This window comes from Canis lupus, chromosome X, assembly GCF_003254725.2.
Source record: "Canis lupus dingo isolate Sandy chromosome X, ASM325472v2, whole genome shotgun sequence".
NCBI classification, from domain to species: domain Eukaryota; kingdom Metazoa; phylum Chordata; class Mammalia; order Carnivora; family Canidae; genus Canis; species Canis lupus.
Window position 1 is genome coordinate 43889832 of NC_064281.1, and position 144179 is coordinate 44034010.

The window sequence follows — 144179 nt, forward strand, 5'->3', positions numbered from 1 at the left end:
AGGTAATTTGGTGGGGACAAGTGATTTGGGGACCCTACTCTTCCGCCATCTTGCCCCTCCTCCCCCTTGTTAATCGTCTTTACTGTCTGTGTCTTGGTGTGGATTGGGGACATAATGGGGGAGACAGAAACCACTCCCTTATCTCTTATGCTCTCTCACTTCTCGGATGTTAGGGAAAGAGCTCGTATTCTGAGCATAGACATATGGAGACAGAGATTCCAAATTTATTGTATATCAGAATGGCCAACCTTTGATGTGGGATGGCCCCAGGAGGGAACTTGTCACCTACCTATTATCTTACAGGTTAAGACCATGATCTTCAGGGACAAACCGGACGGCCACTCTGACCAGGTTCCCTACATCCTGATCTGGCAGGCCATGATCGAGAATCCTCCTCCTTGGCTAAAACCATTTTTACCCCCCAAAGCAGGACCCACGGAGATTCTAGCCCTGCGGAAAGCCAAAAAGGAGACTGACTCTATGCCCGAAGCACCCCTTCATCTGGTCTTCCAGGATTCCTCCCCAGAGGACCTGATCCTCCCGCCGCCCTACTGGGCATCACCCCCCCCCCCACTTCCGTCCCTCCATTGGAGGCATCAGGGGCTGCAGAAGTGGCGCCACCCCTCCCTGACGAGGGAGTCCCTGTGTGCGGGCTAGCAGTAGGGACATGCGGTCGGACCCACCAGACGGCCCCACCTCTGAATGCGGCCGGCCAACTCCACCGCCTTTCCTCTCCAGGCCATGCCCCCCACCCCCATGAGACTGGCGAACAGCTAATGTTATATTGGCCATTCTCCAACAGTGATTTATATCATTGGAAAACCCAAAATGCAAAGTTCTCTGATAATCCGAGAGATCTAATTGGGCTTTTAGATACTGTTCTCTTTACCCACCAGCCTACTTGGGATGACTGCCAACAGCTCTTGCAGGTTCTCTTCACCACCGAGGAAAGAGAACGAATTCAGGTGGAAGCCCGGAAGTCTGTCCTGGGAGAGGACAGACAGCCGACTCAAAACCCAGACCTCATAAATGCTGCCTTCCCTTTATCCCGCCCCGCCTGGGACTACAACTCAGCTGAAGGTAAGGAGAGACTCTGGGTCTACCGCCAGACTCTAATGGCAGGTCTCAAGGCTGCCACACACAAGCCTACCAATCTGGCCAAGGTCTATGATGTGAGGCAGGGTAAGGATGAGAGTCCAGCAGCCTTCTTAGAGTCATTCATAGAGGCTTTTAGGCAGTACACCCCTATGAACCCAGAAGCCCCGGAAACAAAGACCACAATTATCATGGCTTTTGTTAACCAGGCTGCTCCGGACATTAAAAAGAAGTTGCAAAGAGTAGAGAAACTGGGAGAGAAGAGCTTGCAGGACTTAGTGATAGTGGCAGAATGAGTCTATAATAATAGAGACAGTCTGGAAGAACAACAAACCAAGCTAAGTGACCCCAGACCTGAAAGCTGGCCAAGATCCTGCTGGCCACAACCATGGATGACCCACAGGAAAGACAGAGGCACCTCAAGAAGCTGGCTTCAGGGACAGGTAAGGAGGATGGCCCTAGTCCCCATCGGGAGCACCCTAAGCTGAACAAAAACCAATGTGCTTATTGCAAAGAGGAGGGCCATTGGGTGAAAAGCTGCCCTAATAAAAGATCTAAGGCCCCTGCCAAGATCTTAGAAATGGAGGGCCTGGACAGTTAGGGGAGTCAGGGTTCGGCACCCCTCCCCAAGCCCTGGGTAACTCTTAAAGTGGAGGGGCAACCTGTTGAATTCCTAGTGAACACTGGGGCACAACATTCGGTTTTATTACAACCCCAAGGGAAATTGGCAAACAAAACTTCATGCGTGCAAGGGGCCACGGGCACCAAACAATACTCATGGACTACCCAAACTGTGGATCTTGGCACGGGCCGGGTATCCCACTCCTTCATGGTCATCCCTGAGTGTCCCTACCTGTTGTTAGGTCGGGATTTGCTCACCAAGATGGGGGCACAAATTTGCTTCCACCTCAAAGGGGCAAAAGTCCTAAACAAGAAGGGGCACCCAATTCAGGTGCTTGTCCTGAGTTTAGAAGACGAATATTGTCTCCACCAAATGCCCTCAGCCCCAGTGACTGACATTGACCGTTGGCTGAGGGAATTTCCCCAAGCGTGGGCAGAAACTGGGGGAATCAGGCTGGCCCAGCATCGACCAGCCATATACATAGAACTAAAGCCGAGGGCAGACCCTGTCAGGGTCTGCCAATACCCCATGCCTCTAGTAGCACGAAAGGGAATCACACCCCACATACGGCGACTACTGGACTCAGGCATATTAAGGCCCTGCCAATCGGCATGGAACACTCCCTTGCTGCTGGTTCAGAAACCGCACTCTAACGATTACAGGCCAGTCCAGGAATTGAGGGAAGTCAACCGGTGAGTAGAGGATATGCACCCTAGGGTCCCAAACTCATACACCCTCCTCTCCACCTTGCCTCCAGACAAAACTTGGTATACGGTATTAGACTTAAAAGACGCCCTTTTCAGCCTGCCTTTAGCACCCAAGAGCCAAGACCTCTTTGCCTTTGAATGGACGGACCCTGAAAAAGGCATCAATGGCAAGCTTACCTGGACTCGACTACCACAAGGATTCAAAAATTCACCGACCATCTTCGATGAGGTCTTACAGGAAGACTTGGGTGAATTCTGTTCTGAGCACCCTCATTTGACTTTATTACAATATGTAGATATCCTGTTGGTGGCAGAGGACCAGGACACATGCCTGCGAGGCACCAGGGACTTGCTCCAGACCATAGAAGCCCTAGGATACCGGGCCTCAGCTAAAAAAGCCGGGATCTGCAGAACAGAGGTGAGCTACCTTCGGTACAAATTAAAATATGGACAAAGATGGTTGACAGATGCACGGAAGGAAACTGTCTTAAGAATCCCACAGCCGCAAACCGTCCGCCAGGTACGTGAATTCCTGGGGTCAGCAGGGTTCTGTCGCCTATGGATTCCGGGTTTTGCCGAGATGGCCAGACCCCTCTATGAGGCCACCAGGCACCAGCAAATTTTTGAATGGACAGAGGCCATGAACAGAGCCTTTAATGACCTTAAAAAGGCCTTGCTGTCTGCCCCAGCCCTTGGGTTGCCCGTCTAGCCAAGCCCTTTTACCTGTATGTGGACAAGAAAGACGGGGTGGCAAAAGGGGTCCTTGTCCAGTACTTAGGTCCCTGGAAGAGACCCAGAGCCTATCTCTCCAAAAAGCTGGACACGGTGGCCGCTGGATGGCCCCCATGCTTAAAAATTATTGCTGCGGTGGCCACTATGGTCAAGGACGCAGCCAAACTGGGGGCAAGAACTGCATGTTACCACCCCACATGTTATTGAAGGAGTACTCAAACAGCCCCCAGACCGCTGGATCTGCAATGCCCGTCTGACCCATTATCAGAGCCTACGGCTAAACCCTACCATAATTTTATTTGAGCCACCAACAACCCTGAATCCGGCAACACTACTCCCTAACCCAGACTGGGACCCCCCTCTGCATGACTGTCAAGAAATTTTGGCACAGGTGCATGGAATCAGAGCTGATCTCCAGGACCAGCCACTGCCGAATGCAGACGTCACCTGATACACGGACAGCAGCAGCTTTGTCCAAGAAGGACTCAGATATGCGGGGGCAGACGTAACCATGGAGACGGAGACTGTCTGGGCAGAGGCACTGGCAGCCGGACTGTCAGCTCAATGGGCAGAACTGATCGCACTGGCCAAGGCACTGACCATGGGGGAAGGTAAACGAATAAACATCTACACCAAGAGCAGGTACGCCTTTGCCACCGCTCACATCCACGGAGCCCTTATTATAGGGAGAGAGGGCTTCTGACAGCAGAGGGAAAGACTGTTAAAAACAAAACGGAGATTCTTGAACTCCTAAAGGCCCTCTGGCTGCCCAAGGCCCTAGCCATCATCCATTGTCCGGGGCACCAAAAGGCAGACACACCAGTAGCCAGGGGAAACCGGTGAGCCGATTTAAAAGCAAAAGAGTTCTTCTGCATGTGGATGTAGCTTTTCCCAATATCATTTATTGAAAACTATCCTTTCCCCACTGTATATTCTTGGCTCCTTTGTCATAATTCAATTGAAAAAAAAAAAAAAGCAAAAGAGGCAGCCCTTCTGGTGACCGAGGTCTTAGCTACCATGCTAAGATCCGGGGGCACCGACCCTGCCTGACACCCCCAACTATACTGATGCTGATTTACACTGGATCAAACGCTTGCCTATGACCCAGTGCTTGCGTGGCTGGTGGAGGGCCGCAGACTCCAGCATCATCTTGCCAGAGGAACTAGGACGGCGAGTCCTATCCAAAATTCATCGGAGTACTCACATGGGAACAAGGAAGATGGAAGACCTCATACACATGCAAAGATCACTATTAAAGACTCTCGAGCAAAGATAGAACAGATTGTGGCAAGCTGCCACGCATGCCAATTAACAAATTCCTCTGCCCATGGATCTAACCCGGGCACCTGGCTCCAAGGGGACTGCCCAGGAGCCTACTGGGAAGTGGACTTCACTGAGGTAAAATCTGGAAAATATGGGTATAGGTATTTACTAGTGTTTGTAGATACTTTTTCAGGATGGACAGAGGCATTTCCCACCAAACATGAAACGGCACAGATCGTGACCAAGAAACTGCTGGAAGACAACTTACCGAGGTATGGTTTTCCCATTAGAATTGGGTCAGACAACGGCCCAGGATTCGTATCTAAGGTAACACAGGGATTGGCACTAGTACTTGGGGCAGATTGGAAATTACATTGGGCATATAGGCCCCAGAGCTCAGGACAGGTAGAGAGGATAAACAGAACATTAAAGGAGACCTTAACTCAATTAGCCCTGGAGACTGGCAGGGACTAGGTGACTCCCCTCCCATGCGCCCTATATAGGGTGTGGAACTCCCCATATAAGATAGGACTGACTCCCTACGAAATCATGTTCGGTCTTCCTCCACCTGTTATCCCCAATTTAAAACCTGAGGTGCTTGCTGAATTTGATGATCACCAACTTCTTTTCTCCCTCCAAATGTTGCAACAAACCCATGAGCAGGTGTGGCCTCTATGAGACTGGGCCACCCCCGGACTCCCATCGATATTGGCCAGGTGACTGGGTATATGTGTGGAGATACCAAGACCAGACACTTCAACCTCATTGGAAAGGACCCTACCTCGTGATCCCGACCACTCCAACCGCTCTCAAGGTCGACGGGATTACTCCCTGGGTCCACAAGACACACGTCCGGCCAGCTGACCCACAGATCGTTCTCAAGGACTTTGTTACAGAATAAAAAAGCCAACCAGACAAGGACAATCCCCTAAAGCTAAGACTGCGCCATTCCCACTTATTTCCCACCTCCAAGACTCCGTAGTCTGAGGTTGTCCTTCAAAATAGAAGGGGATTAGGATTACTCTTACAACAAAGGGTGTGTGTGTGTGCGGGGGGGGGGGGGTTATGTGCTGCCTTAAATGTAAATGAGAGCGAGAACAGCAGCAAGTTTGGTGAGAATCCTGGTTTAATCATTCACCTGGCTCACTCTGAGAGCAACCTGGACCCATGATTGGGTCCTGCATAGGATCCTCTGAAAAAGGGTGGGATGTGGGACCCAGGAAATTTAACAAAATCCTCTACCCCTGGACAAGCAGAGCAGGACTGACTCTATTTTGTGCTGCACCTGCCTTGTGCTGACCTACTTATTACTTAGGGCACTGCCCCGCCCTAGTCAAAGACCAGGACACACCCTAACCAGAAATCCGGCTCAGTGGACCAGCATGACTGTGCAACTTTCTGTGTATCCCATTGGCCACTGGCCCCTATAAAGTTGCTAAGCCTCTTAGTCTTGGGTTCCAAGTCCCTGCTCCACTGCGTTTGGTCTACTTGGACCCAGGCTCTTGCTTGTAAATAAACCCTCGTGTGTTTGCATCAGTGTCGGCTCCTTGGTGGTGTCGGCTCCTCGATGGTTTCTCCGATTCGAGATCTTGGGCACAACACAATATTTATGCCCAGAATCTGGGAGCTGCCAAGTATATCAATCAATTAATAACCAGAGTTAAGACATAGATAATAATACACTTATACTTGGAGACTTGAACACAGTGCTTTCTATGATCAACAGATCTTCTAAGTACAACATCTCCAAAGAAACAAGAGCATTAAATGATACACTGGACCAGATGTATTTCACAGATATTTACAGAATTTTACATCCAAACGCAACTGAATACACATTCTTCTTAAGTGCACATGGAACTTTATGCAGAATAGACCACATACTGGGTCATAAATCAGGTCTTAACCAATACCAAAAGATTGGGATCATCACCTGCATATATTCAGACCATAATGCTTTGAAACTAGAACTAAATCACAAGAAGAAGCTTGGAAGGATTTCAAACCCTTGGAGTTTAAGGATCATCCTGCTAAAAGATGAAAGGGTCAACCAGGAAATTAGAGAAGAATTAAAAAGATTCATGGAAACTAATGAGAATGAAAATACAACCATTCAAAATCTTTGGGACACAGCAAAAGCAGTCCTGAGGGGGAAATACATCTCAATACAAACATCCACCGAAAAACTGGAAAGAACTCAAATACAAAAGCTAACCTTGCACCTAAAGGAGCTGGAGAAGGAACAGCAAATAAAATCTTCACCCAGCAGAAGAATACAGTTAATAAAGATTCGAGCAGAACTCAAAGAAATAGAGGCCAGATGAACTATGGAACAGATCAACAAACCCAGGAGTTGGTTCTTTGAAAGAATTAATAACATGGATAAACCATTAGGCAGGATTATTAAACCAAAAGAGAAAAGGCTCCAAATAATAAAATCAAGAATGAGAAAGGAAAGACCACCACCAATACCAAGGAAATACAAATGATTTTAAACACTTATTACGAGCAGCTATACGCCAATAAATTAGGCAATCTAGAAGAAATGGATGCGTTTCTGGAAAACCAGAAACTACCAAAACTGGAACAGGAAGAAATAGAAAACCTGAACAGGCCGATGACGAGGGAGGAAATTGAAGCAGTCATCAAAAACCTCCCAAGACACAAGAGTCCAGGGCCAGATGGCTTCCCAGGGGAATTCTATCAAATGTTTAAAGAAGAAATCATACCAATTCTACTAAAGCTGTTCGGAAAGACAGAAAGAGATGGAGTACTTCCAATCTCATTCTATGAGGCCAGCATCACCTTAATTCAAAACTAGACAAAGACCCCAACAAAAAGGAGAATTATAGACCAATATCCCTGATGAACATGGATGCAAAAATTCTCAACAAGATACTAGCCAATAGCATCCAATAGTACATTAAGAAGATTATTCACCATGACCCAGTGGGATTTGTCCCTGGAGCAAGGCTGGTTCAACACTCATAAAGCAATCAATGTGATTGATCATATCAACAAGAGAAAAAACAAGAACCATATGATCCTCTCAATAGATGCAGAGAAAGCATTTGACAAAATACAGCATCCACTCCTGATCAAAACTCTTCAGAGTGTAGGGATAGCGGGAACATTCCTCAGAATCTTAAAAGCCATCTACGAAAAGGCCACAGCAAATATCATTCTCAGTAGGGAAACACTGAGAGCCTTTCCCCTAAGATCAGGAACAAGACAGGGATGTCCACTCTCACCACTGCTATTCAACATAGTACTAGAAGTCCTAGCCTCAGCAATCAGGCAACAAAAAGAAATAAAAGGCATTCAAATTGGCAAACAAGAAGTCAAACTCTCTGTCTTCACAGATGACATGATACTGTACATAGAAAACCCAAAAGCCTCCACCCCAAGATTGCTAGAACTCCTACAGCAATTCGGCAGTGTGGCAGGATACAAAATCAATGCCCAGAAGTCAGTGGCATCTCTATACACTAACAATGAGACTGAAGAAAGAGAAATTCAGGAGTCAATCCCATTTACAATTGCACCCAAACTAATAAGATACCTAGGAATAAACCTCACCAAAGAGGTAAAGGATCTATACCCTAAAAACTACAGAACACTTCTGAAAGAAATTGAGGAAGACACAAAGAGATGGAAATATATTCCATGTTCAAGGATTGGAAGAATTAATATTGTGAAAATGTCAATGCTACCCAGGGCAATTTACACATTTAATGCAATCCCTATCAAGATACCATCGACTTTCTTCAGAGAGTTGGAACAAATCATTCTAAGATTTGTGTCGAACCAGAGGAGACCCCAAATAGCCAGGAGAATTGTAAAATAGAAAACCAAATCTGGGGGCATCACAATGCCAGATTTCAGGTTGTACTACAAAGCTGCGGTCATCAAGACAGTGTGGTACTGGCGCAAAAACAGTCACATAGATCAATGGAACAGAATAGAGAACCCAGAAGTGGACCCTCAATTTTATGGTCAACTAATATTTGACAAAGGAGGAAACACTATCCACTGGAAAAAAAAGACAGCATCTTCAATAAATGGTGCTGGGAAAATTGCACATCCACATGCAGAAGAATGAAACGGACCATTCTCTTACACCATATGCAAAGATAAACTCAAAATGGATGAAAGATCTAAATGTGAGACAAGAATCCATCAAAATCCTAGAGGAGAACACAGGCAACACCCTTTTTGAACTTGGCCACAGTAACTTCTTGCAAGATACATCCAGGAAGGCAAGAGAAACAAAAGCAAAAATGAACTATTGGGACTTCATCAAGATAAGAAGTTTTTGCACCCCAAAAGAAACAGTCAACAAAACTAAAAGACAACCTACAGAATGGGAGAAGATATTTGCATATGAAATATCAGATAAAGGGCTAGTTTCCAAGATCTATAAAGAACTTATTAAATTCAACAGCAAAGAAATGAACAACACAATCATGAAATGGGCAAAAGACATGAACAAAAATTTCACAGAGGAAGACATAGACATGGCCAACAAACACATGAGAAAATGCTCTGCGTCACTGGCTATCAGGGAAATATAAATAAAAACCACAATGAGATACCACCTCACACCAGTGAGAATGGGGAAAACTAACAAGGCAGGAAACAACAAATGTTGGAGAGGATGTGGAGAAAGCGGAACCCTCTTGCACTGTTGGTGAGAATGTGAATTGGTGCAGCCACTCTGGAATAGTGTGTGGAGGTTCCTCAAAGAGTTAAAAATAGAACTACCCAACTACCCAGCAATTGCACTTCTAGGGATTTACCCCAAAGATATAGATGCAGTGAAACACTGGGACACCTGCACCGCTATGTTTATAGCAGCAATGTCCACAATAGCCAAACTGTGGATGGAGCCTCGGTTTCCATTGAAAGATGAATGGGTAAAGATGTGGTCTATGTATACAATGGAATATTACTCAGCCATTAGAAACGACAAATACCCACCATTTGCTTCAACGTGGATGGACCTGGAGGGTATTATGCTGAGTGAAATAAGTCAGTCGGAGCAGGACAAACATTATATGGTCTCATTCATTTGGGGAATATAAAAATTAGTGAAAGGGAATAAAGGGGAAAGGAGAGAAAATGAGTGGGAAATTTCAGAGAGGGAGACAGAACATGAGAGACTCCTAACTCTGGGAAATGAACAAGGGGCAGTGGAAAGGGAGGTTGGGGGGGGATGGGATGACTGGGTGACGGGCACTGAGGGGGGCACTTGATGGGATGAGCACTGGGTGTTAATGCTGTATGTTGGCAAATTGAAGTCCAATAAAAAATTAAATTAAATTAAAAAGATGTTAAAAAAAGGAAAGATACAAATGGCTAAGAGACACATGAAAAAATGCTCCACATCACTTGGCATCAGGGAAATACAAAGCAAAACCGCAAGGAGATACCACCTCACATCAGTAAGAATGGCTAAAATTAACAACTCAGGAAACAACAGATGTTGGTGAGGATGCTGAGAAAGGGGATCTCTCATGCACTATTGGTGGGAAATCAAACTGGTGCAGCCACTCTGAAAAACAGTATGGAGGTTCCTCTGAAAGTTAAAAATAGAGCTATCCTATGACCCAGCAGTTGCTCTACTAGATATTTATCCAAAGGCTAAAAAATATCTATTTAAAGTGGCAAATGCACCCCAATGTTTATAGCATCAATGTCCACAATAGCCAAAAGAAGGAAAGAGCCCAGATGTCATCGACAGTTGAATGGATAAAGAGAAGTGGTGTGTGTGTGTGTGTGTGTGTGTGTATGTATATATGTATGTGTGTACATATATATATAATTTTTATATATAAAAAGTTTATTTATATATCTATAAATTCAGTCATCAAAAAGAATTAATTCCTGCCATTTGCGATGACATGGATGGAAATAGAGGGTATTATGCTAAACAAAATAAGTCAGTCAGAGAATGACAAGTACCATGATTTCACTCATATGTGGAATTTAAGAATCAAAACAGATGAACATGGGGGAAGGGAAGGAAAAATAAAATGGGTTGAAAATAGAGAGGGAGGCAAAACATAAGAGACACTGAACTCTAGGAAACAATTGAGGGTTGCTGGAGGGGAGGTGGTTGGGGGGAAGGGATAATTAGGTGATGGGCGTTACGGTGGGCACTTTATGTAATGAGCACTGACTGTTATATGCAACTCTTGAATCACTAAATTCTATCCCTGAAACTAATAATACAATATATGTTAACTAAATTGAATTTAAATTAAAAATTTTTAATAAATCAATTTTTAAAAGAAACAAAACAAATGGGCATAAGGGAGGGAGAGAGAGAGAGAGAGAGAGAGAGAGAGAAACCAAGAATAGACTCTTAACTATAGAGAACAGAGAACAAACTGATGGTGACTAGGGGGGAGTGGATGGGGAGATGGGTTAAATAGGTGAGAGGATTAAGGAGTGCACTTGTGATGAGCACCGAGTGTTGTATGGAAGTGTTGAATCACTATATTGTACACCTGAAACTAATATTACACAGTATGTTAACTAACTAGAATTTAAATAAAAACTAAAAAATGGATCCTAGACCTAACTGTAAAATGCAAAACTATAAAACTCTTAGAAGATAATATAGGAGAAGATCTAGATGCCCTGGTGTATAATGATAACTTTTTAGATACAATACCAAAGGCATTATCTACAAAATAAATAATTGGTCTTAATTAAAACAAAAATGAAAAAGTTCTGCTCTTCAAAAGAAATGTCAAAAGAATGAAAAGATAAGCCACAGACTGGGAGAAAATATTTTTAAAAAAACACACCTGATAAAGAACTATTATCCAGATGTAGTGAAACACCAGGACACCTGCACCCCAATGTCTATAGCAGCAATGTCCACAATAGCCACACTGTGGAAGGAGCCTTGATGTCCTTCGACAGATGAATGGATAAAGACGATGTGTTGTGTATATATATATATTACTCAACCATTAAAAACAATGAATACCCACCATTTGCTTTGACGTGGATGGAACTGGAGGGTATTATGCTGAGTGAAGTAAGTCAATAGGAGAAGGACAATCATCATATGGTTTCACTCATATGGGGAATATAATAGTGAAAGGGATTATAAGGGAAAGGAGGGAAAATGAGTGGGAAAAATTAGAGAGGGAGACAAACCATGAGAGACTACTAGCTCTGGGAAAGGAACAAAGGCTTGTGGAAGGGGAGGTGGTCAGGGGGTTAGGGTAACTAGTTGACAGGCACTGAGGAGGGCACTTGATGGGATGAGCACCGGGTGTTATACTATATGTTGGCAAATCAAACTTCAATAAAAAATAATACATACATACATACATACATAAAAGAACCGTTATCCCAAACACATAAAGAATTCTTAAAACTCAACAATAAGACATCCATTGTACAATGGATGTTAACCTATAGTTAACAATACAGTATTGTATGCTTTAAAATATAAGAGGATACATCTCATGTTAAATGTTCCTAACACCCCCCCACACACATACACACGAACCTACAAAAGAGCACAAGGATAGTTTTAGTTATGATGTATATATTTAGTACCTTGACTGTGGCAATGATACTATAGTTATATACCTGTACCTAAACTCAGAAAAATGTATAAATTAAGTATGCAAATTTTTTCTATGTTAATTATGCCTCCATAAAGCTTAAAAAACAACACCCAACTTAAAAAGAGTAAAGGTCTGGATAGATACCTCATTAAAGAAGATATACAGGTGCTAAATAAGCATAAGAAGATATTCAACAACAATAAGATATAATTACACACCTATTAGAATGGTCAAATCCAAAACACTGGCAATACCAAATGCTGGCAAGAATGTGGAACAACAGAAATTTACATTCATTACTGGTGGTAATAAAAAATGGTACAGTTGGAAGATAGTTTGACAGTTACTTACAAAACTAAATGTGCTCTTAACACATAATCTAGTAATCATGTTCCTTGGTATTTACCCAAATAAATTGAAAATTTATACCCACACACAAATTTGCACACAAAATGTTTGTAGCAGCTCAATTCACAATTGCCAAACTACTGGAAGCAAACAAGATGTCCTTCAGTAGGTGGATAGATAAATAAATTGTGGTATATTCAGACAATGAAACATTATTCAGCCTGTGTGGCTCAGTGGTTTAAGTGCCTGCCTTCTGCCCAGGGTGTGATCCTGGGGCCCCGGGATCGAGTCCCATGTCAGGCTCCCTGTGTGGAGCCTGCTTCTCCCTCTGCCTGTTCTCTGCCTCTCTCTCTCTGTTTCTTTCTATCTCTCTGTGTGTCTATCATTAATAAAAAAATAAAATCTTTAAAAAATAAAAGGAAATAAACTATCAACTTATGGAAAGACATGAAATAACTTTAAATGCATATTAATTCATGAAATAAGCCAAACTGAAATGGCTACATACTGTATGGTTCCAGCTAAATGACATTCTGGGAAAGTTAGAATTATGGATACAGTACAAGGATCAGTGGTTGCCAGGGGAAGGAAGGAGGGATAAATAGGCAGAGCACAGAGCATTTGTAGGGCAATGAAACTATTCTGTATGATACTACAATTATGGGTACATGCCATTACGCATTTGTCAAAACCAATAAAGTGCACATCAAGTGTGAACCCTAATGTAAACTATGGACTTTGGGTAATGATGCTGTGTCAATGTAGGTTCATTGATAGTAAAAAAAAAAAAAGTAAATATTATGTGTATGTTACCACAATTTTGTAAATGACTGGAAAATTTTTTTCAATACATTAGATTCTTATTCAGGTAATAGGCTAAATTTGCATAAAAACACTGCTAGAAGGGTTGAGTTTTTCTAAGCAGCAATCTTCTTAAGAGTGAGTACACTTATTTATTTCTGAAATCAGAATGTATGAAAGAGAGTGAGCATTTAATATATGCCTTTGAATATGTGAGTAATTCATAACTAATTCATTTGACAAGTCTTTATTGAATACACACTATACTCCAGCCAGCGTGGTAAAAACAATGTTAGCTTTTATAAATGCAATCATATATGTAATTAGAAATAAGATAAATCTAAAAAATAAGAGTCTCCTGCCTGTGGTAAGAAATTAAGAATATAACAATATATATTAGAAAGAGGGAAAAAAACCAAAGTGCCACTGCTCAGAGGTGACTACTGTTAATATTTTATAGTGTAACCATCCATACTTCTATGTATAACACACATTCACTCATATCTTCATAAAAATTTCTAGAAATACCATATACTCTTTAAATTGTTATTTATGCTTGACATTAGCTACTAAATATCATTTCATTTCAAATAATGTGCCTACATCATCATCAAAACATTTCATTGTATGGTTTCACTCATACGGGGAATATAAAAATAGTGAAAGGGGTTATAAGGGAAAGGAGAGAAAATGAGTGGGAAAAATCAGAGAGGGTGACAAAACATGAGAGACTCCTAACTCTGGGAAATGAACAAGGGGTAGTGGAAGGGGAGGTGGATGGGGGGATGGGGTGACTGGGTAACGGGCACTGAGGGGGGCACTTAATGGGATGAGCACTGGGTGTTATACAATATGTTGGCAAATCAAACTCCAATAAAAAATATACAAAAATAATTTTTTTAAAAACATTTCATTGAGGGATGCCTGGGTGGCTCAGCGGTTGGGCAGCTGTCTTTGGATCAGGCTGTGATCCTGGGATCAAGGATCGAGTCCTGCTTTGGGCTCCTGTGAAGAGCCCGCTTCTCCCTCTGCTTATATCTCTGCCTCTCTCTCTCTCTTTCTCATGAATAAATAAATCTTTTTTTAAAAACCATTTCATTGAAAAATGGCATCTATGAGAAAAAGCATGCAAATTATAATACATTTCAACAAATTGAACTGACATGTATAATTATTCCCGAGATCAAGAAACAGCACTTTTTATCCCCACTCTTCCAGTCATTATTCCCTCAGTGGTACCCAATATCTTGATTTCTAGCACATTAGATTTCTCTGTTTTTAAAAATTATATAAGTTGAATCTGGCCAAAATAAAGTAGCTCTTTTCTTCCTATGTCTTCCCTTTTACAACTAAAAACATACCATATAAGCATAACAAAAAGCAGACACTGAAAGACTCAGAAAAGTGGAAAGAAAGAAGACAACATAAGGACTTGGGAACTTGAAGAACACAGAAATGAGTTCTCTGAGTTTCCTTATTGCCTTACATATATCCAAAACAGAATGAACAGTATCATGTCATCTGCAAAGAGGGAGAGTTTGACTTCTTGTTTGCCAATTTGAATGCCTTTTATTTCTTTTTGTTGCCTGATTGCTGAGGCTAGGGCTTCTAGTCCTATGTTGAATAGCAGTGGTGAGGGTGGACATCCCTGTCTTGTTCCTGATTAAGGGAAAGGCTCCCAGTGTTTCCCCATTGAGAATGATATTTGCTGTGGCCTTTTCGTAGATGGCTTTTAAGATGCTGAGGAATATTCCCTCTATCCCTACACTCTGAAGAATTTTGATCAGGAATGGATGCTATATTTTGTCAAATGCTTTCTCTGTATCTATTGAGAGGATCATCTGGTTCTTGTTTTTTCTCTTGTCGATATGATCAATCACATTGATTGCTTTACCAATGTTGAACCAGCCTTGCATCCAGGGGATAAATCCCACTTGGTCATGGTGAATAATCTTCTTAATGTACTGTTGGATCCTATTGGCTAGTATCTTGTTGAGAATTTATGCATCCACGTTCATCAGGGATATTGGTCTATAATTCTCCTTTTTGGTGGGGAAAATTAACAAGACAGGAAACAACAAATGTTGGAGAGGATATGGAGAAAGGGGAACCCTCTTTCTCTGTTGGTGGGAATGTGAACTGGTAGAGCCACTCTGGAAAACTGTGTGGAGGTTCCTCAAAGAGTTAAAAATAGATCTGCCTTACGACCCAGCAATTGCACTGCTGGGGACTTATCTCAAAGATACAGATTCAGTGAAATGCCGGGACACCTGCACCCCGATGTTTATAGCAGCAATGTCCACAATAGCCAAACTGTGGAAGGAGCCTCGGTGTCCATTGAAAGATGAATGGATAAAGAAGATGTGGTCTATGTATACAATGGAATATTACTCAGCCATTAGAAACGACAATACCCACCATTTGCTTCGACATGGAGGGACCGGGAGGGTATTATGCTGAGTGAAATTAGTCAGTAGGAAAAGGACAAACATTATGTGGTCTCATTCATTTGGGGAATATAAAAATTAGTGAAAGGGAATAAAGGGAAAGGAGAGAAAATGAGCGAAAATATCAGTGAGGATGACAAAACATGAGAGACACCTAACTCTGGGAAATAAACTAGGGATAGTGGAAGGGGAAGTGGGCGGGGGGTTGGGGTGACTGGGTGACAGGCACTGAGGCGGGCACTTGGCGGGATGAGCACTGGGTGTTATGCTATATGTTGGCAAATTGAAGTCCAATAAAAAATAAATTAAAAAAATAATTTTTAAAAAATTCTAATGGCATTTTTCACCGAAACAGAAAAAACATTCTTAAAATTCACAGGAACCACAAAAGACCTGAATAGGCAAATCAGACTTGAGAAAGGACAAAGCTGGAATATCACATTTCTTAATTTGAAACTGTATCACAAAGCTATAATTAGCAAACTAGTATATTAGTGGCATAAAAACAAATGTATAGATCAATGGAACAGAATACAGAAATAAGCCCTCGCACATGATTAACTGATCTTTGACAAATGCACCAAAAACACACAATGGGGAAAGGATAGTCTCTTCAATAAATACTGATAGGAAAACTGGATGTCCGCATGTAAAAGAATGAAACTGGACCCATACCTTATACCACACAAAAAATAAATCAAAATTGTTTAAGGATTTAAATCTAAGACAAGAAATTATAAAACTCCTAGAAGAAACATAAGGAGGAGGCTCTTTAACATTCATCTTGACAACATTGTTTTGAATTTGAGAACAAAACCATGAGCACAAAAGCAAAAATAAACAAATGCAACTACTATGTCAAACCAGAAAGTTTCTGCTTAGAAAAGGAAACCATCTACAAAATGAAAAGGCAACCTGTGGAATGGGAGAAAATATTTGCAATATCTGATAAGGGTTTAGTATCCAAAATATATAGGAAAGTCATATTACTCGATAGAAAAAAAATGATCTGATTAAAAATGGATAAAGGTCCTGAGCAGAAAATTTCCCAAAGAAGATATACAAATGGCCAAGAGGTACATGGGAAGGTGCTCAGTATCACTAATCATCAGGGAAATACAAATCAAAACCACAATGAGATATTTCACACCTGTATGAGTAGCTATTACAAAAACTCCTAGAGATAACAAATGTTAACAAGGATTTGGAGAAAATGGAATCATTGTACACTGGTGGTGGGAATGTACATTGGTACAGCCATTATGGAAAACAATCTGAAGATTCCTCAAAACATTAAAAAGAGAACTACCACATGATCCAATAATCCCACTTCTGGGTATATATCCAAAGGGAAAAAAAATCACTATCTCAAAGAGATTTCTGCACTCCTATATTCATTGTAGCATTATTCACAAATGCCAAGAATTGGAAACAAGTAGCCATCAATAGATGAATAAACAAAGAAAATGTTATATATATTTATATTCAGCCATAAGAAAGAAATCATACCATTTATGACAACATGGGTGAACCTAAAGGGCATTATGCTAAGTGAAATAAGCCAGACAGAGAAAGACAAACACTATATGGTGTCACTTATCCTACAATTTGGAATACTTCTTCTCGGTTCATTTCTGCGGTCTATTAATTTATGTCCCTATTTTGGACTCCCATGGTGACCTGTACAGATTTATACTTCAGAGTCTAGAGTTTCTTTTCTATTTTCTCACTTATGTATCTGTCTCCAACCACAAGATTGTGAAATCCATGATTGTGATAGACCATGTTTCATTGGTCTTTGTATATCCAGGGAAATACTTCTGGAAATATGGTGGAAATAACTGAATTTTGCATCACAAAAATAATATTTTATAGAGACCACACATAGTAAAAGTACCCACTTTTGTAGGCACCATTTGTATGGTTTAGAGATCAGATCCCAAGAAAATGCCTATGCAACTGAGAGGCTTTCTGGGATAATCTCAACAACAGAAAAATTTTAGCAGCTCCACCTTGTACCTAACAAAGTTCTCTTTATAAAGCCTGACTTTGCACAGCATTTTCAACAGCACCTCGGTCATTTATGCAATATAAAAATAAAGTTGACATGACACATGCAAAATCCATGCTAGTTATTCCATAACAATTAATATTGTATCATATTTTTCTCAAATCAGCATATTTCAAATGAAGTCATATAAAATTATTGAAAAAAATCCAGCATGCTTTATTGTGCTAGGTATTTTAAAAAATTAATTCAAGGAAATATAAAAGTTTAAAAACTAAGAATGAAGTATAAATAATAAACTTAATTGATTTCTTTTTAACTGAACACTCCATAAACACTATGTCATTCAATCTTTATAACTGCCCTTTTAAATTCTGTGTGCTGTTCAATTCATCTTGGTTGTCACCATTTGCCTGAATGTCACTCTGGAAAGCACAAACTTAGATGAAGAAACAAGCTCTTTGAAATTAGACAGACAGGATTTAATTCTAATACCGGCCATCTGCTGCTATCCAACATTGTAAACTATAAAAATCTCTGCCACTCTTCATTATAGAGGAATAAATAAATGCACAAAGCAACTAGCACAGTACCTAATAAAGAGCAAACTCAAAAACATCAGCTATGTTGTCATTATTGTTCAATAAAAGAAAAGAATATTAACGGTTTTAGATTTGATCTTTAGACATTTGCCACACATTTTCTCAGATGCTTACTTCCCTATTTTCTTGCCAAAAACACTTAGCTCCAGAGAAGTTAAGTGACTCATTTTCCTGTGGGTCTTACTTTCTTATTTCTCACTGAACTCCCAGCCTATATTCCAGTCTATCTTCAGCTATCACAAACTACTCCAAATTCCCTGAACTCAGCAAGCTCTCTCTCACCTCCACATTTACTCTTCCTTCCATATACACACACACTGGATGATTCTCTCTCTGTTAATCAAGCTTTAATTTCTCTACCATTCTAAATTTTATAAGTCCCTTTGTTCATTGTCTGTCTCTCCACATTAGAACAAAATATTGATTGCAGCAGGGAATCTGACTGTTGTGCACTCAGCTGTATCCCCAAAGCCTGTAAGACCTATAGTAAGCAATCTACAAATATTCATTGAATTAATTACCTGACTCTTGAACCAATCTAGAATACCATCTGTATATATGGGGCTTCCACTTGAACTCTGGTAAAAATGGAAACTGGGCAGACTTGTCTTTCTAGGAAGGCCTATCATCCAAGGAGAAAACACAATAAAGCTTCAGGCTTTTAGAGTCAGACCAGGATGGAACTCTACCTTTAACTCCTACAAGTGTATGACTTTGGGGATGCTTCTCTACTTTTGTCAGTTTTAGTTTCTTCATTAGTTATCCTAATGAGCTATCTGAAATTGCTCAACATATTATTTTTTTATTATTTATGATAGTCACACAGAGAGAGAGAGAGAGAGAGGCAGAAACATAGGCAGAGGGAGAAGCAGGCTCCATGCCCCGGGAGCCCGACGTGGGATTCAATCCCGGGTCTCCAGGATCGCGCCCTGGGCCAAAGGCAGGCGCCAAACCGCTGCGCCACCCAGGGATCCCTTGCTCAACATATTCATTCATTCATTCATTCATTCATTCATCACACACTTATTGGATGTTTCCTATACTGACAGGCACTGTTTTGAGGGTCAAGGGTAAGTCATAAACAAATTGTATCTATCAGTTCACATTCTAATAAAGAGCAGACAAATAACTGTTTATAGCACAGTGGTGTTAGGGCCAAGATAAAAATAAAAAAGTACTGGGTTCTAGTAGCAGGGCTTGTAGGAGTGGTTGATGTTCTTCATTTCATGTTGTTTGTCCCTAATATTGAAATCTGTCAGTCACAAGGCCGGAGGCCTGCTTCTGGAATCATTCTTCATGTTTCTATTCACATAGGCTCTTCAATGCTTCAGCTGGCTTTGACTTGACAAGACAAATATTGTAATCCTGAGATTTTCCACAGAGGTGGATCTTATCAACATCCAGAAGTATTTTGTTTTTTTGTTTTTTTAAAAAATTTATTTATTTATTCCTGAGACACACACACACACAGAGAGAGAGAGAGAGAGAGAGGCAGGCAGAGACACAAGCCGACTCCACGCAGGGAGCCGGACATAGGACTTGATCCCAGGTCTCCAGGATCAGACCCTGGGCTGAAGGTGGCACTAAACCGCTGAGCCACCAGGGCTGCCCCAGAAGTATTTGATAGTAAAAAAAATACTGATAAAAATAGCTACCACTCATATTTCAAATGTACTTACAGACTCTTATCTTATTCGTTGCATTATAATATTATTATTACTCATTGTGATGCTCAAATTGTCCCATTTTAAAAATTACCTGTGTGTCAAGCACTGTACTAAATGCTTTCTTGGGATCCCTGGGTGGCGCAGCGGTTTGGCACCTGCCTTTGGCCCAGGGCGCGATCCTGGAGACCCAGGATCGAATCCCACATCAGGCTCCCGGTGCATGGAGCCTGCTTCTCCCTCTGCCTGTGTCTCTGCCTCTCTCTCTCTCTCTCTGTGACTATCATAAATAAATAAAAATTAAAAAAAAATAAAAAAATAAATGCTTTCTTTATTATGTCTAAACCTTGCACCAAACCCATGACAAAAGTCCTATTTTTATGCCAATTCTATATATTGGGTAACTGAAGTTAAGGGAAATGGAGGGAATTGTCAAGTCATAGTGCCAGTAGAAAATGGCAGTTAATATTACAGACTCAATTCTAAACACCATTCAAGAAAATGGCAGTTAATATTACAGACTCAATTCTAAACACCATTCAATACTAAAAGAACCAGGGCTCCTTGGAAAAAATGGCTGATTCCAGGGCTGGCAAGGGAAAGTACCAAAAGAGTCTGGAACATCTTGCTGTATCAAAAAAGGTCTCAGAAGCACACATCAAACACATCAAAAAGACACAGGAACAGGAATCAAGGGGCTTCAAGTGACCAAATCTAGGTAAATTTGGGCATCAAAATAAATCATGATGGTAATGGGTTATTATCCAGTGAATAAAATATATATCCATGAACCGATACTGAAACAAATGACATGTTAATAAATAAGTGAGGGAGAGAGAAAAGTCCTTCATTGCAGAAGAATCTTCACCAGTAAATGGAGGAGAGTATTGGAGTTGAAAATAAATAATTTTTAAACCATCATCTATTAATGGATTCAGTTGGGAATCATCAATGGATGATAGAAGAGGATATTTCCATAGCTTCCAAGTATCTCCACACAAAATATTTAAGTGCATAATGGGAATACATTACCTTTACATTGCAGTAATCTGATGAATACAAAGATCTCTCTCTAAATCAAGAGATCAAATTTAATATCACCAATGATGGAATAAATGTATCATGTGCCAAATGATATAATATACTGGGAAGGATACAGTAGCATTTTGTGGTCTTCCTTGCAGAAATTAATCATGGGAATAGAAAATCAAGTAAACCCAAGTTGAGGGACACTATAGTAAATGGTTCATACTTCTCAACACTGTTACAGTTGCATAACATGCAAATATTATTAATTAATTAATGATTATTTATTTATTAATTAATAATTATTATTAATAATTTATTATTATTAATTATGCCATATATAAATAATTATTCTTAACTCAAATAATAAGTTTGAGAACTTATTCCACAGTGAAGAAGAATAAAGTGAAATAACAACTAAATATAATAAATGAGATCGGAGGGGCAAGATGGCTGAAGAATAGGGTCCCCAAATCACCTCTACCCACCAAATTACCTAGATAACCTTCAAATCATCCTGAAAATCTACGAATTCGGCCTGAGAATTAAAGAGAGACCAGCTGGAATGCTACAGTGAAAATAGTTCCTGCTTCTATCAAGGAAGGCGGGGGAGGGGGGGAGAAATAAAGAAACAAAAGGCATCCAAGGGGGAGGGGCCCCGCAAGGAGCCAGGCTAAGGCCGGGGCGAGTGCCCCAGGACAGGAAAGCTCCGTCCGGGAGAAGCAGGAGCTGCACCAATCTTGCCGGGCGGAAAGGGGCTCACAAGGAGTTAGAGCAGGACCCAGGAGGGGCGGGGATGCCCTCGGGCTCCCTGGGACACTAACAGACACCTGCGCCCCGGGGAGAGCGCGCCGAGCTCCCTAAAGGGCTGCAGCGCACCCACGCATTGACCCGGGAGCAGCTCGGAGGGGGCTCGGGCGGCGGCTCTGTGCGGAGGGGGCTGCGCAGCCGGGAGAAGCTCCGAGGCGGCTCCGGCAAAGGAAGAGGCTCCGTGCGGAAGGGGCTCGGGCGGCCGCACCGCGCGGAAGGGATGCGTGGCCGGGAGCAGCTCAGAGGAGGCTCCGGCAGAGGAAGAGCCTCCGTGCGGAGGGGGCTGCGCGGCTCTGAGAGCAGCTCAGAGGGGCTCGGGCGGCGGCTCCGCGGAGGGGGCTGCACGGCCGGGAGCGTGAATCCAACAGCGCAGACCGTGAGCACAGGGCGGGGGGACACAGCCCAGGATCCGGCCTCCCCCGGGACGGGCAGAGGCCGGGAGGGCCCAGGACAGCAAGGACGCTCCTGCCCCGAGCTGAGCAGATCAGCGGCCATGCCCCGGAGACTCCAGGCCCCTGCAGACGGAGAGCTCCGGAGTTACTGCGGGAGCTGAATCCAGGGCTCCAGAGCTGGCCTCACCACTGGTGTTGTTCCTACAGGGGCCTCACGGGGTAAACAACCCCCACTGAGCCCTGCAACAGGCAGGGGACAGAGCAGCTCCCCCAAGTGCTAACACCTGAAAATCACAACAGGCCCCGCCCCCAGAAGACCACCTAGAAGGACAAGTTCCAGGGGAAGTCAAGGGACTTAAAGTATACAGAATCAGAAGATACTCCCCCGTGGATTTTTTTTTTTTCTGTTTGGTTCCCCTACCCTTTTTTTCCTTTCTTTCTTTTTATTTCTCTTTTTCTTCTCTTTTTTCTTTTTTTCTTCCTTTTTTCTTTTTTCTTTTTCTCTTTTATTTCCTTCTTTCTCTCTCTTTTTCTCCTTTTCCCAATACAACTTGTTTTTGGCCACCCTGCACTGAACAAAATGACTAGAAGGAAAACCTCACCTCAAAAGAAAGAATCAGAAACAGTCCTCTCTCCCACAGAGTTACATTGAATTTGTACAATTCAATGTACAATTTTTGTACAATTCAATGTCAGAAAGCCAATTCAGAAGCACTATTACACAACTACTGGTGGCTCTAGAAAAAAGCATAAAAGGACTCAAGAGACTTCATGACTGCAGAATTTAGATCCAATCAGGCAGAAATTAAAAATCAATTGAATGAGATGCAATCCAAACTAGAAGTCCTAACGATGAGGGTTAACGAGGTGGAAGAACGAGTGAGTGACATAGAAGACAAATTGATGGCAAAGAGGGAAACTGAGGAAAAAAGAGACAAACAGGCAAGCCCTGGTGGCGCAGCAGTTTAGCGCTGCCTGCAGCCAGGGGTGTGATCCTGGAGGCCCAGGATGGAGTCCCACATCAGGCTTCCTGCATGGTGCCTGCTTCTCCCTCTGCCTGTGTCTCTGCCTCTCTCTTCGCTCTCTCTGAATGAATAAATAAATAAATCTTTAAAAAAAAGAGACAAACAATTAAAAGACCATGAGGATAGATTAAAGGAAATAAACGACAGCCTGAGGAAGAAAAACCTACGTTTAATTGGGGTTCCCGAGGGCGCCGAAAGGGACAGAGGGCCAGAATATATATTTGAACAAATCATAGCTGAAAACGTTCGTAATCTGGGAAGAGAAACACGCATTCAGATCCAGGAAATAGAGAGATCCCACCCTAAAATCAATAAAAACCGTTCAACACCTGGACATCTAATAGTTAAGCTTGCAAATTCTAATGATAAAGAGAAGATCCTGAAAGCAGCAAGAGACAAGAAATCCCTGACCTTTATGGGGAGGAATATTAGGGTAACAGCAGACCTCTCCACAGAGACCTGGCAGGCCAGAAAGGGCTGGCAGGATATATTCAGGGTCCTAAATGAGAAGAACATGCAACCAAAAATACTTTATCCAGCAAGGCTCTCATTCAAAATGGAAGGAGAGATAAAGAGCTTCCAAGACAGGCAGGAACTGAAAGAATATGTGACCTCCAAACCAGCTCTGCAAGAAATTTTAAGGGGGACTCTTAAAATTGCCCTTTAAGAAGAAGTCCAGAGGAACAATCCACAAAAACAAGGACTGAATAGATATCATGATGACACTAAACTCATATCTGTCAATAGTAACTCTGAACGTGAACGGGCTTAATGACCCCATCAAAAGGTGCAGGGTTTCAGACTGGATAAAAAAGCAGGACCCATCTATTTGATGTCTACAAGAGACTCATTTTAGACAGAAGGACACCTACAGCCTGAAAATAAAAGGTTGGAGGACCATTCAAATGGTCCTCAAAAGAAAGCGGGGGTAGCCATCTTTATACCAGATAAACTAAAATTTACCCCGAAGACTGTAGTGAGAGATGAAGAGGGACACTATATCATACTTAAAGGATCTATCCAACAAGAGGACTTAACAATCCTCAATATGTATGCCCCGAATGTGGGAGCTCCCAAATATTTAAATCAATTAATAACCAAAGTGAAGAAATACTTAGATAATAATACACTTATACTTGGTGACTTCAATGTAGATCTTACTATACTCGATAGGTCTTCTAAACACAACATCTCCAAAGAAACGAGAGCTTTAAAAGATACACTGGACCAGATGGATTTCACAGATATCTACAGAACTTTACATCCAAACGCAACTGAATACACATATTTCTCAAGTGCACATGCAACTTTCTCCAGAATAGACCACATACTGGGTCACAAATTGGGTCTGAACCAATACCAAAAGATTGGGATCATCCCCTGCATATTCTCGGACCATAATGCCTTGAAATTACAACTAAATCACAACAAGAAGTTTGGAAGGACCTCACACAGATGGAGGTTAAGGACCATCCTGCTAAAAAATGAAAGGGTCAACCAGGAAATTAAGGAAGAATTAAAAAGATTCATGGAAAATAATGAGAACGAAGATACAAGCGTTCAAAATATTTGGGATGCAGCAAAAGCAGTCGTGAGGGGGAAATACATCACAATACAAGCATCCATTCAAAAACTGGAAAGAACTCAAATACAAAAGCTAACCTTACACATAAAGGAGTGAGACAAAAAACAGCAGATAGATCCTACACCCAGCAGAAGAGAGTTAATTAAGATTTGAGCAGAACTCAACGAAATCAAGACCAGAAAACTATGGAACAGATCAACCAAACCAGGAGTTGGTTCTTTGAAAGAATTAATAAGATAGATAAACCATTAACCAGCCTTATTAAAAAGAAGAGAGAGAAGACTCAAATTAATAAAATCATGAATGAGAAAGGAGAGATCACTACCAACACCAAGGAAATACAAACGATTTTAAAAACATATTATGAACAGCTATACGCCAAGAAATTAGGCAATCTAGAAGAAATGAACGCATTCCTGGAAAGACACAAACTACCAACACTGGAACAGGAAGAAATAGAAAACCTGAACAGGCCAATAACCAGGGAGGAAATTAAAGCAGTCATCAAAAACCTCCCAAGACACAAGAGTCCAGGGCCAGATGGCTTCCCAGGGGAATTCTATCAAACGTTTAAAGAAGAAACCATACGTATTCTAATAAAGCTGTAGGAAAGATAGGAAGAGATGGAGTACTTCCAAATTCGATCTATGAGGCCAGCATCACCTTAATTCCAAAACCAAAGACCCCACCCAAAAGGAGAATTACAGACCAATATCCTTGATGAACATGAATGCAAAAATTCTCAACAAGATACTAGCGAATAGGATCCAACAATACATTAAGAAAATTATTCACCATGACCAAGTGGGATTTATCCCCAGACACAAGGCTGGTTCAACACTCGTAAAACAATCAATGTGATTCATCATATCAGCAAGAGAAAAACCAAGAACCATATGATCCTCTCATTAGATGCAGAGAAAGCATTTGACAAAATACAGCATCCATTCCTGATCAAAACTCTTCAGAGTGTACGGATAGAAGGAACATTCCTCGACATCTTAAAAGCCATCTACGAAAAGCCCACAGCAAATATCATTCTTAATGGGGAAGCACTGGGAGTTTTTCCCTAATATCAGGAACAAGACAGGGATGTCCACTCCCACCACTGCTATTCAACATAGTATTGGAAGTCCTAGCCTCAGCAATCAGACAACAAAAAGACATTAAAGGCATTCAAATTGGCAAAGAAGAAGTCAAACTCTCCCTCTTCGTCGATGACATGATACTCTACATAGAAAACCCAAAAGCCTCCACCCCAAGATTGCTAGAACTCATACAGCAATTTGGCAGTGTGGCAGGATACAAAATCAATGCCCAGAAATCAGTGGCATTTCTATACACTAACAATGAGACTGAAGAAAGAGAAATTCAGGAGTCAATCCCATTTACAATTGCACCCAAAAGCATAAGATACCTAGGAATAAACCTAACCAAAGAGGTTAAGGATCTATACCCTCAAAACTATAGAACACTTCTGAAAGAAATTGAGGAAGACACAAAGAGATGGAAAAATATTCCATGCTCATGGATTGGCAGAATTAATATTGTGAAAATGTCAATGTTACCAAGGGCAATTTACATGTTTAATGCAATCCCTATCAAAATACCATGGACTTTCTTCAGAGAGTTAGAACAAAATATTTTAAGATTTGTGTGCAATCAGAAAAGACCCCAAATAGCCAGGGGAATTTTAAAAAAGAAAACCATATCTGGTGGCATCACAATGCCAGATTTCAGGTTGTACTCCAAAGCTGTGGTCATCAAGACAGTGTGGTACTGGCACAAAGACAGACACATAGATCAATGGAACAGAATAGAGAACCCAGAAGGGGACTCTGAACTTTATGGTCAACTAATATTTGACAAAGGAGGAAAGACTATCCACTGGAAGAAAGACAGTCTCTTCAATAAATGGTGCTGGGAAAATTGGACATCCACATGCAGAAGAATGAAATTAGACCACTCTTTTTCACCATACACAAAGATAAACTCAAAATGGATGAAAGATCTAAATGTGAGACAAGATTCCTTCAAAATCCTAGAGAACACAGGCAACACCCTTTTTGAACTCAGCCACAGAAACTTCTTGCAAGATACATCCACGAAGGCAAAAGAAACAAAAGCAAAAATGAACTATTGGGACTTCATCAAGATAAGAAGCTTTTGCACAGCAAAGGATACAGTCAACAAAACTAAAAGACAATCTACAGAATGGGAGAAGATATTTCCAAATGACCTATCACATAAAGGGCTAGTTTCCAAGATCTATAAAGAACTTATTAAACTCAACACCAAAGAAACAAACAATCCAATCATGAAATGGACAAAATACATAAAGAGAAATCCCACAGAGGAAGACATAGACATGGCTAACATGCAAATGAGAAAATGCTCTGCATCACTTGCCATCAGGGAAATACAAATCAAAACCACAATGAGATACCACCTCACACCAGTGAGAATGGGGAAAATTAACAAGGCAGGAAACCACAAATGTTGGAGAGGATGTGGAGAAAAGGGAACCCTCTTACACTGTTGGTGGGAATGTGAACTGGTGCAGCCACTCTGGAAAACTGTGTGGAGGTTCCTCAAAGAGTTAAAAAGCCTACGACCCAGCCCTACGACCCAGCAATTGCACAGTTGGGGATTTACCCCAAAGATTCAGATGCAATGAAACGCCGGGACAGCTGCACCTCGATGTTTCTAGCAGCAATGTCCACAATAGCCAAACTGTGAAAGTAGCCTCAGTGTCCATCGAAAGATGAATGGATAAAGAAGATGTGGTTTATGTATACAATGGAATATTACTCAGCCATTAACGACAAAACCCACCATTTGCTTCAACGTGGATGGAACTGGAAGGTATTATGCTGAGTGAAGTAAGTCAATCGGAGAAGGACAAACATTGTATGTTCTCATTCATTTGGGGAATATAAATAATAGTGAAAGGGCACATAAGGGAAGGGAGAAGAAATGTGTGGGAAATATCAGAAAGGGAGACAGAACATAAAGACTCCTGACTCTGGGAAACGAACTAGGGGTGGTGGAAGTGGAGGAGGGCGGGGGGTGGGGGTGAATGGGTGACGGGCATTGAGGCGGGCACTTGACGGGATGAGCACTGGGTGTTATTCTGTATGTTGGTAAATTGAACACCAATAAAAATAAATTTATTATATAAAAAATAATAATAAATGATATTAGATTGAAGAGAAAAATTATAAAATTTTCTATGAATGATGTTATTGAGATATTTTGCCACATTTGAATAAGGTCTGTAAATGAGATATATAATAATAGTGTACTATCAATGTTAATTTGTAGATTTTGGTAATTGTAGTGTGTTTATCAAAAGTTACACTAATGTGTTTAGGGGTAAGAGTACATGTCTGCAGCTCACTCTCAAATAGTTTAGAAAGATGTGTATGTATGTGTATCTCTATGTGGTGTGTTTAAGAAGAAAAAGAAAGAGGAAGGCCCCTCATCCAAGGAGGCAATACAACTAAGGCTTCAGGCTTCTAGATTCAGACCAGCATGGAACTCTACCTCTATCTCTTATAAGTGTATGACTTTGGGGATGCTTCTCTATTTTTGTCAGCCTTAATTTCCTCCTCTTGTTATGCTAATGAGATACTTGAAACTGCTCAATATTTTCATTCATTCATTCATTCATTCAGTCAGTCAGTTACTCACTCAGAACATACTTATTGGATGTCTCCTATACTGAAAGGCACTGTTTTGGGTATCAAGGGTAAGTCATAAACAAGTTACATCTATCAGTTCACGGTCTAATGAATGAGCAGAAAAATAATTGTCTGTTTATAGCACAGTGGTATTAGGGCCACAAAAAGGAAAGTACTGGGTTTTAGTAGCAGGGTTTGTTAGGAGAGGTTGATGTTCTTCATTTCATGTTGTTTGTCCCTAATATAAGTCTGTCAGTTAACAAGTCTTGAAGTCCGCTTCTGGAATCATTCTTCATGTTTCTATTCTTACAGGCTCTGCAATGCTTGAACTGGCCTTGGCTTGACAAGACAAATATTGTAATCCTGAGGTTTTTCCCAGAGGTGGTAGATCTTACCTATAACCAGAAGTATTTAATAGTAAAAAAATAAAAAGATAAAAATAGTATACTTGTTTTCAAGTATACTTATAGATTCTTATTTTATTCACTGGGTCATAATCTATTATTATTATTACATACTGTGATGCTCAAATTGTCTCATTTTAAAACATCACCTGTGTTCCAAGCACTATACTAAATGCTTTCTTTACTATGTTTAAACCTTGCCACATACCTATGAGAAAATATCCTATTTTTATGCCAATTCCACATATTGGGTAATGAGTTAAAGGAAATGTAGGAGATTGTCAAGTCATAGTGCCAATAGAAAATGATGCTTAAAAGCAAGATTCCATTCCAAACACCATTCTACACTATAAGAAACCAGGGCTTGGGAAAATGGCTGAGTCCAGGGCTGGAACAGCCAAGTACAAAAAGAGCCTGGAACATCTTGTTGCACCAAAAAAGGTTTCAAAGAAAAATGGACACATATCAAAGGACATGGGAACAGAAATCAAGGGGCTTCCAGTGACCAAATCTGGGCAAATTAAAGCATCGAAATCAATCATGATGGTAGTGGCTTATTACACAGTGAATAAAATATACATTCATGAACCCATACTGAAACAAATTAAGACATGAATAGTTAATAAATGTGGGTGAGAGGAAAGCTCTTCATTGCAGAAGAATCCTTAGTAGTAAACGGGGAAAAATGATAAAGTTGGAAACATATAATTTTTCAAACATCATGTGTTAATGGATTCAGTAGAGAATCATTAATGGATGATAGAAGAGGATATTTCCATAGTCTCCAAGTATCTCCACACAAAATATTTAAGTGCACAAAAGGAAAATATTAATTTTACTTTGGAATAATCTGATGAATACAACCTTAACCAAGAGAACAAATATAGTATCATCAATGATGAAATAAATGGATATCATGTGCTAATTGATATAATGCAATGAGAAGGATATAGTATCACCTTCTGGTCTTCCTTGCAGAAATGCATAAGCTGAATCTAATCATGAAAACAGAAAATCAGGTAAACCCCAAATGAGGGACACTCTAGTAAATGGTTCATACTTCTCAAAACTGTAATGGTTATGCAAGACAGTAAGTTTGAGAACTTGTTCCGGATTGAAGAAAAAAAGTGAAATAATAACTAGATACATTACATTACATTACATTACATTACATTACATTACATTACATTACATTACACTGGAGAGAAGAATGGACAAACCATAAAATTTATAAAATTTTCTATAAATGACATTTTTTCAAAATTTTATTTATATTCTAGTTAACATATAGTGTAGTATTAGTTTCAGGAGTAGAATTTAATGATTCATCACTTACATATGACACCCAGTGCTTATCATAACAAGTGCTCTCCTTAATACTCATCCATCACTCATTTAGCACAACCCACACTAACGTCTCTCCATCAACCCTCAAGTTGTTCTCTATCACTAAGAGTCTCATGGTTTGCTTCCTTCTATCTTTTTTTCCTTCTCATATGTTCATCTGTATTGTTTCTTAAATTCCCTGATGTTTATAGAAGTATTATCAACAACAGTCAGACTATGGAAAGAGCCCAAAATGTCCACCGACTGATGAACCTATCTATCTATCTATCTATCTATCTATCTATCTATCTATCTATCTAATGGAATATCACTCAACTATCAAAAAGAATGAAATCTTGCCATTTGTTATGACATGGATGGAGCTACAGTGTATTGTGGTAAGAGAAATAGATCAGTCAGACAAAGACAAAGACCATACAATTTCACTCATATAAATCACTTTGTTAAGATAATTGGCCACATTTGAATAAGGTCTGTAAATGAGATATATAATAATATGGTATCAATGTTAATTTATTGATTTTGATGATTGTAGTATGCTTACACAAAAGAATATCCTTGTTCTCATGAAGGTACTCTAAGGTATTTAGGGGTAGAAGGACATATTTACAGCTTAATTTCAAATAGTTTGGAAACAATTTGTATGTATATGTATCAGTATACGGTGTGTTTAAGGAGAAGAAAAGGTAAGAGAGAAGACAAAGAGAGAGTCAGAGAGAGGGAAGGAGAGAGAATAAGAGAGCCAAAAATACACAAAATATTAACAACTGAAGTATTGGGTCAAGTAAAACAGGAATTTTCTGTCCCTGGGTATACCCTTGAGGGTGTAGACGGCATATAAAGACACAATATTAGACACCATAACCAAAGGAATGAGTATAGGCAGAGAAGATAAAGGGACTAAGGGATTGAGTTCCAAGGCAGGTCAATGTCAGGAGGTCACAAGGAGAGGAAGAGAGCCAGCTAAAGGAGATTGAGGAGGTCAGAGAACAACCAGAAAAGTATTGTCCTGGAACCCAGGTGTATATATGTCAACTTGGCTTTGTTTCCCTAGCAAACCCTGAATAATATACCAGGAAAGAAAGTACTTCCAGAAGGAGTGAGTGGTCAACTCTGTCCAAAATTACTGATAAGTCAACTGAGGAGAGGACTGTGAGACAACCACTTGATTTAGAAATACTGATGAAAATGTTACCTTGACCAGAACAGTTTCACTTTAGTAGAAGGTGTGTAAGCTCGATTGGTATACGATTGAGACAGAAAAGGAGAGGAATTGGAGACAGCCAGTGTAGAAAACTCTCTCCCTGTGAGGTTTGATATCAGGGGAGGATACATGGTCTCACAGGTGGTAGAAGCAGTGAGTTTAAAAAAGGCTTTTTGCTTGTTTTGTTTTGGATTTTGTTTTGTTGTATTTCAAATACGAAAACAACACCAGTTTGTATGCTGACAGGAATAATCTAACAGAGGGAGGGAAAGTGATGATGATCTTACAAATGCCCTGAGATCATGGATTTCTTTTTTGGTTTAGCCAGTCTAGGTGAGAATTCTCTGATAGTTGTGACAAAAAGAATTATCACTAACCAAGTAAGCAATGTCTTGACATATCTACAACTTTGCTCTTTTATGCCTATTGAGCAGGTATGATTTTATTTATTTATTTTTAAAGATTTTATTTATGAGAGAGAGAGAGAGAGAGAGAGAGAGAGAGAGAGAGAGAGACAGGCAGAGGGAGAATCAGGCTCCCCCAGGGAGTCCGATCTGGCACTCAATCCCTGAACTCCAGGATCACACCCTGAGTAGAAAGCAGAGCTCAACCGCTGAGTCATCCAGGCATTGCTGAGCAGGTATAATTTTAAAAAGTGCTCTCATTCTGGCTCGGATAATAAATTTTACGTAGTTTGGATGATAAATTATATAGGCACATGAATTAGTTAGGAACATCAGTTCTGAAGCCATAGATTCCAAACCTGGGCCGGTCACTTACAAGCTGTCACAGTGGAAAGATTACCTAATTTCTGTATTCAAGTTCTTCATATAAAAATGGGGCTGTTAATGACACATATGTCATGGTATTGTGCTGACTAAATGAGGTAAAGCACCTACAGAGCTGACAAAAGAACTTGCCAAATATGGTAAATATTTCATAAATATTAGGTATTGTTAAATTTGCATGCAGCGTGATGCAAATTTCCCCTTTACAGTAAAGAATGTAAACTGCTTGCAGATCTGTTTTCCCTATCAACATATAAACTAAAACGTAAATAGTTAACATGTGACTAAAAGTGAGATCATTCACAGATGCATTTTATCATTGGGAAACATGGAAATAGAGTATTTAAGATACAAAGGAAATTTAAAAATAAATGTTAATCAATGGACTGTCAAGATGCTTGGTGTTATGTATAAATTTATGTGTCACCTTGACTGGGCCAAAGGGTGGCCAGATATTAGGTCAAACATTATTCTGAGTGTGTGTGTCTGTGAAGGTGTTTACGGGCAAGGCTAATATTTGCATAGGTAGACTGAGTAAAACAGACTGCCCTCTCCAGTGTAGGTGTCCTGTATCCAATCAGTTGAAGGCTACGTGGAACAAAAAGGCTGACTTTCCCTCAAGCAGGACGGAATCTATCCTGCCTGGCTGCTTGAGGTAGAACATTGTCTTTTCCTGCCTTTAGACGTGGAGTGAAAGATCAAAACTTCTTGAGAACTGACCCCAGCAGCTGGTGGATTGCAACTTAAAGCATTGCCTCTCCTGGTTCTCAGGCCTTTTGACTTGGGCTGGAACTACACTAGAGTTCTCCTGCCTCTTACCTTGCTGGCATAGATGTTGGTCTTCCTAGCTCCCATACTCATGTGAGCCAGTTCATCACAATAACACACACACACACACACACACACTCTCTCTCTCTCTCTCTCTGTTTTTCTCTCTCTACACACACACACACACACACACACACACACACACACAAGCACACACGATGCTACTGATTCTGTTCATCTGGAAAACTCTGACTAATACACTTGGGAAGGCACAAGCCACTTGTTAAAAGTACAACTGCATGACAACATGATCTAAGTCCGTAAAGAGTGGGCATTGTGTTCATAGGACTCAGACAACCAGGGTCATAAAAAAAAGGTTTACATAAATAATCAAATGATGGTTATTCGAGGTTGTGGTAGGTAGACTTCTAAAACTGGTCTCCTAACATTTCCCACCACAATCTCAGATACCATGAATAAGATGAATTATCTTGTGCATATTTGTGTTGTTACATGGCTAAAAGGATTTTACAGGTGTACTGAAAGTTACTAAACAATGACCTTAAATAGAGAGATTATACAAAAAAGCCTAATCTAATCACAGGAGCTCTTTAAACCTTTCTCTGGCTGGCAGCAGAAGGGGAAGCAAGAGAGATTTGAAGCAGAAGAAGAACCTGACACACCATTGCTTGTTTGAAGATGGAGAGAACTGCAGGACGAGAACTACAGCCAGCCCCTCTAGAATCTGAGAGCAGCCCCAACAACATCCTGCTCCACAGGAGCTGAATTCCTCTAACCACCTGAAAGAGCTTGGAAATAGTTTCCTTTCCAGAGCCTCCAGGTAAGATCCCAGCCCAGTTGACACCTTGATTTCAGCCCTGTGAGACCCCAAGCAGAGAACTCACTAGATCCATGCCACACAACTGGCCCATAGAAACTGTGAACTAATAAATTAGTGGTTAAGATGCTAAATTTGTCACAATTTGTTGTGCAGCCACAGAAAAACTGATATCAGGTATTTAAGTTATTACTGCATTGAACCTGTTGTGGTTAAGGTAATTCTCTGTATTATCCAACTTAATGGAGAGAATGGGACATAATTTCTGTCCCAGCCATAACCACATGTAGCTCTAAGGTGCAAATTAAAATAAGCACAGCCAAAGTCACAGTGCAGAGAATTCTAACTCTTGTGTAGTGAAGATTAGTTGTAATATAGAGGCAAGAATGGATAGCTTGAAGTATGACAGTAACAAGAAGGATATGTCCCAGTAAGATGCGTGCCATACTTAGTGTGAAGGAGTTCCATGCTGGAGCTGCCCACTCAGTCTCTGCCCTTTAGATAAGGCAGAACGTTCAGTTCCAAGGATATCTTATGGGGCAACAACAGACATGCACAGCCAGGGGAATTGTAGATAAGGGCTCTGAATTAAACTTAAATAAATTATTATGAAAAAGGGTCCTGGGGGCTCTTGGGGGGCACAGTTGTTAAGCAGCTGACTCTTGGTTTCAGCTCAGGTCATGAACTCAGGGTCCAGGGATTGAGCCCTGTGATGAGCACCATGATGAGTAAGGAGTCTGCTTTAGGACTCTCTCTCTCTCCCTCTGCTCCTCCCCCATCCTCCTCCTCCTCCTCCTCCTCTTCCTCCTCCTCCTCCTACTTCTTCTTCTTCTTCTTCTTCTTCTTCTTCTTCTTCTTCTTCTTCTTCTTCTTCTTCTTCTTCTTCTTCTCTCTCTCTCTCTCTCTCTCTCTCTCCCCCCCCCCAATTGATCAGTCTTTAAGAAGTAAAAGGGTCTGATGTCATAGACATTCTTTGAGGCTTGAGAGTCAGACAGACTGGCTCCAATACTCTGTGAGCCTAGTTGAGTTCCAGAATTCTAATTTAATGTGTGTGTGTGTGTGTGTGTGTGTGTGTGTGTGTGTGTGTGTGTAAAACACTTCCCTGATAAAGAATTTTGACAAATATTTACGGACCACTGGGGTTAAGATCCGCCTGTATGATTTTCTGTACTAAGATAGCTGGATCAGCTTGAATGATCCCTCTAATCCCAGAGCCTACCAAAGTGTGTGGTACATATGGATTATCTGACTTTCATCCCATTCCCTATGTTCAATAGCTTCCAGTACCAGTGTATTGCTGACCTCCTGACTTCATAATCAGTGCTGGCCTTTCTAATAATTTTTCAGTTTCTGAAATGTCCTCACAGTGGGAGAAGTTTTGAAATTCTCCTAGGCTTTTCAAATGCAAAGTGATCGATACACAGTATTCACACCTGTAAAGAAGTTTAACTGGAGAAATAAGTTAATAAATATAAGGTTGGTAATGTGATTATTATTTGGTGAAATTTATAAACTTTCAAGAACATGGGATCACGTTGGTGAGTCCCCAAAGAGTGGAATTTTGAGGTACAGACATACGTGTTCATAGTCACGAGGACTCAGTTCTCCTGATCTGACTCCTGCTCCTATTGCGCTATTCTTTCTCAGTCCAATTCTTTGTCTCTTCTTCCTCTTTTCCTCTCGTGCACTGCAAGTGTACCCTATGGAGACCTCTAATTCACAAATTACATTCCGTTTTTTTGTTTGAAAAACAAAAGTACAGGGAAACCTGTGAGGTACTTAAGTGCTGGGACCATGTTTTGTTTGTTTTTTGCATATCCTGTATGAAGCAGACTACATGAAACGTGGTTTGTTGAATTCATCTATTTCATACAGAAACACTGACAACAAAAATGCCCACTTCCAATCTGCAGGTAGTACGGCCGATATTTTTCATAGCAGTGCTGTATGTGTGGCTTTTCAGTCTCAGGTGCCATGCAAGCCCTTCTAGAAGATAGAAGCCCCTCTAGAAGAGGTGTTGGAGGAATGGAAATCTGGTCTGTTTGTCCATGTGCCTCTATATAGCACATAGCATTCTTTTCAGCAGCACACAATATGCCTTACAGTAACAACGCCAGGGGCCTTAGTCATGTATATGCTTTTTCATATCTGCCACTCCTGACTATAATGTCATAAACTCAGTATCTCATGTAAAGGAAAAGTATTATTTGCAAGAGCAAGACTCAAAGTAAATAGACTGATAACATAGCAATGGTAGAGAATATTTTAACTGACGTTGGTGACTTTCAAAAACACAGGGATTTATTTGCATTTTGTTTAAACGTCAGAATATGCTGACCAATGCAGGCAATGGTTGTGACAGGAGTCCTAAATCTCAGGTCTGCCACTTTCTAGCCATGCATCAGGGCCAATATATTTATCCTTCTGGGCCTTAATGTCCTCATTTGTGAACTTGGAATAATGGTACTTATGTTATAGGAATATTATGAAGGTGACCAGCAAGATATGCAAAACACCTGAAACACCGTAGGCCCTCAAAGAGCTTTTATTATCTCTTCTGATAGAGCAGTTAAAAAACAAACAAAAAAACCAAGAAGGATTCCTTTATGAGGATTTTGGGAATGACATACACCAGGAAGTTCATCCAGAGCAACAAATCTAGGATACTTCCTTTGACATGTAGGCTGGTAGAAAAAGCTATTTGACCAAAGTTAAAGTGAAGTTTAGAAACTAAGAGTCTAACTGGTGTCCTCTACTAGGAGATACAATATTGTATTTTTGGAATACTTCTAACAAAACCACTAATTTTCAAACTTGCCTTGAAATAGGTAGCCCAAAAGAAGACGGAAAACAAGAGAAGGAAAAGCTGTTTTCCTACCAATCTCAAATTCCAGGGAATGATGGATGCCTGGCTCAGAACCTTTGGTCATAGCTACTGCTTTGGTCATAGCTACATACATACATGGTGCTCACTAATGGTGCATCTTTCCAGAACAGGCTAATTCTGATCAAGGTACTTGAGGCTTTTACTGTGAAAGAAGGATTGCAGTTATTTTCCTTTTCCCAAATTGATACCAAACATCAGCTGTATGCGTCTTTATCTAAGGAGCCCGTGAAATTTGTGGAACAGCTTGGTGACCCTGAGAAACCTGTTTCGCCTCTGAAGGAACTGGTCTCATGGTGCCTGGGCCTGTGGGTGCGCAGCGTCATTGACAAGTAAACTATCTTCCTTCCTGGGCAGGTTGGATGCCTTTGTGGAAGGGAAGGGCATCCTGCCAAACACAGGATTCTCACACAAGGAAACCAGCTCTGCAACAAAGGGCCTTCCTTAGGATCCACAATCATCAAAAGTCACGAAGGAGTGGTAAGTAACAATTATTCTAGTCTTCTACAAGGGCTCAAAACCATCATCTTTCTTCTGTCACAGCCAGAATTAGTGTTGAATATATCAACATTTGGGCCCAAGGAACAGGGAAAAGATCTCTGGGATGAAGGGCTTCTGAAATTTTGGGAGATAGGATGAGATAGTGCAGAGCTGCACCAGCAAATAATGGAAGGGGAACCAGACAGGACTGCTGGGGGCAGGCCTATACTGCAGACTTTCTGGGGTGTTATCATCAATGAGCCCTGAGTTTCCACCTCGTGTACCTACCTACAAGCTTTCAGGTCCTGGGCAATTTCCACTATGTCCTTGATCTCAATATCCTCCCTTGTGAAGTGAAAATGACAGTATACCCCTGAAGTACTTTTATTAGGACTAAATGAAAGATTGATGAAGAGCCTAGTGTAGCGCCCATCATTATGTGCACTATTACTTCACATTAGCCTCAACATTTATTTCAACCATGTCAGCATATTGCTTTCATTTTGTCTGCTTAATTATATGTTTTATTCTCAAGGATACAGTTTTATTTTAAAAGAAATTAGGTAAATTATAGTATACGTCCTGCACAGATAAAATCATCAGGTGATGAATGGCTATCTGAAACACCCCTCTAAATCCTGCTGTGCAGAAAGAATGGTACCAGCCCTTTGAGGGACCCACAAAAAAATGGGTCAGACTTCTAGCCCTCAAACATCTCCCAGCTGCCTAACATAGTTTGCACGGCAGCTGATACATACATGGTGCTGACACCGATGGCACCTACTAGAATAACTGCGGTTTGGAAACAGAATGTTTTCCCTATTAGTGTCACTTTCAAAAGATTAATTAACGGATTGATTCCACAGATATTCAGCGATGCCTTTCCACTTGAATGAAAAACTGTCCTGGATGGTGGATTGACAAAGACCAATAAAATGTGGCCCTTGCCTCTCAAGGGTGTCACAATGTAGCAAGAGAGACAGATATGCCCATTATATCAATAGATATGATGCAGATGACTAGAGTGTGTGCTCAGCAATGTTCTGGGCTGCTTGAGATATACCAGTGGGCAAGAGACAAGGATCCCTAAGATCAAGGAGCTTCTATTCAAGCAGGAGCTATAGAGGGGGTGGGGAGAGAAATAAGCAATAAGCATAAGAAAGAAGTAAATAACATAGTCTGTTAGGTGATAACTCAGGCCAAGGAAAAGGGGATCAGGAATATGGGGGTGGGGTGGAAAAGGTGAGTGCACTTAGCAATATAAAATAGGGGTTGGGGGGTGCTTGTAGATTTTCATTAGCATTTGACTCTGACACATGAACAGAGGAGCACTAGAAAGGCTTAGGTGCTGAATGAGAAGTATGTACAGGGACAATGTCGGTGCAAAGGAGAAACATAGCAGTCAGGGAACTAGAGGGAGTGACCAAAGAAGCAGAAGAAATCAAGAAGTGCTGCCTCTCGGAGAGAATGGAAGCACTCACCTGGACTTGATATCCATTGATCTTTGTGTTCACACCCTTGGTTGCACACTGAGCCATTACTCACAAAACCACAAAAGTAAAAGGCCTGTATTCACCCTGTGATTCACTCATTAATCAAAGGGAAAACTTGGAGAGGTATTTCTTGCTCCAATCACTTTGTATTGGGGAAGATTTTACTGAATTATCTACCATAGACGCACTATGAAGCCAATTCTGTGATCCAGGGAAAAACAGTATCCAAGACAGACAAAGAAGCAACAAATTGGGGAGCATATGGAGAGTGATCTGAAGAACACAACCCATCCAACCTCCCCATGTGAAAAGATATATTGGAGATGCCTATGTTCACTCATCTTTCATTTTATATCGCTAATAATCAATTAACAGGTACACTAATCACTGGCCTTTGATCCATGTAACTTCCGTCAACATTTACACTCAAACAATATATTTTTAATCCTTCCTGGACACCAAGGTCAGGCACTGGCCTGATTCAGAGAGTATAGATATGTGTCAGGTTGGCCCCCAGCCTTTAATTTCTTACAAACATGCAGGCCAATTACAGAGCTCCTTGGGTAGAGCAGTGACAGAATTAAAGTCAAGGAAGCCTCAAAAATTAAAAAAAAAGCGGGGGGGGGGAGAGGTAATTTAATCTTAGTGTAAGTGGAGGGTGGGTACACATGGTCAGGAAAGCCCTTTCAGGCAAGGTGAGGTTAATGAGGTAGGTACTTTTATAATCCCAGTTTACAGATGAGAAATAATACAGTCAGAGATATTCCCTTGCTTCAGGCTGCAAAACTACTTGAGAGAGCCAGATTTAAATTCTAGGTCATTTGTTTGTAAAACATCATGTTTTCTCTCATTGACTATTGTTTGTAAAACATCATGTTTTCTCTCATTGACTACTACTAAAATCACTTCACCTGACTGTTCGCCTTTACTATCTCCTGAAATCCTCTCAGATATGTTGTGGTCACTCTCCTGAAAGTTGGTTCTGGCTGTGAATGCTAAAGGGCTCTGGGAAGGTCTCTAACATTCTCCCAGGGGAAGACATCTGTATCACAGGAATGGCATGGGCTGTGCATGTCAGCAACTCTCAACATCCATGACATGTGTCATAGAGAAGGGAAGAGGATTGCCTTTGGAGTCACACAGACCAAGGTGTGAATCTCAGCTCCCTCACTTACTGTCTTACTTAAGCGCATGTCAGCTGGTTTCTTAATCTGTTGAAGGGAGATTCTGATACTCATTGTTCAGATTTGTTGGTTGATACATATTAAGTATGTAAAACCAATCAGACCACCAATAGATCAAAATCAATGCCTAGAGTGATGATGAAACAATATCTTCTCTTCTGCATCACTTAATTCCATTTTCTGTGTGCAGAAGTTATTGAACTTCAAGTGGTCAAGTAACATGTCGAGGTGACACACTTGATTGGTGGAAGTGAGGTAGGCACTTAGGTGTTCTTTTCACTAGATTGTGCAGGAGAAGAACATCCAGATGAAAATACCTTTCTTTGAACCCAGTGACTCTTAGCAAAAGAACACCTCATGTAAGAAGTCAATTCTCCACATCATCCAAAAAATGACACAACAAACCATAGCTCCTGATAAAAATAATCTGCTGTAGAGACACGAAGACTTGAATTCAAATACAAACTCCACTCTAAGTCTTCTCTTCTATGAATTGCAAATAGTAATCTCCTCTCTAAGATTTAATGGGCTGTTAAACAGGATACAGGGGTCAACCCAGGGCTTGGCAAACAGATCGTATCCAACAAATGTCACACATCTTAACCTCATCCCTTTCCTTAAGACTCCAGGGAAAGTTCACTGTCAACTTTTGCAAGCAGAGGCTATATTTCTACTATGAAAAGTATTTTATCTATCTCCTATTTTTGGTTGGATTTTGATGGGTGGCAGTTACCAATTGTGCCAGCCAGATTTTGATGTACCACAAACCATCCAAAATTTAGTGACTTTAAACAACCAAATTCTGTTTGTAATTCTGCAGGTCAACAATTTCAGCTGAGCAAAGCTGAGTGGTCCTTTCGCTGTTCTCAGAACGCCTGCTTATGCATCTGTGGTGAGAGCCCCTGGCTCTGCTGGGGGCTAGATGGTCTATCATGGTCTCACCCACATCTGGCAGTTGGTTCACCATCAGCTGTGGTGGAGAGAATACATGGGTCCTGGGCCTCTCATCATCCACCTCACCCACACTTCTTCACATTGTTGTTCTCTGTGCCAAGAGCAGCAAGAGGGGGCAAACCGTGGTGTGCAAGTGCTTTTCAATTCTCTGCTGGCTTCACACTTGCTATGGTTCCATCGGACAAAGCAAATTCCATCGCCAAGGCCAAGGGCAATGTGGGAAGAGATACAGGCCTGCATGCACAAATTACAGTCATTACTGTAACAGTCTACTGTTACCATACTTTGTGAAACAACCACGTTCATCATTAGAGAAATCGTTAACTATGGGTGACCCAGACAGTGGAATGCTAGTCTCCCAAAAATGATTTTTAATCTTCTGCAGAAAAATTAATAGCTATCTTGCCCTATTATCGATCTAATACATGAATAATATATTCATTGTATGAAATTTTGCCAAAAAAACAGTTTGAAATTTTCCTGGCAGTGTACCAAACCGTCAATTGGGGATCCCCTTATCCAGAAATGTGCTGTGACTTTGCCAGTAATAATTCTTCCTGAACCTCTTTCCATATTCTAATTTGCTATTCCTCTCCCTTCCAAAAAATATGGCCCCAGCAGAGACCTACTACATAGGCATCCTCTGATGTGGAAGTGATAGACTTAGACTGAAAAGCGGCCCCTCTGGTACAATGAGGAGATAGGATGTGGTAACTATAAAGTAGACTAGTGATGTGGCTAGGGCCTGGTTGGGCCACCCCTCCCCACAGACATCAATCCCACCTCCGGGCTTTGCTGGAATTCCTCTGGATTCATTCATACTATCTTTCAAAGCTGAGTCTAAGCTCTATCATTTTCTACTACAATATCCCAACTATATTGTTCAGGATTCCTTGGTATTTTATTTATTGTGTGATGGTTGATACTGCTACTCTGAATACTATCACTTCCCTATTATATTTTCTATATGATTACTACTGGAATACATGAAAGCATCCATACTTTAAATATTAATATTTCATTCTGCCATTGGAAAGAATTCATTTTTACATCATTTCTTAGGCTTTTTCCAAGAAGATATTCATATCATTTGGAAAAAATGAAAATTTTGTCTTCTTTACTGTAACAATGCTTTTTTCTCTTTACATTCTCCTTACACTGGAAAGACCATATAAAGCAAAATTTAATCATACTGGTGATAATTTGCCCAGATCCTGATTGTAGTGGAATTTCTTCTAGTTGTTTAACATCGTTTGTGTATTTGTCTATTACACACACTGAAGAATACAGCCTGCTAATATCTATGTTCCTACTTTGTTTTTAATTACAGGATGTCACATTCCTTCAACTGTTCTTTGACCATCCATATAACATTAAAATATGGTCAATAGTAGTAGTATCTCTATTGGTTGAAGTCATTCTCTTTATGTCTCCATTTTATCATTTTCTTCATATGCAACCCACACGTTTAGTCATATTATGCTCTAGATATTGCAGGTGTCTGTTGCCACTGGGAACAGGATCGTTTTTATGAGCTATTCTGGGCATAAATGGAGTAGAACAGAACCTGAGAAGCTGATCCAACTTGTTATTTAAAAATTGAGCTGTAAAAATTGAGCTGGTAAGCGAAATAAGTCACTCGGGAAAGACAATTTTCATATGATCTCACTCATATATAGAATTTGAGAAACAAAACAGGATCATAGGGGAAGGGAGGGAAAATTAAACAAGATGAAATCAGAGAGGGAGACAAATCATAATAGACTCTTAATTATACGAAACAAACAGGGTTGCTGGAGGGGAGGAGGTGGAGGAATGGGGTAACTGGGTGATGGACATTAAGGAGGGCATGTGATATATTGAGCACTAGGTATTATATAAGACTGATGAATCACTGACCTCTACCTCTGATACAAATAATACACTATATGTTAATTAATTTAATTTAAATTTAAAAAGGGAAAATTTTTAAAATAAAAATTGGGCTGTTGGGGAACATAAGTGCCTCAGTCAGTTAAGCGTTCAACTCTTGATTCAGCTCAGGTCATGATCTCAGGGTCCTATCAGGCTCCACACTGGGCGTGTAACCTGCTTAAGATTCTCTCTCTCTCTCTCTCTCTCTCTCTTCATCCCTCTGCCCTTCCCCTCCCCATTCACGCACTCCCCTTCTCTCCCTCCCTCCCTCCCTCCCTCTCTCTCTCTTTCTCTAAACAAACAAACAAACAAACAAACAAACAAAAATTCCTTTGCACTTACATTTCAGATTCAATTTCCCTTTGATGAGGGATTATTTCCCTGGAAAAGTGAGTTTCCATGATCCTGGTTGCTTGATGCCAGCAGAGGGATTGTGGGTAAGAGAGAGACAAAGATGCCTAAGCTGCAGTATGGCAAAAGTTGGGGGACATCAGAGGTCTTTTCCATAAGGCTACTGTTAGAGCAGGGAAACAATAAGAAAAAAAAGAAAAAGAAAAGGTGAGGGAAGGCTTTTGGTTGTTAAAGTTTTACTGGGATGGACCACTTCTTGGCCAAGAGGACAGCATGACCAAACAGAGAGGTGGTGAGGGAGCACCAAGTGGCTTTGCTGGAGTCCCACACTAGGAGCCTTGTAAACATCAAACTGAAAACTATTAAGGGCTTTCCATAGGTATGTTTTCCAAAACCCAAAGCAGCACCCATCAGTGAGAAAGAGAGAGAAGGGTAGAGGGTGTGGAGGGTGAAGATTGTTGGGACTTAATAAAAGGAGACTTGGGGTGGTTCTGCAGCTGTTGGGTGAATGGGACTCCAAGTGCCAAGGGCTGATACAAGTAGGCGAGAAGTTTACTGTTAGGAAACTGAGGAACAGAGGTTAGGTAAGAGGTCAATAGGAGTTCAAGAAAAGTGTTAAGTTATGGGCTGTGCCAACATGCCCAGCAAGGCCAAGACCCTGACACCCTGAATAAAGGAGACCTCATTTCAAATGGAGTCGGGAGGCCAGCAGGGAGAGCTCTCATGCCCTACCACTGCAGGCCATTGCAGACCCCAACAAAGACAAACTGCTTGGCATTCCCAACAGGAAGAAGCTTACTTTCCCTACTCCAGCAAGAGAAAAAAAGAATTTCTCCTCGCCCAGCAACAAGCTCAGCCAATAGGGAAATACCACAACTGGGCTAATGAGAAACCGTCAGCACCTAGAACTGTTGCTGTCCTTTGTGTCGACTTTGCCTTCACAGCAGTCCCTCCCAACCACCTCCTTTTCCCCAGAAAGTTCCAAAAATCCAAAGATTCCTCTGGTCTCATCTCCAGACTGGCCTATGGGGTGCCATAGTTTGCATGTCCCGAATTGCAATTCCTCTGCTACACCCAAATAAACCCATTTTGCTGATAAACTATAACCGGCTGTTTTACCTTTTAGGTGGACAAACCTGTTGAAGAACTGAAAGGACTGATATGACTCAGCAAAGATTAGGTACTGCTTTGCCAAGAATACTGAGGACCATTTTGACGACAACGGGCCCTCATAAACCTTAAGTCAGTAGCATTCATTATGGGGCGATGATGATGCCCTTGACCTTATCGTCTGTAAAATAAGTGTAGGTGTTTCATGCAACTTGCTGAGGAGGATGAGGAGAAAGGTCTGGCCGCGCCACAGCCAAGTTCCACGCAAAGGCACACGTGGAAACGATCTCGGCCACAGTCACAGCGCGGGAATTGAACTCCCTGAGGAAAGAGATTCCCAGCCTGGGAGGTGCGGGGCGCCTGCGCAGTGGGCCCGAGGCGCCTCACGCGCTGCGGGAGCAGCGAGACCCCCGCCTCCGCCCCTCGCCCTCCAACGTGAACGCGCACGTGAATGTGGACGTGGACGCGGACGCGCACGCGAATGCGCCTCACCTCACTCAACCCCTGCCGGGCGGCTGAGGAGGGAAAAAGACGCCCACAGGAGCCGCGGGTGGGCTGTGTGCGGAGTGGCAGACCCGCCGCGACGGCGGCGGCAGGCGCGGGGGCGGCGGCGCGGGCGCGGCGGCGCGCGCGGGGGGCGGCGGCGCCTCGTCCACTCAGGCGGCTGCGCTCGGGACCCTCCGGCCCGCACGAGGGACGAGCTAACTGACGTACCTCGCCCGCCCCCGCCCCCGCCCCATCTCTCCTCGGGTTCCTGGGACTCAGGGCTAGAGCGCTTTCTCTCCTTGCACCTCTACTCAGCTCTTTCTCTCCCCGGCACCTCAGGCAGCAGCGGCAGCGAGCGGCGGGAGCGGACGGCCCAGAGGATGAAGTGCAAGCCGAACCAGACGCGCACCTACGACCCGGAGGGGTTCAAGAAGCGAGCGGCGTGCCTGTGCTTCCGGAGCGAGCGCGAGGACGAGGTGCTGTTAGTGAGTAGCAGTCGGTACCCGGACCGCTGGATTGTGCCGGGCGGGGGCATGGAGCCCGAGGAGGAGCCGGGCGGTGCAGCAGTCCGAGAGGTGTACGAAGAGGCGGGAGTGAAGGGGAAGTTAGGCCGGCTCCTGGGCATTTTCGAGCAGAACCAAGACCGCAAGCACAGAACGTACGTGTACGTACTGACTGTCACTGAGATTCTGGAGGATTGGGAAGATTCGGTTAGCATTGGGAGGAAGCGAGAGTGGTTCAAAATCGAAGATGCGATCAAGGTTCTCCAGTGCCACAAGCCCGTGCATGCCGAATATCTGGAAAAACTAAAGCTGGGCGGTTCCCCAACCAATGGAAACTCCGTGGCCGCGTCCCTGCCACAGAGCGATCCCTAGTATGTACGGCTCCTGCACAGACTTCTGCTTTCCGCCTATCTTAGAATACATAGTGCCCGGAGCACCTCTCATTCCTTTGCGGTCTCACGGGGAGGAGGGGGGCTTCTTTTGTTTCCTTGGCAGACCTCTGAATCACGCTTGCAAACTGTCTCGGTTGCCAGACACTGTTTTCAGACAATTTGCACGTTTTTCAGATGCTTTCAAAATTGCTGCTTGGTAGCACTGTAACAGATTTCCTAAATCCTAAACCACATGTTTTTTTTTTTTTTTTTTTTTTTTTTTTTTTTAAGGTGCCTTAACTGCTTGCCCAGCCCTTTGTGTGTGTGTGTTGATGCTGTAGTTTATTACATTGCACACACGTGTGTGTGTGCGCGTGCGTGTTTTTGGTACCAATCTTGTGGTTTGTTTTGGAGTGAAGGCCTTTAAAATCTGAACATCTTGGTTGTGTGGCATCTGTATTTTTTGCTTTCTCATTCGCACCATTAGACCTTGCTAGCAAGCCCTTTTGTGATGGAAATTGGTTTAAAGATCAGATAGATATAGATCTATATATATATTTAAAGTATTTAAGAAATTTTACATCTTGTGGTCTTTCCACAGTGGGCAACAATTTTCGGTTCAGTAATGTGATCTAATTTGCCCTTTTCAGAAGTTTCTTTACCCATACGTACATGATTTCATTTTCTTTTCCTTTTTTTTTATGATTTCATTTTCAAAAGAATTCTGACCACTGGTCATTTGTTGCTGCATATTTGAAATGGCCATTTCCCATATAGCCCAAATGTAGTTTCAGATTATATTACTTTATACACTGGGTATCTTCTTGGGAAAGTATTGTTAGCCAAACATATCCTGATATGTACATACTGTCATGAAAACTGTATTCATCGAGTGTAATTTAGCGTGTTCAGCTTCCAACTCCATTGCCCATTTCTTAATACTGTAGAGCAACCATGGTTTTCTCAATATAAACTAGTCTTTGAAAGAAAGTTATTTCACATATTTGAATTTTGTGACATTCCAGTTAACCTTCCTGACTACCAGTAACCATAGGAGTGGAATTTATATGGTGATTACATCCCAATCCAGTGAGGAACCCGTCTTGCTACTCAGCTTTTACAGACTTCTTAAACTGTCCAAACCCCTGAACAATCTCTCTTAAAGATTTAGGATAATTTTTTTGTGTGTCACAGGTCAAACTTTTGGGGGGCATCTAATTAAAAGCTCTTGCATTTGCTTCAGTAGTTGTTTGAAATCAGGAATCTTGTTTAAAATGCATAGGTCTGTCTTCTTAAACTACCTTTATTCTCTTAGCCATGTCAGCAGTTAGGTAGAAGTAAAACCTTTGTGAAGAGGGTATTAAGGATGGAAAGTTAATGCCACATATAACACTAAAACATTTTTAAAACATTCCAGTAGTTATTAATGAATATAAAGTAGAAAATAATGGTCATTTAAAATTTTGTTAGTCAAAATAACCTGTTTTAAACACAATTACTGCTGAAAATTTAAGTTACTTTTTCTTAAAAGTTATTATGCTGTTTTTCAACACACAGAGCGATGCACAAATCTTAACTGTACAGCTTAATCAATTCTTAGATAGTAAATACATGTATGTAACCAGAATTCAGATTAGGAAATTAACATTACCTGTAACTCAAAGGCAATTGCATTTCTCCTCCTAATTAGTATTTGCTTTCTTATCTTTTAAGACTATAGAATAGTTCTATTTTTGAAATTTATCGGTTGAGATTTAGATTATAAACTTTTTTTGTGCTGCCCCCTTGTGTTGTTTGTTTTACTTTTCGAAAGACTCAGTTTTTTCTCCATTTGGTTTGTACTGTAATTCTACAAATTACAATACGTTTATAAATTGGTGTTAAAAAGTGAGTTCTGTTGTACTTTCTTTTTTTGGAACTGTTGTACTGTCTAAAGAAATTTGATGCCACTATTTTGGAAACAAGTCTTGTTACAAATTTAAGCACAGATGAAGTACAGGTTTCAATTCACAAAATATTTTCCGTAGTAAAGCTATCAAAGTAAACTAAAAAATGAGTAAGTTTTTAAAACCAGTGACAGTTTCATCATCTGAATTATATAGTTTGATAAAATATGGCTATTTAATTTTTTTCTATTTTTTTTTCTCTTAAAAAGTGTTATGTAGGGATGCCTGGGTGGCTCATCAGTTGAGCGTCTGCCTTCAGCTTAGGGTGTGGTCCGGGGTCCCAGGATGGAGTCCCAGATTAGGCTACCTGCATGGAGCCTGCTTTTCCCTCTGCCAATGTATCTGCCTCTCTCTCTGTGTCTCTCATCAATAAATAAAATCTTTTTTAAAAAGTGGTATGTATTTAATATCTATTTGAGCACGTTTAATTTCAAACAACCTCACATTGACCCTAATATATCTTTCCCCAGCAACCTAGTTATTCAAGAAGATTCTTAAGTTCTACCTTAACAGAGCAGACATGTTGGATTTTTATTTTATATATTTTTGTCAATGAAAACCCCTTCCTCCTGAAATGCTGCCACAAATGTCTTGGAGGCTTACTTAACTTGTACTTGTTATTCATGGAGGTAATACTGCATTATTTTATTTGGTTCTTAAGTATGTAACAAAGGCAAAAATCCAGTGTTCATATTAACCTAATAGGTTAATAATATTAAGAATTATTAGCCTATAAACATGTTGTGAGCTTTTTTTCCTTCCTTTTTGACAAACATTTAGAATAAGTCATATTTTTCAGGATAGACTGTCAGGTTCATTTAAGTGGTTTTTGTGAAATACTTTCTGGAGCCTAGCCTTGTCAGAATAGTTAAAAGTTCCAAGGAGATTCTTTTTTTCTCTTTAAGACCAAGAATTTCAGGCCAAAACAGGTAACCAGAGTTAGTATATAGAAAATTTCCAACACCTCAGCACTCCAAAAATTGAGGCACAGTTTGGATTTCTTTTCCTTCTAAGATTGTTAAAAATTCACTTGAACATTGTTTGGTTTTTCAGCTCTCCCCTTGATAAAAAAGGGAAAGGAGTACTCCACAGATAATTAAGGCTGCAGACATGCATCAGAAATTTATTTTCTGCATGTTTTATAAATGGCTTACATTTTCAGCAGGTCAAATAGTTTATTCTTGTTAATGTTTTCACATTGGGGGTTAATATAGACACATTGGTGAACTGGAAATACTTGATGCTCTGTATATAAAGTGTACTTTTTTCAAGAAATGATGTGTGTATATATACACACACATGCATACACACACAGTATATTTGGCTAAGCAAGAGCTTTTACTTACAGGCATCCCATGTGGGAGAGCCACCAGGCACCACCAGAGTTTTTAAATATTTTCTTGGCAGCTGTCTCCTGATAAACTGTTATACTGTATTTAGCAGATTTTAAATGTTCCTGGGCAAAGAACACTATGAGAACTGGAAAAGTCACTATGATAACAAGTAAAACATGATATTTTTAGGAGACAGTTTGGTGTGATACAAACTACAGTTGTGGTTTTTAAGTTAGACAGGCTTAGGGTTGGAAACCTGGCTCCAGTTCTTGCTCACCCTAACTTCAACCAAGTTATCTAACTATCTGATGCTCAGGGTTTTTTAAAATATAAAATTTGAGATAATAAAAATAGATACTTTATAAACTCCAATGGGAAGTCTTTCCTGACCACTGGATTAAGATACTTTCTTCTGTGTGTAATGGTTCATGGTTCTCACAGTTTACTTATTTGCATGGTTGTGTGGCTAGACCACAGACCTTTTGATGGGTGGGGACTAGCCTGAATTATTTCCATAAGCCTATAGTCCAGAACATGGAATTTAAAATTTTTTGTTTTACATGACTACCTATCTTTTCTGCAAAACTTGTAGTAGCATTGCTTTCCTGACTTTTCTGTTTCATAATATAACTTGGAACTCCCTCAGCTACTGATTCAGACTTAAATTGCACCTGCATTAGATTATTCTGTGAAGACTTTCCCAAGGCAAAGTGAGTGATGCAGATAATAGGCCCTTTATAAATTTGTCAATTGGAGGAACTGTTAAATTAGTATATATACCTGCTAATTATATGTTGGTTTGTTTTTCCAGATGAACAGCAAAGATTTCAGTATTGCTTGAAAGAATCATTGATGTGAACCATTGATCAATGGACTTTTCAAGTAGAGGTGAGCGTTTCCAAGGAGACAGCTCATCTGATTTTCCTCCTACATCTTGGGACACTCCTTATCCATCTATTCCACTGACAACTCTTGCCCTGGTTGTTATACTATTGTACATGAACACTCTTACTTCAACACCTATAGCCTTTTGTTGTGCTTTTTTTTTTTAATGTGTCTGCCTTCTCCATTAGACTGATATCCTTGAGAGCAAAGACCAGGATTTCTTAATCTTTGCATATTCTGTATATGAAACACTACTTGAAATATGAGTGACATCACCGATTCTTTGATTCAATTCATATTTTGTTATCACCATATGGCAGAACATTCCTGTTTCAATCTGGTGCTAGTAGAATATATTGCTGTCTAGGCATCATGTATGTGGCTTTCCTGTATCAGGTGTTTCAGAAACTTTTCAAGCCAGTTGTAAGATGTTCAAGGACAAGAATTATTACTCATATTTCTATGTCATATCACACAGTGGCTAGCACCATTTTGAGATTACCCTATCACATAGGGCAATATTTTGTAGAATCACTCCTTTGTGTAACAACTTCAGTATTTTTGTACTGTTGTTACTTTGCTGAAATTTTTATTCGAAAAATAGCACTTGCTATAAAACTGCTATAAAATACAGTGAACACAATATTGTGAATTTTTATAAAAATAAATTTTAAGATAATATACAAATGATTTATTTAATGTTTTTGCAATGCCCTAAGCACTTATTTCATGTAATCTTAACATGCCTTTAGAGAAGATTGTTTTTCTCATTTTATAGGTTCAGTATAGTATACTGTATTATTTGATGCCAGAGCCAACAAAAACTGCAGTACAGGTAGTTTCCAAAGTTAATTATACCACTTATTTGCCTAGGTTTCTTTTGCGTCTCTTACTGATTCTGTTGGCCAATTTTCAACCCCTTTCCAACACACTTAGCTGGGTTCTCGTTCTACCTGGTCTCTGCATGTGAGAATATGGAGGACTGAGAGACAGCTGAATTGTTACCACTTAGAAAAGGCATTGAAGAAAAAAATTCCTGTCAGAGGTGGGAACAGAATATGAAGAATTTATATAGGGAGGACTTGGGTCAGCTGTCTCCAGAGAGCAACTTTAAGAAAAGGACAAAGATGTTTAGGGATAGTCTTATGGAGTTTTGCCATGGGATGTGTAATGTCAGCACTCTTACCCAGCTTCCTGCAAAGGTCTCAAAGTGGCTTTAATATGGTAGTTTTCTTTCCTTTGCATTTATAAAAGCAATTACATCAGAAAAAACATGAGTTCCATTTTAGGTGAGTGTTACACCCTCATGGTACCAGTGAAATATTTCACAAGATCCTCCTGGCCAACTTTTTGCCCCAAACTGAGGCCCTGATGAAGGGGAAGTTGACAGAGGAGACCTGGAAGGAGCTGCAGGCCGCAGGAAAGAGTCCAGAGGACTTAGAGAAGCTGTTGCCACACAAGGTCTTTGAAGGAAATCGCCCAACAAACTCTATTGTGTTCACCAAGCTCACGCCATTCATTCTGGGAGCCTTGATTGCCATGTACGAGCACAAGATATTCGTTCAGGGTGTCATCTGGGACATCAACAGCTTTGACCAGTGGGGGGTGGAGCTGGGAAAGCAGCTGGCCAAGAAAATTGAGCCTGAACTTGATGGCAGTAGCCCAGTCACCTCTCACGACTCTTCTACCAACGGGCTAATCAACTTCATCAAGCAGGAGCATGAGGCCAGAAGCCAATAAACTCATGCCCGGCTGCAGTCCCTTTGTAACTGGTCCTTGTCTCTCCTCACCAGAGATGCGCTGCACAGTCTTTCCCAGAGCACCCTCTGGTTGCGGGCTTGGAGCACAAGCCCTTTGGGGGAAGCCGGTCTGGAATTGCCACCCCTGCCCATCCATGTCCGTGTGCCCTCTGTTTTACGATTGGCTGAAGTGTTCCAGTGCAGCTGATTTTTCTGACTGTGTTCGCTTTGTTCGTGTACCAGATAGAAAAATAAAGATGCCACAAAGGAAAAAAAAAAGTTAACTAATTGTTAACTCAGTCCTTACAGAATTGAAATCACACATTTCCCAATTTATTGTTTTTTGTTTGTTTTGTTTTGTTTTGTAGATGTGATATGGTACTCTGGTTATATATATTTTTTTAATCTTTATCTTTTAAAGAAACGTACCATAAATTTTACAGATGAAATGATATGCTACTGGTATTTGCTTCAAAATAATCTGAGGGTGGGGTAGGTGAGCATATAGATGAAATAAGATTGGTGGTAAGTTTATAATTTTTGAAGCCATGTAACAGATATTTGGGAGTTCATTATACTGTTCTCTATACTTTTGTATATATTTGAAATTTTCCATAATAAAAATTGAAAAACAATTCTTCATTGTCTATTTGTAGGCCCTTGCTATCCTTAAAACTTAAGTAGGGAAGGCTGGTTAGAAGTCGGATCTATAGCCCAGATAGACACACTCACCCCTCCTCTTCAAAAACCTAGGTTTTGTTCCTGAACTAAACATATTGGTAGACTTGCTCTTCCTTTAATATGAATTATTTCCTTGGAAGTCTCCCAGTTCAACTTGCAAAAAGACTTTTAGCCTCATCAACACGCCAAACATGACCAGAAAACTTTGAACCCCAATGGTGGACATGAACTTAGGTTCCAGGTGAGACAGTACTCCCATTGTACAATTTAGCTTTTTTAAAAAAAAAAAAAACTATTTTATTTATTTATTCATGAGAGGCACACAGAGAGGCAGAGACATAGGCAGAGGGAGAAGCAGGCTCCCCCCAGGGAGCCTGTTTTGGGACTCGATCCCAGGACCACGGGACCATGCCCTAAGCCAAAGGCAGATGCTCAACCACTGAGCTACCCAGGTACCCCTCTACAATTTAGCTTTAAAAAAAACTAAATTTTTTCTGATTAGGAAATTAATTTATCTTAATTTCAGGAAATTTGGAGAATTCCCTCCAGAGCAAATTAATAAAAAATCACACATGATCCCCCTACCCAGAATAGCCATATTTGACAAATATATATCTATATATAAATATATTCCAGCCTTTTTCTCTTCAAATATATGTTACCCAAGCAGATGGCACAAGTGAGCCCCCTTCCCACCAGAATATTTTCAAAAATCCATGACCCCTTTAATTGTTAAGCATGTACCACATAGGTAGTAGCTTGTTCCTCAGAATTTTTTAGGCTAATGCTTAGGGCCATTACACCATTTTTGCTACTTCTGTGCATGTGCAGCTCAAAACTTGAGTCTGAAATCCAAACCATGCCTTTTACTCCTGATGCATGACAGAATAGCCCTGTTTTGTTTTTGGTTTTTTGTTTCCTAATTTCCACATACACTTTCTGCTCACCAAACTGGTAGGAATGAGAGGCATCGATTCAGAGGTGGTGCCACTTTAATAAATCACACAGTTGCAATATATTGGCTAAAGTAGGCTTGCTACTCTTCTGTTTTCCAGGAAGTTCCTTCTATCTTCTCTGGATCCTCAGCAAGCTACCATATCACTATCTCTCTGTAGCCTCTGATCCTCATTAGGTTGCTGCCCCTCTGGGCACAGTGGTTTTTAACTGTTAAACAAGGACACCACTATTCTGGACTCTGGGAATGGAATCCTGTTCTCCCTCTTCTTTCTACTCCAAGATGTATCCTCATATTTCCCTAATTTCCTGCAACACACAAGAGACCAGATTAAATTTTAATAAGATTTTACTGAAGATTACCAGGTTATGTGAGGAAATGTAATACAAAAGCACAATTTATAACTATTTCATAGGTCATACATTTTCTAGGTTCCAATGCTAGACTAGTTCCCTAGCACTGGCTGACCAAATGGCCTAGGGACATCTTCCATCCCCCATTCCCCATCACTACCAAGAGCTGAGAGTACAATTTCAAATCTTGTACAAAATGATTACCATACCCTGGAGAAGGGAGAGCTTTTCCTGCAACTCAATCTCTAACCAGTACTTAAGGTATGTTAAATATATAGTCCCAGAATCAAAGAAGTGAACCTGAAATTAATGGAATGGATCAAGGAGCTGTGATGGGTTGGGGATGGAAGTTCAGTTTTATATTATTCCAAAGTTCATGTTCTATATTAAGAATAAACAAGACTGGGGAGGCCTGGGTGGCTCAGCGGTTGAGCGTCTGCCTTCAGCTTAGGGCGTGATCCTGGAGTCCTGGGATCGAGTCCCACATTGGGCTACCTGCATGGAGCCTGCTTCTCCCTCTGCCAATGTTTCTGCCTCTCTCTTTGTGTCTCTCATGAATAAATAAATAAAATCTTAAAAAAGATAAGACTGACAATATAGTGAATTTGGTGCTCTACCTTCTGGATGGTAAACATGGGGAACCAAAAAGCCCACCCACAGTACAAGAAGACTTAACACCTTTCCCTGTACAAGCCTACACAGCAGTATGAAGAAGCAGATCAGGACCTCTGGAAGTTTAGATTTATTTGGGGCCAGTGCTGAGGGTATAGAGGATTTAGAACAGGATTGGTAACAATTCTCTTTTCCTTTTGTCTACCCACTCAAACTTAGATCTTGTTTTTTGACTGTTAAAAAGACAAATAGACTGCAGAGTCATTCTTAGTATAGGTATCTTCCACTTTTCAAAAGTTCAGATTAGGCCCTTCTTTTTTATGAAAAACCTACAGTACAGTAGCCCCCCCCCATTACCCATGGTTTTGCTTTCTGAAATTTTATTTACCCACAGTCAACCATGATCCAGGAACAGATAATCCTCTGACCTATCATCAGAAAGTCAATAGTAACCTAATACTACATCACAATACCTGTATAAGTCACCTCACTTTATCTCATCATGTAGGCATTATTTTATCATCTCACATCATCACAAGAAGGGTAAGTACAGTACAAGAAGATTATTTTGACCACATTCACATAACTTATGTTATAATTCTTGTATTTTATTATCAGTTATTGTTCATCTCTTACTGTGCCTAATTTACAAATTAAACTTTATCATATGTATGTATAGGAAAAAAACAGTATATGTAGGGTTTGGTACTATGCTTGGTTTCAGGTATCCACTTGGGGGCCTTGGAACATATTCCCTGTGAATAAGGAGGGACTATTGTACCTGTTTTTGCTAAATGAAAGAAATCTGAAGAGAATTCTTGCTTTTACCAAAAAAAAAAGGCAGAAAAAAGCAACAATAGTGTTCAGTGTTTGTTTTGCAGCAACCCCTTATAGGGCAGTGTACACCCCAGCAGTGAGAGTGGCCCCACCAAGTTCCTTCCCTGGGAACTATACTCAACATTTCTGCATGAAGCCACAAATAGCTTTGAAATGTATCTGTGAGCATCTGTACTTTATTTCCATTACATTTATTAGCAAGATGTGTCTTAAGGTATCAGAAAAACCCAAGAGGTTATTTTTGGGTCTGGGAACACTCAAAAATTTTTCCATATAAATGAATGGTAATCTCTTCTCCACTTTCTGCCAGCTTATGAAAGATTTCATAGGAATGCTCTACCGTTGGATAGTGGGGGAAACCTGTATATGGTACCAGCAGTGACATCTATCTCCCTAGTGGACATTTTATGAATTAGCCCAATCCTTGGTGTATTCTATTTAGAGCAAAGAAACCTTTCCCAGGAATACTCTGCTACCTGAGGATACCCCACTGTCCAAATCTATTTTGAATTACCATATTCTAATCCTGAATTAAATATTAATATGTTGTATATAAGAAGAAAGATTCTCTAGCATGTTCCAATCAGTAAATTTTTAGTTCTTTAAGTTGTGTTTTTTTATCTAACCTGGTAGATAAATAGGAAAGTATTTGCATTTATATGGTATCTCCATCCCTACAACTGAGCTTTAGATGTGATAAACTAAACTATTCAGAACTATTAGAACTCTAGGCCAAGAATTCTGTTACTTCTAGAGGTACGTGAATTGGGCAAATCAGACATGGCCCCTGTCTTCATGGAGCTCTCACTGTATTGGAGAGACAGAAATCCCAACAAAATGTACCAAGTGTTTTTATGATAGTGGGGATTCTGTGGGCTCTGCCAGCACATAGTGGGGGAACTAACTTAGTTTGGTAAGAATATTCTCAGAGGAAACGCCATATAATTTGACACCTGAAGGATGAACAGGTCTTAGGAGAAATAGTTGGGGGTGGGGGTGTTCCAGGAAGAGAGAAGAGCAGATGTGAGGTTCTGGAAGCTAGATAAAAATATGGTGCTTTTAGGAATAGGAACTTTCTCATTATGTCTAGAACATAATCTGAAGGTTCAGAGAAGAAGAAAGGATCTTCTAGACATGAAGCCAGTGGGGTAAGGAAAAGCCAGATTATAGAGGGTCTGATGCAACTTTTTCAGGGATTTGGGGAAAGGAGACATGACATCAATTTGCCTGAAGAGTAGAAAATTGTTTGAAAGGGAGAGGAGATTGTGGTGATAGTATGGGTGAGAAATGATGGTGACCTGAACAAGCATGTTGACCACGTTGATAGAAATGACTACATTTTAGGGTTTAAAGGGGCATAAGGTGATTAATTGGATTTTGGAAATGAAAGAGAGGTAGATATCATTGATCTGTCTCACTGGAGGAACAGAGTTAATGATACCATTCCCTGGGGATGAAAAGAACATGGGATTAATTTTATAACTGCTAGTTTCTGGTAACCAAAGGATATTAACTTGGAGATGTCCACAAGGCTGGAAATACACACACACACACACACATGCAGCTTAGAAAAGAAGAATGAGTTGGAGATAGAGGTTTTGGAGTCATCAGTAAATGAGCAGTGGGTGAAAAGGTAGGTATATACAATGTCATCTAGGAGAGACTGTAGAGAGGGGACAGTGAAGATTATGAACATTCAAGGATGGGTGCAGAACTTCCAGAAGGGTTCTGTGAGGATCTTGGTGGACCCATTCCCCTATGAAATACCATTTTATTGGTGACAATTACATACATACATACATACACACACACACACACACACACACACACACACACACACACATACATTTAAAGTCCCAAGAAGTTGCCATAAGGGCACACAGCAAGTGAATAAAGATTTGTTCAAGAAAATCTATTAAATCTCTATAAAAATCATGAGAATCTGTGGCATTTGAGCTATGCCATCTCCCCCAGCTCCATGTGACAAGCTCTACTCCAGATATGGATGTGCCCAAGAAGATGGGGGCTCCCAATCCCCCCAGCTGCTAGTCTAGGGCTATGCCTTCACTCCAGGACAAGGCCATCAGTGTTTCTGTTTCCCCGCAGCAGAAGTGCTGTTGCAGAAGTGATATTCCAAGCAAGCTTGGGCTAGAGGACAAACTCCCAATTACAGAATGATGTCTTACCCTTAGGCATGACATGCCAAGAATAGTGGAATCCCACTCTTCTCTGCCTCAGCACCTTTGTATGGCAAAGTTTCTACATGGAGACAGGCAAGCTGAAATAACCAGGGACTACCTTCTCTCCCTCAGTGTCCAGTGAGCTGTTACTGCAGGAGAAGTGGCCTCCTATAACCACCCTCTGTTCCAGTACAGTTGTCTGGAGTTTCTGCCTAGTTGAAGAGGCAAGTCATGAGAACTAAGCACAGAAGCTTTGCTTGTAGGGACTGAATTTATTTGGGAAAGAGCTTAGAAAAATTCATGCCTAAGAGCATTTTTGAAACAATGGGAATCTTAATGGTGAGTAATTAAGAAGGACCTGGTAGTTCCAGCTTACTAGTTTAAACAAGGGAACAATACTATAAAACAACTAAACTAACATACATCTAAAGACCACTCCACCAACAACAGCAAAATATTCATTCTGTCAAGTAGAGGGAACATTTTCCAAAACAGACCATAATGCTAGGCTATAAACATGCCTCAACAGACTTTAAAAATTGAAATTATACAAATTATGTTCTCTAACAAAAATGGAATTAAATCAGAAATCAACAATAGAGAGAAATGTGGGAAACTCATGAATATGTGGAAACTAGGCAATACATCCTTAAATAACCAATGGATCAAAGAAAAAAGTCACAATGGAAATTAGAAAAAAACTTTGAGATGGATATAATCAAAACACCAAAACTTGAGATTCAGCTAAAGCAGAGAGCTTAAAGGACAATTCATAATTATAAGTTTCTATAAAAAGAAGACCAAAGTAAACACAAAGCAAGCAAAAAAGAAGGTGATATACGGGGTGCCTGGCTGGCTCAGTTGCTAGAGCATGTGACTCCATCTCAGGCTTGTAAGTTCGAGCCCAACACTGAGTGTAGAAACTACTTTTAAAAAAAGAAGGCAATATAAAAGAATAGAATGAAAAATTATAAAAACAATAGAAAAAGTTGGCTCTTTAAAATGATCAATAATCTGGGGCAACTGGGTTGCTCAGTCAAGTTGAGTGATTCACGGTTTTTGGCTCAGGTCGTGATCTTGACCATGAGATCAAGCTCCACATTGGGCTCCACACTCAGTGCAGTCTGCCTGAGATTCTCTGCCTCTCCCTGTCCCTCTGCCCCTCCCCATGCTTGCTCTCTATATCTCTCTCTCAAACAAATAAAATCTTTAAAAGTAAAATGATCAATCTTCTTTGTTTCTTAAATTCCACATGTGAATGAAATCATATCATATATGTCTTTCTCTGACTTATTTCACTTAGCATAATACTCTTTAGCTCCTACCATGCCATTGCAAATGGCAAGATTTTATTTTTTATGGCCAAGTAATATTCCATCATGTATATATACCACATCTTCTCTATCCATTCATCAGTTAAGACACTTGGGTTGTTTCATAATTTGGCTGTTGTACATAATGCTCCTATAAATATCAGGGTGCATGTATCCTTTTGAATTAGTGTTTTTGTATTCTTTAGGTAAATACCTAGTAGTGCAATTGCTGGATCATAGGGTAATTCTTTTTTTGTTTGTTTGTTTGGGATAATTCTATTTTTAAAGATTATTTATTTATTTATTCATGAGAGACACAGAGACAGAGAGGCAGAGACACAGGCAGAGAGAGAAGCAGGCTCCATGCAGGAAGCCCTATGTGGGACTCGATCCCACGACTCCAGGATCACATCCAGAGCCAAAGGCAGATGCTCAACCGTTGAGCCACCCAGGTGTCCCTCTATTTTTGTTTTTGAGGAACCTCCATGCTGTTTTCCAGAGTGACTTCCTGGTTCGCATTCCCACCAACCATGCAAGAGAGTTCCCCTTTCTCCACATCCTTGCCAAAACCTGTTTTTTCTTATGTTATTGATTTTAGTCATTCTGACAGCTTCCATCTTTGCTTTGCTTTTTAAAGGTTACTTTGGCTATTTGAGATCTTGTGGTTCCATATAAAATTTAGGATGGTTTGTTCTAGCTCTGTGAAAAGTGCTGTTGGCATATTAATAGGGATTGTGCTACATGTATAAATGTCTTTGGATAGTATAGACATTTTGAAAATATTTGTCCTTCCAATCCATGAGCATGGAATGTCTTTCCAATTCATTGTGCCATCTTCAATTTCTTTCATAAGTGTTTTATACTTCTCAGGGTACAGGTCTTCCACCTCTTTGGTTAGGTTTATTCCTAGGTGTCTTACGTGGTTTTTTCGTGCAATTGAAAATGCGAATGATTCCTTCATTTCTCTTTCTGCTGCTTCATTATTGGCGTATAGAAATGCAACAGATTTCTGTACATTGGCTTTGTATCCTTCAGCTTTGCTGAATTCATGTTATGAGTTCTAGCAATATTTTGGTGTAGTCTTTGGGGTTTTCTATATATATAATTGTGTCATAGGCAAAGAGTGAAAGTATTACTTCTTCTTTTCTGATTTGGATGCCTTTTATTTCTTTTTGTTGTCTGATAGGACTTCCAGTACCATGTTAAATAACAGTGATGAGAGTGGACACTCCTGTCTTATTCCTGACCATAAAGAAAAGCTTTCAGTTTGTCCTCATTGAGGATGATATTACCTGTGAGTTTTTCATATATGGCCTTTATTATGTTGAGGTATGTTCCCTATGAACCTACTTTGTTTGGGGTTTTTATCATAAATGGATGTTGTACTTTGTCAAATGCTTTTTCTGCATCTATTGAAATGATCATACAGGGGAAAAAGAAAAAAGAGAGACAAATTAATGAACAGATTTTTAACTATACAGAACAAACTCATGATTACCAGAGGGGATGTGGGTGTGAGGATGGGTTAAATAGGTGATGAAGATTAAGGAGTACACTAGTGATGAGCACTGAGTGTTATAGAGAAGTGTTGAGTCACTATACTGTGCACCTGAAACTGATATTATACTGTGTGTTAACTAACTGGAATTTAAATAAAAACTTTTTTAAAAGATTTTATTTATTTATTTATTGATGAGAGACACAGACACACACACACACACAGAGGGGGTGGGGGGCAAAGACACAGGCAGAGGGAGAAGCAGGCTCCATGCAGGGTCCTGATGTGGGACTCAATCTCGGATCCCTGGGATCACACCCTGGGCTGAAGGCAGCATTAAACCGCTGAGCCACCTGGGCTGCCCCTAAATAAAAACTTTAAAAAATATATATTTTAGTTCTTTATTCATGAGAGACACAGAAAGAGAGGCAGAGACATAAGCAGTGGGAGAAGCATGATCCCTGCAGGGACCAGATGCAGGACTCAATCCTGTGATCCCAGGATCACACCCCAAGCCAAAGGCAGATGCTCAACCACTGAGCCACCCAGGCATCCCTAAATAAAAACTTTTAAGCGGGGTCAGTGAAGGATCTCAAGATGGCTGGGTGAAAATGTGCTCTAAAAACCATTGACTGGGTAGCATTTAGAGAGCTCACACCCCAAAACCAAAAGGGCATTGTGAACTCTCTGAAATCCTGGAATGACAAGCTTACCTCCAGGTTGACTACTCTTCCTGAGAAACCATCTGCTATCAACTGGGCTTACTACAAGGCCATGTGGCAAAGCCTGGCTTGGTAGATGACTTTGAGAAGCAGTTTAATGCCCTGAAGTTTTTCTGTGCTGGAGGATAAATACGCTATCCCAGTGGATGCTGAGGAAAAAGATGTGACAAGCTCTGCCGAGTTTTTGTTTCTCTCAAAGGCCAGGATTGAAGAATATGAAAAAGAGCTGGAGAAGATGAAGAAAATAATTCCATTTGATCAGATGACAATTGAGGACGTGAATAAAGTCTTCCCAGAAACCAAATTAGACAAGAAGTATCCCTATTGGCTTCAAAGCCAATTGAAAATTTATAAACTTGAGTTGGGTAGAAAGTTCTAGCCCTCATACTATAAATGCTAGACATTAAAAATAATGATATGGTGAAAAAAAAACTTAAAAAATTAAATGAAATACAATCTGTACTGTATCCAGAATATTAGTGAACATTTACAAGTCAATAATAATTAAATAATTAAGTAAATTTTAAAAATGGGGAAACGATTTGAAAAGGCAATTCTCCAAGAAATATAGAAGTGGACAATAAGCACATGAAAAGTTGTCCTACAAGAGATACCTAACATATATGGGGAGCAGACCTGCCAGGACATAAAGGGCTGGCAGGATAAACTCAGGATCCTAAATGTGAAGAACATGCAGCCAAGAATACTTTATCCAGCAAGGCTCTCATTCAGAATAGAAGGAGAGATAAAGAGCTTCCAAGATAGATAGAAACTGAAAGAATGTGTGACCACCAAACCAGCTTTGCAAGAAATATTAAGGGGGACCCTGTAAAAGAAAGAGGAAGCCCAAAGAAATAATCCATAAAACAAGGACTGAATATGTATTACAATGACACTAAATTCATATCTTTCCATAGTAACTCTGAATGTGAATGGGCTAAATGATCCCATCAAAAGATGCAGGGTTTCAGACTGGATAAAAAAGCAAGACCCATCTCTTTGCTGTCTGCAAGAGACTCATTTTAGACCTAAGGACACCTCCAGCCTGAAAATGAAAGGCTCCAGAACCATTTACCATTCAAATGGTCCTCAAAAGAAAGCTGGGGTAACATTCCTTATATGAGATAAATTAAAGTTTATCCCAAAGACTGCAGTAAGAGATGAAGAGGGACACTATATCATACTTTAAAAATCTATCCAACAAGAGGACCTAAAAATCATGAATATTTATGCCCCGAATGTGGGAGTTGCCAAGTATATCAATCAATTAATACCCAAAGTTAAGACATACTTAGATAATAATACACTTATACTAGGAGACCTTACACAGCACTTTCTACAAATGACAGAGATTCTAAGCAAAACATCTCCAAAGAAACGAGAGCTTTAAATGATACACTGGACCAGATGGATTTCACAGATATCTACAGAACTTTACATCTGAACGCAACTGAATACACATTCTTCTCAAGTGCACATGGAACTATCTCCAGAATAGACCACATACTGGATGACAAATCAGGTCTTAACCAATACCAAAAGATTGGGACCGTCCCCTGCATATTTTCAGACCATAATGCTTTGAAACAAGAACTCACTCACAAGAAGAAATTTGGAAGAAATTCAAACACGTGGAGATTAAGGACCATCCTGCTAAAGGATGAAAGGGTCAACCAGGAAATTAGAAAAGAATTAAAAAGATTCATGAAAACTAATGAGAATGAAGATACAACCATTCAAAATCCTTGGGATACAGCAAAAGCAGTCCTGAGAGGGAAATACATCACAATACAAGCATCCCTCAAAAAACTGGAAAAAACTCAAATACAAAAGCTAACCTTGCAACTAAAGAAACTGGAGAAAGAACAGCAAATAAAACCTACACCAAGCAGAAGAACAGAGTCAATAAAGATTCGAGCAGAAGTCAATGAAGTAGAGACCAGAAGAACTGTGGAACAGATCAACAAAACCAGGAGTTGGTTCTTTGAAAGAATTAATAAAATAGATAAACCATTAGCTAGCCTTATTAAAAAGAAGAGAGAGAAGACTCAAATTAATAAAATCACGAATGAAAAAGGAGAGATCACAACCAATTCCAAGGAAATACAAATGATTTTAAAAACATTATGAGCAGCTATACGCCAATAAATTAGGAAATCTAGAAGAAGTGGATGCATTTCTGAAAACTCACAAATTACCAAAACTGGAACAGGAAGAAATAGAAAACCTGAATAGGCCAATAACCAGGGAGGAAATTGAAGCAGTCATCAAAAACCTCCCAAGACACAAAAGTCCAGGACCAGATGGCTTCCCAGGGAAATTCTATCAAATGGTTAAAGAAGAAACAATATCTATTCTACTAAAGCTGTTCCAAAAGTGAGAAGGGCATGTAATGCTTACAAACTCGTTCTATGAGGCCAGCATCACCTTAATTCAAAACCAGAAAAGACCCCACCAAAAAGGAGAATTATAGACCAATATCCCTGATGCACACAGATGCAAAAACTCTCAACAAGATACTAGCCAATTGGATCCAACAGTACATTAAGAAGATTATTCACTATGACCAAGTGCGATTTATCCCCGGGACACAAGGCTGGTTCAACACTCGTAAAACAATCTATTTGATTCATCATATCAGCAAGAGAAAAACCAAGAACCATATGATCCTCTCATTAGATGCAGAGAAAGCATTTGACAAAATACAGCATCCATTCCTGATCAAAACTCTTCAGAGTGTAGGGATAGAGGGAACTTTCCTCGACATCTTAAAAGCCATCTACGAAAAGCCCATAGGAAATATCATTCTCAATGGGGAAGCACTGGGAGCCTTTCCCCTAAGATCAGGAACACGGCAGGGATGTCCACTCTCACCACTGCTATTCAACATAGCATTGGAAGTCCTAGCCTCAGCAATCAGACAACAAAAAGACATTAAAGGCATTCAAATTGGCAAAGAAGAAGTCAAACTCTCCCTCTTCGTCGATGACATGATACTCTACATAGACAACCCAAAAGCCTCCACCCCATGATTGCTAGAACTCATACAGCAATTTGGTAGCATGGCAGGATACAAAATCGATGCCCAGAAATCAGTGGCATTTCTATACACTAACAATGAGACTGAAGAAAGAGAAATTCAGGAGTCAATCCCATTTACAATTGCACCCAAAAGCATAAGATACCTAGGAATGAACCTAACCAGAGAGGTTAAAGATCTAGACCCTAAAAACTATAGAACACTTCTGAAAGAAATTGAGGAAGACACAAAGAGATGGAAAAATATTCCATGCTCATGGATTGGCAGAATTAATATTGTGAAAATGTCAATGTTACCCAGGGCAATATACACGTTTAATGCAATCCCTATCAAAATACCATGGACTTTCTTCAGAGAGTTAGAACAAATTACTTTAAGATTTGTGCGGAATCAGAAAAGACCCCAAATAGCCAGGGGAATTTTAAAAAAGAAAACCATAGCTGGGGGCATCACAATGCCAGATTTCAGGTTGTACTACAAAGCTGTGGTCATCAAGACAGTGTGGTACTGGCACAAAAACAGACACATAGATCAATGGAACAGAATAGAGAACGCAGAAGTGGACCCTGAACTTTATGGTCAACTAATATTCGACAAAGGAGGAAAGATTATCCACTGGAAGAAAGACCGTCTCTTCAATAAATGGTGCTGGGAAAATTGGACATCCACATGCAGAAGAATGAAACTAGACCACTCTCTTGCACCATACACAAAGATAAACTCAAAATGGATGAAAGATCTAAATGTGAGACAGGAGTCCATCAAAATCCTAGAGGAGAACACAGGCAACACCCTTTTTGAACTTGGCCACAGTAACTTCTTGCAAGATACATCCACGAAGGCAAAAGAAACAAAAGCAAAAATGAACTATTGGGACTTCATCAAGATAAGGAGCTTTTGCACAGCAAAGGATACAGTCAACAAAACTCAAAGACAACCTACAGAATGGGAGAAGATATTTGCAAATGACGTATCAGATAAAGAGCTAGTTTCCAAGATCTATAAAGAACTTCTTAAACTCAACACCAAAGAATCAAACAACCCAATCATGAAATGGGCAAAAGACATGAAGAGAAATCTCACAGAGGAAGACCTAGACATGGCCAACATGGACATGAGAAAATGCTCTCCATCACTTGCCATCAGGGAAATACAAATCAAAACCACAATGAGATACCACCTCACACCAGTGAGAATGGGGAAAATTAACAAGGCAGGAAACCACAAATGTTGGAGAGGATGCGGAGAAAAGGGAACCCTCTTACACTGTTGGGAATGTGAACTGGTGCAGCCACTCTGGAAAACTGTGTGGAGGTTCCTCAAAGAGTTAAAAATAGACCTGCCCTACGACCCAGCAATTGCACTGTTGGGGATTTACCCCAAAGATTCAGATGCAATGAATCGCCGGGACACCTGCACCCCGATGTTTCTAGCAGCAATGTCCACAATAGCCAAACTGTGGAAGGAGCCTCGGTGTCCATCGAAAGATGAATGGATAAAGAAGATGTGGTTTATGTATACAATGGAATATTACTCAGCCATTAGAAATGACAAATACCCACCATTTGCTTCAACGTGGATGGAACTGGAGGGTATTATGCTGAGTGCAGTAAGTCAATCGGAGAAGGACAAACATTGTATGTTCTCATTCATTTGGGGAATATAAATAATAGTGAAAGGGAATATAAGGGAAGGAAGAAGAAATGTGTGGGAAATATCAGAAAGGGAGACAGAACATAAAGACTCCTAACTCTGGGAAACGAACTAGGGGTGGTGGAAGGGGAGGAGGGCGGGGGGTGGTGGTGAATGGGTGACGGGCACTGAGGTGGGCACTTGATGGGATGAGCACTGGGTGTTATTCTGTATGTTGGTAAATTGAACACCAATAAAAAATAAATTTATTATTAAAAAAAAGAATTGTTGCAGTAAAAGTGTCTATCTCTTGTTTTAGTCTTTGGTCATCTGTAGAATTATTCAAGAATAAGTTTGTTGGGGGGCGTCTGGGTGGCCCAGTCGATTAAGTGTCTACCTTGGCTCAGGTTGATCCCTGTGTCAAGGATCTAGCCCTGTGTCAGGCTCCCTGCTCAGTGGAGAGTCTGCTTCTCCCTCTCCTCCTTGCTTGTGCTCTCCTATCAATGCTCCTCTCTTTCTCAAATAAACAAAATCTTAAAAAAATAAGTGTTTTGGAGATCAAGAGACCACTGGCTGACATATGAGGTTGTCCTGGGAAATCAGAGGGTCCTACCCCCCAACCCCTAACCCCCTCTCCATCCTTAGAACACACGTTTTGCCAACCATTCCCACAACTGGAGCTGTTTTCAAGAACGCAGCCTTGAAGACCAAGGAATGTGCTGTCAAGACCATCCTGTCAGCATATGCAACTGAACCCAGTTCAGGACTCTAAATAAACTTTTAAGATTCCTGTGGGTAGGTAAGGAGATTTACTCATCTTGTGGCTGCCCAATACAAGCCTCATATGTAAGTTCCCTTGCTTATTAAGACTGCCACCTACCAATATGGAGTGGTCTTCCCCTTTCTGCCGTCTGCTGGCCTTCTGTGTACAGGGTCCAGTTTTGTGAATCAACAAAGTAATGTGAGAAAATAAAAGCCTTAGAAATGTGTTACCCAAAATATTTCCTTTAGTTATAAATATATTTAGTGGAATTCCCAATCCTTTTTGTTCTGATTCCTAAATGTAGTTCTTTTATCCTTTTATTCCAGTTTAGTACAGATGATGGTTCCTGTTGTGTTCCTTTGAGAGCCATGAAAGGGTTGACTGTACACACTGTTATTAATAGATATTGGGACAACACCTAAAGAGGAGGTGGCATGTTTTTCAAGGAGGAAGGACACTTGGTGAAAAAGGTTCTCAGAAGATGGTGGTGGCAGTGGCTATATAATTTTTCAATCTTTCCAAACACATAAAAACAGAACAACTCAAGAGCAAAACCAGAATCCATAGATAATATTTTCAGCAAATCTAGGTTATAAGACATCCCTTAAAACGCCCAAATTCAAGTATATGAGGACAAGTCACCAACAGTCATGTTACCTACATGGTTCCAGTGTCTGTGCAGAAGGAAAAAAGAAGTGCTGGAATAGCATCTGCCTAACTTGCAAATAGAACCACAAAACAACTCACCAGAAAGATCAGCAGAAATTCTCAGAGTTTTTTATATCAGGTGAGTACAGGGGGCCCAGCTCAAGAGGCACTAGAGGTGCTAGAAGCATCAGAGCCTTTGTGAACTCTTAAAACTGGCACCTCAGGCTTCTCTTGACAGGAGCCCACAATTAGGAGAAACTACTGGAGGCAGAATCACAATTCAATAGGAAATGAACAAGAGAGACTAAGGAAGTAAGAAGGTTTAAAACTGCTGTACAGAGATGTCCACATTTGTGGCTATTTTGAGCACTTGAAATGTCCTAGTCAGAATTGAGATATACTGTATGTGTAAATTACATACCAGCTTCTGAAGATTTAGTAAGAAAATAAAATATCTCAATTTTTATATTGATTAAATTTATATTGAAATAATATTTTGGATAGATGGAATTAAGGAAACTATTAATTCCATGTGTTCCTTTATACATTTTTTTAATTTAGCTAGTAGAAAATGATAAATTACATGTGTGGCTAATGTTCTTTCTACTGGACAGAAATCCCTATTACCAATGTTTGTTATGCCTTTTAGACATCTCAAATGGAAAAGTCAATTACGTAGCTGGCTATCCATAACTGGAGTACAAGTGGATGGGTAGGAATAGATATACAATATTTTGATTCACCAGCTTAAAACAATATTTAGAGACATGAAACTAGATGGGATCTTCTAGGAAGTAAATATATATATATTTATAGGCAAAAAACTGAGGCCTTGGATATTCTAATACTTAAGAGGTGTGGAAAATGAGAAAAGTCTAGGAGAAAGTGGGGTGAACACAAAGAGACTTTAAAGACTAAGGAAGAACATGCATTAAAGAAAAGAGAATGATCAATGGTGTCATATGTTGCCAAAAAAGTAATAAGTGTCTGCCTTTGGCTCAGATGATGATCTCTGGGTCCTGGGATCCATTTGCCGGTTGGGCTCCCTGCTTGCTGGGAGCCTGCTTTCCTCTCCCTTTGCCCTACCCACCCTCCCACACTCCCCTCTCATGTGTACACATACACTGTAATGTATTTTTTAATCTTTTAAAGATTTTATTTATTCATCAGAAACACACACACAGAGAGAGAGAGAGAGAGAGAGAGAGAGGCAGAGACACAGGCAGAGGGAGAAGCAGGCTCCATGCAGGGAGCCTGGTGCGGGACTCGATCCCAGGACTCCAGGATCACTCCCTAGGCCGAAGGCAGGCGCTAAACTGCTGGGATCCCATAATAAACATTTTTAAAAATTACCCTTTACATTTTGTAGTACAGAGGTCTACTCTGTGATGGCATTTGGTACTTCCATAAAGAGGGAGCATTAGAAGGACCAAAGGTCAAAAGAAGAGCCTGTAGTCAATAGGGGTATATGGATTTTGGTATGGTGAGCTTGGGTTAAGGACATTGGATTAAGGTCCACTCCCAAGCACACCAACTGCCCAGATATCTCCTAAAACACTAGCATGCAGTATGGTAGTGGCATCTCTTATTTAGCCCACTGAATGCCAGCTCACTATAGGAAGGAACCAGACCTAGTACCTGAACTAATGATTCCCTCAATATCTGAGATAAATAGGGGATGCTGTGTGGTCAGAGCCACCTCCAGGGACAAGGTATGGCTTCCTAGATATGTATCTATGGGGGGTCTCTAATTCTCTGGGGCTAGTCTACAGAGCTAATTATATATACAGGCCAGTCACTAACATCTGCAGTGGCTAAAGTACAAATTAAGGCCCATGACCTCCATCTCTTCCCATTGCCAGCTATGTCTTATGACAAGAGGTGTCTTCCACCCAACCCTGAGAACACCTGTCTACATCAAATTTTGCATATCCTTTGCTTTTACAGTTGCCTCCTGGCAACATTTCAGGCCTAAGAGTATATATTCCACAGGCCTAGACCTCCCTTCCCTAGGAGAATAGGGCCTTACAGAATCTGGAAGCAGCCTTGGGGAATAAGGGAACCTAAAATATTTTCCACAAAAATTGCAGGGTGTTGGGACCTGGTGGGCATACCATTGTCTCTGTGGATTCCTAGCTTTGTAGTCCGAATACAGCATGAAGATGGTCTGTTATTAGAGAAGATGGCCACATATTAGAGGCAGAAACCTCTAATATGTGGGGCCCCAGAAAGAGGGCCCTTCTTGGCCAAGTCTATGCCAGATTTGGCCTTATACTAGAAAAGCAAAGAGAAGAGAAATCTGGCAAAGTAAGGAGAGGGAGTTCCTTTTACTGGTTTGGTTTATTTTTTCATTCCATTCCTTTCCTGTAGTCCCCCACTGTGTTTCCACAACTTCTTAAAAAACAGCTGAATTTCATTACAGAACTAGCAATATTATCAAGGTGTAAAATGTAGTACATAAAAGACCATGTCGTTAATTATTCCAAAAACTGTATATATCCTATTCACAAAATGATGGTGCATGTCCATCCAGTTCTTGCCAAATAGATCTATACACACATACACAGACACACACACACACACACACACCCTTACATACCTGCTCACAAATTCAGTCACAATTATTTTTTAATGAGATTATTCATTAACACATTTTTCACTAAAAATCTTATTTCATTAGATTATTAACCTTGAATCACCCTCCCAGACCTTGCTTTCCCTCACACAGACCTCAGGAGTTCCCTTCCCAGTATACAATTTTTTTCCTCTAGAAACTGAAACCTTTCCTCTTGGTACTCTTAACTCTTGCTGTTCTCCTCCTTTCTGAGACTTCTTTCCGGCACTCCCTACTTCCATCTGGGGAGTATTTCCCCAACACACACACACAATCATGTTCTCTTTCCTGACCCTGGATATCTCCATCACCCCTCCTTGGGCTGAATTTTGCTCCCTTTTCTTGTCTAAGTTTGCAAATCACCTATGGTAAGAGGGTATATATCACATAAATGGGAATTTCCTGGACAAAATGCACTTAGATAGTAGAAATAAATGATTGCTAGAATATTTTATTCCCTCTCCCTTCCAAAGAATTCAGCTAGCATGCTAACAACTTTTTTTAATCCTCTAAATCAGATGTAGGATCCAGGTTTTTGGACATAAAAAAAAACACTACATCTTAAAAATGAAGTCAACATTTTTATTTTATTCATTCAAAAATTTCATTATCTAAAGGTAACATGGAAAAGGGAAATCTCAACTCAGGGGCAAAAGCAGGCCTCTTTGAGGAAAATGTGGGCCTGGAATCAAGGGTCAATAGCAAGTAAGTGCTAGGCAGTGCCATTATGGGAAGGAAAGGCTTTAAAACTGCGTCTCCAAACAATAGCATCAAAATTATGTTGGTTAATAGCTAGAACACTTGTAAACCTCACAGGTAACTGCAGAACAGGCACCCCTTTCAGGTTAGTGGGTGCATGCTAATTCCTATTGCGGCTGTCACACCACTGGACGTGTAGGGGAGGAAGGCATGCTCCCTGTTTCAGCCTGCTCTTCCGCAGAAAGAGGGCTCAGGGCATCAAGCTCTGGCAGCAAGGCACGCCTCAGGCTTGCAGGACTAGGAGTAGAAATGGAGCCCAAGCCACAAAACGTAGGGGAAGAGGGGCTCTGGCCAGAAAAATTAGTGGAGGAAGAGGCGGAGGAAGAAGAGGAAGAGGAAGAAAAGGAGGAGGAAGAGGAGGGGCTCTGGCCAGGAGACCCGGAGGCAGAGGAGGAACTCCCACCACACTGCTCAAAGAAAGGAAAGAGCCTACCAGGAGGTGACGGAGAGGAGGCACGCATACGGACTGCATGCCAATGAGGTTGGGCAGCAAGGCTTGGAGCCTCAGGATTAGGAGAGCTTGACCTACTCTGGCAGACTAGCCTTCGTAAGGCTAACCCAGAGGAAGAAGGAGGACTCAGGCCAGCAGACACAGGTAGAGAGGCGTGGCTTCTAGGGGATGACCTCAGGATGGTGCGGCTCCGCAGGACAAAGCCTGGAGTCGGGAAGCTGTTGCGGAGAGCAAGGCCTATCTGGTTGGCTCGGCTTCGGAGGGCAGGGCCGGACCCGGATGCACGGCTGCGGAGAGCAGGGCCTGGTGGGCTGGCGTGATTATTGACGGCAGGGCCTGGCCCAGATGCACGGCTACTGGAAGCAGGGCGGCTGAGAGCAGAGCCTGGAGTGGCTGCACCGCGGCGGTAAGCTGGACCCTGCGCGGCTGCACGGCGGTGGAGAGCAGGGCCCGACGCGGAAGCACGGCGGTGGCGGAGAGCAGGACCTGACTCGGAAGCACGACCTTGGGGAGCTGGGCCCGGCGCGGAAGTACGGCGGCGGAGAGCAGGGCCCGACACGGATGTGTGGCTGCGGCGGTTGCGGAGAGCTGGGCCTGGCGAAGAAGTACGGCGGTGGCTGCGGAGAGCTGGGCCCGGTGAAGAGGCATGGCGGCGGCTGTGGAGAGCTGGGCCCGGCAAAGAAGCATGGAGGCGGCTGCGGAGAGCTGGGCCGGTAGAAGAAGCATGGCGGTGGCTGCGGAGAGCTGGGCCCGTAGAAGAAGCATGGCGGTGGCTGCGGAGAGCTGAGCCCGACCCAGGCACATGGCGATGCTGGAGAGCAGGGCCTGGCGCAGATGCACGGGAGTGAAGAGCGGGGCCTGGTGCGGATGCACTACGGCGACGATGAGCAGGGCCTGGTGCAGATGTACGGTTGCGAAGAGCAGGGCCCAACCCGGAAGCATGGCCATGGAAGGCGGGGCCTGGCGGGGTGCCACGACTATTGACTGCAGGGCCTGGCCTGGCTGCTTGACTGCGGAGAGCTGGGCCTGGTCTGGCCTGACTTCGGAGGGCAGGGCCTGGCTGGGATGCGAGACCGCACAGAGAAGCCCGAGAACGGCGGCGGCCGTGGGGCTGAGACGTCGGAGAAGATGGTGGCACAGGCACGGGGCACTGAGGCCCAGGAAACAGACAGCGCCGCCGCGGAGGCTTCTGAGCTTGAGCAGTCTCCTCGTGGCTGGTCAGCTCCCTCCCATGGCCCTTCCCTGGGCTAATGGCCTGGGTCGGAGGCCCGCTGGCGGGGCCCACACCCCTCATAGCTTGCACCATGGTGGCCACGCTGCCCGCGTGTGAGGTCTGGAGACCTTGGCCTGCCTCAGGCACCACACATTTCAGCTCGGCGCGGGGACTGTGGCCACCCTGGAGGTTAGCTCGCTCCCTCTCTGGCACACAGCCCATAAAGGGCAGCCATGGGCCCTCGCCAGTGATCGAAATAGCACCCACGGCAGCCAGGGCGGAGGCGGAGGAACCTGCTGTGCCGCTGTGCAGGGCGCCACCACCTGATGGAGACAGGTCGCTCGAGACCGAGGGGACCGAAGCACCGGGATCGGGGTTGCTGACCCCGCAGGCATCGCCAGGAGCAAGGGCGACCTCATTCTTTGGCCCTGGGGGCACCTCACCCAGCTGTTGCTTCTGCGCCTTCTCCTTGGACAATGGGGTGGCCATAATGCTAGATTCTCGCTCAGAGACTCGAAAGCGTGGCTGCAGATGGCTGCCTAGGTAGAGTTCTGGCTGAAGCAGTGAGGAGGATGGGCGTGCCCTGGTCGGATTTTTGCTTTTGATTGGCCGGCTGGTTGTCACATGACTGTTGTCTTAAAGGGGGCGAGCCAACCTAGCTCCCGCGCGCCAAACCACAATAGTGCTCCACTATTGTGGGGGGTCGCTACTGCAGGCTCCACGATGTGAATTCCCCATCCATACCTTGACCCCTATGAGAGAGAGAGAGAGAGAGAGAGAGTGTGTGTGTGTGTGTGTGTGTGTGTGTCGAGGGAAGGGGTGGGGGCGGCGATGCTGTCTGTATAAACAATTTGAGTCACCCCAAATCAGTTCAGCTTGTCAGCATCACTCTGGTGCTTAAACTTTGAAGCAGTGGCTTGAAAGAAACACCACACTGGCCAACAGGAGATACCTCTGTGCTGAGTGTCCCTCCTGGAATCCAGTCAAGACACTGGGCCCATGTGTGACTCCAGAATCGACAGTCCCAGAACGCCTCCCGGCTGGAGTCTTAAAAGCCGCCTGAAATCAAGAAATGGATGGGGCTCACTCTGTCATGCCTTGGGATGTTCAGCACTGCTGCCATGTACCAGAGGGGGAATTTGAAGTAACATGTTTCCCCCTGCCTTATCTCCTGAGGCTTGAGCTGGAGTTGCCCGAATTAAAGATAACATGGTCCTTAAATATACATCATCATTTGTATGGGCTGTATAGTAATCCACTGATGCATGTATATTAATTTATATGAGCCAGTCTCCATTCTTGGCTACAGTTCTCTATTATGCTGTGATGCACAGACTTAGAGTTTAATATTTAGACACTAATTTTTAGTCACTATTACAAAAATTATTACTGTGTACTCAGAAACCAAAACAGAAAAGCAAAGTGAACCTAAACTAGGATAACTAGAACCTAAATTCCCACATATCCATGGGTAAATATTGGTAATGTTTTAATTATTTTTGGTAGAGTGGCCATTTAAAAATAATTAGTAGTTATTGTTTCATAAAATGGAATTATTTATACGTACTATTTTGTAACCTGTTTTTGGGTCTAGACAAGACACTTCCCATAACAAATAGGTTTCCACAAAGCCAGTTAACTACAAAATATTCCTTTTATGGAGGAAGCTTACATTTTCAAATACTGCTGTAATGATCAACACGTCTCCCAACTTTTTACTCTATAAACACATTAGTGTGAGACATATCCTTTTTGCTAAAAATTACCCATATCCTCAAATATGACCTCACTGTGAATAAATTCCTAGAAAATTCTAAAAAAAAAATAAAAAGAAAAAAAAAGAAAATTCTTGATACAGGCCATACACACCTGTGATTCTTTGATAAAAAATATTGGTAACTGGTTCTCCTGAAACTTGCTGTTATAGCAATTTTCGCAGAGTAGAATGGATACAAAGTGGGACGGATGAGTAACTGGACTGAAACACAACTCAAAAATGGAATGGTATTTGGAATGTTAAATAATATAGAATGGAAAAGATTTGAAAAGGAATGCAGAATGGGATGAAGTGGAGACTGCAGTGGAGGTGAAATGGGAAATTGAATGGGATTGAAATGGAATGAAATATAATGGCAAAATGGAATGGAATGCCCAATAGAAATAAATATATAATAGCATATGGAATAACAGAAAAATATAATGTTATATGAAAAAGGAATGAAAAAAAAAGAAAAAGGAATGGAGTATCATGTGAAATAAGTAAATAGAAGGAAATTGAAATAGGAAAGACTATAAAATGGAATAAAATAAGCAATGGCCTAAAATAAATGGACTATGAAATACTATAGATTTTGAAATACCATAAAAAGATGGAATGGAATATGGAATACAAGATTATGAAGGATAGAATGGAACTTGAATAAAAACAATGTGGAAAATAATGATGAAGTAAGGATGGACTTAAAATGAAGAATAAATGAATGTGTTCTGGTCATCTACCATTCTATAGTATTGTGGAGCAACATACATTTAATTATATTCATGGATTAAATAAAGCTAGAATTCAGAAAGGGTAGAGCAGGAATGGCTTGTTTCTGCTCTATGATGTCATTATCTGAGACCTCAGCTGGGAAAACTTAAATATCTGTGAGATCATGAGGGAAGGACAGCAATCTGTGATGACTCCTAGATTTTGGCCACAGTATCTGGGCAGACAGTGGTCCCACTTCCTGAAAAGGGAAGGCTTGCAGATTATGGACACAGTGGAGATTGGTGATCCTGTTCTGACCATATTGGCCACTATACCCTCTGTACTTGTCCCAGTCATTTAGGGTTATGAACCAACCTCACCTTATAGCCATTCTCTTAATTCTATAGGTCACCTTTCACTGGTTTCATAAGTCCAGTTTCCTCTTGGGAGTCATTTCAATTTACTCTCTGAGATCTTTTCTTTACTCTTTTCTGGGATCTCAGGGGCCTTAGTCATGATCCTAACTTAGTAATAATTAAAATACTCTCATCTATCCTTGTTTTCTTTATATATCATATATATATATATATATATATATATATATATATACACACACACACACACACACACACACATACATATATCCTTTTATATATATCCTTTACATGAAAAATAATGTATACATAGAAAAATATATATAAAGGAGTCATATAATAGACATTCTGTTTATTGATTTGTTCTTCTCTAAAGATCTCAAACTTTATGTTAAGGAAGTCCCTAAATTCTCTTCTTTAGCTCCGTTGGTGTGTCTTCAGGGCCTTATCCTTCTTTCTCTGTGCTCTTGTTTAGAGATAGTGTATGTGTATGTATGTGCTCATAGAAAAAATATCTGGAAGGGTGAGTTTTATTCTCTCAACCTTATCTTCCAAATATTTTCAATGAGCATATTTCTTTAAAAAGTACAGCTGTTTGAACTTTTATTTCTTTTTGTTTGTTTGAACTTTTAAAACAATTTTAATGTTTGTGTTTTAAGCTGACTCTTAATTTCAACTCGGTTTGTGATCTCAGGGTCATGGGGTCTAGCCCCACATTGGGCTCCACACTCGGCACAGAGTTTGCTTGAGATTCTCTCCCTCTCCTCTGCACACACAGTTGCTCTCTCTCTCTAAATAAATAAATAAATAAACAAACAAACAACAAACAAAAAACCTTAAAAAAAGAATTAAAAGTCTTAAACATGTCCATTTAATGTTACAATTTCTCTTCTGGGGATTAATTCTAAAGAAATAACTTAGGGGCACCTGGGTGGCTGTGTCAGTTAAGTGTATGCCTTCGGCTCAGGTCTTGATCCCAGGGTCCTGGGATTGAGCCCTGCATCAGGCTCCCTGCTCAGTGGGGAGCCTACCTCTCCCTTTTCTCCCTGTGTTCTCTTGCTATTTCTGTTTTTCTCCTTCAAATAAATCTTTTTTTTAAAATATTTTATTTATTTATTCATGAGAGACACACACAGAGAAAGAGAGGCAGAGACACAGGCAGAGGGAGAAGCAGGCTCCATGCAGGGAGCCTGATCACGTCCTGGGTCAAAGGCAGGCGCTTAACCACTGAATCACCCAGGGATCTCCTCAAAGAAATATTTTTTAAAAATAAAATATTCATAGACTTACAATGTTATATGCTCAGAGGTGATTCTTATAGTGTTATTTATTTAAAATAATCTGAAACAATCTCACTTTGCAATAGGATATTGGGTGTCCATTGAATAAACATACAGCTTTTTTTTAAGATTTTATTTATTTATTCATGAGAGGCAGAGACACAGGCAGAGGGAGAAGCAGGCTCCATGCAGGGAGCCCGACGTGGGACTCGATCCCAGGTCCCCAGGATCACGCCCTGGGCTGAAGGCGGCGCTAAACCACTGAGCCACCCGGGCTGCCCCAAACATACAGCTTTTATAGGATGTTTTTGAAAAAAAATTTAATACCATGGGAAAATATCTTTGGTATACAAAAAGTACATGGTGTATATCTACTGATCTATATTTACATCTCTGTATTTTTTATCTACCAAGCTCTCTACATATATTAGAATTTCATTCACTATAGTGCAGTTTTTCTCAACCAGAGGCATTTTGCCCCTTGGGGGGAATTTTGAAAATGTCTGGAGAGAGGGAAAGGTACTAGTGGCATCTAGTATGCAGAAGAAAGGGATACTCTCAGTTAATTCAATGCATAGGAGAGTCTCTAACAACGTGCAGTTATCTGATGCAAAATGCCAAAGCTGTCCAGTTTGACAAACTCTGCTGTAGTGCATTTAGATAATTCAGAAAAGTTCAAGACAAAATTTAAATCACAATCTTTCTAGTGATTGATAACTATTATTAAAAATTTGATATGTGTATTTTCTATGATGATCTTATGCTTTTTAAACAGCAAAAAGATGCTTTTTGAAATTAATTCATTAAAAAAATCAAGCTACAGATGTTTTCACATGAAATATTTTAGTCATTGCTTAAGAACTTATATAACTTGGGCAGCCCTGGTGGCTCAGCGGTTTAGTGCCTGCCTTCCGCCCAGGGCATGATCCTGGAGACCCAGGATTGAGTCCCACATCGGGCTCCCTGCATGGAGCCTGCTTCTCCCTCTGCCTGTGTCTCTGCCTCTCTCTCTCTCTCTCTCTCTCATGAATAAATAAATTAAAAATCTTTAAAAAAGAACTTATATAACTTAATTTTAATTTCAATTCCTCGGGATCCCTGGGTGGTGCAGCGGTTTGGCGCCTGCCTTTGGCCCAGGGCATGATCCTGGAGACCCGGGATCGAATCCCACGTCGGGCTCCCGGTGCATGGAGCCTGCTTCTCCCTCTGCCTGTGTCTCTGCCTCTCTCTCTCTGTGTGACTATCATAAATAAATAAAAATTAAAAAAATAAAATATTAAAAAAAAGATTTAATTTCAATTCCTTTACATGGAGGAATATTCTACAAATAACAATCCATCTCCTCTATGACCTGATTCTCAACACTCTACTAAAAGCATTAATTTCTAAATATTTATATATTTTGCTTTAAAAAGTTGTGGGCATCATAATCATAATGTAACATTTCTAATATATAAAGGGCAATATGTTTGACTAACCAGGTCATGGTAATCTCACTACCACTCCAGTGACTGTTTTGCAAATGGATGTTTCCCAGTTGTAGTTTATAAGGTATAAATGTAAAATGCCTTGGGGTCTTTAGAGAAAGGTTTCTCCGCTCTTACCAAAAAAATAAAAAAATAAAAAATAAAATAAGATATAAATTGCTTACATAAAATTACTTAAAAATTATATATCATGTTGGAATTCATAAGTGAATTTGTACAATTGCTGGATATAAGGTTAATATTACAACATTGAGTAGTTTTTCTAAATATTAGCATAAAAATTATGAAGAAAAAATGTTATGCCTTTTATTATAGAATCAGAAAACATCACTAGGGACAAATCTAATAAAATAATCACAGGGGCAGCCCGGGTGGCTCATGGGCAGCTAGGGTGGCTCAGCGGTTTAGCGCCGCCTTCAGCCCAGGGCCTGATCCTGGAGACCCAGAATTGAGTCCCACGTCAGGCTCCCTGCATGGAGCCTGCTTCTCCCTCTGCCTGTGTCTCCCCCTCGTGTGTGTGTGTGTGTGTGTGTGTGTGTGTGTGTGTGTGTGTATCATGAATAAATAAATAAAATGTTTTTTTAAAAAAAAGGAATCACAGTTGGGCTCCCTGATAAGTGGGGAGCCTGCTTCTCCCTCTCCTACTGCCCCTCCCCCCTGCTTGTGTGTGCACATGCTCTATCACTCTGCTGTCTCTCTCAAAACAAAAACATCTTAAGAAAGAAAAAAGAATCACAAGATTGCTGCCCAGAAATCTGCATAACACTTCTGAGAGAGGGCAGCCCCGGTGGCGCAGCGGTTTGGCGCCGCCTGCAGCCTGGGGTGTGATCCTGGAGACCCAGGATCATGTCCCACATCGGGCTCCCTGCGTGGAGCCTGCATCTCCCTCTCCCTCTGCCTGTGTCTCTGCCTCTTTCTCTGTGTCTATGAATAAATAAATAAAATCTTTAAAAAAAAAACACTTCTGAGAGAAATTAGAGAAGACCTAGGTGAATCAGAGATATATCATGCTTATGGATTAGAAGACAATATTATTAAAATTAAAGAGATTTCTTATCAAAATGTTCTAAGGCGTCAATATAATCCCAGTTGAAATTCCAGCTGGTATTCTGTAAATGAAAACTGGTAAACTGATTCCAAAATATTTTTGGATATCAGTGATTTAAGAATAGCCAAAGCCATCAAGAAGAAATCTAATGGACTTTCACAGCCAGATTACATGGCCCATTATAAAGGCAAAATAATTAAGATAATGTGATTCGTGTACACGAATAGACAAATAGACTGATGGAACAAAGAGCCCACAGACACATATATGGTCACATATATATGGTCACCTGATTTACAACAAATGTACTAATGCAGTGGATAGTCATTAAAGTAAGTGGAGCTGGACTAATTGGCTATCCATCCATATGGAAAAAATTTAATTTGGCCAACTTATACACAAAAACTAGTTCCAGAAGACTATACACACACACTCATACACTCACATATAGTCTTCCTACATACATCCAACAAATATCTTACATACAGAAGAAAATAAGTGAAGAAGAAAAAAAGTAGATGCAATTAAACATTGGCACAATGTTAACAGGTACTTCACAAAATGGGACATCCAATAAAAATTGCCCAAACTCAGTCATCAAGGATATGCAAATTGAAATAATGAAATATCTATAAACATCTCCCAGGATACCCCAAATCACTACCAATATTGAAAGTTGGAGAAAATAGAAACTGGAACTATTAACTGCTGGTGGGAGTGTCAGTACTTCTGTGGGGGAAAACTGTTTGGCAGTATCAAAGCTGAGTTTATACATTTTCTGTAACCCAGCAACTCCATCTGTATTAGTTTTCTATTTCTGCATACTATATTACCACAAACGTGGTGGCTTAAAACAGTGTCTGTTTTTAGCTCACAGTTCTGTAGTTTCAGAAGTTCATGAGTGGCATGGCTGGGTTCTCTGGTCAGGGTTTTACAAGGTGAAATCAGCCTGAGAAATCAGTTGGCCAGTGCTACTACAGACTGAATGTTTGTGTCCTCTACAGTCTGCAAGTTCAAACCCTAATCCCCATTGTGATGGTATTTGGGGATGAAGCCTCTGGAAGGTAAATGGGTTTGGATGAGATCCTGAAGGTGTGGCCCCATGATGGGACTGGTGCCCTTATAAGGAGATGAAAAAGAACAGAGCCTGTGAGGTTACAGCAAGAGAGTGGCCATCTGCAAACCAGGAAGTGGGCTTTCATCAGACATCGAACTGCTGGCACCTGATTTTGGACTTGCCAGCTTCTAGAACTGTGAGAATGAAATGCTTTTTGTTTAAGTCACCCAGTGTATGGTATTTTGTTATAGCAACCCAAGCTGATTTAAGACAACCAGGCTGTGTTTCTTTTTGGGGGCTCTTTTGAAGAACACATTTCCTAGCTCATTTAGGGTATTGACAGCATTTAGTTCCATTTTTATCCCCTAGAGATTTCTCATAGTTCCTTGCCACATTCATCCCTCCAAACACCCCGACACAGATTAATCTCTCTGGAAGTGAACACTACATATTATACAAGGTCAAAGGTCATTAGGAATCATCTTAGATTAAAAAAAAAAAAGGAATCATCTTAGAATTCTGCCTAGGACAGTGGGCCCTCTGGCCCCCAGGGATCCAGTCTGTCCCACATACAAAATTCATTCATCCCATTCCACAATTTCCAAATTTCTCATAGTAGTATGGCATCAGCTCAATTCCAAATGCTCACTGAAATCTCATCAGCTCAAAGTCTAGAATCTCATCTCAGTCATTTAAATCAGGCATAGATGAGTTTTCTGGGTAAAATCCATGCAGTACAACTCCCATGGCACAATCCCTTTCCAACTGGCCCTAGTGACACTAAAGTGACAAACAATTTTACTCTGACACACAGTGCTGGGACAGGCCTATAACATTATGATTTAATATGGGGCAGGAGGATGGGAATGAAAGGCAGAGAGGAGTTAAGAGTCCAAAGCAGTTTGGAAATTCAGCTGATTTCTACTAATAGTCTGTCCAAGGCAATCAGGGCTTTCTCTAAGGCCACTTAGGCTTTCTCTAGCATGCACCTCAAAATTCCTCCAGCCCTCGCCCACCATCCAGTTCCAAAGCCACGCCTACATCTTTAGCTGTTTGCAATGGTGGCACCCCACATTCAGGTACCAACATCTGTATTAGTATCCTGTTGTTGTGGAATAGATGATCACACCCATTTACTAGCTCACAGTTGTGCAGGTCAGAAGTCTGTGCCAGAGTGAGATGGCAGTGGACTTGCTGTGCTCTTTTCTGGAAGTTTTTAAAGGGAAGAGTCCCTTCCAAACACATCCATGTTGTCAGCTAAATTCGGTTCCTGGCTGCTAGAGGACTGAGCCCCTTTCTTTCGCTGGCTGTTAGTCGGGGACAGTACTCCTCTCCCAGAAGCTGCTTTCAGTTCCTCACCATGTGGCTCCCTGTGAATACCTGCGAATGGCTCCAATCTCTCTTTCAGGTGGGGCCTCTGCCCTTGTAAGTGTTCCCCTGATTAGGTCTGGTCCACCAGGTACTATCTCCCTATCTTAAGGTTAACTGATCTGTGGCTTTAATTACACCTGAAAAATCCTTTTTACTATATAATTTCACATAATCATGGGAGTGCTAGCTCATCATCCGCACCCAATGGGAGGAGATTGTGCAAAGACAAGGGTCACTGGTCATCATCATAGAATTCTGGCTACCACCCAATCCATGTACGTATCAAACAGCATTGCAAACATGTTCTCCAAAACACCTGAATAAAAATGTTCACAGCATCATTATTGATAATAGTCATGAACTGGAAACAATCTGAACATCTATCAACAGCTGAATGAATACAGTGTTCTCTACTCATGGTAGACATACAGACACGAAACAAGCAAATATCCCTATATACATTAAATATAAACAGATTACCAAATCATAATAGTGGGTGAAGGGAACCAATTGTAATTCTGTTTGTATAAAGTTTTAAAACAGGCAAAATGAATATATAGTGTCATAGGTCAGAATAGTGGTTAAGTCAGGTGTAATGACTAGATGAGGGCATAATATAGGTTTCTGGGGGTTCCAGTAATGTTCTATATCTTAATCTTGGTGATTCATGTTCTCACTTTGATTTTTTTAATAATAGTATTTTATACTATTTTTAATTTAAATTTTAGGTAGTTAACATATGGTGCAATATTGGTTTCTGGAGTAGAATTTAGTGATTTATCACTTATGTACAACACTCATCCGAACAAGTGCCCTCCTTAAAACCCATCACCCATCTAGTTCCTCCCCTGCCCTCCTCCTTCCATCAACCTTCAGTTTGTTCTCCATCATTAAAAGTCTCTTATGGTTTGTTTCCCTCTCTCCTTTTTTCTCTTTTCCCTCTTCCCATATGTTCAACTATATTCTTTCCTAAATTACACATATTAGCGAGATCATATGGTATTTGTCTTTCTCTAATTTCACCTAAAATAATGCATTCTAGCTCCATCCATGTCCTTGCAAATGGCAAGATTTCATTCTTTTTGATGGCTGAGTAATATTCAATTGTATATACATATATACCTCCTCTTCTTTATCCATTCGTCTATTGATGGACATTTGAGCTCTTTCCATAATTTGGCTATTGTTGATAATGCTGCTATAAATATTAGGGTGCATAGGGTGCTTGCTTGTTTTCACTTTGTAAAATATCATCAAGTTGTTGCCTATTATAATTTATGTACTCTTCTTTTTATATGTTCTACTTCATTGACAAATAAAAGCTAATGTAAAAGGAAAAACCTTATAAAAGGCAAGAAGAATGGACATATACTTCAGACTCACAATCCCTTATAGGCAATTTTAAAATTGAAAATGTTTTGATAACTAATTTCCTGGACTCATTTGCCCATAAAATTTGACCTGAACTGGCATGAAGCTATTTGCAATCTTTATATACCTTAGTGATTATTTATATGTTTCACTGCAGAAATATTGTTGTATTAGATGTAGTAGTATTATTCCAGATCCTGCTCTGGATCTTATAGAATGTATGGTGTATGAATTCTGAAATATTTAGTCCCAAGACTTTTAGATAAGTATACATATATAGTAGTACAGAATTTTTACATTATTCTGTCAGCTGATGACAGATCAAGAACTGAACAAGAACTAAGAAAAACTGCAGTTTGAATTTATCGAATTCTTTGTTCAGCACTTAAGATGATTATATGATTTTTCTTGTCTTATTGGTATAATGGATTGTTAAAAGGTTAAAATATTCCTAATATTACACCATGCTCTCATGACCAGGAAAATACCAGGGTATGGTAGATTTTTACATATTGTTGAATTTTATTCAAACTTTATTGATAAAAATTTAATCTATGTTAATAAGCAAAATAGATCCATATTTCTCTATGTGTATAGAATATTATGACTTCCAGGTTTTGGAATCAGGGGTTGGACTCCATTAAATAAATTTGGAAGATTTCTATCTTTTCTTCTAGCTTCTAAACAACATTTTTATTGTTTTAGGGATTTGTGATCCATTAAAAGAATGGGATGACATTATTCAACTTTCCTTGTGTATTCAACAGAAATTTTGGTTCCCAAGCCCAGTGAAAGAATCACACCATTTTCTGACAAAGGGGTAGGTATCAGAAGATGTGTATTCCAGGAAACAGAGAGAGAGTTACTACTATAAATAACATGGATGCTGACCTCAGATAGATTTGGGTGACTGTCCCCATTCCACCACTTACTTAGTGTATGACTTTCTTTTTTTTTTAGATTTTTTCTTTTTTTTTTTTTAGATTTTATTTATTTATTCATGAGAGACAGAGAGAGGCATACATAGGCAGAGGATGAAGTAGGCTCCTTGCAGGGAGTAGGATGTGGTGCTTGATCCCAGACCCCAGGGTCACATCCTGAGCTGAAAGCAGACGCTCAACTGCTGAGCCACCCAGGCATCCTTGTGTATGACTTTCAACAAGTTAATCCTCTAAGCCTGATTTTCTTCATTTGGGAAATAGGAATTTCCTCTTGCATTGCTTATCCCAAATTTAGCCAAGTGTAATTTTCTCATTATTACTGAAGTTAATGAATACGCAAACCTGATGGAATCAAGAGTAAAATGTGTGGGGTACCTGAGTGGCTCAGTCAGTTAAGCATCTGTCTTTGGCTCAGGTCATGATTCTGGGGTTCTGGGATCCAGTCCCACATCAGGCTCCCTGCTCAGTGGTGAGTCTGCTTCTCCCCCTGCTCATACTCATTCTCTCAAATAAATAAATAAATAAATAAAATATTTTTTAAAAAAGAGTAAAACGTGTTAATTTACAAATATTCACAATTAACATCAACAAGGGAGAGACAACCTTACATCTGTCAGAAGGGCTAAAATCAACAACAGAAAAAAACAACAACAACAGGTGTTGGCAAGGATGTGGAGAAAAAGGAATGTTTGTGCATTCTGGTGGGAATGCAATGTGGTGCAGCCACTGTGGAAAAGAGTAGGGAGGTTCCTCAGAAATTTAAAAATAGAACTACTTTATGATTCAGCAATTGCACTACTGGCATTTACCCAAAGAAAGCAAAAACACTAATTCAAAGGGATATATGCACCCCTATGTTTATAGAAACATTACTTTACCATAGCTAAGGTATGGAAGCAGCCCACGTGTCCATTTATTGATGAATAGATAAAGAAGATGTGGTATACTTTTACAATGGAATATTATTCAGCCGTAAAAAGAATGAAATCTTGCCATTTGCAATGCCATGAATGGAGGTAAAGAGTATAATACTTAGCGAAATAAGTCAGAAAAGGACAAATACCATATGATTTCAATATCATATGTGGAATTTAAGAAATAAAACAAATAAAGGTTAAAATAAGAGAAACAAATCAAGCAACAGACTCTTAATTATACGGAACTGATGGTTACCAGAAAGGAGGATGGTGGGGGATGGGTTAAATCGATGAGGATTACGAGTGCACTTGTGATGAGCACTGGATGATGTATGGAAGTGTTAAATCACTAAATTCTACACTTGAAACTAATATTAATATTAAACTGTACGTTAACTAACTGGAATTAAAACAAAAACTAAAAAAAAAGGGAGGCAATAACTTTTAGGAATTGTATGCACGTTTAAGCAGTTATTTAATTTTCCTGAAATTAAGCTGATTATAATGTATTTTTCTACATAGAATTTCTATATACTATTTTTATATAAAATGCATTACCTAGACTAATTTTCTCAAAATAACATACACACAAGATCTTTATTTTTTTAAGATTTTATTTATTTATTTAAGACAGAGTGAGAGAGAGAGGCCATTAGAGCAGCGGGGGAGGGGCAAAAAGAGAGGGAAAGGGAGAAGACGACTCCCCGCTGAGCAGGAAGCCAAACAGGGGAGTCCATCCTAGGAGCCTTCGGAGATCATGACCAGAGCTGAAGACAAATGCTTAACCAACTCAGCCACCCAGGCGCCCCCATACAAGATTTTTAAAGTTAAATAGTGACTCTAGCCTTTCATGAAATCACCCCCAGCCCTACACACCTCACTTCTGCTCTAGCTGAGACTTTCATCTTTTCTGTCTCTCCGAAATTTACCATATTATTTCTAAATCATAGCCTTTTTTTTAAATCATAGCCTTATATTGATTTTAGCATACTGCAAAAAAAAAAAAAAATGGCCACAAATGAGGACTTTTGGTTTCAGCGCACTTGTGTGAAGAGGCTGGAAATCATCACCCCCTTTCCTATAACAAGAAGACTTTGTACAAACTGAATCAACTTTTTTTTTTAACCCATTGGAAAACTGAGGTTGCAGGGCAATCCTTAAAAACAGATTTAACAACCACGATTTGCTTACTTGGAGCACATGCGTCTAGAGCCATAAACATAGAACACTTAAATGATAAATTTGATTAATTGTTTAAAGCTGAGCCTGTACTGCTAGGATAGTAAGGGAGCCTCCACGTGTTTGTAGGCTTTACCTCCAGTAAAAATGTTTCCTTGTCCAGGCAGTGCGGGGCGACGCCGTAAATGCCGGGGTCAGAGACAGATGCGTGGAAACTCTGCACGCCGCACCTGCTGCAGAAGCTGTGCAGCGCCGGGTGCGTGTGGGACCGATACGTGAGGATGCTCTAGGCGCCCAGCAGCAGAGTGAAGCGCGAGGCCGGGACGAGGAAGTGTCGATGCTGCTTCTTCCTGCACAGCCTGCAGCTGCAATCCACCATGCGCAGGTCTGCGGGCGCCCAGACCGCGAAGCGGACCGCGCCGCAGTGGCAGCCGCCGGTGCGATACACCAGGCCGGGGTACTCGAAGGTGTCCAGCAGGAACTTGGCGGCGCCCTCGCCGATGAGGCCCCGCCGCTTCCTGAACGTCTCCCGGCGCTACCGCTGCGCGCCCAGGTCCAGCTCACTGAGGGACTGGGAGGGCGCTAGGGCGGAGTATATGGCAGTGTTCTTTGTAGCCCTCTTCACTGGCCTGCTGGCTTTCTTCCAGCCGTGTTCTTTGCCACAGCCAAGCTGCTGACCCTGGCTTGGACTAACAGGCAGCCGTGCGCGCCAGGCGCCAGGACCCGTGGCTGAGCTGGTGAGCTGTAGTGAGGGTGAGGGTGGAGGTGGGCAGCGGGGAGAACCGGGAGCAGGGATCCCTGGGTCACTCTGTTGTGCGGTTGGGGGGCAGTCCTATTCCTTATCCTGAGTGTGGCATCCTCAGCCATAAATGTAAATCTGGCTAAGCTGTCACCCTGCAGTGCTGGCTGGAGGACAGAGGGTGGGGGGATGGGGGGTGGAAGTCCAGGGGAGTGCTTGGGTTCTAAGAACTTTTGGGGCTACCCTTTTGTCTGCATTACCACGGTTGCCCACTTGTTAAAAATGAGGCCAAAAGACCCTTCCCCTGACCCTAAAATAACTTTATTGGGATAACATGTTGGTAAGCTGTATTCATAGCCCCTTCTCCTAAGAGATTTTTTTTAACATGGTCTGTAGACACTGGAGATTGCCTATATCCTTGCTCAGTTTGTTACACATACCTGCCTTGGAACCATTGACATGACCCTGCAGTTTTCTGAATCCCAGTAATCTTCTATGAGAAAAAGGTAATTAATACACTATATTTCGAGTGTAGGGGGCAGTAAATTCAAGAACATATTTTAAGTATTTAATACAGCAGAAAAGAATTAGATTTATTATATCTATGTTATTTCTAAATTCGTTTCCCAATATTTTCCTTAGTTTTAAATTTTTTTATTAGATTTATTTTTAGTTTTCTTCTATGCTAAGATTTGGGAAGTATTCTGGATGCTGGATGGGAAAAAGCCCGCATAATCTGATCCTTCTCCTAAAGCATCTCAATTTTTAGTGTATAGCAAACAGATAAATTACATGAAAGGGTTTACCATGAAGAATTATCAGTCTTTTAGGGGTATTATGAGAATGTAAAGTAGAGACACAAAGGAAGAAGCTACATACTGGGATGGACTGGAGATGAGTGGCCAAAGAAGAAACAGGATACCAGAGAAAGCCATATCCTTATATGTGTGAAGTGACAATTCCACTTATCTTTGAGTTCATGTTCTTGATTCTATCAGTGTAATCCTGAAAAATATCTGTGCCTTTCACCCAAAAAAATAAATAAAAAGAGCAGGGGGCTCTAGGAACACAAATGAGGACCATTTGGAAGTATTACTAAGTTTATTTTTCAAATGAGGGAACTGAGACACAAGATGGTCAGAATTTTCCATGGTCCCACTGGAAGTTAGTAATAAAGCTGATATGATCTAGATAATCTGACCCACTCCCCCATCTCTCCCCCTCCCCCCACTCCCCCTTTCCTCTCTCTCCCCCTTCCCTCTCTCCTCTTCCCCTACCTCTTCCCCTTCCCCCTTCTCTCTCCTCCCACTCTCTCCCCTCTTCCACACTATACCCCCTCCCCCTCCTCTTTCCTCTTTTCCCCTCCTCCCTCTCTAGCCTGCCCCTCTCTTCCCCCTCCCTCTCCTTCCTTGCCCTCCTTCCTCTCTCCTCTTCTCCCCTCTCCCTCTTTCCCTTCCTCCCCTTCCTCCCTCCTCTCCTCCCTCTCTTCCATTCCCCTTTCCCCCCCTCCTCCCTCTCTCCCCCTTTCCTCTCTTCTCTAACCCCATCCCCCCTCTTCTTTCTCTCCTCCTCCTCTTCTCTCTTCCTCTTCCTCCTCTCTCTCCCTTGCCCCCCTCCCTCCCTTTTCCTCCCTCTGTCTCATCCCATGGTGCCTTGGCATGTCTCCTCTTTACTGGACCTTCTGCCTACCTTTTATAAGGACCCTTCTGATTACATTATAACCATCTGGACCGCCCAAGATAACCTCCTCATGTCAATATCATTAACTTATTCACATTTGCAAAGTCCCCTTTCCCATATAAACTAATGGAAGGATTAGGATATGGAAGTGTTTTTACATTTTACCATAATTTCTTGTCCCAGAGGCTAGCAAACCCTGGGCATTTTCACTCTCAGACTTGCCAAAGGTACTTCTATTGTCTTAGCCAGACTGAGATCAGACTTCCCCCTGCCAAGCCTTCCCATAGCCAGAACCTGACCCATTGGGATAGATGTGTCCTATGGGGAAAAGGGGAGTTTTATCCCAGTGTGATAAATAAGCTGGAATCTAGGTTGTATTTGAGAGTGGTGGGTTATTCATCCAGATTCTTACAAATCCTGCCCCAACAAGAGGCAGGGTTCAAAGGAGAAATATCCAAAGAGGACTGGCTCTCATATGTGGGGAGTCCTAATAACTACTTTCTTGGGTGCCCCTTACACTTTTATACCTCTTTTTCTTTCTTTTTTATTAGTTTCAGAGGTAGAATTTAGTGATTCATCAGTTGCATACACAGTACTCATTACATCAAGTGCCCTGCTTAATGCCCATCACTCATTGATCCCTTCCTTCCCCCACCCACTTCCCCTCCAGCAACCCTCAGTTTGTTTCCTAGAGTTCAGCATCTCTTATGATTTGCCTCCCTATTTTCTTTTTTTTTTTAAGATTTTTTTTTATGATAGTCACACACACACACACAGAGAGAGAGAGAGAGGCAGAGACACAGGCAGAGGGAGAAGCAGGCTCCATACACCGGGAGCGCGACGTGGGATTCGATCCCGGGTCTCCAGGATCGCACCCTGGGCCAAAGGCAGGCGCCAAACCACTGCGCCACCCAGGGATCCCTGCCTCCCTATTTTCATCTTATTTTATTTTTCCTTCCCTTCCCTTATGTTCATCTGTTTTGTTTCTTAAATTCCACATATGAGTGAAATCATATATTTGTCTTCCTCTGATTTATTTCACTTAGCCTAAAACCCTCTATTTCTATCCACATCTTTGCAAATGACAAGTTTCATTCTTGTTGATGGCTGAGTAATATTCCATGGTGTGTGTGTGTGTGTGTGTGTGTGTGTGTGTGTATACATATATATTCATTCCACCTCTTCTTTATCCATTCACCTGTCAATGGACATTTGGGCTCTTTCCATATTTTGGCTATTGTGGACATTGCTGCTATAAATATTGGGATGGATGTGTTCCTTGGAATCACTATGTCTGTTTATTTTGGATAAATACCTAGTAGTGCAATTGCTGGGTTGTAGGGTATCTCTATTTAACTATTTGAGGAACCTCTATACTGTTTTCCAAAGTGGTTGCACCAGTTTTCATTCCCACTAACAGTACGAGGGTTCCCCCTTTCTCTGCATCCTTGCCAACATCTGCTATTTCCTGGATTGTTCATTTTAGCCATTCTGAGAGGTGTGAGGTGATATCTCATTGTGGTTTTGATTTGTATTTCCCTAATGGAAAGTGATGTGCAGCAGTTTTTTCATGTTTCTATTAGCCATTTGTATGTCTTTGGATAAACATCTGTTCGTGTCTTCTGCCCAGATCTTGACTGAATTTTTTGGTTTTGGGTGTTGAGTTTGATAAATTCTTTATAAATTTTGGATACTAGCCCTTTATCTGGTAAGACTTTTGCAAATATCTTCTCCCATTCCATAGATTGCCTTTTAGTTTGTTGACTGTTTCTGTGTAAAAGCATTTTATCTTGATGAAGTCTCAATATTTTTGCTTTTGTTTCTCTTGCCTTTGGAGAAATATCTAGCAAGAAGTTGCTGTGGTCAAAGAGGTTGCTGCCTATGTTCCCCCCTAGGATTTTGATGGATTCTTGTCTCACATTTAGGTCTTTCACCCATTTTAAGTTTATTTTTGTGTGTTATACCTCTTTCATGTTTCATTCAAGTCTAAGCTTAGATCTCATTTCCTTTAGGAAAACTTTCATGGCTCCCTATCTGAATCTTGGATTGGTGCCCCCCATCAATGCCCACATCCTCTATTTCCTCTATCATACTCCTAATACCTATTACTTATGTTTTTAAAATGTATTTAAATTATGACATAGTTTTATTTTCAGAATATTTATTGATTATATATGTTACCCATTTTTGGTAAGTAGTTAACTTGGCTGAAATCAAATGGAAAATTCCATCTCCACTGTGGTGTAGTAAGTGCTCAAATATCAGTTCAGGTTTTTTTTTTTTTTTTTTACCCTCCTTTTTTTAAAGCATTATTTATTTTTGACAAATAAAAATATGTATATTTAGGGTATACATTGTAATGTTTTTATAAATGTATGCATTGTAAAAAGATTGCCATAATCAAACTAGTTAACATACTTATCCCCTCCCATAATTAACTTTTTTGTGGGTAATGCAAACAGTTGGGATCTACTCCTTTAGCAAGTTTCAAGTATATAACACATTATTATTAACTATAATTGCCTTGTTATACATTAGATCACCATAGCTTATTCATCTTATAACTGAAAGCATGTACCCTTTGATCAATATCTCCCTTTTCCCCTTACCACCCAGACTCTGGTAACTACCATTCAACAGACTGTTACTATAAGTTAAACTTTTTTCTCCCTTTTTTTTTAAGATTTTACATATAAGTGACATTATGGAATATTTGTCTTTCCGTGTCTGAGCTATTTCACTTAGCTATTTCACTTCCAGGTTCAGATGAACCTGTTGTCCCAAGTGCAGGATTTCCTTCTTTTTAAAGACTGGATGATATTCTATTGTATATAAGTATCCACATTTTTTCATCTATTCATCTCTAGATGGACATTTAGGTTTTTTCCCAGACCTTGGCTACTGTAAATAATGCTACAATAAATATGGAAGTATAGCTATATCTTTGAGATGGTTATTTTATTTCTTTTGGATATATACCCAGAAGGGGGATTGCTAGATCATATAGGAGTCCTATTTTTAATTTTTCAAGGAACCTCCATACTGTAGTCCATAATGGCTGCACCAACTTACATTCCTACCAACCATGTACAAGGGTTCACTATATCCTTATCATTACTCCATACCCTCATCACTACTTACCTTTTGAATTTTTGCTAATACTGTATGAAGTGTGAGGTGATATCTCATTGGAGTCTTCATCTGCATTTTCCTGAAGATTATTGATGTTGAGCACCTTTTCATTTACCTATGCCTATTTTTCTTTTCTGGAAAAAATGTGTATTCAAGTCCTTTGCTCATTTTTAATTGGGTTACGTTTTTTTAGCTATTGAGTTACATGAGTTCATTATATATTTTGGATATTAACCCCTTATCAGATTATGGTTAGCAAATATTTTCTCCCATTCTATAATTTGCCTTTTCTCTTTTTTTAAAAAATGATTTATTTATTCATGAGAGACACAGACTGAGAAAGAGGCAGAGACACAGGCAGAAGGAGAAGCAGGCTTCTTGCAGGAAGCCCAATGTGGGACTCAATCCCAGATCCCGTGATCATGAACTGAGCCGAAGGCAGGTGCCCAACTGCTGAGCCACCCAGACGTCCCTACCTTTTCTCTCTTTTATTGTTTCCTTTGCTATTCAGAAACATTTTAGTTTGCTGTAGTCCAACCTGTTTATTTTTGCTTTTGTTGGCTGTGTTTTTGTTGTCAAATCCCTCCAAAAATCATGGTCAAGACCAATGTCAAGGAGTTTACCCCCAAGTTTTCTTGTAGGAGTTTTATGATTTCAGATTTTTCTTTCTTTCTTTCTTTCTTTCTTTCTTTCTTTCTTTCTTTCTTTCTTTCTTTCTTTCTTTTTCTTTTCTTTTCTTTTCTTTTCTTCTTTCTTTCTTTCTTTCAAGATATTATTTATTTCTTTGAGAGAGAGGGAGAGAGCATAAGTGGGGGAAGGTGTAGAGGGAGAGGGAGAAGCAGACTCCCCCTTGAGCAGGGAATTCAATGTGGGACTCGATCACAGGACCCTGAGACCATGACCTGAGCTGGAGGCAGGTTGCTTAGTTGGCTGAGACATCCAGGTACCCTCAAGTTTTATATTTAAATTTTGAATCCACTTTGAGTTGATTTTTGTGTCTGATATAAGGGTCTAATTTCATTGTTTTGTATGTGAGTATCCAATTTTCTCAGCGCCATTTACTGAAGAGACTATCATTTCCCCATTTAGTATTCTTTGCTCCCTTGTCAAATATTAGTTGACTATATTTGTGTGTGTGTGTGTTTACTTTTGGGCTCTTTATTTTATTGGCCTCTGTCTCTGTTTTCATGCCAGTGTCATATGGTTTTGATAACTATAGCTTTGTATAAGTTTTAAGTCAGTAAGTGTGAGGCCTCGTTTTGTTATTCTTGGTCAAGATTACTTTACTTGAACAACATTTCTGGGAACATTTATGGTTCTATAAATATTTGGGGATTATTTTTTTCTATTTCTGTGAAACATGCCATTGAATTTTTTAAAATTTGAATTTAATTAGCCAACATCATTAGTTTCAGATGTAATTTTCAATAATTCATCAGTTGCATATAATACCTGTTGCTCATCACATCACATGCCATTGGAATTTTATTTTTTTTTATTTTTATTTTTCTAGTGCCATTGGAATTTTAAAAGGGATTGCACTAAGTCTATAGATTGCTTTGAGCAAAATGGACATTGTAGCAACATTAATTCTTCTAATCCATGAACACCAAATATATTTCCATTTTTTTGTGTCATCTTCATTTGTTTCATCAATGTTTTATAGTTATCAGTGTACAGATCTTTAACTTCCTGGTTAAATTTACTCCTAAGTACCTTATTCTTTTTTGATGCTATTATAAGTGGGGTTGTTTTCTTAAGGTATTTTTGGATAGTTCATTGTTAGTATATAGAAACCCTGGTGAATCTTGTGGGTAAATTTTGTACCCTGCAACTTTTCTGAGTTCATTTATTAGTTTTAGCTGTCTTGTGCAGAATCTTTAGGAATTTCTCCTTATAAGATAATGTCATCTGTAAATAGGGACAATTTTACTTCTTCCTTTAGGGTTCGAATGGCTTTTTTTCCCTTTATCTTGCCTATCTGCTCTAGCTAGAATTTCTAGCACTATGTTGAATAGAAGTGGTGAAAGTGGGCACTCTTGTCTTATTCCTGATGTTAGAGGAAACGATTTCAGCTTTTCACTGTTGAGTAGGTTGTTATATGTCATCTATGGTTTTATTTTGTCGAGGTACATTCCTTCTATACCTAATTTGTTGAGAATATGTATCATGAAACAATGTTGAATTTTGTCAAATGCATCTATTGAAAAGATCACATGATTTTTATCCTTCATCTTGGTAATGTGACATATCACATTTATTGATTGGCATGGGTAGAAGCATCCTTGTATTCCAGGAATAAGACTGACTTAACAATGCTGTGTAATCCTTTTAATGTGCTGTTGAATTTAGTTTTCTAGTATTTTATTGAAGAGTTCTGCATCTATATTAATCGAGGATACTGTCCTTTAATTTTCTTTTGTTATAGTGTCCTTGTCTTACTTTGTTATCCGGATAGCAAATCCTTTAAAAATGAGTTTGGGCAAACTTTATATGGTTTCATTCATTTGGGGAATATAAAAGATAGTGAAAGGGATCCCTGGGTGGCGCTGCGGTTTGGCGCCTGCCTTTGGCCCAGGGCGCGATTCTGGAGACCCAGGATCGAATCCCACATCGGGCTCCCGGTGCATGGAGCCTGCTTCTCCCTCTGCCTATGTCTCTGCCTCTCTCTCTCTCTCTCTGTGACTATCATAAATAAATAAAAATTAAAAAAAAAAATAAAAGATAGTGAAAGAGATTAAAGGGGAAAGGAAAGAAAATTAATGGGAAATATCAGAGAGGGTGACAGAACATGAAAGACTCCTAACTCTGGGAAACAAACAAGGGGTAGTGAAAGGGGAGGTGGGTGGGGGGATGGGGTGACTCGGTAACGGGCACTGAGGGGGGCACCTGATGAGATGAGCACTGGGAGTTACACTATATGTTGGCCAATAAAAATATACAAAAAAAATCAAAATAAAAATGAGTTTGGGAATCTTTTATTTTTCCTTTTTTAAAAATTTTTATTTATTTATGATAGTTACAGAGAGAAAGAGAGAGAGGCAGAGATATAGGCAGAGGGAGAAGCAGGCTCCATGCACCAGGAGCCCGACGTGGGATTCAATCCCGGGTTTCCAGGATCGCGCCCTGGGCCAAAGGCAGGCGCTAAACCGCTGCGCCACCCAGGTATCCCCTGAGTTTGGGAATCTTTCCTCCTCTTCAGTTTTTTTTTGGGGGGGGAAGACTTTTAAAAAGATTGGTATTAATTCTTTCTTAAATGTTTGGTAGAATTTGCCAGTGAAGCCAAAATTGCAAATTAAAACTACAGTGAGATACCACTGCACACTTATTAGAATGGCTAAAATCCCAAACACCGACAATACCAAATGCAGAAAAGGATGTGGAGAACCAGGAATTGTCATTCACTGCTGTTTAGTATGAGAAATTATATGACCACTTTGGAAGACAGTCTGGCAGTTCTTTCAAAGCTATTGATTTTGTATCCGCACCCTTGTTTCTGTTGACATCAAATTGAAACTTACTTGAGGTATCACATGGAGATTAAAAGAGATATGGTATATAAAATGCCTGGTATGTATTCAGAATATCCAACAATGGGACATATAATCGTTTAGTGGGTACTATTAGAAAAGAGCAAACTAGGGGCACCTGGGTGGCTCAGTCAGTTAAGTATCCAACTCTTGCTCTTGGCCCGGGTCTTGGTCTTAGGGTTGTGAGCTCTGACCCTGCACTGGGCTCCATGCTGGGTGCAGAATGTACATTTTTTTAAAAAAGCAGACTAATACATCTTCGACTTAGTTTATAACATTGTTAAGATAGGTTTTTTTTAGGTCCTTATAAAATTCAGTTTCACAGAGCCCTAAATATGCTATCGTACTAGGAATAATTATGTTTTTCTGCCTAGATTTTAGCTCAGAGTCAGGTCAGACTCTCTGATTTCAGGAGTTGTTGTGATCATCAGCAATTAATTATAAAATAACTTTCTCAGAGGTGATTAATTTCTTTGGGCCTCAGTTATAACCTATGTAAACCAGGTAAGAATGTCTACTTTGTAGAATTGTTGTCATAATTAACAAATATAATGAATTTAAAGTGTTCAGCTTAGTGTGTGGCATATAATGAGTTCTCAGTAGTGGAAACACTTATTATTAAATGTTATTAGTAACACGAAGCAGGATTGTGATTTCTCGGGTTCATGCCCATCCATCTAGTTAATATTTTTTAGTGTAGTTAGGACATATAGTAAGACACAAGATACTCTAAGAAAGGCATGTGGAAGAATAGAAGAAGCCTCTGCTTTTAAAAATTTATAATCTAAAAAAATAAAATAAAATAAAAATTTATAATCTAATGCAAGAGATTTTTAAAAAGAGTGAAGAATTAAAGGTAAAAGTTGGGGAAATAATTATTCTTAAAATAAGAATGCTAATTAATAAATGCAGTATATAATGTAGCAATTGCCCTAGGCCAGGGTAATCAATGAATGATAAAATCATTGAGTGAATTATTGGAGAATATGATATTGAAGTTATTAGCTCACAGGCTACTTAGTAATTACTAAGGGAAAATGTGCATTTTATTAGAAAGGTAGTTAGTTACCAGTTTAACCAAAATTGAGGTAAACTGACATTACATGCCTTTTGATTTACAGTATTAAATATAAAATCCCACTTTTGTAATATTTTTGCCAAAAATTTAACCAGAATCTAATCATGAGGAAACTGAAAAATATAGATTGTGGGACATTCTAAAGGAAAACTGGCTGGAGTGTTCAAAAGTCCAATGTCATGAAAAATGAAAAGAGGTTGAGGGATTTGTTCTAGATCCTTAAAAAAAGACAATAAGGGCATATGTGCAACAGATCAAATGATTGAATCTTGTATTAGGGAAAATAAGGTCTACAAAAGATATTTGAGGGTCATTTGAGAAAATTAAAAATATATTTATATAATATCAATATTTATATAGTATCATTGAATTAATGTTTAATTTCTTAATTTTGCTAAAAGTCACATAGGGAATGTCCTTATTTTTACAAGATGAATGCTGAAATATTTAGAAGTGCTGTAATATTTTATTATTTCTTCCAAATGATACACCATAAAGTTTAGATAGTTTATAGATAAGATGATTGATAAAAATAATAGAGTATGTGCATGCAAATATGGAAGATTATTAACATTTGTCTTCAGCTATTCATCTTATGATTTTATTTTTAAGATTTTATTTTTACATCATCTCTACACCCAATGTCAGGCTTGAACTCACAATCCAAAGATTAAGAGTTATGTGTTCCACAGACTGAGCCAGCCAGGTGCCCCTTTGGGTACTCATTTTAGTTTTCTTTTAGGTCTTTCAAATTTTCTGTAAGTTTTTTCTGTAAATTTGAAAATTTTCAAAATTAAAAGTTGGAGGTAGATATTTAGTTCAGTTGTCTGGCATCAGCTATAATCCAACAAACATAGAAACCAATTATCTACTAGTTTCCTAAATATTATATTGAAACTTATGAATTGTTATTAACAACCTCAAAGATGCATCACATGCCAAGGCAGAAAACAAAGAACACACGAAAAAACTCATGTATGCAACTTGGATAAATGCAAGTATTAATGCTCACTCTAAAAGAAGGGATCCCTGGGTAGCGCAGCGGTTTGGCGCCTGCCTTTGGCCCAGGGCGCGATCTTGGAGACCCGGGATCGAATCCCACGTCGGGCTCCCGGTGCATGGAGCCTGCTTCTCCCTCTGCCTGTGTCTCTGCCTCTCTCTCTCTCTGTGTGACTATCATAAATAAAAATAAATAAAAAATAAGAAGAATTATTTATAATTTAATAGTGGAAATAAATGTTTCTAAGTAAATAAGTACATTATTTTCCCTTGGGAGGAGACATCCTCTTAAGAAAACAACTAAATATAAAACTTTAGAATGTAATTTTTACAGAGTTATCCCCTGATTTACATATGTCTCCTGGAATCTCAGAATCAAAACTAGAGTGTTTTTGTACACTCATCTAGTGTTTAGTCAACCCATGCATTAGAAAATTATTTACTTCTTAATCTGTGTACAATGATATACTCAGAACACACATATTATTTTTAGCCATTTTGTGAAGGTAAACAAGACTACCAGTCTTCCACCAGTTAGTTGAAGTCCAGATTGAAGAATGTTACTCCTTTTTCCACATTTCCTCACCCTCACTTTATTTATTCTCTTGAGTTATACTAGTTTTATAACTATTTATGATTCCTTGGACCAAATACCTCAATTACCACAGCATCAAGTCTCCTTCATCAATTCATGCAGCTTCTGAAGACAGGGTAAAGCTTTATTGGAGAGCAGTGAATCCTAAAGGCAGGTCCTAAGTCAAAGCTTTAGTTTGCCAGATAGATTTCCCTGAATTTATAGTTTCCCACAATTCAGAATATTTCCCTCTAGGTCAGGGGTTCATAAGGCCATTTCATGGGGTTAGAGAGGTCAAAATTATTTTTATAATAATACGAAATATTAGTTGCCTTTCCATCCTTACTCTCTAATGGATAGCAGATTTTTCCAGAGATGAATGGACCTGTGATGACACCATCACTCTGACATTTAATGGAATGTGTGTTTGTATATTCGTGTATTTGAAAAATTTCTCCATTTTAATTTCTAATATAGTAAACATCAATTGATAGGACTCACATAAGCTAAAGCACTTTAACATCCTCAAAAAATTCTAAGAGTATAAAGGATTTCTGAGACCAAAATGTTTGAGATTCATTGCTCTAGTTCATTCATTTAAAAAAAATTATTTAAAGCACATCATTTGCCATGTAACAGGCTTTGTGACATATATAGGGAATACAAAGATATCTCAAAATAACCAATTTTTAGAAATATTTTATTTATTTATTTGACAGAGACAGCACAAGCAGGGAGAGTGGCAAAGAGAGAAGCAGGCTCCCTGTGGAGCAGGGAGCTGGATGTGGGGCTCAATCCCAGGACTCTAGGATCTGACCTGAGCTGAAGGGAGATGGATGCTTAATCAACTGAGACTCCCAGGTACCCCTCAAAGTAACCATTTATAAAAATCTATGTAGTACATACTGTAAGTTGGGAGGTTTATGTACCTTATTCAATTTTAACCTCCCAACATACCTTTAAAATAGGTGTGGTCACCTTCGTTTTACAGATGAGGAAAGTTAGTCCTTAAGACCAAGTCTAAAACCCAGTAGTGTCCTATCAGAGTATGAAACCAATATAAATTCCACTTCATCGGTGGGAGGGGCAAGATGGCGGAAGAGTAGGGTCCCCAAATCACCTGTCCCCACCAAATTACCTAGAAAACCTTCAAATTTTCCTGAAAATCTACGAATTCGGCCTGAGATTTAAAGAGAGAACACCTGGAATGCTACAGTGAGAAGAGTTCACGCTTCTATCAGGTAGGAAGACGGGGAAAAAAGAAATAAAGAAACAAAAGGCATCCAAGGGGGAGGGGCCCCGCGAGGAGCCGGGCTAAGGCCGGGGCGAGTGCCCCCAGGACAGGAGAGCCCCGTCCTGGAGAAATAGGAGCTGCACCAATCTTCCCAGCGGGAAGGCTCCCGCAGGAAATTAGAGCAGGACCCCAGGAGGGCGGGGATGCCCTCAGGCGCCCTGGGACACTAACAGACACCTGCATGCCCAGGAGAGTGCGCCGAGCTCCCTAGAGGGCTGCAGCGCGCAGGGCGGGACCGGAGCAGCTCGGAGGGGCTCGGGCGGTGACTCTGCGGAGGGGGCTGCGCGGCCGGGAGCGCGAGTCCAACAGCGCAGGCTCAGGAGCACAGGGCGCCGGGACACAGCCCAGGATCCGACCTCCCCCCGGGACAGGCACAGGCCAGGACGGCCCAGGACAGCAAGGACGCTCCTGCCCGGAGCTGAGCAGATCAGTGGCCCCGCCCCCGGAGCATCCAGACCCCTGCAGACGGAGAGATCTGTAGTTACTGCGGGAACTGAATCCAGGGCTCCAGAGCTGGCCTCCGAGACTGTGGTTGTTCCCCCTGGGGCCTCACAGGGTAAACAAGCCCCACTGAGCCTCACAGTGGCCTCACCGGATAAACAGGATAAATATTACTCACTGAGCCCTGCACCAGGCAGGGGGCTGAGCAGCTCCCCCAAGTGCTAACACTTGAAAATCACAACAGGCCCCTCCCCCAGAAGTCAAGCTAGAGGGACAAGTTCCAAGGTAAGTCAAGGGAATTAAAGTATACAGAATCAGAAGATAACCCCACCGTGTTGTTTTTTTTTTTTTTTCTTTTTGATTTCTGTTTGCTTTCCCCACCCTTTTTTCCTTTCTTTTTCTTTCTCTTCTCTTTTTTCCCTTTTTTCTTCCTTTTTTCTTTTTTCTTTCCTTCTTTCTCTCCTCTCTTTTTCTCTTTTTTTCCAGTACAACTTGTTTTTGGCCACTCTGCACTGAGCAAAATGACTAGAAGGAAAACCTCACCTCAAAAGAAAGAATCAGAAACAGTCCTCTCTCCCACAGAGTTACAAAATCTGGATTACAGTTCAATGTCAGAAAGCCAGTTCAGAAGACCTGTTATAAAGCTACTGGTGGCTCTAGAAAAAAAGCATAAAGGACTCAAAAGACTTCATGACTGCAGAAAGACACCTACAGCCTGAAAATAATAGGTTGGAGAACCATTTACCATTCAAATGGTCCTCAAAAGAAAGCAGGGATAGCCATCCTTATATCAGATAAACTAAAATTTACCCCGAAGACTGTAGTGAGAGATGAAGAGGGACACTATATCATACTTAAAGGATCTATCCAACAAGAGGACTTAATCCTCAATATATATGCGCCGAATGTGGGAGCTGCCAAATATATCAATTAATAACAAAGTTAAGACATACTTACATAATAATACACTTATACTTGGTGACTTCAATCTAGCACTTTCTACACTCGATAGGTCTTCTAAGCACAACATCTCCAAAGAAACGAGAGCTTTAAATGATACACTGGACCAGATGGATTTCACAGGTATCTACAGAACTTTACATCCAAACTCAACTGAAAACACATTCTTCTCAAGTGCACATGGGAATTTCTCCAAAATAGACCACATATTGGGTCACAAATCGGGTCTGAACCGATACCAAAAGATTAGGATTGTCCCCTGCATATTCTCAGACCATAATGCCTTGAAATTAGAACTAAATCACAACAAGAAGTTTGGAAGGACCTCAAACACGTGGAGGTTAAGGACCATCCTGCTAAAAGATGAAAGGGTCAACCAGGAAATTAAGGAAGAAGTAAAAAGATTAATGGAAACTAATGAGAATGAAGATACAACCATTCAAAATCTTTGGGATGCAGCAAAAGCAGTCCTGAGGTGGAAATACATCACAATACAAGCATCCATTCAAAAACTGGAAAGAACTCAAATACAAAAGCTAACCTTACACATAAAGGAGCTAGAGAAAAAACAGCAAAGAGATCCTACACCCAGCAGAAGAAGAGAGTTAATAAAGATTCGAGCAGAACTCAATGAAATCGAGACCAGAAGAACTGTGGAACAGATCAACAAAACCAGGAGTTGGTTCTTTGAAAGAATTAATAAGATAGATAAACCATTACCCAGCCTTATTAAAAAGAAGAGAGAGAAGACTCAATAAAATCATGAATGAGAAAGGAGAGATCACTACCAACACCAAGGAAATAAAAACGATTTTAAAAACATATTATGAACAGCTATACGCCAAGAAATTAGGCAATCTAGAAGAAATGGACGCATTTCTGGAAAGCCACAAACTACCAAAACTGGAATAGGAAGAAATAGAAAACCTGAACAGGCCAATAACCAGGGAGGAAATTGAAGCAGTCATTAAAAACCTTCCAAGACACAAAAGTCGAGGGCCAGATGGCTTCCTAGGGGAATTCTATCAAATGTTTAAAGGAGAAACCATACCCAATCTACTAAAGTTGTTTGAACAGATAGAAAGAGATGGAATAGTTCCAAATTCATTCTATGAGGCCAGCATCACCTTAATTCCAAAACCAGACAAAGACCTCACCAAAAAGGAAAATTACAGACCAATATCCCTGATGAACATGGATGCAAAAATTTTCAACAAGATACTAGCCAATAGGATCCAACAACACATTCAGAAAATTATTCACCATGACCAAGTAGGATTTATTCCCGGGACACAAGGCTGGTTCAACACTCATAAAACAATAAAAGTGATTCATCATATCAGCAAGAGAAAAACCAAAAACCATATGATCCTCTCATTAGATGCAGAGAAAGCATTTGACAAAATACAGCATCCATTCCTGATCAAAACTCTTCAGAGTGTAGGGATAGAGGGAACATTCCTTGACATCTTAAAAGCCATCTACGAAAAGCCCACAGCAAATATAATTCTCAGTGGGGAAGCACTGGGAGCCTTTCCCCTAAGATCAGGAACAAGACAGGGATGTCCACTCTCACCACTGCTATTCAACATAGTACTGGAAGTCCTAGCCCCAGCAATCAAACAAAAAGACATTAAAGGCATTCAAATTGGCAAAGAAGAAGTCAAACTCTCCCTCTTCGCCGATGACATGATACTCTACATAGAAAACCCAAGGCCTCCACCCCAAGATTGCTAGAACTCATACAGCAATTTGGCAGTGTGGCAGGATACAAAATCAATGCCCAGAAATCAGTGGCATTTCTATACACTAACAATGAGACTGAAGAAAGAGAAATTAAGGAGTCAATCCCATTGACAATTGCACCCAAAAGCATAAGATACCTAGGAATAAACCTAACCAAAGAGGTAAAGGATCTAGACCCTAAAAACTATAGAACACTTAAGAAAGAAATTGAGGAAGACACAAAGAGATGGAAAAATATTCCATGCTCATGGATTGGCAGAATTAATATTGTGAAAATGTCAATGTTATCCAGGGCAATTTACACGTTTAATGCAATCCCTATCAAAATACCATGGACTTTCTTCAGAGAGTTAGAACAAATTACTTTAAGATCTGTGTGGAATCAGAAACGACCCCGAATAGCCAGGGGAATTTTAAAAAAGAAAACCATAGCTGGGGGCATCACAATGCCAGATTTCAGGTTGTACTACAAAGCTGTGTTCATCAAGACAGTGTGGTACTGGCACAAAAACAGACACATAGATCAATGGAACAGAATAGAGAATCCAGAAGTGGACCCTCAACTTTATGGTCAACTAATATTCGATAAAGGAGGAAAGACTATCCACTGGAAGAAAGACAGTCTCTTCAATAAATGGTGCTGGGAAAATTGGACATCCACATGCAGAAGAATGAAACTAGACCACTCTCTTTCACCATACACAAAGATAAACTCAAAGTAGATGAAAGATCTAAATGTGAGACAAGATTCCATCAAAATCCTAGAGGAGAACACAGGCAACACCCTTTTTGAACTCGGCCACGATAACTTCTTTCAAGATACATCCACAAAGGCAAAAGAAACAAAAGCAAAAATGAACTACTGGGACTTCATCAAGATAAGAAGATTTTGCACAGCAAAGGATGCAGTCAACAAAACTAAAAGCCTACAGAATGGGAGAAAATATTTGCAAATGACGTATCAGATAAAGGGCTAGTTTCCAAGATCTATAAAGAACTTATTAAACTCAACAGCAAAGAAACAAACAATCCAGTCATGAAATGGGCAAAAGACATGAAGAGAAATCTCACAGAGGAAGTCATAGACATGGCTAACATGCACATGAGAAAATGCTCTGCATCACTTGCCGTCAGGGAAATACAAATCAAAACCACAATGAGATACCACCTCACACCCGTGAGAATGGGGAACATTAACAAGGCAGGAAACAACAAATGTTGGAGAGGATGCGGAGAAAAGGGAACCCTCTTACACTGTTGGTGGGAATGTGAACTGGTGCAGCCACTCTGGAAAACTGTGTGGAGGTTCCTCAAAGAGTTAAAAATAGACCTTCCCTATGACCCAGTAATTGCACTGTTGGGGATTTACCCCAAAGATACAGATGCAATGAAATGCCGGGACACCTGCACCCTGATGTTCTAGCAGCAATGTCCACAATAGCCAAACTGTGGAAGGAGCCTCAGTGTCCATCAAAAGATGAATGGATAAAGAAGATGTGGTTTATGTATACAATGGAATATTACTCAGCCATTAGAAATGACAGGTACCCACCATTTGCTTCAATGTGGATGGAACTGGAGGGTATTATGCTGAGTGAAATGAGTCAATTGGGGGACAAACATATGTTCTCATTCATTTGGGGAATATAAATAATAGTGAAAGGGAATAGAAGGGAAGGGAGAAGAAATGGGTAGGAAATATCAGAAAGGGAGACAGAACATAAAGACTCCAAACTCTGGGAAACGAACTAGGGGTGGTGGAAGGGGAGGAGGGCGGGGGGTGGGGGTGACTGGGGGGCGGGTACTGAGGGGGGCACTTGACGGGATGAGCACGGGGTGTTATTCTGTGGGAAAAATGAACACCAATAAAAAATAATTTTATTATTAAAAAAATTCCACTTTTCATGTATGATGCAGGATATTCAGTTCTCCTTCATGTTTGTTACTTTTCAATGAAGCTGAAAAGTCATTAAAACTGGCGTCAATCTACCTGAGATGAAATTTTAGGATGAAAAAAAATTTAGGATTAGAACTATATTGATGTTTTAGTAACACTATCTTTGAACACATGTAACTTTTCCCTGTTTGACCAATAGTTTCATTTAGGGGGCATTTGGTTTGCATTCCTAACCACTGCAACTCAATTTCTATAGGAGGCATATATTATTCTCTATACTGCTTCATTGTTAGAAGAACTAAATGAAATAATGTTAGTAACAATTGCCATAAACTAATATTAATTACCAACGTTTATTGAGTTTATATAATTGCTTGTTGTGAGGTATGTACATTTTCAGAGCTTTATTGACTGCTTATACTGAGTTAGGCACAGTTTTAAGCACTCCATCATGTCATCATTTCATTTAATCCTAAAGACAGCTCCAAGATATGGCAGCCATTATTATCTACTTTATGGATGAAGAGAATGAGTTACAGAGATGTTCAAAGAATATCCAATGGTCACACTGAAATTTAGCAATGAAGCTGATATGAACCAGGCAGCCTGACCCCAGAGTATGCTCTGTAAGTCAGTTCACTACATGGAGGAGGACAGTGAACTTGGCCAAGCCCCTAGCTATAAGGTTCAGGGTAGAAATTCAAGTCCAAGTCTGTATGACCTCATATATTTCCACTCTTAACCTATCCCCACACTGTTATTCTTTTTTTATGAATTTATTTAAGCCCCTCAGCTATAAAGTTCGGGGTCGAGATTCAAGTCCAGGTCTGTATGACCTCACATCTCTCCACTCATAATCTATCCCCATGCTGTTATTATTTTTATTTTTTAATGAATCTATTTATCTATCTATCTATCTATCTATCTATCTATCAGAGAGAGAGAACAAGAAAGGAAGAGGGGTAGAGGGAATGGATAAGCAGACTCCCCACTGAGCAAGGAGCCTTACAAAGGGCTCGATCCCAGGACCAGGGATCATAACCCCAGCCGAAGGCAAATGCCTAAACTGACTGAGCCACCCAGGTGTCCCCCGCACTATTATTCTTGCCACATTACATATTCAGTAAACAATAGTCCCATCTCCTAGTCTACTTCATTGGCACTGTACAGTGAGTTCTTTATTATGTACCTACTGTGTGCCAGTCTGTGTGCACTGGGATGAGAGAGAAGAATCAGGCATACTTCTTGACTTCAGTCTAGAAAAAGAAGCACATTGTATTATATTTGTCTGCCTGGGCTGCCATAACAAAGTGCCACAGCCTGGATGGCTTAGACAACAGAAAAATGTTTCACAGCTCTGGAGGTTAGAAGTCCAAGATCAATGTGTTGGCAACTTTGTTTTTTTCAGAGGCCTCTCAGATTGCACATGGGTGCCTTCTTGTTGTGTTCTTGTGTTCTCACACGTCTTTCCTCTGTGTGTACGTGTATACCTCTGGTGTTTCTTTGTCCAAATTCTCTCTTATAAGGATACTAGTCAAAATGGATCAAGGCCCACCCTGAGGGCCTTATTTTTTTGTTTAAATTCAATTAGCCAACATATTGGCTATTAGTTTCAGATGTAGCATTCAATGACTCATCAGTTGCATATAACAGTGTTCATCATGTTAAGTGTCCTACTTAATACCCATCACCCAGTTACCCTATCCCTCCACCCACGTCCCCTCCAGCAACCCTAAGTTTGATTCCTATGGTTAAGAGTCTCTCATGGTTTTTGTCCCTCTCTGATGACTTCCCATTCAGTTTTCCCTCCCTCCCCCTATGATCTTCTGCACTGTTTCTTATATTCCACATATGAGTGAAGCCATATGATAATTGTCTTTCTCTGATTGACTTATTTTGTTCAGCGTAATACCCTCCAGTTCCATCCATGTCAATGGAAATGGTAAGTATTCATCCTTTTCAATGGCTGAGTAATATTCCATTGTATGTATAAACCACATCTTCTTTATCCATTCATCTTCAGATGGACATCTGAGCTCTTTCCACAATTTAGGTATTGTGGACATTGCTGCTATGAACATTGGGGTGCTGGTGTTGAGGGCCTTATTTTAACTTAGTCACTCCTTTAAAGGCTTTTACATGAATACAGTTGCATCCTGAGGTACTAAGACTTCAACATATGAATTTGGGGGTGACAAGATTCAGCCCATAACAAATGTAACATAGAGGGTTTTTTTTAAGATTTTATTTATTTATTTATTCATTCATGAGAGACAGAGAGAAGGCAGAGACACAGGCAGAGGGAGAAGCAGGGAACCCAATGTGGGACTCGATCCTGGGACTTCAGGATCACACCCTGGGCTGAAGGCAGGTGCCAAACCACTGAGCCACCCAGGTGTCCCTAACATAGAGTTTTTAAAAATAAGCTCTTTCCCTTAAGGTCAGGTTGACTTCAGGCCTCAAATAGAATGAAATAAGGAAACAGAAATTTAGAAGACGCATCCCAGGAATTCTGCAAATGCTACTACAATTTGAGGTGATTTCAAAACAGACAGTTTTGGGCAGCCCGGGTGGCCCAGCGGTTTAGCACTGCCTTCAGCCCAGGGCATGATCCTGGAGACCCGGGATCGAGTCCCATGTCAGGCTCCCTGCATGGAGCCTGCTTCTCCCTCTGCCTGTGTCTCTGCCTGTGTCTCTGCCTCTCTTTCTCTGTGTGTCTCTCATGAATAAATAAAATCTTTAAAAAAAGAGACAGTTTTGTGACACAGTAACATGTGGCCCAGGAATACATAATTTAATGAGCAATCACTATGTGCCAATCATTGTGTATATATTTATACATATACATATGCACACATATATAAATGTGTGTAAATGTATAAAAGTGTGTATGTATGTATGGATATACATATAGTTTAATTCTCAATATATCCAAGACCAGTAAGTATTGGTCTTATTCACATTTTAGAGATGATGAATCATAGCTATAGGGAAGTTTAATCAAATTACCCAAGATTATTTAGCAAAAAATCACAGTACCTAAAATCAAATCTATATGATATTCTGAATCCACAGTCAAATATTTTACTATGTTACTTTCCTTATGATGGAAAAAATAAATCTCTTTCTCTGTCCCTGTATGTCTCTGTCTCTCTCTCTGTCCTCTCTCAGGAAAAAGGTATGTCATTATTATTATTGTCAACAAGTTACGCAGTTATTCTCCTATTGCTCCATTTAAGAAAAAAAAGCCATGTGTTACAGAGATTGTGTAACAAATTGTCATTATAAACAATTGAACTCTATTAAGTGGGACAAATAAGTACAAAATGAATTAATGTCAATAAGTCAACAATTATTCTATGAGTATCTGTTTGCACTGAGTTAGGTATTAGCAGTGTAGGAGTGTGTTAAATCTTGCTCTCTAAATTCAAAGATCCTATAGTCCTGTTGGAATGATGGTGCATATCTACCTTGTACACTGGTAAAACTGAAGGCAGTTTGTAGGCTGTCACAAGCATCAGATTATTTCTGGTACATAGAGTATATGTAGGGAAACTGCTCTTTGCCAGCACACTGACAAACCTGTATATGGGCCATATAATCTTCAAAAGTTTAAAGTGGAGCTGAGTAGAATGCCCTGTTGTCCTCCAGGAACATGGAAAGAAAGGCTAGTTTCTGATATCCTGCTATAAGATCATTTCTCACCATCTCCCTTATTACCTCTCTGGTTCCAATACTTTTCATCTTGATTCCTCCCTTCCCTCGACCTTAGAGTACAGGTGAAAGCTATAGAATAGCCCAAGGCCTAGCTGCAATATGGAAGTGATTCCTAAGTAACACAGTTCCATACCACTGATGATGCCTTGCATCTGGCTATCACAGGATGATATCATCCTGTGGAACAAGGGAAGTGGGAGGTGACACCATGTTTATATTACTTTTCCTGTCGAGGTAAGAAACAAACTGAGTCTATTTGGGCTTGTAGTTACTTACCAAAACTGTCAGCTTGTTTGACAGTAAGCTTTCAGTAAATGTTAGCTACTACTTCTGTCATACATCATTTGAGCATTAGGGATTAGCATGGTCCAGGTATACAGCATCTGTCAATAAATGGAAAGAATTATTATTTATGCACATTTTGCTATTCATAAGGGAAAATGTGAAATAATAAATGTTATAACTGTAGACAAAATATACCAAATTCCAGTGTTCTTGATACAGATTTTTCAAAAAGATTTTCTTTCTTTCTTTATTTGACAGAGAATGAGAGAGAGAAAGAGCACAAGCAGGCAGAGCAGCAGGCAGAGGAAGAGGGAGAAGCAGACTTCCTACTGAGTACAGAGCCTGATGTGAGGCTCGATCCCAGGACCCTGGGACCATAACCTGAGCCAAAGGCAGATGCTCAACTGACCGAGTCACCCAGGTGCCTCTTGATACAGATTTGATCTTTATCTGAGTGTATGATGATCTAGCCCTAAGGAATATACAAATTCTGGCATCATGTGGAAGAGTCTAGCTGTTGGGACCAGAAATATCTGGGTACATGATAATAATACTAATCATACAAAATCCCTCTTTATTGTGCCAGATACTGTTTGAGCTCTTAACATATACCATCTATTTTGATCCTTACAAAAATCTAGAAGGCATGTGCTACAACTGTGCCCATTTGACAGATGAGAAAACATAGGATCCCAGGTTTGCAAATTTGTCTGGAACCATACAGCAAGTGAATGGTAAAACTGGAATTGAAATCCAGGATGTCTAACTCTGAAGCTAAGCTCAACATGTTATAATATCACAAAAATCACACAATTGCTTAGGGACTCAATTTCAATGTCCATAAAATGGGGGAGCAACATAGGAGTTTGCACACAGGAAAGCTGTTTTTAAAATATGTTATTAAAGAACAGAGCTTAATGGCTGACATATAGTAGGCACTCATTAAATGGTTGTTTAACAATTTTTAAACAATTTTTGTAGTAAAATATATATAAAATTTATTACCTGAAAATTTAAATTTAAAACATTTTAATTTTATTTAAAAATTAAAATGAAAAAATTTTAATTTTATTATCTTAAAATTTTAAGTCATTAGTGTTAAGTATATATTAATACTGTTGTGCAACAAAGCCACAGAACTTTTCCATCTTGCAAGATGGAAACTATAACCATAAAACAATATCCTATTTCCCCCTCCCCTTAACAAACAGAATACTGTCTGTTTATGAGTTTGACTGCCCTAGACATATAAGTGGAATCATATAGTATTTGTCTTTTTGTGACTGGCTCATGTCACTTAGGATAATGTCTTCAAGGTTAATCCTTGTAGTACCATAAGTCAAGATTTCTGTCCTTTTTAAGGCTGAATAATATTCCATTGCATGTACTTATCTTTATACACTTATCTTTATACATTTATCCAATGATGGACACTTGGATTGCTTCTACCAGTTGGCTATTGTGAATAGTGCTGCTTTAAACATAGGTGTGCAAATATCTCTTCAAGACTTTCTTTCAATATTTTTGGATATATACCCTGAAATAAAATTACAAGGTCCTACGGTAACTCTAATTTTAATTTTTTAATGAATGCGCTTAATGTTTTCTACAGTGACTGCATCATTTTACATTTCTACCAACAGTGCACAGAATGTACAGTTTCTTCACATCCTTGACAACACTTGTTATTTTCCATTCTTTTTTTAAGAGCAGCCATCCTATGGGTGTGAGGTGATATTGTGATTTTGATTTGCATTTCCTTAATGATTGGCGATACTGAGCATCTTTTCATAAGCTTGCTGCCAATATATATATAATTTTTATAGAAATGTCTATTCAAGACCTTTACCATTTTAAAAGTGAGATTAATTTTGTTGTTGAATTATAGCAGTTCTTTATATATTCAGCATATTAACCTCTTATCAGACATAGGATTTGCAAATATTTTCCCCCATTCTGTAGGTTGCTTTTTTCACTGTTGATTTTGTCCTTTGATACACTGTTTTTAATGGTCAATTTATCTATTTTTGTTGTCTATGCTTTAGGTGTCATATCCAAGAAATCATTGCCAAATTTAATGTTATGGAAGTTTTCCCCTGTTTTCTTCTAAGAGCTTTATAGCTTTTGCTCTTACATTTAGGTCTTTGATTTATTTTGACTTAATTTTTGTATATGGTATAAGTTAAGAGTCCAACTTCACTCTTTTGCATGTGGATTTCCACTTATCCCAACACCATTTGTTGAAGAGACTCTTCTTCTTCATTGACAGTTATTAGCACCCTTGTCCAAACTCATTTGACCACATATGCAAGGGTTTATTTCTGGGCTTTATATTCTGTTCCATTGTTCTATGTTTGTCTTCATGCCAGTACCACACTCTTTTGATTAATGTAGCTATGTAATATGTTTTGAAATCAGGATGTGTGAATCCTCTGCTTTTGTTCTTTTTCAAGATTTTTGGGGTCTATTTGGAATCCCTCGATTTGCATTTCTCTGATGATTATTGATGTTGACCATATTTTTATGTACCTATGGCCATTTGAATGTCTTTTTTGGAAAAATATCTATTTGATTCCTCTGCCCATTTGTGAATTGGATTTTTGTTGTTGTTATTGAGTTGTGTGAGTTCTTTATATTTTGGATATTAAGCCCTCACCCAATATATGATTTGCAAAATTTTAATCCCATTCTTTAGGTTGCCTTTTCATTTTGTTGGGTTTTTTGTTGTTGTTGTTGTTGTTCTTTACAGAATCTTTGATGTAGTTCTATTTTCTTAGTTTTGCTTTTGTTGTTTGTACTTTTGGTGCCATATCCAATAAATTATTGCCAAGACCAATGTCAAGAAGCTTTTTCCCTACATTTTCTTCTAGGAGTGTTATAGCATAAGGTCTTATGTTTAAGATTTTTTATCTATTTCAAATTAATTTTTGTGAGTAGTGTAAGATAGAAGTCCAGTTTCATTTTTCTGCATGTGTTTATTCAGTTTTCCCAACACCATTTGTTGAAGAGACTACCCTTTCTTCATTAGGTGTCCTTAGCTCCCTTGTTGAATATTAGTTAACATTATATATGGGGGGTTAATTCTGAGCCCTCTATTCTGTTCCATTGCTCTCTGTGTTTATTTTTATGCCAGTACCATATTGTTTTCATTACTATAGCTTTGGAGTATAGTATGAAATCAGAAGTGTGATGCCTCCAGCTTTGTTCTACTTTCTCAGGGTTGCTTTGGCTATTCGGGGCCTTTTGTGGTTGCATACACATTTTAGAATCTTTTTTTCTATTTCTGTGAAGAATGTTATTGGAATTTTAATAGGAATTGTATTGAATCTATTAATGGCTTTGGGTGGTATGTATATTTTAACAATATTCATTCTTCTGACTCATGAATGTGGGATGTCTTTCCATTTGTTTGTATCTTCTTTGATTTCTTTCAACAAAGTCTAGTAGTTTTCATTATACAGATCTTCCACTTCTTTGGTTAAATTTATTCCTAAGTATTTTATTGTCTTTGATGCTATTGTGAATGGGATAGTTTTCTTTACATCTTTTTCAGATGTTTCATTTTTAGTGTATAGAAATGCAATTGATTTATGTGTGTTGATTTTGTGTCCTGTAACTTACTGAATTTATTGATTAATTCCAACGATTTTTTATTGTGTCTTTGGGATTTTTTTTACATACAAAATCATATCATTTCCAAATAATGAGAAATTTACTTATTCCTTTCTGATTTGGATGACTTTTATTTGCCTTCCTAATTGCTTTAGGTAGGACTTTCAGTACTATATTGAATAAGAGTGGTAAGAGTGGGTATCCTTGTCTTGTTTACCATTGAGTATAATGTTAGCTGTGGGTTTGTCATATAAGGCCTTTATTATGTTGAGGTATGTTATTTCTATACCCAGTCTGTTGAGAATTTTTATCATGAAGGGATGTTGTATTTTGTCAATGCTTTTTCTGCATCTATTGAGATAATCATGTAATTTTATTCTTTTAATTTGGTGTATTACATTTATTGATTCATGTATGTTGCGCCATCCTTCCATCCTAGGGATAAATCCTACTTAGTCATGGTGTATAATCCTTTTAATATATTCTTGCTAATATTTTGTTGAGAGTTTTTACATCTATATTCATCAGGCATGTTAACCTCTAGGGTTTGTGTTTTGTTTTTTTTTTTATAGCGTCCTTTTCTGGCTTTGGTATTAGGGTAATGCTGGCCTTGTAGACTGAGTTTGGAGTATTCCCTCTTCTTCAAATTTTTGGAAGAGTTTGAGAAGGATTGGCATTTATTTTTCTTTAAATATTTGGTAGAATTCACCAGTGAAGCCATCTCATCCTGGGGTTTTCTGTGTTCAGAGGTTTATTACTGATTCGATCTTTTTTACTTGCTATTAGCCTGTTCTGATTTTATATTTCTTACTGATTCAGTTTTGGTAGGTTTGTAGAAATGTATCCATTTCTTTTAAGTTATCTGATTTGTTGGTATGTAATTGAAGACAGTAGTTTCTTCTTATCCTCTCTCTTTCTCTGTAATGTCTCCTCTTCGTTTCTAATTTTATTTGTTTCCACCTTCTTCCTTAGTCTAGCTAAAGGTCTGTCAGTTTTATCTTTTAATAAGCAGCTTGTTAATCTTGTATGTTGTTTTTCTGATCTCTAATTTATTTCACTATTATTGGTATTATTTCCTTCCTTCTGCTAACTTTGGGCTTAATTTGTTCTTCCCTTTCTAGTTCCTTGAGGCACTTTTTTTTATTTTAGATCTTTCTAATTTTTCAATATATGCATTTATCTCTTTAAACTTCCCTCTCAGGGGATGCCTGGGTGGCTCAGTGGTTGAGTGCCTGCCTTTGGCTCAGGGTGTGATCCCGGGGTGCCGGGAATAGTCCTACATCAAGCTCCCTGCATGGAGCCTGCTTCTCCCTCTGCCTATGCTTTTGCCTGCGCCTCTCTCTCTCTCTCTCTCTCTCCTCTCTCCTCTCTTCTCTCTTCTCTTTCTCTCTCTCTCATGAATAAATAAATAAAATCTTTAAAAAATAAAATAGGGTGGAGTCTATGAAGATGGCGGAAGAGTAGGGTCCCCAAATCACCTGTCTCCACCAAACTACCTAGAAAACCTTCAAATTATCCTGAAAATCTATGAATTCGGCCTGAGATTTAAAGAGAGACCAGCTGGAATGCAACAGTGAGAAGAGTTCCCGCTTCTATCAAGGTAGGAAGACGGGGAAAAAGAAATAAAGAAACAAAGGCCTCCAAGGGGGAGGGGCCCCGCGAGGAGCCGGGCTGAGGCTGGGGCGAGTGTCCCCAGGACGGGAGAGCCCCGACCCGGAGGAGCAGGAGCTGCACCGACCTTCCCGGGCAGAAAGGGGCTCCAGGGAGTTGGAGCAGGACCCAGGAGGGCGGGGATGCCCTCGGGCTCCCGGGGACACTGACAACACCTGCGCCCCGGGAGAGTGCGCCGAGCTCCCTAAGGGCTGCAGCGCGCACGGCGGTTCCAGGAGCAGCTCGGAGGGGCTCGGGCGGCGGCTCCGCGGAGGGGGTTGCGCGGCCCGGGAGCGCGAATCCACCAGCGCAGGCTCCGGAGCACAGGGCGCCGGGACACAGCCCAGGATCCGGCCTCCCCCGGGACAGGCAGAGACCGGGAGGGCCCAGGACAGCGAGGACGCTCCTGCCCCAGCTGAGCAGATCAGCGGCCCCGCCCCGGAGCCTCCAGGCCCTGCAGACAGAGAGCTCCGGAGTTCCTGCCGGAGCTGAATCCAGGTTTCCAGAGCTGCCCCGCCACTGGGGCTGTTCCTCCTGCGGCCTCACGGGGTAAACAACCCCCACTGAGCCCTGCACCAGGCAGGGGCACAGCAGCTCCCCCAACTGCTAACACCTGAAAATCAGCACAACAGGCCCCTCCCCCAGAACACCAGCTAGACTGACAACTTCCAGGAGAAGCCAAGGGACTTAAAGAACACAGAATCAGAAGATACTCCCCTGTGGTTCTTTTTTTTGTTTTGTTTTGTTTTTTTGTTTTTTTTTTTGTTTGTTTTGTTTTGCTTTTTGATTTGTTTCCTTCCCACACCCCCCGTTTTTTTTCTCCTTTCTTTTTCTTTCTCTTTTTCTTCTTTTTTTTCTTTCGATTTTTTTTCTCTTCCCTTTTTTTTCTCTTTCTCTTTTCTTTCCTTCTTTCTCTCCTCTCTTTTTCTCTTTTTCCCAATACAACTTGCTTTTGGCCACTCTGCACTGAGCAAAATGACTAGAAGTAAAACCTCACCTCAAAAGAAAGAATCAGAAACAGTCCTCTCTCCCACAGAGTTACAAAACCTGGATTACAATTCAATGTCAGAAAGCCAATTCAGAAGCACTATTATACAGCTACTGGTGGCTCTAGAAAAAAGTATAAAGGACTCAAGAGACTTCATGACTGCAGAATTTAGAGCTAATCAGGCAGAAATTAAAAATCAATTGAATGAGATGCAATCCAAACTAGAAGTCCTAACGACGAGGGTTAACGAGGTGGAAGAACGAGTGAGTGACATAGAAGACAAGTTGATAGCAAAGAGGGAAACTGAGGAAAAAAGAGACAAACAATTAAAAGACCATGAAGATAGATTAAGGGAAATAAACGACAGCCTGAGGAAGAAAAAACTACGTTTAATTGGGGTTCCCGAGGGCGCCGAAAGGGACAGAGGGCCAGAATATGTATTTGAACAAATTCTAGCTGAAAACTTTCCTAATCTGGGAAGGGAAACAGGCATTCAGATCCAGGAAATAGAGAGATCCCCCCCTAAAATCAATAAAAACCGTTCAACACCTCGACATTTAATTGTGAAGCTTGCAAATTCCAAAGATAAGGAGAAGATCCTTAAAGCAGCAAGAGACAAGAAATCCCTGACTTTTATGGGGAGGAGCATTAGGGTAACAGCAGACCTCTCCACAGAGACCTGGCAGGCCAGAAAGGGCTGGCAGGATATATTCAGGGTCCTAAATGAGAAGAACATGCAACCAAGAATACTTTATCCAGCAAGGCTCTCATTCAAAATGGAAGGAGAGATAAAGAGCTTCCAAGACAGGCAGGAACTGAAAGAATATGTGACCTCCAAACCAGCTCTGCAAGAAATTTTAAGGGGGACTCTTAAAATTCACCTTTAAGAAGAAGTTCAGTGGAACAGTCCACAAAAACAAAGACTGAATAGATATCATGATGACACTAAACTCATATCTCTCAATAGTAACTCTGAATGTGAACGGGCTTAATGACCCCATCAAAAGGCGCAGGGTTTCAGACTGGATAAAAAAGCAGGACCCATCTATTTGCTGTCTACAAGAGACTCATTTTAGACAGAAGGACACCTACAGCCTGAAAATAAAAGGTTGGAGAACCATTTACCATTCAAATGGTCCTCAAAAGAAAGCAGGGGTAGCCATCCTTATATCAGATAAACTAAAATTTACCCCAAAGACTGTAGTGAGAGATGAAGAGGGACACTATATCATACTTAAAGGATCTATTCAACAAGAGGACTTAACAATCCTCAATATATATGCTCCGAATGTGGGAGCTGCCAAATATATAAATCAATTATTAACCAAAGTGAAGAAATACTTAGATAATAATACACTTATACTTGGTGACTTCAATCTAGCTCTTTCTATACTCGATAGGTCTTCTAAGCACAACATCTCCAAAGAAACGAGAGCTTTAAATGATACACTGGACCAGATGGATTTCACAGATATCTACAGAACTTTACATCCAAACTCAACTGAATACACATTCTTCTCAAGCGCACATGGAACTTTCTCCAGAATAGACCACATATTGGGACACAAATCGGGTCTGAACCAATACCAAAAGATTGGGATTGTCCCCTGCATATTCTCGGACCATAATGCCTTGAAATTAGAACTAAATCACAACAAGAAGTTTGGAAGGACCTCAAACACGTGGAGGTTAAGGACCATCCTGCTAAAAGATAAAAGGGTCAACCAGGAAATTAAGGAAGAATTAAAAAGATTCATGGAAACTAATGAGAATGAAGATACAACCGTTCAAAATCTTTGGGATGCAGCAAAAGCAGTCCTAAGGGGGAAATACATCGCAATACAAGCATCCATTCAAAAACTGGAAAGAACTCAAATACAAAAGCTAACCTTACACATAAAGGAGCTAGAGAAAAAACAGCAAATAGATCCTACACCCAAGAGAAGAAGGGAGTTAATAAAGATTTGAGCAGAACTCAACGAAATCGAGACCAGAAGAACTGTGGAACAGATCAACAGAACCAGGAGTTGGTTCTTTGAAAGAATTAATAAGATAGATAAACCATTAGCCAGCCTTATTAAAAAGAAGAGAGAGAAGACTCAAATTAATAAAATCATGAATGAGAAAGGAGAGATCACTACCAACACCAAGGAAATACAAACGATTTTAAAAACATATTATGAACAGCTATACGCCAATAAATTAGGCAATCTAGAAGAAATGGACGCATTCCTGGAAAGCCACAAACTACCAAAACTGAAACAGGAAGAAATAGAAAACCTGAACAGGCCAATAACCAGGGAGGAAATTGAAGCAGTCATCAAAAACCTCCCAAGACACAAGAGTCCAGGGCCAGATGGCTTCCCAGGGGAATTTTATCAAACGTTTAAAGAAGAAATCATACCTATTCTCCTAAAGCTGTTTGGAAAGATAGAAAGAGATGGAGTACTTCCAAATTCGTTCAATGAAGCCAGCATCATCTTAATTCCAACGCCAGACAAAGACCCCACCAAAAAGGAGAATTACAGACCAATATCCCTGATGAACATGGATGCAAAAATTCTCAACAAGATACTGGCCAATAGGATCCAACAGTACATTAAGAAAATTATTCACCATGACCAAGTAGGATTTATCCCTGGGACACAAGGCTGGTTCAACACCCGTAAAACAATCAATGTGATTCATCATATCAGCAAGAGAAAAACCAAGAACCATATGATCCTCTCATTGGATGCAGAGAAAGCATTTGACAAAATACAGCATCCATTCCTGATCAAAACTCTTCAGAGTGTAGGGATAGAGGGAACTTTCCTCGACATCTTAAAAGCCATCTATGAAAAGCCCACAGCAAATATCATTCTCAATGGGGAAGCACTAGGAGCCTTTCCCCTAAGATCAGGAACAAGACAGGGATGTCCACTCTCACCACTGCTGTTCAACATAGTACTGGAAGTCCTAGCCTCAGCAATCAGACAACAAAAAGACATTAAAGGCATTCAGATTGGCAAAGAAGAAGTCAAACTCTCCCTCTTCGCCGATGACATGATACTCTACATAGAAAACCCAAAAGTCTCCACCCCAAGATTGCTAGAACTCATACAGCAATTCGGTAGCGTGGCAGGATACAAAATCAATGCCCAGAAATCAGTGGCATTTCTATACACTAACAATGAGACTGAAGAAAGAGAAATTAAGGAGTCAATCCCATTTACAATTGCACCCAAAAGCATAAGATACCTAGGAATAAACCTAACCAAAGATGTAAAGGATCTATACCCTCAAAACTATAGAACACTTCTGAAAGAAATTGAGGAAGACACAAAGAGATGGAAAAATATTCCATGCTCATGGATTGGCAGAATTAATATTGTGAAAATGTCAATGTTACCCAGGGCAATATACACGTTTAATGCAATCCCTATCAAAATACCATGGACTTTCTTCAGAGAGTTAGAACAAATTATTTTAAGATTTGTGTGGAATCAGAAAAGACCCCGAATAGCCAGGGGAATTTTACAAAAGAAAACCATATCTGGGGGCATCACAATGCCAGATTTCAGGTTGTACTACAAAGCTGTGGTCATCAAGACAGTGTGGTACTGGCACAAAAACAGACACATAGATCAGTGGAACAGAATAGAGAATCCAGAAGTGGACCCTGAACTTTATGGGCAACTAATATTCGATAAAGGAGGAAAGACTATCCATTGGAAGAAAGAGAGTCTCTTCAATAAATGGTGCTGGGAAAATTGGACATCCACATGCAGAAGAATGAAACTAGACCTCTCTCTTGCACCATACACAAAGATAAACTCAAAATGGATGAAAGATCTAAATGTGAGACAAGATTCCATCAAAATCCTAGAGAAGAACACAGGCAACACCCTTTTTGAACTCGGCCATAGTAACTTCTTGCAAGATACATCCATGAAGGCAAAAGAAACAAAAGCAAAAATGAACTATTGGGACTTCATCAAGATAAGGAGCTTTTGCACAGCAAAGGATACAGTCAACAAAACTCAAAGACAACCTACAGAATGGGAGAAGATATTTGCAAATGACATATCAGATAAAGGGCTAGTTTCCAAGATCTATAAAGAACTTCTTAAACTCAACACCAAAGAAACAAACAATCCAATCATGAAATGGGCAAAAGACATGAAGAGAAATCTCACAGAGGAAGACATAGACATGGCCAACATGCATATGAGAAAATGTTCTGCATCACTTGCCATCAGGGAAATACAAATCAAAACTACAATGAGATACCACCTCACACCAGTGAGAATCGGGAAAATTAACAAGGCAGGAAACAACAAATGTTGGAGAGGATGCGGAGAAAAGGGAACCCTCTTACACTGTTGGTGGGAATGTGAACTGGTGCAGCCACTCTGGAAAACTGTGTGGAGGTTCCTCAAACAGTTAAAAATATACCTGCCCTACGACCCAGCAATTGCACTGTTGGGGATTTACCCCAAAGATACAAATGCAATGAAACGCCGGGACACCTGCACCCCGATGTTTCTAGCAGCAATGGCCACGATAGCCAAACTGTGGAAGGAGCCTCGGTGTCCAACGAAAGATGAATGGATAAAGAAGATGTGGTTTATGTATACAATGGAATATTACTCAGCTATTAGAAATGACAAATACCCACCATTTGCTTCAACGTGGATGGAACTGGAGGGTATTATGCTGAGTGAAGTAAGTCAGTCGGAGAAGGACAAACATTATATGTTCTCATTCATTTGGGGAATATAAATAATAGTGAAAGGGAATATAAGGGAAGGGAGAAGAAATGTGTGGGAAATATCAGAAAGGGAGACAGAACGTAAAGACTGCTAACTCTGGGAAACGAACTAGGGGTGGTAGAAGGGGAGGAGGGCGGGGGGTGGGAGTGAATGGGTGACGGGCACTGGGTGTTATTCTGTATGTTAGTAAATTGAACACCAATAAAAAATAAATTAAAAAAATAATAATAAATCAAATAAAATAAAATAAAATAAATTTCCTCTCAGAATTGCTTTTGCAGCATCCCATAGGTTTTGGTATGTTGGGTTCCCATTTTCATTTGTTTTAAGATGTATTTTATTTCCTTTTTGATTTCTTCATTGTTTTAAAAATATTTTATTTAAATTCAATTTGCCAACATATAGTAGATCACCCAGTGCTTATCTCATCATGTGCCCTCCTTAGTGCCTGTCACCCAGTTACTCCATCCCCCCACCTCTCCTTCTGCAACCCTTTGTTTCCCAGAGTTAGGAGTCTCACATGGTTTGTATTCCTCTCTAATTTTTCCCCACTCAGTTTCCCTTATAGTCCTTTTCACTATTTCTCATAGTCCACATATGAGTAAAACTATATGATAATTATCTTTCTCTGATTGACTTATTTCACTCATAGATTGTTCAGAAGTGTGTTTTTTAGGGGCACCTGGGTGGCTCAGTCAGTTAAGCGCTTGACTCTTGGTTTCAGCTCAGGTCATGATCTCAGCATCATGAGATTGAGCCCCACATTGGGCTCTGCACTCAGTGTAGAGTATACTTGGGATTCTTCCTCCCTCCCTCTTCCCTCCCCTTGCTTGTTTGGGTTCTCTCTCTCTCTCTCTTTCTCTCTCAAAGTTCTTGCAAGTACTAACAGAATGGCATAACAAGGGACTATAGCTACTGAATTTGAAATCTGTATATAGTGGTGAGAAGGGAGGAAAAAGAGAAAGAAGATACAATGAAATAAATTGAATAAGTGGGTAAAGGAGAAGGGAAATGAGGAAATCAGTCTCATTATGAATGTGAAAGCTCTAAGCATACTTAGTAATTTTATCAATCAGTGGGTTCACATCTTTGATTCTTACCCATAGGGAAATGGCTCTATCATGGTGTCCTGGTGCCCTTTTATGTATACATATAGGCAAAGGCCTAAGCCACAGCTAATCTGAGTCCTATAAGAACACCTTGTGATCTTCTCAGAACACAAGAACATGGGAGGCTAGGGAGGGAACTGCTACAAGGCCATTTACTCACATACCTATCTCCCCTCGGAGGCTCTCAGGAGACAATTTCTCATCTCCTCCCGGATTCTGAGGAGATAGGAAGCTTTCTGTCCTGTGTTCCTCAAGATAGAGCTAGGAAATATAAAGTCACTTAGCTGTTGTCTAGATTTGGCTCCTAGCAATAAGTACCTCACAATTTGTATTGTAATCTCCTGCCCCCCTTTTTTCTGTTACCCTTTTTTGATGTGTGGGACAAAGATCACAGGTTGCTGGTACCTTTGGTTAATCTTCCTTTCACTATCTATGTAAGTAATAAAATGTCTAAATCTAAAAGTGTCTCATTGCATCTTTTCAAATCAAAGTAGTCAGGCCTTAACGTTGGCCTTGCCTTGTTTTTAATTAGTGAGCTTGACAAATTTTGTATCCAGTGTGGGGCTGGAAAATTTAAAATGTCCTTTTAGAGAACATGGGACTGCACAGGCCAGGTTAGGAGATAAGATAGATTTCCTGGCATCTGGTAGCATGTGCTCTCACCTATGTGGTGCACAGAAGAGAAAATAGGGCCCTCCTACTAAGGGAGTATATGGAACCTGTTAGGACAGGTAAGATTCCTCATGATCAGGTAGTGCAGCCCTTGGCCTAGGAAGTGAGCAAGGGTAGAGGAATCAGGGTTTTCCCACAGGAGCCTTGTGAGCCAGGTTAGGTTATAAGACTCCCAGGGATCCACTAGTGTTACCCGTTGATAAATGTTTGGAGGTCAAGTGGCTAGAAATAAGATCAAAATCAGCTGCTCAATTGATGTTTTTATTAGAAGTATATTGCTGAGACCTGTGAATGGCCATTTAAAACCAAAAGTAAATGGGAAGGAAGATATGTTTATCATGCAAGTTGCTCCCTCTGTGCCACCCTTTTCCTCCACCCCTTGAGCTTTTAGCTACAGTGTAATCCAGAAGTGCCTAAGTTAAAACTCTTTGTTCTGTGTTTCTGTTAAAAAAGAAAAGGAAAGAAAGAAAGAGAAAAAAGCACCTAATAGAGTGTGAGGAAACTTGCCATGGAGAATTTTTTTAAAAAGTTAAAGTAGCGGGATCCCTGGGTGGCGCAGCGGTTTGGCGCCTGCCTTTGGCCCAGGGTGCGATCCTGGAGACCCGGGATCGAATCCCACGTCGGGCTCCCGGTGCATGGAGCCTGCTTCTCCCTCTGCCTGTGTCTCTGCCCCTCTCTCTCTCTCTATGACTATCATAAATAAATAAAAAATTAAAAAAAAAGTTAAAGTAGCTTGTGAGTGAGGTTCAGGATGATTCATTGCATGTATAGTTGTAAAAATGTGTAATTGGTTTGAAATGTGATACATATTTTAAATTTGAATGTTTAGAAAGTATTAGAAAATTCTTTTGATATCCAAAGTTTTCACTGTATAGTGATGTTTTGTTGTTTGGCAAATTAAAGATCTCATTCTCAGTGGCCTTGGCTGCCCACTAGCAGGAGTGACTGATAAGCCCCCAACAAAATTCAAGGCCTGCTTGGCAAGAAAAATTTCTTCAAATAATAGCAACTTCACAACATTGAAACTCTCTGGAAGTCAAAGAAAAACTGTCTTTTGCACACTAAAAAAACAGTATGTTCCTGATAGAAAAGTTGTAACTCCGCAAAAGCTTCCCATTTATCTTACAATAAGAGAGATGATACTACAGGGGATTTTGGCCCCACAGGTTCCTGGAAGATTGGCTCCATTCAGATTTTTAACCCCCACCCCTTAAAGGCCTCTAAGGTTGAAATGCCCTCTTAGAAAAAAAATAGGTCAGACCCTTCAGGTTGAGTAGCCAGGTATGGAATGGAACCTTGGTGGGTAGTAGCAGATCTAGTTACTGAAGTGTTCAGTTCAAGGTAGACAACTGGTGCTTGATCATCATGATGATGAGAACCCTAATGAGTTCCATCAGTAGTTACGGTTAGAGATAGGAGGAGGGAACCTTATAAAGCCAAACAAAGTATCCATGCTATTGGATAAGCAAAATTATTTCCTTCTGATCATTAGCTATAACCACAGATAAAGTACTCCCTGATAATCAAGAGTTGTCAGATACTCAGAGAAGTGTTACGGTCTACTCTTACCATGACTAAGAAATGTGGGAAATTAGAGATAGTTTTGATCAAAAACCTAATGAAACTACAGAGGCTTGGCGCCTTTGACAACAGGTCAGGGAGCCATACTAGTTTCGATGGGTGAGAGGGGATGGAAACCACTAGGTTACCTAAAAATGGGCCCCTGCTTGAAGCCAAGCATGCCACATGCACCTTGGCTGATGGATGACATGAGCCTGGAAAAACATGTAAAGACCAATCAGGGCTTGTTGCAGTGTGGGCCTTTACATTTATAATAAAATGGTGGTCTACCTGAGATGAGTTTCTGTCATCTGATAAACACACATGGATGAGAAGGGGGAAAGTTATAAATTCACTTATGGTCACTGTAACCTGAGCCTGGATTTATAATGGAAAACATGAGTGCTCAAATGAAATATTGATCCAGGGTCAAACTGTTTGTTTAGTTGGTAGTACCAGGCTATCAAAAACAATAACATCTTTTCTTGCACCCCAGAGATCACTTCCAGATTCTGTCCAACAAATTGTCAGAATGGAAGCCTGGATACAAGACTAAGAAAATGTCTTTTAGGCTAACGAAGAGAAAAAAATTGAAGTTCTATGCCAAAGGACCATGTGGAACAGACTATTATGCCAGGGGAACTCATAGGGGAGAGTGGCAATTTGCCCGTTGTCTTAGTCTATTCATGTGACTATAACAAAATACTATACACTGAGTGTCTTAAACAGCACACATTTATTTCTCACAGTTCTAAAGCCTGGGAAGTCCAAGATCAAGGTACGAGCATATATAGTGTCTAGTGCGAGAGCCTGTTTCTTGGTTTATAGATAGCCATCTCCCTGCTGTGGCCTCACATGGCAGAAGGGTTAAGAGAGCTCTATGGGGTCTCTCTTATAAACACACTAGTCCCACTCATGAGGGCTCCATTTTCATGAGCTAATCACATCCTGGTCTGCACTTCCAAACACACTGGGGATTAGAATTTTAACATATGAATTTTGGGGGGACATAAACACTCGGTTCATTGCACCCATGAAGGAAACTTTCTATCAGACCATAAGAGGACTACAAAACTTAAAGTTCTGGCTGTAGTAGGGAGTGTTCCTTTGGAATTTACTGTGGACAAATAGGAGGAGGCCTAAGAGGACCTTGCTCAAGTTTGTGCCACTTGAATTAGTATTGATCCAACATCTTCAATATCACCTCTTTACCCAGACCTTACCAACCTTCAAGACAAACAAGATTGGGACAAAGGCCAGGATCCTTCCTTCCCTAAGAGGGTCTGAAGGCCTTGTGCACTGGTCAGGGGGTATTGGGGACATGATGGAAATGAAGGTTGCCAAAACTTTTCAACTCTTGGACATAGCACTATGGTGCTGAGCAGCACCCATGAGCATGGCCAGTATGGTATGCTAAATGATGCCTGCCCCCCCCCCAAATGTTCACATCCTAATCCCCAGAACCTGTGAATATGTTACATGGCAAAGGGAACTAAAGAGGTGTGATTAACGTAAGGATCTTGAGATGGGGAGCTTATGCTGGATTATCCAGGTAGGCCCAATGTGATCATAAGAATCATTATAGTCCTTATAGGAGGGAAGCAGAAGGTCAAAGGACAGAATATTCTATATGGCTGGTATTGAAAATAGAGGAAGGGGCCATGAGCCAATGAATTCAGGTAGCCTCTAGAATATGGAAAAGGCAAGGAAATGGATTCTTCCCTGAAGTCTCCAAAAAGAATGCTGGCCTGCTAATGCATTAATTTTAGAATTCTGACCTCCAGAACTGTAGCAGAATAAAATTGTGTTGCTTTGAGCCACTAAGTTTGTGATAATTTGTTATAGCAGTGAAAGGAAAATTAGCCTCAAATTAATTGGATTTGGAAATAGATCTCAGATTGGACAATGGACTTATAAAACCTTATACGTGGGCATCTGGGGACCAATACCCACTAAAGTTGTTGTAACATACTTTTCTTGACTTTAAGGGATATTCCCTATTGAGAAATACCACAATTAGAACAGTGGTGGTGATGTGAATGCAAAACCAAGAATCTGCTTAACGTGCTGAGCCTAGTCATGTAGTTACTGTAAAGCAATAAAGATACCAAGGATTAGTGGAGACAGAGATGCTTAATGAAACTATATAATCTTATATTATTTCTATGTGTCTGGTGAAAAAGGCCAATAATATTTGATATTTCATTTTGAACTATTATAAACTCAATGCAATAGTCTCTCTCATCCCTGAAATTCCAGATAGCATAATGATGACTGAGTCTTTTGTGAAGACTGAAGGATTCTGATGTGTGGTGTTGAGCACCACTGATCTCTTCTTCAGCATCCCTCTGGATCTACATGATCAAAGCTAATTTGCCATCATGTGAGTCAGATTAAAATATATGTTTACTGTGATGCCTCAAGGTGATCTGAACTCCCCCATGATTTCTCATCACTGAATAGGCTGAGACATAGAAAAGACTGAAACTACACCACAGTTTTTCTAGTAACATTACATGGAAGACATTATTCTGGGCTGGAAGGGCTAAAGACAGCATACAGACTGCCTTAGATAGGTGTTATAATATGTGAGTAACCAGGGCTGGAGAATGAACTCTGACAAGAATCAGTGGCCAGCAATGCAAGCAACATTCTTGGTAACCATGTGGGCTTATGCCCAGAGAATAATCCCTAAATGTGTTATAGAAAAACGGATTATCTTAAAAACCCCAGTAAACAAAAGGGGGCACGACATCTGATAGACTTGTTCAATATTTGAAGTTCATCGTACCTCATATGAGGAAACAGTAACCATCTTTGAATGTGGCCCTGACCAACAACAGGCCCTAGAAACTATCTAGCAAGCTGTATAGACTTCCACTTGGGCCACTCAGCTCTAAGGATCCCTTTCAGGTACAAGTTTCAGTACTTGAAAATTATGCAGACTGGTGCTTGTGACAGAAAGATCTGATCACCAGGCAATGATGTTCCTGAGGGTTTTGGACAACCTCCCCCACTTCCCTCACATGGTATACCTCATTTGAGAGACTATTAGTGGCTTGTTATCAGGTGTTGGTGGACTCTGAGACACTAACAAAGCAACAACGTTATTACACCCTGATATCCCTACCATGGGATGAATCAGAAATGAAAACACAAACAAAATAGATATTTCACAAAAGCATCCATTATTAACTGGTAGTGGTATATTCAGGGGAAAAGTAAGATTGACATTATGGCATCTAATAGTACATAAAAAAGTGTCTGGTCGCTCTCCAGTTGAGGTTGTCTCCATTATGGGGTCTATGCCAGCACCTTGGGCTTCTTGAAGGCTTTAGTAACTTGAGGTTCCTGAGGATACCTGGGCCTGGTTCACAGATGGATCAGCTGTATCAAGGCCAATGAGGTGTACTGGGTGCCTGCTTCTGTGCAGCCCCAAAGAAAACTATACTACAGCACTGCATGAAAAAGGAAACTTTGTTCAAAAGTATAACACCCCTCAGAATGCACCCTGTTACATGGTCACTGACTAATGGGCAAAAGCCAGCAGGGTGGCAGTGTGGTGTCTGGCAGGATGATGGCTAGATAATTAAGTCTGAGCCTCTGTAGAGACATTATATGGCAGCAAATCACACAAGACTTACAGCCCCTGTTGCTGACCTACACACACATATGCACACGTGTATCAACTTGACTATTTGGCCTATGTGGAAGACAGATGGATCTTGGAGAATGACAGTGGATCATCATAAGCTTAACCAGGTGGTGCCTCCAGTTGTAGTTCATTTCTTTTGGATTGTAGCACATCTCTTCATGGGTCATGCTTTATACCTCATGTTTAGGGATCTGATGAGACTTGAATCTAGTTACAAGTATAGCAGCAAACAGGTAGTGGGAGTATCTTGATGAGAATCTGCACTGTCTTGCATGGCAACTGCCTGGGTGAAGACATTACAATTTCCTCATGTAATGCAGGGCTAATCTCAGGAGTGGAAGGGCTGCTAATTCTGGGAGTGAGAAAGTTGCTGCCACTGGGGTTGGGGAGGTCATTTTCACTGGCAAAGAAGACTCATAAGAATTTAGAGGCTTCTTGTCCTGAACTTCATCAAGATCTTCCCATATGTTCCCATCCCAACTTATAATATCCCATTCTTTCCTAACTAATGCCCTTACTTTAATAGTAGACACCCTGTGAGACTGGGAGTTCAATTTGTGTTGTAATTCAGCTAATTGCTTGTGTTTGATTTTTAGCAATCTCAGCCCTGCAGCTGCAGGAGATAAGAGTCTCCTTCAGGGCACACATAGAAATTTTCAGATAATTTATGTGGTGCTTGAGCTTGGAATTCAAATCCCTCAGCCTATTCTTTTTTTTCATGACATTAGGAACAATCTCCTAATGAGCCAACCTCATTATATTCACAAATTTTCCAAAAATATTCAAATCTATCATGTATGCAGTCACCCAGCTCCTTCTTGTAAGTGGCTGATCAGGAATATACAATACAGATATTTCACCTATCTGTATTGCCAGATCCTGCCATGTTTATCATAGCTTTCTTTACTACTGGAAATAGTCATTAGTATCTTTAAATCTAATAAGTATGGAGATTCAATTCCAGAAACTCTGAAACAGTTCATAAAACTCATTCTTAACATTTGTTCCTCTAGAATCACTGTCAGTATCAAAATTAGTGTCAATCGGGGTTCTCCAGAAAAACAAAACCATTTGGATATTAACTTATTCATTAATTTATTATGAACAATTGGCTCAAATGATTATGGAGGCTAAGAAGTCCCAGGATCTGACACCTGTAAGCAGGAAACCCAGGAAAGCTCTGAAGGCCTGAGAACCAGGGGAAGGTGATGGTTTAAGTCTCAGTATCAGGGCAAAGACTGGTATCCCAGCTCAAACACTAAGGCAGAGAGGAGACAAATTCTTCCCCCATCTGCTTTTTTAGTCTATTCAGGCCCTCAACAGATTGGATGATGCCACCCACACTTGGAATGGCAATCTGCTTTACTTAGTTTACCAATTAAATTGTTAATCTTATTCAGAAATATCATTACAAATATACCCATAAATAATATTTACTCAAATATCTGGACATCCTGTGATCCAGTCAAGATGACACATAAAAGTACCCATCATACTGATCAAATCTGAAGTATCCATAAAAGGATACCTGGTTACAGCATCCATCTGAATATAGCATTGCACAGGATAATTCATCTACAATTCAGGGCTGAACCCCAAAAGCAAGACCTAGTACATGGGGCTAAGAAGCCTGGCAAATGTGCCCAAACTGCTAGATACACAGTCAAGTGGCAAAAGGAGCTTTGGGGCACATATCCAGAGGTACTAGATCCAGCCAGTCCTGGCAAATAGACTATAATAGCTCCCCTATTCTCCTCTTGAGAGTACCACTGGGCATTGGCTTCATAGACACCTTTTCTGGGTATGGCATTGCCATTCCTATCCACCTAGCAAATGGGGACCATACTATTCAAAGCCTCTTAGGTGGACTATGTTGCATATTTTGATTCTCTAAACATGTGTATATATTGACACTGTCTTTATAGCAAAAAATAACAAATGATGGGAAGCTATATAGGCATTCTGTAGAAATCTTATGCCCCATATCATCCCCAGGCAATTGAAAGATAAAGTAAACTCGTTAAGGAGAAAGTGAAAAAGATAACTGGATAATGAAGGCTCAGTTCCCAGTGGAACACACACTTATATAGGCAGTTTGGGCTCTAAATATGGTAATTCCTCAGAAGGTTACCTTCCATTCAAATAAAATGCCTAATTATGAGGTTGGGGGGTTTTGGGGGGGAAGCCCAGATGAGCTGTAAGAAAATCCAAACTACATAATTCACTCTTCTCCCTATTGTTTGTTGCTTCCATACCTGCTCCTGGGAAATCAGGCTATTAGAATTTGCAAGAAACAAGACTGTGGGGATGGGAGATTCTAATCTGATGCTTTTTCAGTTGTCTGGCTCTGCTTGCTAGATTTGGGCAATTGTGGATATTGATAATAACAATCATTAATATGAGGTAATAACCCCTAAGGTGATCTGGGCATGGCCCACATGTCAGGGGGTATGAGATCATGTCAAATGGTAGAAGAAATACAAAGAAGAAATTTCTGAACCACACAGGTACGAAATCAGGGATATGGTGGTACACATTGGAAGGATTGGGAAAAATGGTGAAGTGATTGCGGCAGGAACCAGTCACATCAATCATGTGAGTATGGAAAGAGAATAACAATCTGGCTGGTGGGGAGAGAAAATCTTTGACCTTGGGTGGTCAAGAATGGAGAAAGAGACTATTGATTTCTATCTACTTTTGTCAGTTCTTATCCGTAGTATATCTGGTCAATTTAATACTGAGCTACACCATTACCCATAACTTAATTGCTGACCAAGAAAAAAAATCTTAGTTTAAAAATTCTCAGAAACCATCCAACATCTGCTGACTCCAGAAAGAACAGCCTTGAAACAAAGAACAAGATTAACATTCTAGTTATCTGATATGCTCCTCCTTAGCCTTATGTTGTTATGGCTGGACTCTTTGCTTTTACGTACTGAACTGGTTTGACTGCAACTGGCTGAGGTCTCTTCTCCTGATTGTTCCAATCATCTAGTAGGAGTTATAGTTGCCAATCTTATCCAGTGTTGCCTAAGTCAAACAGAGCAGATTTTGTACAATCCCCTATAAGTATAATTAATTGATTTATCTGGGTGGCGCAATAAAGAATCTGACTCCACTTTTATATTATTGTGGACTACTGGCAACTTTTAAGCCAGGCCTCTCTCTCTTGCTCATCTACCCACATTTGGGCAAGCTGATAAAGTGTACCCTTCATTGGTGCCAATGGGAGTTTTAAATCATGCATAGGGACACTCACCGTGATCCCACCCCCTAACCACAATAGAAACTCCAAGCCAGTTTTCTTTTCTTGTTCTGTCAAGATATTTTCAGACCCATTTAGGAAGCCCACCCTGCTCTCTCTCAAAAATCCTCATTATGTGAATGTTAAACCTTTGAATATTCTCTTGGTGTGTAGGTGGCAATATCCGAACCTAATTTTGGGTGAGGGGTCCATCCTGTACCTTTAGAGTGGGCACAACTATTGGCAATGTGAGCAGTATAGACTAGGTGATGACCACCACCACTGGGGATCTTTTTTCTCTTACCTTGGCTTGATAACTAGTTCTGCTGTTTGGTAGAAAGTATGGAATTTGAACTGCTACCTACTGGCTTGGCTTGCCTTTTGAGTGTATTCCTTTTTGTTGGATTTGTGAAGTTCTACCAAGTTTCTGTTATAGATTTCACCAACCTAAGTTGAAAGTTTTGATAGATAATTAGCATTTTTGAATTGGAGTATAGGATTGTTATTCTCTTTAAAATAGCCCTGGGACATTTGTCATGGCCCAGACCCACCTATGTGTCTTAAAATGAATGGTGTGTTTCAAATTTAGAATAAACTGTTGCTTAACACTAGGCTCAGGGAAATAACTTTTACCCTGTGACCAATTAATTGTGTGTATCAACCAGGCATTGGTCTCCCATTCTATAGAGCATTTATAGAAAAGGCTAAACCCTGTGAAATAATATACAGTCTATGAACTGGTCAAGTGGTCACTTGTGTGGAGGAAGAACAATCACTATTTGGAGAGTAGTTGCTATCTGAATTAATGAGGTCCACAGCCCTAAATGCAGATGGCTTGCTAGGACTCCACAAAATACTTTAGTTCCTGATGCTGCCTATACCTGTCACCAAAAAAAAGATCCCAATTCTGAGGATAATTATGGAAAAATGCCAATGACATTCCTGTAGCATACCAAGAGATTAATTCAAACCCAACTTAAGCCCAGGTCCTTAAACCCTAAAAAACGAATATTGTGATGTGGGAAGCCCCTAATCCTCATGATACGAATTTGAGGCTCTCTGGAAGAAGAAATTTATAAATAAATAGGATAGGGATAATGCTTCCAACTATATGGAAAGAAAGAAAAAGAGAGGGAGGGAAGGAAAGAGAAAAAGAAAGAATTGAGGATTAAGGAGTACCCTTGGGATGAGCACCAGGCGATGCATGGAAGTATTGAATCACTATATTGTACACCTGAAACTAATAATACACTATGTTAACTATACTGGAATTAAAATATAAAGTTTAAGAAAAGAGAGAGGAGAGGAAGAAGGAGGAGGAGAGTAGGAGGAGAAAAAGGAAGAAAAAGAAGAAAAAAGTGGGTATAGGGAGAAGAAAAAAATGAAATAAAGGTCCAGAATCTGACCCAATTGGAAACCCAAAATTTACCAAATTTATTCATACAAGAAAAAGATAAAGAGGCACTAATGACATTTGTGCTTCTACAGCACAGGTACTGGATTAATTTTAACAACTGCTGAAATGCAAAATTGGCAAAACTTCATGGCCTTAATCAATTCTGGGGCTCAACTTGCAGTTATATCTTCATTCTCACTACGTTTATATATGGCAGATAGATAATCTTGTTTCAAATTAGAGGGTGTTTTTGTATGAGATTAACATTCAGCAGCTAGCCATCTGGGGCCCTGGAGCAGGGGAAGTATGCAGCCAGGTTGGAGCCCCCTGGGGGCTCTGCCTGGGCCTCTCCCTCAGACCATGGGGTTTTCTGCAAGGTTGCAAGGTTGCTGAGTGCAATGATAATGGGGGCAACATGATGTTGTGTATCACCAAACACTTCACGCTGAAGCACCTCTCCAGTGGGGACCTGCTCCAAGACAACATGCTTTGAGGCACAGAAACTGGTGTGTTAGCCAAGACTTTTTTTTTAAGATTCATTTATTTATTAATGAGAGAGAGAGAGAGAGAGAGAGAGAGAGAGAGAGGCAGAGACACAGGCAGAGGGAGAAGCAGGCTCCATGCAGGGAGCCCGATGCGGGACTCGATCTCAGGTCTCCAGGATCAGGCCCTGGGCGGAAGGTGGCGCTAAACCTCTCTCTGAGCCACCTGGGCTGCCCGCCAAGACTTTTATTGACCAAGGAAAGCTCATCTCAGATGATGTCATGACTCGACTGGCCCTTCGTGAGCTGAAAAACCTGACCCAGTATAGCTGGCTTTTGGATGGTTTTCCAAGGACACTTATGTAGGCAAAAGCCCCAGATAGAGCTAATCAAATTGACACAGTAATTAATCTGAAAGTGCCTTTTGAGGTCATTAAGCAATGTCTCACTTCTTGCTGGGTTCATCTAGCCAGTGGCTGAGTCTACAACATGGAATTCAACCCTCCTCAAACTGTGGGCATTGATGACGTAACTGGAGAGCCTCTCATTCAGTGTGAGGAAAATAAGCCAGAGACAGTTGTTGAGAGACTGAAGGCTTACAAAATCCAAATAGAGGCAGTCCTGGAATATTACCAGAAAAAGGAGGTGTTGGGATGCTGAAAACATTCTCTGGAACAGAAACTGACAAAATCTGGCCCTATGTCTATGCTTTCCTACAAAAAATTCCACAAATAAAGGAAAATGCATATAACTAGTAAGATGGGCAGAGGCTCCTCTGTGCATTTAGAAGTTCTTTATCCTGAGACTGGAATGTATGAATTCTTTGAAAATTACTAGTTTCACTTCTGATTTTATTCTGAAAATTAAGGATATGCCAAATAAGTCAGATATTAAGATTCATTTTTTAGTCTAGTGTGTTGTATCCAGTTATCTTTTATGGATGTGCAAATCAGAAACATCAGGTACATCTTAACTTTTGAAAAATCTTCTAAAGCATAATTAAAAGAGCAATTGGTAGTAGTATAATTTTTGTTTGGAAGAGTAAATGGTTGATAAAGATTTATTTTTTCTGAAAAAGTTAAAAAAAATTCCTTGCCATTTGGGAAAGTATCGCATTGGAGAAATTTGCATAGACTGATGCCAAAAAAACTGGCATCATTAGCACTGTGGTACATGGTTTTGTGAGACACCATGCCTACTATATTTCAGGAAAAAAGCAACTGGATATGCAGATTAGTTTCAGGATGCAAATTCACTGCTGCCTTTACACTAAGAAACATAAGCTTGGCCATATATGCTATATTTATTTGTTTTGTTGTTAAACATACCTTCAGTTTACTCAGAAGTTTCAGTCTGCTATAAAATTATACTAAGTTAGTATATAGGAAAATATTACTTTCCTAAGACATATTTTCTTTTGAGAATACATGTGCATTGAGGAAAATGATTTATGTTAGAAATTGACATTAGAAGTTCTTGCAAAAAGACATGAACAGAAATCTCACTGAGGAAGACATAGACATGGCCAACAAGCACATGAGAAAATGCTCCACATCCCTTGACATCAGGGAAATACAAATCAAAACCACAATGAGATACCACCTCACACTAGTGAGAATGGGGCAAATTAACAAGGCAGGAAACAACAAATGTTGGAGAGGATGCGGAGAAAAGGGAACCCTCTTACCCTGTTGGTGGGAATGTGAACTGGTGCAGCCACTCTGGAAAACTGTGTGGAGCTTCCTTAAAGAGTTAAAAATAGACCTGCCCTACGACCCAGCAATTGCACTGCTGGGGATTTACCCCAAAGATACAGATGCAGTGAAACGCCGGGACACCTGCACCCCGATGTTTCTAGCAGCGATGTCCACAATAGCCAAACTGTGGAAGTAGCCTCGGTGTCCATCGAAAGATGAATGGATAAAGAAGATATGGTTTATGTATACAATGGAATATTACTCAGTCATTAGAAACGACAAATACCCACCATTTGCTTCGACGTGGATGGAACTGGAGGGTATTATGCTGAGTGAAATAAGTCAATCGGAGAAGGACAAACATTATATGGTCTCATTCATTTGGGGAATATAAAAAATAGCGAAAGGGAATAAAGGGGAAAGGAGAGAAAATGAGTGGGAAATATCAGAAAGGGAGACAGAACATGGAAGACTCCTAACTCTGGGAAACAAACTAGGGGTGGTGGAAGGGGAGGTGGGCGGGGGGCGGGGGTGACTGGGTGATGGGCACTGAGGTGGGCACTTGACGGGATGAGCACTGGGTATTTTTCTATATGTTGGCAAATTGAACACCAATAAAAATAAATTTAAAAAAAAAGGTCTTGCAAAAGCGCTGAAGTCAAGTTTTTAATGGAAAATGTAATTATAGCTTAATGTCTTCAAATGTTACTCAGGTTAAGAAGTATGTGCTTTAGGATCTACTTGCCAGTTTCTGTTTTTTATCACTATGAGTGATCCATCTTGATGAGTAACAAATTAAAGTACAAAAACAAAAGAAAAGAAAACCCATGGCCCTAAGTAAAGCAAGCACACTTTGTCATTAGGAAATAGAAATAGATCAGGTATGCCTGGGGAAAATTCCCTACATATAAAGCAATCATAAGTAGAAACAGGTGTAGCAATTAAAAGAATTTACAAGACAGGTTTAAAAAGATCAGAAAGTAATTGAGTTTGCTGAAGAAGTTCTTTATTCCTAATTAAAGAAGTTGATATCTGCTAGCTTTTACTGCCGTCCTATCATCTGGCAGGGAAAGAACCTTGCCTGTGTGTATAAGTTGAGTAGCCACTTAAAAATGAAGATGATTTGATTTCTTAGTGGAGCAACAATGATGCACACTTATGTCCTGTGGCCTGGTAGGAAGAGTGGGGCAATGAGACGTGGAGAAGAAACCCAACTACATCTTCAATGGCATATTTATTCTTACCTGACTTGGTGCTAAAACAAATGAAATAAGCCTTGTACAAGCTGTTATTAACTGCCTTTGAGCATTTGACCCATTTTGTTCCAGGCACTTAAAATACAAATGTCAGCAAGCAAGTGGTTCTTTATGTATTTTGTGGGAATAAATTCCTTTTCTTTTCTTTTGATTTTTAAAAATTCAATGTTGATCTTTCAAAATGGATGAATCCTTTTAAAAAGGATTATGGTGAACATTTAATTCTTTATGAAATGTTCTATAAAGCCTTGTTTGAATGTTAATATTCGTGCTTTATAAAAATTTTGTGAAAATACTAAACTTATGAATTATCACTGGGTTACCAGGCATACATTGGTATTAATGTACTAGAATAAAATTAAATTTTAGAAAAAAATTGTCCTGATTGGGTGAATTACAACACAAGTTGAACTCCCAACCTTGCAGGGTGTCTACTGCTGAAGTGAAGGCATTGATTAAAAACAGTGGAATCCTGAAAGTCAGAATGGGAACATGTCAGAAGACCCTGATGAAGCTGAGGACATTGAGCTCCTAAATTCTGAAGAGTCTTCTTTGCCAATTGAAGTAGCTAAACCTGTGTCTGAGAAGATTAACCCTACATTGCATAAGGAAACTGTAATAGCCTCCCTGGAGGCAGTTTCCATACAAAACAATGCTGATTCTCTTCAAGACTAACTCCCACTACTCCTCTTTCCCACCTCCTTCTCTGATCTCCTCTGTACTGCTAGTGCTAGATTCTTTGTATTCTAGGTGGTACTCCACAACGTCTTAGGTATTGCTAATCATATGCCCTTCTCTAGGGAAGTAGAAGCCATTTTCATTCCTCTCAGAAGTGATCACAGATATATGGCTTTGGCAGGTGTGGAGGTATGAATGTTTGCAGTGGCCTGAGGATTTCTTTGCTAATCATTTGCCTCAGGACTGCAGGGGGTGGGGACTTTTGGTAGTGGTTACTTCCAATACCTGACTGGCTATATTTCATTGGATTCTACATCCAGTATGATTTCCACTATATCTGTAGATTCATAAAACTTGATTATCCTTGATTATTATTTTCTTTAGTGATGCTGAGTATTTCTAGTTTAAAGATCACAAATGAAGTGGTGATAAATAGATTGACTTTCAATGTCAGCTCACCCCACTCAAAAAACACACAAGTTTTATCAGTTTGATTTGCATCCCTATGGAGGTTTGGCAAGAGATACAATACCTGAGCTTCAGTGACTACTTCCTACTTTACAAGGTCATTACTAGAATAAAATTAACTGTATTAGTAATAGAACTAAAGATAGTATTAGAATAAATAATAGTACTGTTACAGGCTGAGTTGTGTTCCCTCAAAATTCCTATTTTGGAGTGCTATTAACTGGGAACTCAGAATGTGATCATATTTGGAAATAGGATCTTTCTAAAGAGATCAATAAGTTAAACTGAGGTCATTAGGGTGGGCCTTCACCCAATATGACTGGAGTCCTTATAAAAAGAGGGATTTAGGACACAGACATGAATAGAGGGAAGACAATGGAAAGGCACAAGGAAAAGATGGCCATCCTCAAGCCAAGGAGAGAGGACCAACTCTGCTGACACCTTGATCTCAGACTTCTAGACTCCAAAATTATAAGAAAAAAAATTTGTTTTTAAGCCACCCAGTCTGTGGTTCTTTGTTAAGGAAGCCTGAGCAAACTACTACACATACTTTCGGTACCTTTGAGGAGGTGGATTTTATAGCTATTTATTATGCTACAACTCCTCCTCCTCCTCCTACTACTACTAATATAATGACCACATAATAATATAACAATTCCTATGTCTGAGGAACCAAGCAGTGATGAGAAAACCTTAAAACCATATTTAATTATTTTATCTCAAATGTATGACCATGAATAAATGGCTTCTTACTTTCATTCTTATTCTACCTATACCACAATACTCCTCAATTGCTAGCAACTCCCCTTCTTTCTAGTAACCTCCCTGAATAATTCATTGAGATGATAGAAGTAATAAGGTGAGACTTCTCAGAGCTTCCCAAACCCAATCTATCTGTTTCTATTTGGGCATTCTCTGCCACCTCTCTGCATACTTGCTCCTGACTGCAATCAGCTCCTCACCTCTGCTCAGGATCCCATGTCTTCTACATCCCAGGGACTTTGCTCCTGAAATTATTGCTTTTTCCCTCTTGAACCATAAATTACCTCCTCTACATTGATTTGTTCCCAAGTTAAGGGGGAAAATACTAACCCCATCCCATATATCCTTCTGTAGCTACTGACACATTTATCTGTGCCCTTCAAAGAAAAACTGCTTCAGTTTATCCTAAAACCATTCATTCCTCAACCCACAGAACTGATTATAAAAATTATATAGAAAGGCAAAGGAAGTATAATGTCCAAAACAATTCTGAGGAAGGACAATGTTGGAGAACTCACACTATCTAATACCAAGACTAAATATAATCTCGTAGTAATCAAGACAGTGTGGTATTGGGGAAAAATTGACATGCCAGAAGAGTATATGATCAAATAATTTTCAACAAAGGTGCAAAGGCAATTCAATGGATAAAGATAAAATTTTCAAGAAATAATGTTGGAATAAGTGGGTTCCATAAGAAAAAAAAAAGACCCTTTACCTTGACTTTATTCCAAATGCAAAAGTTAAACTAATATGGATCATAGAGTTAAATGTAACACTTAAAACAATGAAACTTCTAGAAGAAAACATAGAAGAAGATATTTGTGACCCCCAGGTAGGCAAAGTTTTCTTAAATAAGACACCATAAACACAATGTTTTAAAAACTTGATAAGTGCAATTCAAAATTAACAACCTATGCTCTTCAAAGTCATGATTAAGAGAAAGAAAAGCCAAGTCACATGTGGGTACAAAATATTTACAAAACATATATCTGATGAAGTACTTATTATCAGAATATTTAAAGAATCTTCAAATCTCAATAATAACCTCACAACAGTGAGAATGGTGAAAATTAACAAGACAGGAAACAACAAATGTTGGAGAGGATGTGGAGAAAGGGGAACCCTCTTGCACTGGTGGTGGGAATGTGAACTGGTGCAGCCACTCTGGAAATCTGTGTGGAGGCTCCTCAAAGAGTTAAAAATACACCTGCCCTACGACCCAGCAATTGCACTGTTGGGGATTTACCCCAAAGATACAGATGCAGTGAAACGCCGGGACACCTGCACCCCAATGTTTATAACAGCAATGTCCACAATAGCCAAACTGTGGAAGGAGCCTCAGTGTCCATCGAAAGACGAATGGATAAAGAAGATGTGGTCTATGTATACAATGGAATATTACTCAGCCATCAGAAACAACAAATACCCATGATTTGCTTCGACGTGGAAGGAACTGGAAGGTATTATGCTGAGTGAAATAAGTCAATTGGAGAAGGACAAACATTATATGGTCTCATTCATTTTGGGAATATAAAAAATAGTGAAAGGGAATAAAGGAGAAAGGAGAGAAAATGAGTGAAAATATCAGTGAGGGTGACAAAACATGCGAGACACCTAACTCTGGGAAATGAACAAGGGGTAGTGGAAGGGGAGGTGGGTGGGAGATTGGGGTGACTGCTATATGTTGGCAAATTGAACTCCAATAAAAAAATTTTAAAAAGTAACAAACTAACTTAAAATAGAACAACTGGACACTTCACCAAAGAAGATAATGAATGAGCAATAAAAATATTAAAAACTCCTTAACACCATAAACCATTAGGGAAATCAAAAGCATATTCAGCTACCCGCTATACATATTCCAATAGCTAAAGTGAGAGAAAACTTATATAACAAAAGTACGAAAATCTCACTAGGATGCAGTACAACTGGAGCTCTCATACATTACTGATGGGGATGCAAAATGATACACTCACTTTATTTTTTTTGTATATTTTTTATTGGAGTTCGATTTGCTAACATATAACACCCAGTGCTCATCCCGTCAAGTGCCCACCTCAGTGCCCATCACCCAGTCACCCCATCCCCCCCCCCAACCTCCCTTTCCACTACCCCTTGTTCATTTCCCAGAGTTAGGAGTCTTTCATGTTCTGTCACCCTTATTGATATTTCCCACTCATTTTCTCTCCTTTCCCCTTTATTCCCTTTCACTATTTTTTATATTCCCCAAATGAATGAGACCATATAATGTTTGTCCTTCTCCGATTGACTTACTTCACTCAGCATAATACCCTCCACTTCCATCCACGTCGAAGCAAATGGTGGGTATTTGTTGTTTCTGATGGCTGAGTAATATTCCATTGTATACATAGACCACATCTTCTTTATCCATTCGTCTTTCGATGGACACCAAGGCTCCTTCCACAGTCTGGCTACTGTGGACATTGCTGCTATAAACATCGGGGTGCAGGTGTCCTGCCGTTTCACTGCATCTGTATCTTTGGGGTAAATCCCCAGCAGATACACTTACTTTAGAAGACAGCTTGGTAGTTTCCTATAGTTTGAAACATACACTTACTACATGACCCAGCAAATGCGACTCCTAGATTATTTTTTTAAAGATTTTTTTTAATTTTTATTTATTTATGATAGAGAGAGAGAGAGAGAGAGAGAGACAGAGACACAGGCAGAGGGAGAAGCAGGCTCCATGCACCGGGAGCCCGATGTGGGATTCGATCCCAGGTCTCCAGGATCGCGCCCTGGGCCAAAGGCAGGCGCCAAACTGCTGCGCCACCCAGGGATCCCTGAAAGCTCTTTATCTCTCCTTCTATTCTGAATGAGAGCCTTGCTGGATAAAGTATTCTTGTCTGCATGTTCTTCTCATTTAGGACCCTGAATATATCCTGCCAGCTCTTTCTGGCCTGCCAGGTCTCTGTGGAGAGGACTGCTGTTAATCTAATATTTCTCTCCATAAAAGTTAGAGATTTCTTGTCTCTTGCTGCTTTAAGGATCTTCTCTTTGTCTTTGGAATTTGCAAGCTTCACTATTAAATGTCGAGGTGTTGAGCGGTTTTTATTGATTTTAGGGGGGGAACCTCTCTGTTTCCTGTATCTGAATGCCTGCTTCCCTTCCCAGGTTAGGGTAGTTCTCAGCTATGATTTGTTCAAATACATATTCTGGACCTCTGTCCCTTTCAGCGCCCTCACGAACCCCAATTAAACGTAGATTTTTCCTTCTGAGGCTGTCATTTATTTCCCTTAACCTATCCTCATGGTCTTTTAATTGTCTCTTTTTTCCTCAGTTTCCCTCTTTGCCATCAACTTGTCTTCTATGTCACTCGCTCATTCTTCTACCTCTGTAACCGTTGTCATTAGGACCTCTAGTTTGGATTGCATCTCATTTAATTGATTTTTAATTTCTGCCTGAGTAGATCTAAATTCTGCAGTCATGAAGTCTCTTGAGTCCTTTATGCTTTTTTCTAGAGCCACCAGTAGCTTTATAATTTTGCTTCTGAATTGGCTTTCTGACATTACATTGTAATCCAAATTTTTAACTCTGTAGGGGAGAGGACTGTTTCTTTTGAGGATTCTTCCTTTTGAGGTGAATTTTTCCTTCTAGTCATTTTGTTCAGTGCAGAGTGGCCAAAAACAAGTTGTACTGGGAAAATGAGAAAAAGAGAGAAGAGAAAAAGGAAAATGAAAAAAAAGAAGAAGAAAAAGAAGAGAAAAAAGGGTGGGGGAAGCAAACAGAAAACAAAAAACAAAGGTGAGAATTCTCTGATTCTATATACTGTAAATCCCTCGACTTCCCCTGGAACTTTCCAGTGCTGCTTGGTCAACAACTTGCTTTTTCTCTGTCTAGCTGGTCTTCTGGGGGAGGGGCCTTCTGTCCTGATTCTCAGGTGTGAGCACTTGGGGGAGCTGCTCAGCCCCTTGCCTGGTGCAGGGCTCAGTGGGAGTTGTTTATCCTGTTTATCCTGTGAGGCCACTGTGAGGCTCAGTGAGGGTAGTTTATCCTGTGAGGCCCCAGGAGGAACAACAACAGTGGCAGCGGCCAGCTCCCCAGCCCTGGAGTCAGCTCACACAGTAACTACCGGAGCTCCCAGTCTGCAGGGGCCTGGATGCTCCGGGTTGGGGTCCGCCAATCTGCACAGCTCCAGCCGCCCAGTGGCAGGAGTGTCCTTGCTGCCCTGTGTCCTCTCGGCCTCCGCCTGTCCTGGGGAGAGCGCCGGATCTTGGGCTGTGTCCCCCAGCGCCCTCGGTTCCAAGGCCTGTGCTGCTGGAATTGCACTCACGGGCTGCAGCCCCTTCTGTGCAGAGCCGCCGCCCAAGCCGCCTCCCGAGCCGCTCCCAAGGCTCGCGCTGCAGCCCTTTAGGGAGTTCGGCCGCGGGGTGTGGCGCCCTCTCCCCCGGGGTGCAGGTCCTCTGTTAGTGTCCCTAGGAGCCTGAGGGCATCCTCGCCCCTCCTGGGATCCTGCTCCAAGTCCCTGTGAGTGCCTTTTCGTCCAGGAAGATTGGTAAAGCTCCTTCTTCTCTGGGACGGGGCTTTCCTGTCCTAGGGGCACTCGCCCCATGGCTTTAGCCCGGCTACTCATGGGGCCCCTCCCCCTTGGATGCTTTTTATTTCTTTTTTTTTCCGTCTTCCTACCTTGATAGAAGCGCGAACTCTTCTCACTATAGCATTCCAGCTGTTCTCTCTAAATCTCAGGCCGAATTCGTAGGTTTTCAGGATGATTTGAAAGTTATCTAGGGGGCCCCGCACCAGCCCCACGCAGCAAGCGAGCGCCTTCTGCCTTCTCCCCACCAGGGAAGCCCCACCCACCTGAAGCCAAGATGTCCAGTAAGCGGGCCAAGGCCAAAACCACCAAGAAGCGGCCACAGCGGGCCACTTCCAATGTCTTCGGATGTTTGACCAGTCCCAGATCCAGGAGTTTAAGGAGGCCTTCAACATGATTGACCAGAACCAAGATGGCTTCATTGACAAGGAGGACTTGCATGACATGCTGGCCTCACTGGGAAAGAACCCCACTGATGAGTACCTCGAGGGCATGATGAGTGAGGCCCCAGGGCCCATCAACTTCACCATGTTTCTCACCATGTCTGGGGAGAAGCTGAATGGCACAGACCCTGAAGATGTGATCTGAAATGCCTTTGCCTGCTTCGATGAGGAGGCCTCAGGTTTTATCCATGAGGACCACCTTCGGGAGCTGCTCACCACCATAGGTGACCGCTTCACGGAGGAGGAAGATGTACCGAGAGGCATCCATTGATAAGAAAGGCAACTTCAACTACGTGGAGTTCACCCGCATTCTCAAGCATGGTGCCAAGGACAAGGACGACTAGGCCACCCCGGATGCCCCTGCCCAGGCCCCTGTCCCACTCCTGTTCCCCACTCACTGTGTATCAGCTCCATGCCCGTGATCCTACAGGACCCTCTCAGGGGATCCTCCCTCTGAGGGGCTAGGGGCCCAGCTCCTTGTGGGGAAACAGGCTGAGCAAACATAGTGCCAGGCAAGGGGCGCACAGCCAACGTGAAGCAGGTGTTCCACCATGACCTCCCCCATCCCAAGAGAGAACTGTCTTCTAGGGAACTGGGCCTCAGGGCTGCTTCTCACAGGACAGGCCCTCTGTCCTGTTGGACGCAACTTCACATGCACCCCCATGCAGGGCATGACAGCTCTTTCCCAGCCACTAACCTCACCAAGGTCCTTTCTCAGAGGGCAGGATGTCCTCTGTGCCCTGCTCAGCCACCAGAACATAGCCCACCCCACCGGGAGTGTGATCCAGAAGATGCATGTAGGTTGGACATTTGACCCAGGGGAGACAGAATCTTAAATAGAAGTCTGAGCACTGAAAAAAAAAAAAAGAAAGTTATCTAGGTAATTTGGTGGGGACAGGTGACTTGGGGACCCTACTCTTCCGCCATCTTGCCCCTCCTCTGAACAAATCTTTATAAAGCTGAATTTTAAAAAGCCGACAAGAAAAAGTGAAAGAAGTGAAACAATAAGAAAAAAGGTCTTAATAAAAGTGATCTAGAGTTAGATCAAGAAAACTTCCAATTACTGAGAACAGAGAAAAAATCAGAGAAAATTATCAAAGATATATTTTAAGAAATCTCTTTAAAAATAAAGATCATGAGTATGCAGCAAAAATGTATAAAGAATTAGATAAAGTGGTATTAATTTAAACTTTCAGAATACCCAAAATAACTAAAAAAATAGTAAATCCTCAAAAAAAAAGCCCAAGAAGACAAACATTCAATAAAACATACACAAGACAAATGACTATATGTAGATGGCAAATGAGCATGTGAAAATGTGCCCAACATGTTGAAATGCAAATTAAAATACCAAAGAAATACCACTACAAACCTTTTTTAAATTAAAAATTGCTCATACTAAGTGTTGGTGAGGATGTGGAACAACTGGAACCCTCATATATTGCTTTGGAATTCCAAAGCCCACTTTGAAAAAATATTTTGGCATTTTGGCTATAAAGGTGTAAAAAAGAACTTCAGATGAATTTTTAAAAAGAATTTTATGGGGCAAGCAGAGCAAGGAAAAGTATTTATGGTGAATTTGAATTAAAACATGTTTCTAAGCAAAAACGATGGCTATAATGAAAGTACACATGGGATTCTGAAAATCCTAGGTTCAAAACTGGCTACACCAAGTACTAGTATTTTTGTTTTGGGGGGTTTTGTTTGTTATTTTTTTCTTTTTGATCCTCAAGATGTCTGATTTTATCTTACTTATATTTTCTTTTGTTTTATAGTTTATTATTTTACGACCAACTGCCCTGCACGAACAGACAAGCTTCTCTAATATCAACTACTGCTGGTGGATAGATTTTCTTTGTCTTTTTGTTTTTAATTGATAGTTTTAAATTGCATATATTTATTGTATACATCTTGAAGAATTTGGACATATGCATACACCATTACCATGACCAAGGTATTAAACATGTCCATTACCTCCAAAAATCTCCTCATGTTCTTTTGTTTCTGTCTGTATGTTTGTTGTTTTGGTAAGAACATTTTACATGAGATCTATGATCAAATACATTTTAAAGTACAGAATACCCCATTGTTAACCATAGGTGCTTGATCTCTAGAATATATTCATTTAGCATAGCAGAAGCTTTATACCCATTGAAAAACAATTCTCCATTTTGCCTTTCCCTAGCCCCTGCCAACTACCATTCTATTCTCCATTTCTGTAAGTGACTTTTTGATAGTCATATAAGTGGAATTATGCAGTATTTGTCCTTCTGCAGTTGGCTTATTTCACTCAACATTATGTCCTCCAGGTTCATTCATGTTATCACAAATGCCAGGATCTTCTTTTTTTAAAAGGCTGAATAATATTCTATTGCATCTATATACCATGCTTTCTTTATCCATTTATCTGTCAATGGACATTTGGGTTATTTCCATATCATGGCTGTTGTGAACACTGTTGCAATCAATGAACATGGGGGTTCAGATATCTCCTAGGGATCTGATTTCAATTCTTTTGGGTGTATATTAAGAAGTGAAATTGATAGCTCATATGGTGATTCTGTTTTTAGGTTTTTTTGTGGGAACTTTCCACTGTTTTCCATAGTGGCTACATCATTATATATATTCCAACCAAAAATGTATAAGAGTTCCAATTTTCCACATGCTCACCAATGCTTGTTGTCTTTTCTTCTATTTTTGGAAATAACCATCCTAATAGATATGAGGTGATATCTCATTGTGGTTTTGATATGTATTTCTCTGAAGGTTAGTGATGTTTTTATATACGTGGTGGCCATTGGCATGTCTTCTTTGGAAAAATGTCTATTCAAATCCTTTGTATATCTTTAAATTGAGTTATTTGGTATTATTGCTATTGAGTTGTAAGATATCCTTATATATTTTGGTTATTAACCCCTCAGCAGATAGATAGTTTACAAATATTTTCTCCCTGGGATGCCTGGGTGGCTGTTGAGCATCTGCCTTCAGCTCAGGTCGTGATCCTGGAGTTCCAGGATCGAGTCCCACATCGGGCTCCCTGCATGGAGCTTGCTTATCCCTCTGCCTATGTCTCTGCCTCTCTCTTTCTGTGTCTTTCATGAATAAATAAATAAAATCTTTATTAAAAAAAACAAATATTTTCTCCCATTCTGAAGGTTTCCTTTCACTCTGTTGATTGCACAACATTCCTGTACAGAAGCTTCTTAGTTTGATGCCCACTTATCTGTTTTTGCTTTTTTACCTGTCTTTTGATATCAAAGCCAAGAAACCACTGGCCACACCAATGTCAAGAAGTTTTTCCCTTATGTTTTCTTCAAGGCGTTTTACAATTTTAGGTCACCTTATGTTTAGGTTTACAATCCATCTTGAATTGATTTTTGTGTATGGTGTAAAATAGAGAACAAATTTCATCTTTTTACAAGTGGATATTCAGTTTTCACTGAACCATTTGTCAAAAAGATTATCCTTTCCTCATTTGAGTTATTGGCATCCTTGTTGAAGACCAATTGACCATACATACCTGTATTTATATTGCCTATTCTGTTCCATTGGTCTATATCTACCTTTTTGCTTTATTATACTGTTTTAATTACTGTAGGCTTATAATATATTTTGATGTCTCCAGCTTTGTTCTTCTTTAGCAAGATCGCTTTGGCTCTTCTTTTGTGTTCCATATGAAATGAAACATTTTTTCTATTTCTTTAAAAATGCCATTGAGATTTTGATAAAGATTACATTGAATCTATGGACAGCTTTAAATAGTATGAACATTTTAATAATATTAACTTCCAATACATGAACACAAGATACAGAAGAAAGATCTCAAATAAACAACTTAATTTTATATCTCAAGAAACCAGAAAAAGTAGAATAAACTAAGCCCAAAGATAGGAGAAGGAAGGAAATAATAAAGAACAGAGCATAAATTTATTTAAAACAAAAGGAGAGGGGCAAGATGGCGGAAGAGTAGGG

At 40.3% G+C, this 144179-nt stretch overlaps 2 protein-coding genes and 5 pseudogenes across 3 annotated transcripts; 6 read left to right on the forward strand and 1 right to left on the reverse strand.

The window, feature by feature from the left end:
- Nucleotides 1-312: 312 nt before the first annotated feature.
- LOC112673207 (uncharacterized) lies at nt 313-44640 on the forward strand (annotated as a pseudogene).
- On the forward strand, nt 44549-51664 carry NUDT11 (nudix hydrolase 11). Of its 2 annotated transcripts, none has more exons than XM_025468621.3 (2): nt 44549-44671; nt 44947-47829. In XM_025468621.3, exon 2 carries the CDS (start codon nt 44988-44990, stop codon nt 45480-45482), a length of 495 nt encoding a protein of 164 aa, XP_025324406.1. In that variant the 5' UTR covers nt 44549-44671; nt 44947-44987; the 3' UTR covers nt 45483-47829. The 2 variants fall into 2 exon arrangements, with proteins under 2 accessions (XP_025324406.1, XP_025324405.1); XM_025468620.3 differs by lacking the exon at nt 44549-44671 and adding an exon at nt 49573-51664 and having other exon boundaries at nt 44845-45481.
- LOC125754596 (glucose-6-phosphate isomerase-like) lies at nt 50940-51406 on the forward strand (the record flags this gene model as incomplete). The annotated part of the gene is made up of 1 exon (XM_049107058.1): nt 50940-51406. A coding segment is annotated over one exon (447 nt), but the record flags the coding sequence as incomplete, so codon positions are not given.
- Nucleotides 51665-60411: 8747 nt separating the features above from the next.
- LOC125754595 (ATP synthase subunit d, mitochondrial-like) lies at nt 60412-60890 on the forward strand (annotated as a pseudogene).
- A 23898-nt stretch (nt 60891-84788) lies between these two features.
- LOC112673205 (centromere protein V-like protein 3) lies at nt 84789-90777 on the reverse strand (annotated as a pseudogene).
- Nucleotides 90778-130278: 39501 nt separating this feature from the next.
- LOC112673206 (GTP:AMP phosphotransferase AK3, mitochondrial-like) lies at nt 130279-131100 on the forward strand (annotated as a pseudogene).
- Nucleotides 131101-139966: 8866 nt separating this feature from the next.
- On the forward strand, nt 139967-140895 carry LOC112673098 (myosin regulatory light polypeptide 9-like; annotated as a pseudogene).
- Nucleotides 140896-144179: the final 3284 nt, after the last annotated feature.

Bases quoted from the DNA above. Each gene is read 5' to 3' on its own strand.
- NUDT11 (XM_025468621.3), top strand. From the start codon at position 44,988: ATGAAGTGCAAGCCGAACCAGACGCGCACCTACGACCCGGAGGGGTTC.